This window comes from Catharus ustulatus, chromosome 33 (assembly GCF_009819885.2).
Source record: "Catharus ustulatus isolate bCatUst1 chromosome 33, bCatUst1.pri.v2, whole genome shotgun sequence".
Taxonomy (NCBI): Eukaryota; Metazoa; Chordata; class Aves; order Passeriformes; family Turdidae; genus Catharus; species Catharus ustulatus.
The window spans coordinates 1,037,140-1,142,437 of NC_046253.1; the positions used below are offsets into that span (position 1 = coordinate 1,037,140).

Here is a 105,298-nt window from a genome sequence, read left to right on the forward strand (position 1 = left end):
TGTTGCCCATCTTGCGGATTTCCGAGAGGTTGCGCAGCTGCTGCTGCACCAGGGAGGCCTCGAAGGCCACGAGCATGGAGAGGGTGAAGACGCTGTAGTACCAGAACTCATCCAGGCACCACAGGGCCACGCAGAAAACCTGGCACAAACAACAAAAAAATTTGGGAATTCTGGAAAATTCGGGAATTTGGGGATTTGGGGAAGGAATCGCGGAAAAAAAAAAAACAGAAAAGGGTGGCGGGAAAATCCTGACGGGAATGAAATGGGCTCAAAATTCCAGCTCAGGATTCCCAAAATTCCAACTCAGAATGAGCAAAATTCCAGCTCAGAATGACCAAAATTCCAGCTCTGAGTTCCCAAAATTCCAACTCAGAATTCCCAAAATTCCAATTCAGATTTCCCAAAATTCCAGCTCAGAATCCCCAAAATTCCAGCTCAGAATTCCCACAATTCCAGCTCAGGATTCCCAAAATTCCAGCTCAGAGTGACCAAAATTCCAGCTCAGAATTCCCAAAATTCCAGCTCAGAATCCCCAAAATTCCAGCTCAGAATCCCCAAAATTCCAGCTCAGAATTCCCAAAATTCCAACTCAGAATTCCCAAAATTCCAGCCCAGAATTCCTGAAATTCCAGCTCAGAGTGACCAAAATTCCAGCTCAGAATTCCTGAAATTCCAGCTCAGAATTCCCAAAATTCCAGCTCAGAATTCCCAAAATTCCAGCACAAAATTCTCAAAATTCCAGCTCAGAATTCCCAAAATCCCAGCTCAGGATTCCCAAAATTCCAGCTCAGAATTCCTGAAATTCCAGCTCAAAATTCCCAAAATTCCAGCTCAGAATGACCAAAATTTCAGCCCAGAATTCCCAAAATTCCAATTCAGATTTCCCAAAATTCCAGCTCAGAATTCCCAAAATTCCAGCTCAGAATTCCCAAAATCCCAGCTCAGAATTCCTAAAATCCCAGCCCAGAATTCCCAAAATTCCAGCCCAGAATTCCTCAAATTCCAACCCAAAATTCCCAAAATTCCAGCTCAGAATTCCCAAAATTCCAGCTCAAAATGACCAAAATTCCAGTTCAGAATTCCCAAAATTCCAGCTCAGAATTCCAAAAATTTCAGTCCAGAATTCCCAAAATTCCAGCTCAGAATTCCCAAAATTCCAGTTCAGAATTCCCAAAATTTCACCTCAATATTCCTGAAATTCCAATTAAGAATTCCCAAAAGTCAGGCTCAGAATTCCCAAAATTCCAGCTCAGAATTCCCAAAATTTCAGCCCTGAATTCCAAAAATTCCAACCCAGGATTCCCAAAATTCCAGCTCAGAATTCCCAAAATTCCAGCTCAGAATTCCCAAAATTCCAGCTCAGGATTCCCAAAATTCCAGCACAAAATTCCCAAAATTCCAGCTCAAAATTCCCAAAATTCCAGCTCAAAATGAGCAAAATTCCAGCCCAGAATTCCCAAAATTCCAGCTCAGAGTGACCAAAATTCCAGCTCAGAATTCCCAAAATTCCAGCTCAGAATGACAAAAATTTCAGCTCAGAATTCCCAAAATTCCAGCTCAGAATTCCCAAAATTTCAGCTCAGGATTCCCAAAATTCCAGCTCAGAATGAACAAAATTCCAGCCCAGAATTCCTGAAATTCCAGCTCAGAATATCAAAAATTCCAGCCCAGAATTCCCAAAATTCCAGCCCAGAATGAGAAAAATTTCAGCCCAGAATTCCCAAAATTCCAGCTCAGAATTCCCAAAATTCCAGCTCAGAATGACCAAAATTCCAGCTCAGAATGAACAAAATTCCAGCTCAGAATTCCCAAAATTCCAGCCCAGAATTCCCAAAATTCCAGCTCAGGATTCCCAGAATTCCAGCTCAGAATTCCCAAAATTCCAGCTCAGAATTCCCAAAATTCCAGCCCAGAATTCCCAAAATTCCAGCTCAGGATTCCTGAAATTCCAATTCAGAATGAACAAAATTCCAGCTCAGAATGAACAAAATTCCAACTCAGAATTCCTGAAATTCCAATTCAGAATTCCCAAAATTCCAGCCCAGAATTCCTGAAATTGCAGCTCAAAATTCCCAAAATTCCAGCTCAGAATTCCTGAAATTCCAGCTCAGAATTCCCAAAATCCCAGCTCAGAATTCCCAAAATTTCAGCTCAGAATTCCCAAAATTCCAGCTCAGAATTCCCAAAATCCCAGCCCAGAATTCCCAAAATTCCAGCTCAGAATTCCCAAAATTCCAGCCCTGAATTCCTGAAATTGCAGCTCAGAATTCCCAAAATTCCAGCCCAGAATTCCCAAAATTCCAGCCCAGAATTCCCAAAATCCCAGCTCAGAATTCCCAAAATCCCAGCTCAGAATTCCCAAAATTCCAGTTCAGAATTCCCAAAATTCCAGCTCAAAATTCCTGAAATTCCAGCTCAGAATTCCCAAAATTCCAGCTCAGAATTCCCAAAATTCCAGCTCAGAATTCCCAAAATCCCAGCTCACAATTCCCAAAATTCCAGCTCAGAATTCCCAAAATTCCAGCCCAGAATTCCCAAAATTCCAGCTCAGAATCCCCAAAATTCCAGCTCAGAATCCCCAAAATTGCAGCTCAGAATTCCCAAAATTCCAGCTCAGAATTCCCAAAATTCCAGCCCAGAATTCCCAAAATCCCAGCCCAGAATTCCCAAAATTCCAGCTCAGAATTCCCAAAATTCCAGCTCAAAATGAGCAAAATTTCAGCTCAGAATTCCCAAAATTCCAGCTCAGAATTCCCAAAATTCCAGCTCAAAATGAGCAAAATTCCAGCTCAGAATTCCTGAATATCCAATTCAGAATGCCCAAAATTCCAGCCCAGAATTCCCAAAATTCCAGCTCAGAATCTCCAAAATTCCGGTTCAGAATTCCCAGAATTCCAGAACAGAATTTCTGAAATTCAAGTTCATAACTCCTGAAATTCTGACCCAGAATTCCTGAAATTCCTGGGAAAAAGGAACCAAAATTGTCCCAATCCGGCCCAGAATTCACAAAAATTCCAGCTTAGAATTTGAAAAATTCCAGAGGAAAGGAACTGAAACTATTCCCAAAATTCCAGAGAAAAAGGGACCAGAATTCCCAAAACTTCAGCTCAAAATTCCTGAAATTCCAGCTCAGAATATCAAAAATTCCAGCCCAGAATTCCCAAAATTCCAGCTCAGAATTCCCAAAATTCCAGCTCAGAATTCCCAAAATTCCAGCTCAGGATTCCTGAAATTCCAATTCAGAATGAACAAAATTCCAGCTCAGAATGAACAAAATTCCAACTCAGAATTCCTGAAATTCCAATTCAGAATTCCCAAAATTCCAGCCCAGAATTCCTGAAATTGCAGCTCAAAATTCCCAAAATTCCAGCTCAGAATTCCTGAAATTCCAGCTCAGAATTCCCAAAATCCCAGCTCAGAATTCCCAAAATTTCAGCTCAGAATTCCCAAAATTCCAGCTCAGAATTCCCAAAATCCCAGCCCAGAATTCCCAAAATTGCAGCTCAGAATTCCCAAAATTCCAGCCCTGAATTCCTGAAATTGCAGCTCAGAATTCCCAAAATTCCAGCCCAGAATTCCCAAAATTCCAGCTCAGGATTCCCAAAATTCCAGCTCAGAATTCCCAAAATTCCAGCTCAGAATTCCCAAAATTCCTGCTCAGAATTGCCAAAATTCCAGCTCAGAATTCCTGAAATTCCAGCCCAGAATTCCCAAAATCCCAGCTCAGAATTCCCAAAATCCCAGCTCAGAATTCCCAAAATTCCAGTTCAGAATTCCCAAAATTCCAGCTCAAAATTCCTGAAATTCCAGCTCAGAATTCCCAAAATTCCAGCTCAGAATTCCCAAAATTCCAGTTCAGAATTCCCAAAATCCCAGCTCACAATTCCCAAAATTCCAGCTCAGAATCCCCAAAATTCCAGCCCAGAATTCCCAAAATTCCAGCTCAGAATCCCCAAAATTCCAGCTCAGAATCCCCAAAATTGCAGCCCAGAATTCCCAAAATTCCAGCCCAGAATTCCCAAAATCCCAGCCCAGAATTCCCAAAATTCCAGCTCAGAATTCCCAAAATTCCAGCTCAAAATGAGCAAAATTCCAGCTCAGAATTCCTGAATATCCAATTCAGAATGCCCAAAATTCCAGCCCAGAATTCCCAAAATTCCAGCTCAGAATCTCCAAAATTCCGGTTCAGAATTCCCAGAATTCCAGAACAGAATTTCTGAAATTCAAGTTCAGAATTCCTGAAATTCTGACCCAGAATTCCTGAAATTCCTGGGAAAAAGGGACCAAAATTGTCCCAATCCGGCCCAGAATTCCCAAAAATTCCAGTTTAGAATTTGAAAAATTCCAGAGGAAAAGGAACTGAAACTATTCCCAAAATTCCAGAGGAAAAGGGACCAGAATTCCCAAAACTTCAGCTCAAAATTCCTGAAATTCCAGCTCAGAATTCCCAAAATTCCAGCTCAGAATTCCCAAAATTCCAGCTCAGAATTCCTGAAATTCCAATTCAGAATTCCCAAAATTCCAGCTCAGAATTCCCAAAATTCCAGCTCAGAATTCCTGAAATTCCAATTCAGAATTCCCAAAATTCCAGCCCAGAATTCACAAAATCCCAGTCAAGAATTCCGAAAAATCCAGCTCAAAATTCCCAAAATTCCAGCTCAAAATTCCCAAAATTCCAGCTCAGAATTCCCAAAATCCCAGCCCAGAATTCCCAAAATTCCAGCACAGAATTCCTGAAAGTCCAATTCAGAATTCCCAAAATTCCAGCTCAGGATTCCCAAAATTTCAGCTCAGAATCCCCAAAATTCCAGCCCAGAATTCCCAAAATTCCAGCCCAGAATTCCCAAAATTCCAGCTCAGAATTCCCAAAATTCCAGCTCAGAATTCCCAAAATTCCAGCTCAGAATTCCCAAAATTCCAGCTCAAAATTCCTGAAATCCCAGCTCAAAATTCCCAAAATTCCAGCTCAGGATTCCCAAAATTTCAGCTCAGAATGACCAAAATTCCAGCCCAGAATTCCCAAAATTCCAGCTCAGAATGAACAAAATTCCAGCCCAGAATTCTTTGGAATTTTTTTGCTTTTATTCCCATTTTTTACCAGATTTGTGTATTTTTCCCAGATTTTTTTAAACCAAAATTTAGATTTTTTTTCCATTTCCCCCCCAATTTTGTGGATTTTTCCCAGATTTCATTCCTGATTTTTCCCAGATTTCATTCCTGATTTTTCCCAAATCTTTGGAATTTTTTCCCAGTTTTTACCTGGAACACGAAGAACGGCGCCGTGGCTCTTTCCTTGAAAAGCTCCAGGAATTCTGGCACCACCATTTCTGCCCTGCAAAGAGGAAAATCCTTGGAAAATCTGGGAAAAATCCTTGGAAAAATCCTGGAAAAATCTGGGAAAAATCCCTGGAAAATCCTGGGAAAATCCTGAGAAAATCCTGGAATAAACAACAGGAAAATCCTTGGGAAATCCTGGAAGATTCATGGAAAAATTCTTGGAAAAATCCTGGAAAATCCAAAAAAATCCTGGGAAAAACAGCAGGAAAATCCTTGGAAAATCTTGGAAAAATCCTTGAAAAAATCCTGGAAAATCCTTGGAAAAATCCTGGAAAATCCTGGAAAATCCCTGGGAAAAATTCCTTGGAAAAACCTTGGAAAATTCATGGGAAAATCCTGGAAAAATCGTGAAAAAATCCTGAGAAAATGCCTGGAAAATCCCTTGGAAAATCCATGGAAAACCCCAGGAAAAATCCCAAGAAAATCCTGGGAAAAATCCCTTGGAAAATTCATGAAAAATCCTTGGAAAATCTTGGAAAAATCCTTGAAAAAATCCTGGAAAATCCTGGGAAATCCCTTGGAAAATTCATGAAAAATCCTTGGAAAAATCTTGGAAAAATCCTTGAAAAAATCCTGGAAAACCCTGGGAAAAATTCTTGGAAAAATCATAAGAAAATCCTGGGAAAAATCCTGAAAAATCCTTGGGAAATCCTGAAAAAATCCTGGAAAAAATCCTGGGAAAAATCCTGGGAAAATCCTTGGAAAATCCTGAAAAAAATCTTGGGAAAATCCTTGGAAAATTCTGGAAAAATCCTGGGAAAAATCCTGGGAAAATCCTGAAAAAATCCTGGGAAAAATCCTGGGAAAATCCTTGGAAAATTCTGGAAAATCCTTGGAAAAATCCCTGGAAAATCCTGACAAAATCCCTTAGAAAAAATCCCAGGAAAATTCAGAAAAAATCCTGGAAAAAATCCTTGGAAAAATTCCTGGAAAATCCCTTGGAAAATCCCAAGAAAATCCCAGGAAAATCCTGGGAAAATCCCATAGAAAAATCATGGAAAATCCTGAAAAAATTCATGGAAATGCCTGGAAAAATCCCAAGAAAATCCCTGGAAAATCTTGGAAGAATCCTTGGAATAATCCTGGAAAATCCTTGGGAAAATCCCAAGAAAATCCCAGGAAAAAACCCATAAAAATCCTTGGGAAAATCCTTGGAAAATTCATGAAAAATCCTTGGAAAATCTTGGAAAAATCCTTGAAAAAATCCTGGAAAATCCTGGGAAAAATTCTCGGAAAAATCATAAGGAAATCCTGGGAAAAATCCTGAAAAATCCTTGGGAAATCCTGAAAAAATCCTGGGAAAAACCCTGGGAAAATCCTGGAAAATTCTTGGAAAAATCCCTGGAAAATCCTGACAAAATCCCTTGGAAAAAATCCCAGGAAAATTCAGAAAAAATCCTGGAAAAATCCTTGGAAAAATTCCTGGAAAATCCCTTGGAAAATCCCAAGAAAATCCCTGTAAAATCCTGGGAAAATCCCATAGAAAAATCATGGAAAATCCTGGAAAAATTCATGGAAATGCCTGGAAAAATTCCAAGAAAATCCCTGGAAAATCTTGGAAGAATCCTTGGAAAAATCCTGGAAAATCCTTGGGAAAATCCCAGGAAAACCCCAGGAAAAACCCCAGGAAAAACCTTGGAAAATTCATGGGAAAATTCTTGGAAAAATCCTGGAAAATCCTTGGAAAATTCATGAAAAATCCTTGGAAAATCTTGGAAAAATCCTTGAAAAAATCCTGGAAAATCCTGGGAAAAATCATAAGAAAATCCTGGGAAAAATCCTGAAAAATCCTTGGAAAATCCTGAAAAAATCCTGGGAAAAATCCTGGGAAAATCCTTTGAAAATCCTGGAAAAATCCTGGGAAAAATCCTTGGAAAATTCCTGGAAAAATTCTGCAAAATTCTGGGAAAAATCCCTTGGAAAAATCTTGGAAAAATCCTTGGAAAACCCTGGGAAAAATCCCTGGAAAATCCCTTGGAAAATCCTGGAGGGAAAAAATCCTTGGAAAATTCACGGAAAAATCTTGGAAAAATCCCAAGAAAATCCCTGGAAAATCCTGGGAAAAATCTCTTGGAAAATTCATGGAAAAGTCTGGAAGAATCCCAAGAAAATCCCAAGAAAATCCCTGGAAAATCCTGGGAAAACACCCAAGAAAATCCTTGGGAAATTCATGGAAAATCCTTGGAAAAATCCCAGAAAAAATCTCAGAAAAATCCTTGAAAAAGCCATGGAAAAGCCTGGAAAAATCCCAAGAAAATCCCAAGAAAATCCCAAGAAAATTCATGGAAAATTCATGGAAAATTCATGGAAAATTCATGGAAAATTCATGGAAAATTCATGGAAAATTCATGGAAAATTCATGGAAAAGTCTGGAAAAATCCCAAGAAAATCCCAGAAAAATCCCTTGAAAAATTAATGGAAAAATCCTGAGAAAATCCTTGGAAAATTCCAGGAAAAATCCCAGAAAAATCCTTGGAAAATTCATGGAAAAATTCCAGAAAAATCCCAGAAAAATCCTCAGAAAATCCCTGGAAAATCTTGGAAAATCCCTGGAAAATTCCCCAGAAGATTCTGGAATATTTTCCTAAAATATATTTAGACATTCTCAGAAATATTTTGGAATTTTTCAAAAAAAATCAGGAATATTTCTCAAAGATATTCTGGGATCCCTGGAATATTTTGGGATATTTTCCTTTTTCCCAGGATATTTTTTTACATTTCCCCAGAACATTTTGAAATATTCAAAAACATTTTGGAAATATTTTCCCAAGATATTTTGGGAAATATTTTCCTGCAATATTTAAAACATTTTGAAAATATTTTCCTGGAATATTTCACCCTCATTCCCATGATTTTCCCCCTTAAAAAAAAACAAAAAAAAATCAGAAAATCTCACTTGTTATTCCCAAATTTCCTCTCAGCTTCCCGGATTTCCTGCTCCTCCTGGAAGCCTCTGGAATTCTGATAAAATCCCAAGGGATGCTCCACAGGAAAAGCCACAGGCAGGAATTGTTTTTTTCCATGGATTTCGTAGGAATATTTGATTTTCTGGAATTCGAAGCTCAGCGCTTCCTGCCCGTCCTCACCCTGCAAAAAAAAACAAAAAAAAATTAAAAATCTCAAATTTCTCATTCCTGGAAAAAATCTCAGCCTGGATGGGGTGAAAATCCTGGAATTACAAAGTTTTCATGGAGGAAAATCCTAAAATTCCAATTTTTCTTAGAGAAAAATCCAAAATTCCAATGTTTTCATGGAGGAAAATTCTAAAATTCCAATTTTTCTTGGAGAAAAATCCAAAATTCCAATGTTTCCCTGGATGGTTTTGCCTGGAATTTCCAAATTTTTTTCCCCATTAATTGGATTTTCAGGGATGAATTTAATGTAATTTTTAGATTTTCATGGATAAATTTTATGGAATTCCCAGATTTTTCCCCACTAATTGGATTTTCAGGGATGAATTTCATGGAATTTCCAGATTTTCATGGATAAATTTCATAGAATTTCCAAATTTTTCCCCACTAATTGGATTTTTCTGGACAAATCCATGGAATTTCCAGATTTTCATTGATAATTTTCATGGAATTTCCAAATTTTTCCCCATTAATTGATTTTTTCTGGATAAATCCCATCAGATTTCCCAGATTTTTCCCCATTAATTGGATTTTTAGGGATGAATTTCATGGAATTTCCAGATTTTCATGGATAAATTTCATGGAATTCCCAGATTTTTCCCCATTAATTGGATCTTTCTGCATAAATCCAAGGAATTTCCAAATTTTCATGGATAAATTTCAAGCAATTTCCAGATTTTTCCTCATTAATTGGATTTTCAGGAATAAAACCATGGAATTTCAAAATTTTAATGGATAAATTTCATGAATTCCCAGATTTTTACTCATTAATTGATTTTTTCTGGATAAATCCCATCAGATTTTCCAGATTTTTCCCCATTAATTGGATTTTCAGGAATACATTTCATGGAATTCCCAGATTTTTCCCCATTAATTGGATTTTTAGGAATAAATTTCATGGAATTTTCAGATTTTCATGAATAAATTTCATGGAATTCCCAGATTTTTCCCCATTAATTGGATTTTCAGGGATAAATCCATGGAATTTCCAGATTTTCATGGATAAATTTCATGGAATTCCCAGATTTTTACTCACTAATTTTTTTTTTTCTGGATAAATCCCATCAGATTTCCCAGATTTTTTCCCCATTAATTGGATTTTTAGAGATGAATTCCATGGAATTTCCAAATTTTCATGGATAAATTTCATTGAATTCCCAGATTTTTCCCCATTAATTGGATTTTCAGGGATGAATTCCATGGAATTTCCAGATTTTCATGGATAAATTTCATGGAATTTCCAAATTTTTATTAATTGATTTTTTTCTGCATAAATCCCATCAGATTTCCCAGATTTTTCCCCATTAATTGGATTTTCAGGGATAAATCCAAGGAATTTCCAAATTTTCATGGATAAATTTTACGGAATTTCCACATTTTTTCCCCATTAATTGGATTTTCTGGATAAATCCAAGGAATTTCTAAATTTTCATGGATAATTTTAATGGAGTTCCCAGATTTTTCCTCATTAATTGGATTTTCAGGGATGAATTTCATGGAATTTTCAGATTTTCATGGATAATTTTCATGGAATTCCCAGATTTTTCCCCATTAATTGGATTTTTCTACAGAAATCCCATCAGATTTCCCCCATAAATTGGATTTTTAGGGATAAATCCCCTCAGAATTCCCCCATAAATTGGATTTTTAGGGATAAATCCCATCAGAATTCCCCCATAAATTGGATTTTTAGGGATAAATCCCATCAGAATTCCCAAATTTCCCTCATAAATTGGATTTTTAGGGATAAATCCCATCAGATTTCCCCCATAAATTGGATTTTTAGGGATAAATCCCATCAGATTTCCCCCATAAATTGGATTTTTAGGGATAAATCCCATCAGATTTCCCCCATAAATTGGATTTTTAGGGATAAATCCCCTCAGAATTCCCCCATAAATTGAATTTTTCTGGATAAATCCCATCAGAATTCCCCCATAAATTGGATTTTTAGGGATAAATCCCATCAGAATTCCCCCATAAATTGGATTTTTAGGGACAAATCCCATCAGAATTCCCCCATAAATTGGATTTTTAGGGATAAATCCCCTCAGAATTCCCCCATAAATTGGATTTTTAGGGATAAATCCCATCAGATTTCCCCCATAAATTGGATTTTTGGGGATAATTCCCCTCAGAACTCCCACATTTCCCTCACCTGCTCCCTGTAGATCGGCACCAGCTCCACGGAGCCGTTGTTGGGGGTTGGCACCACCTTGGCCAGGGTGGCTTTTTGGGGACAGGGTTCCTGGGGGAAAAAAAGCAGGAAAATCCCTTCAAAAATCCCATTTTTTTTATTCCTTAAAATCTCCTTTTATATCCCTCCAAAATCCCATTTGTTATTCCTTAAAATCGCCCTTTATATCCCTCGAAAATCTCATTTTTAACCCTTTTAAATCCCACTTTATATTCCTCCAAAATCTCATTTTTTATTCCTTAAAATCCTCTTTTTATCCCTCAAAAATCCCACTTTTTCCTCTTTAAAATTCTTTATTTACACCTTCACTATTCCATATTTTATCTCTCTAAAATCCCCTATTTACACCTTCAATACTCCACACTTTATCCCTTTAAAACCCCAAATTTTACACCTTTAAAATCCCAAACTTTAGACCTTGAACATCCCACATTTTTTATTTAAAACCCCATTTTTCACAGTTAACACCACAATATCTAACAAGCACAAAACATTTTAATCCCTAACATTTATTATTTTATATTTAACAGATTAACACCCCAAATCCCCCTCAGCCCCAAATCCCCTTTAAACCTCAAATTCCCCCCAAACCCAAATTCCCCCTCAGACCCCTCAGCCCCAAATCTCCCCCAAATCCCAAATCCCCTTTAAACCTCAAATCCCCCTCAGATCCCAAATCCCCTTCAGACTCCAATTCTCTCCTCAGACCCCTCAGCCTCAAATCCCCTATAAACCTCAAATTCCCCCTCAGACCCCTCAACCCCCAAATCTCCCCCAAATCCCCTTTAAACCTCAAATCCCCCTCAAATCCTAAATCCCCTTTAAACCTCAAATCCCCTCAGATCCCAAATCCCCTTTAAACCCCTAAACCGCCCCCAAATCCCAATTCTCTCCTCAGACCACTCAGACCCTAAATCCTCCCTCAGCCTCAAATCCCCCTCAGATCCCAAATCCCCTTTAAACACCCAAATTCCCCCTCAGCCCCAAATCCGCCTCAAATCCCAAATTCCCTTTAAACACCCAGATCCCCCCCAAACCCCAATTCTCTCCTCAGACCCCTCAGCCCCAAATCTCCTCCAAATCCCACTCAGATCCCAAATCCCCTTTAAACCTCAAATCCCCCCTCAGACTCCTCAGCCCCAAACCCCCCTCAGATTCCAAATCCCCTTTAAACCTCAAATCCCCCTCAGATCCCAAATCCCCTTTTCAACCCCCAATCCCCTTTTCAACCCCCAAATCCCCCTCAGATCCCAAATCCCCTCCAAACTCCAATTCTCTCCTCAGACCCCTCAGCCCCAAATCTCCTCCAAATCCCCCTCAGATCCCAAATCCCCTTGAAACCCCCAAACCCAAATTCTCTCCTCAGACCCTTCAGGCCCCAAATCGCCCCTCAGCCCCAAATCCCCCTCAGATCCCAAATTCCCTTTAAACCAAATTCTCTCCTCAGACCCCTCAGCCCTTAAATCCCCCTCAGATTCCAAATCCCCTTTAAACTTTAAATCCCCCTCAGATCCAAAATTCCCTTTAAACCCCTAAACCGCCCCCAAACCTCAATTCTCTCCTCAGACCCCTCAGCCCCCAAATCCCCTTTAAACCTCAAATCCCCCTCAGATCCCAAATCCCCTTCAGACTCCAATTCTCTCCTCAAATTCCTCAGCCCCCAAAACCCCCGTCAGCCCCAAATCTCCTCAAAACCCCTTTAAACCCCTCAGATCCCAAATCCCCTTTAAACCTCAAATCCCTCTCAGATCCCAGCTCCCCTCAGGCCTTTCCCGCGCTCACCCTGACGCAGCTGAGGGCGCACTCGGCGTGCACGGACCAGAGCCCGGCCAGCGCCGTCAGCAGCTGCAGCGCCGCGATGGCGCCGAGCGCCAACAGCGCCGCTTCGGGCGGCCCCGCCGCCTCCGCCGGCCCCCAGAGCCGCGGCCCCCACAACCACAACCAGGCCGGGTAGAGACCGGCGGCGAACGGCAGCACGGTACCGCGGAGCAACCGCGGCCGCCGCCGGTAAAGCGTCACCGACGAGACCAGCTCGTCCTCAGGGGCCGCCGCGGCCGCCGCCATCTTCCCTCCGCCCTCAGAGCGCCGCTTCCGCTTTCGCTTTGGCTTCTACGCACGCGCCGAGCCCGCGTTTCCCGCCTCAGGGCTGGAGCGTGCGCAGAGAGAAGGAGTGGCGGAAGTGAAGCGGAAGTGGAGGCGGAAGTGGAGCAGTGGTGGCGGAAGTGAGTGACTGCAGCGGAAGTGAAGAGCCGGAAGCGGAAGTGGCGCCATGTGAGTGAGGGGCGGTGGGGTCGGGCCGTGTCCCCTCGGTGTCCCTCGTGTCGCGCTGTGTCCCCTCCTGTCCCTGCCGCTCTTCAAGGCCCCGCGGTGTTCACGGCCACCGTGCCCCCTCCCGCGGTGTTGCTGGCCTCGGTTCTGACCCTCGTTGTCCCCACGATGTCCCCTCGGTGTCCCCCGTTATCCCCCCGGTGTCCCCCCGCTTCTTCCCCTCCTTGTCCCCTCATGTCCCCCCGCTTCTGCCCCCCGTTCAGTCGCGACTGTCGCGATAGTGTGGCTGTCGCTGTCGCTGTCGCAGGGAGGCGCTGGCTGTCACCGCCCAGCTCTGCGGGCCGGAGCTGGAGCGCTACGGGCGCTGCGTGGCCGCGAGTCCCGGGAGCTGGCACCGAGATTGTCACCAACTGTCCCTGAGCGTCACCGAGTGCGCCTCCAACCAGTGAGTGACCCAAACTGGGAGCACTGGGAGCACTGGGATTGTCCCTGAGTGTCACCCAGTGTCACCCAGTGCAGCTCCAACCAGTGAGTGACCCAAACTGGGAGCACTGGGATTGTCCCCGAGTGTCCCTGAGTGTCACCCAGTGCAGCTCCAACCAGTGAGTGACCCAAACTGGGAGCACTGGGACCCAAACTGGGAGCACTGGGACCCAAACTGGGAGCACTGGGTCCCAATCCCGATTTTTTCCCATTTTTTTCCAGACTTTTTTCCCAATTTTTCTCCAATTTTATCCCAATTCTCCTCCATTTTTCTCCCCATATTTCTGAATATTTTCTTAATTTATTCCCAATTTTTTCCCAATTTATTCCAAATTTTCCCCCATTTATTCTAAATTTTTTTCCCAATTTTTCCCCAATTTTCCTCCAATTTTTCCCAATTTATTCCCATTTTCCCCCAATTTATTCCCAATATTTTCCCAATTTATTCCCCTTTCTATTCCAAATTTTCCCCAATTTTTTCTCATTTTTTCCCGCATTTATTCCCAATTTATTCTCATTTTTCCCCAATTTATTCCCAATTTTCCCCCAATTTTTCCTCATTTATTCCCAATTTATTCCAAATTTTCTCCCAATATTTTCCCAATTTTTTCCCTATTTTTCACCAATTTTTTCCCAATTTATTCCAATTTATTCCAAATTTTCCCCCAATTTCCCCCCAATTTTTTCCCCAGTTTATTCCCATTTCCCCCCCATTTTTTCCCATTTTTTTTCCTATTTATTCCCATTTTTACCCAATTTTTTTCCCTTTTTTTTTCCCTAATTTTTCCCACTTTTTCTCCTACTTTCCCCCAGTTTCCCCCAATTTTTCCCCATTTTTCCCCAATTTTTTCCCAATTTTTTCCCTATTTTCCCCCAGTTTTTTCCCAACTTTTCCCCAAATTTCCCCCAATTTTTCCCAATTTATTCCCATTTTTTTCCTTGTTTTTCTCCAGTTTATTCCCAATTTCCCCCCAATTTATTCCAAATTTTTCCCCAATTTTTCCCAATTTATTCCCAATTTTTCCCAATTTTTTCCCAATATTTTCCCAATTTATTCAAAATTTTTTTCCAATTTATTCCAAATTTTTTCCCAATTTTTCCCTAACTTTTCCCCAATTTCCTCCAATTTATTCACAATTTTTTCCCAATTTATTCCAAAATTTTTCCCAATTTTCCTCCAACTTTTCCCCACTTTATTCCCAATTTATTCCCATTTTTCCTCGTTTTTTTCCCAATTTTTTCCAAATTTATTCCGAATTTCTTCCCGATTTATTTCCAATTTTTCCCCAATTTATTCCAAATTTCTTCCCGATTTATCCCGAATTTTTTACCCATTATTCCTGATTTATTCCTGATTTTTTTCCCAATTTTTCCCCCATTTCCCCTCAATTTATTCCCAATTTATTCCCAATTTATTCCCATTTTTTCCCATTTTTTTCCCTATTTCCCCCAACCTTTTCCCAATTTTTTTTCCAATTTATTCCCGATTTATCCTGAATTTTTTCCCCATTATTTCTGATTATTCCTGATTTTTTTCCCAATTTATTCCCATTTTTTCCCTGTTTTTTCCCAATTTTCCCCCAATTTATTCCCAATTTTTCCCCAATTCCCCCCCAATTTTCTCCCAGTATTTTCCCAATTTATTCCCATCATTTCCCCAATTTATTCCCAATTTATTCCCATTTTTCCCCAACTTATTCCCAATTTTTTCCCTATTTTCCCCCAATTTTTTCCCAACTTTTTCCCAATTTATCCCAAATTTTTCCCAATTTATTCCCATTTTTCTCCCTGTTTTTCTCCAGTTTATTCCCAATTTCCCCCCAATTTATTCCAAATTTTTCCCACTTTTTCCCCAATTTTTCCCAATTTATTCCCAATTTATCCCAATTTTTTTCCCAATATTTTCCCAATTTATTCACAATTTTTCCCAAATTTTCCCCCAATTTCCCCCCAATTTTTCCCCAAATACTTCCCAACTTTTTCCCAATTTTCCCCCAATTATTCCAAATTTATTGCCATTTTTTCCCAATTTATTCCCAATTTATTCCTAATTTCCTCCCAATTTATTCCAAATTTTCCCCAATTCTCCCCCAATTTTTCCCCATTTTTTCCCCAGATTATTCCAATTAATTCCCAATTTTTCCCCAATTTATTCCCAATTTTGTCCTGATTTTTTCCCAATTTATTCCCAATTTTTCCCCAATTTTTCCCCAATTTATTCCAAAATTTTCCCCAATTTTTCCCTAACTTTTCCCGAATTTATTCCCAATTTATCCCAAATTTTTCCCAATATTTTTCCAATTTATTCCCAATTTATTTGAAATTTTTCCCCAAATTTCCCCCAATTTTTCCCATTTTTTTCCCAATTTTCCTCCAACTTTTCCCTAATTTTCCCCAATTTATTCCCATTTTTTCCTCGTTTTTTTCCCAATTTTTTTCCAAATTTATTCCGAATTTCTTCCCGATTTATTTCAAATTTTTCCCCAATTTATTCCAAATTTCTTCCCGATTTATCCCGAATTTTTTCCCCATTATTCCTGATTTATTCCTGATTTTTTTCCCAATTATTGCCCAATTTATTCCCAATTTTTCCCCATTTTATTCCCATTTTTCCCTGTTTTTTTCCAGCCCCCTGGTTCGCCGGATCCGCCGCGATTGCTCCGAGCCCTTCGGGGCCTTCGAGCGCTGCCTGAGGGAGCGGCCCAGGGACACGGCCCAGTGCCAGCCCCACGTCTCCAGGTTCCTGCAGTGTGCCCAGAACGTCACCCAGCTGTCACCAAATGTCACCTCAGGTGCCACCCCCGAGGGGACCTCGCCAGGTGAGGCCTGACCCAAAATTTTGGGTTAAAAATGGAAAAAAATCCCAAATTTCTGCTCAAAATGTCACCAAATTCTGCTCAAAATGGCATCAAATTCCTCCTGTGTGCACAAAATGTCACCAAATGTCACCCAGATGTCACCTCAGGTGCCACCCCCGAGGGGACCTCGCCAGGTGAGGCCTGAGCCAAAATTTTGGGTTAAAAATGGGAAAAAAACCAAAAATTCTGCTCAAAATGGCACCAAATTCCTGCTGTGTGCTCCAAATGTCACCTAAATGTCACCCAATGTCACCCTAATGTCACCTCAGGTGCCACCCCCGAGGGGACCTCGCCAGGTGAGACCTGAGCCAAAATTTTGGGTTAAAAATGGGGAAAAAATCCCAAAATTCTGCTCAAAATGGCACCAAATTCCTGCTGTGTGCTCCAAATGTCACCTAAATGTCATTCAAATGTCACCCAGGTGTCACCAAATGTCACCCAGAATGTCACACCTGGGGACAGTCCTGGTGCCACCTCCCCAGGTGAGGCCTGACCCAAAATTTTGGGTTAAAAATGGGAAAAAATCCCAAAATTCTGCTCAAAATGGCACCAAATTCCTGCTGTGTGCTCCAAAATGTCACCTAAATGTCACCAAATATCACCCAGATGTCACCCAAATGTCACCCAAATGTCACCTCAGGTGCCACCCCCAGTGCCACCCCCGAGGGGACCTCGCCAGGTGAGGCCTGAGCCAAAATTTTGGGTTAAAAATGGAAAAAAATCCCAAAATTCTGCTCAAAATGGCACCAAATTCCTGCTGTGTGCCCAAAATGTCACCCAGGTGTCACCCAAATGTCACCCCAATGTCACCTCAGGTGCCACCCCCGAGGGGACCTCGCCAGGTGGGACCTGAGCCAAAATTTTGGGTTAAAAATGGGAAAAAAACCAAAAATTCTACTCAAAACGGCACCGAATTCCTGCTGTGAGCTCCAAAATGTCACCTAAATGTCACCCTAATGTCACCTAAATGTCATCCTTGGGGACAGTCCTGGTCCCACCCCCGAGGGGACCTCCCCAGGTGAGGCCCGAGCCAAAATTTTGGGTTAAAAATGGGAAAAAATCCCCAAATTCTGCTCAAAATGGCACCAAATGTCACCTAAATGTCACCCAAATGTCACCCAGATGTCACCTCAGGTGCCACCCTTGGGGACAGTCCCGGTGCCACCTCCACAGGTGAGGCTTGACCCAAAATTTTGGGTTAAAAATGGATAAAAACCCCAAAATTCTGCTCAAAATGGCACCAAATTCCTGCTGTGAGCTCAAAATGTCACCTAAATGTCACCCTAATGTCACCAAATGTCACCCTTGGGGACAGTCCTGGTGCCACCCCCGAGGGGACCTCGCCAGGTGAGGCCTGAGCCAAAATTTTGGGTTAAAAATGGAAAAAAATCCCAAAATTCTGCTCAAAATGGCACCAAATTCCTGCTGTGTGCTCCAAAATGTCACCTAAATGTCACCCTAATGTCACCTAAATGTCACCCAAGTGTCACCGAGGTGACACCTAAATGTCACCCAGATGTCACCTCAGGTGCCACCCCCGAGGGGACCTCGCCAGGTGAGGCCTAAGCCAAAATTTTGGGTTAAAATTTTTAAAAAATCCCAAAATTCTGCTCAAAATGGCACCAAATTCCTGCTCTGTGCCCAAATGTCACCCAAATGTCACCAGGTGTCACCTCAGGTGCCACCCTTGGGGACAGTCCCGGTGCCACCTCCCCAGGTGAGGCCTGACCCAAAATTTTGGGTTAAAAATGGGAAAAAATCCCAAAATTCTGCTCAAAATGGCACCAAATTCCTGCTCTGTGCCCTAAATGTTACTCAGAATGTCACCCAGATGTCACCAAATGTCACCTCAGGTGCCACCCCCGAGGGGACCTCACCAGGTGAGGCCTGAGCCAAAATTTTGGGTTAAAAATGGGAAAAAATCCCCAAATTCTGCTCAAAATGGCACCAAATTCCTGCTGTGTGCTCAAAATGTCACCCAGGTGTCACTCAATGTCACCCAGAATGTCACTTCAGGTGTCACCAAATGTCACCTCAGGTGCCACCCCCGAGGGGACCTCGCCAGGTGAGGCCTGAGCCAAAAATTTGGGTTAAAAATGGAAAAAAAATCCCAAAATTCTGCTCAAAATGGCACCAAATTCCTGCTGTGAGCTCAAAATGTCACCCAGTTGTCACCCAAATGTCACCTCAGGTGCCACCCTTGGGGACAGTCCTGGTGCCACCTCCCCAGGTGAGACCTGAGCCAAAATTTTGGGTTAAAAATGGGAAAAAATCCCAAAATTCTGCTCAAAACGGCACCAAATTCCTGCTGTGTGCTCCAAAATGTCCCCCAGAATGTCACCCAAATGTCACCCAGGTGTCACCAAATGTCACCCAGATGTCACCTCAGGTGCCACCCCCGAGGGGACCTCACCAGGTGAGGCCTGAGCCAAAAATTTGGGTTAAAAATGGAAAAAAATCCCCAAATTCTGCTCAAAATGGCACCAAATTTCTGCTGTGAGCTCAAAAATGTCACCTAAATGTCACCCAGGTGTCACCTCAGGTGCCACCCTTGGGGACAGTCCCGGTGCCACCTCCCCAGGTGAGACCTGAGCCAAAATTTTGGGTTAAAAATGGGAAAAAATCCCAAATTTCTGTTCAAAATGGCACCAAATTCCTGCTCTGAGCATGGAAAAAAATTAGGAAAAAAAAAGAATTTTTAGTTAAAATTTGGATCAGAATTTTCTAAATTTTTTTCCCTGGAAAAGCTGAAAAAAAAATGAATTTTGGGATCAATTTTGGAGTTTTTTGTTTCTCTGGGAAAAAGAAATTTTGAATAAAATCTGTGTAAAAAAATGGGATTTCAATTCCCTAAAATAAATCAAAGTTCAATTTTTTTCCTCTTGGAAAAGATGGAAAAAAAGGAAATTTTGGGATGGAATTTTGAGATTTTTTTTCCTGAAAAAAAAAAAATTTTAGATAAAAATGGGATTTAAATTTAGGATTTTTTTTCCTGGAAAAAAGAAATTTTGGGATTTTTTTTCTCTGAAAAAAAATAAATTTGAGATAAAAATGGGATTTAAATTTGGGATTTTCTTTTCTGGAAAAATGAAATTTTGGGATTTTTTTTTCCCTGAAAAAAAAAGAAATTTGGGATAAAAATGGGATTTAAATTTGGGATTTTTTTTCCTGGAAAAAGGAATTTTGGGATGGAAATTTTGGAATTTTTTTCCCTGGAAAAAAAAATTTGGTATAAAATTGGGATTTAAATTTAGGATTTTTCTTACCTGGAAAAAAGAAATTTGGGATTTTTTTTGCCTGGAAAAAAAATAATTTGGGATAAAAATGGGATTTAAATTTGGGATTTTTTTCCCCTGGAAAAAGGAAATTTTGGGATTTTTTTTCTCTAAAAAAAAATAAATTTGGGATAAAACTGGGATTTAATTTTGGAATTTTTTTTTCCTGGAAAAAGGAATTTTGGGATGGAAATTTTGGATTTTTTTTCTCTGGGAAAAAAAGAAATTTTAGATTAAAATGGGATTTAAATTTGGAATTTTTTTTCTCTGGAAAAAAAGAAATTTGGGATTTTTTTCCCTGGAAAAAAAAAATAATTTGGGATAAAAATGGGATTTAAATTTGGGATTTTTTTTCCCTGGAAAAAAAGAAATTTGGGATTTTTTTCTCTGAAAAAAATAAAATTGGGATAAAAATGAGATTTAAATTTGGGATTTTTTTCCCTGGAAAAAAAAAAAAAATTAGATAAAAATAAGATTTAAATTTAGGATTTTTTTTACCTGGAAAAAAAGAAATTTGGGATTTTTTTTCCCTGGAAAAAAATAAATTTGGGATAAAATTGGGATTTAAATTTGGAATTTTTTTATCCCTGGAAAAAAAGAAATTTGGGATTTTTTTGCCTGGAAAAAGAAATAATTTGGGATAAAAATGGGATTTAAATTTGGGATTTTTTTTTCCCTGGAAAAAGGAATTTTGGATAAAAATAGGATTTAAATTTGGGATTTTTTTTCCTGGAAAAAGGAATTTTGGGATGGAAATTTTGGAATTTTTTTCCCTGGGAAAAAAAGAAATTTTAGATTAAAATGGGATTTAAATTTGGAATTTTTTTCCCCTGGAAAAAGGAATTTTGGGATTTTTTCCCCCTGAAAAAAAGGAATTTTAGGCTAAAAAAATTGAATTTTTAATGATTTTTTTTTCCTTTCCTCCCCAGAGAATTCCTGGAATTAAAACCCCGGGAAAACTTCGGAACCTTCCGGAATCTTCTCCCAAATCCTCAGAATTTCCCCTCTGGAAAAGGAGAAAATTCCCAAATTTCCAGGATTTTATCCCAAAAATCAGAGCAAGAAATAAAAATTCCAGCAGGGATGGGACCCAAAATTTGGTTTTTTTCTTCTTTTCCTTCCCAAATTTTATTTAATTTAATTTTTATTTTATTTTATTTTAATTTTTATTTAATTTTTCCAAAATTTTCTTTCTTTTTATCCTCAAATTTTCCTTTTTTTTCTCCTTTTTTACTCTTCTTTTTATTCCCATTTTTTCAGTTTTTTCCCCTTTTTTCCTTATTTTTATTGTCATTTTCTTCTCTTTTTTCTTCCTTTTTTTCTCTATTTTATTCCCAAATTTTTTTTGTTTTTTCCCCAAAATTTTTCTCTTTTTAGTCCCAAATTTTCTCTCTTTTTATTCCCAACTTTTCCTTCTTTTTCTTCTTTTTTTCCCCATTTTCTTCTCTTTTTATTTCCATATCTCCCCATTTTTTTCTCTTTTTTCCCATCTTTTTATTCAAAAATTTTTCCTCTTTTTTCCCCTTTTAATTCAAAAATTTTCCCAATTTTTCCCCCTTTTAATTCCCATTTTTCCTACTTTCAATTCCCAAATTTTCCAATTTTTTCCCTCTTTTAATTCTCATTTTTTCCCTCTTTTAATTCCCAAATATTCCAATTTTTTTCTCTTTTAATTACCATTTTTTTCTCTCTTTTCACTCCCAAATTTTCCATTTTTTCTCCTTTTTTTTCCCACTTTTTCCTCGTCTCCCTCCCATTTTTTGGGGATTCTTTTTGGGATTTTTTTGGGATGGAATTTTGTGTTCCCACAGAATTTTTCCATGGGGGCAAAAACAAAAAAAATTCTGGGAATTCCAATCCCACCCCCCCTCAAAATCCCCAAATTCCCAAAATTTTTCCATTTTTATTTTTCTGGAATTTATTTCATTTAAAAAAAAAAAAATCCTTCTAAAATTCTAAAAAAAACCCCAAATTCTGTGAATTCCTGGGGGGCTGATCCCAGATTTTGGGATTTCTGGGATTGGGATTTTTGGGATTTTTAGGATTTGGATTTTTGGGATTTTGGGGATTTGGATTTTTGGGATTTCTGGGATTTGGATTTTTGGGATTTTAGGATTTCTGGGAATTTTGGGATTCCCAGGATTTGAATTTTATGGATTTTTAGGATTAGGATTTTGGGGTTTTTGGGAATCTGAGGATTGGGATTTTCAGGATTTTTGGGATTTGAATTTTTTGGATTTTAGAATTTCTGGGAATTTTGGGATTCGTGGGATTGGGATTTTTCAGGATTTTAGGATTTGGATTTTCAGGATTTTGGGGATTTGGATTTTTGGGATTTCTGGGATTGGGATTTTTTGGGATTTTAAGATTTCTGGGAATTTTGGGATTCCCAGGATTGGGATTTTCTGAATTTTTAGGATTGGGATTTTTGGGATTTCTGGGATTGGGATTTTGGGGATTTTAGAATTTCTGGGAATTTTGGAATTCCCAGGACTGGGGTTTTCTGGATTTTTGGGATTTTGGGGATTCCCAGGAAAGATTTTCAGGATTCTCAGGACTGGGTTTTTTGGGATTTAGATTTCCAGGATTCTTGGGATTTTTGGGATTTTAGGATTTCTGGGAATTTTGGGATTCCCAGGATTGGGATTTTTTTTTTATTCCCAGGATTGGAATTTTCTGGATTTTTAGGATTGGGATTTTTGGGATTCCTGGGATTGGGATTTTCAGGATTTTTGGGATTTTAGGATTTCTGGGAATTATGCGATTCCCAGGACTGGAATTTTTGGGATTCCCAGGACTGGAATTTTTGGGATTCCCAGGACTGGAATTTTGTGGATTTTGGGATTTTTGGGAATCCAAGAATTGGGATTTTCAGGATTTTTGGGGATTTGGATTTTAAGATTTCTGGGAATTTTGGGATTCCCAGGATTGGGAATTTTTTTTTATTCCCAGGATTGGAATTTTCTGGATTTTTAGGATTGGGATTTTGGGATTCCTGGGATTGGGATTTTCAGGATTTTTATGATTTTTTGAATTCCTGGGATTTTTTTAATTCCTGGGATTTTTTTGGATTGGGATTTTTTGGATTTTCAGGATTTGAGATTCCTGGGATTGGAATTTTCAGGATTCTTGGGATTTGGGGCATTTTTGGGTTTGGGATTTTTGGGATTATGGGAATTCCCAGCACATCAGGAGGTGAAATAGGAGCTGTGCATGGAGTAGAGACATTCCATGGGATTCCCAGGCTCAGGAATTTTGGGAATTTTGGGAATTCTGGGGTACAGATGCTCCAGGGGATTCCCAGGCTCAGGAATTTTGGGAATTTTGGGAATTCTGGGGTACAGATGCTCCAGGGGATTCCCAGGCTCAGGAATTTCTGGAATTTCTGGAATTTTGGGGTACAGATGCTCCAGGGGATTCCCAGGTTTGGGAATTCCAGGAAATTCCGGGATCAGATGTTGGGAATTCTCCAGAGCCTCTCCCAAGGATCCCAACCCCTGGAAAATTCCCTTGGAGTCTGGGAAAAGAGGGAAAAAAATCAGGAAAAGTTGTGGAAAAATGGGAAAAATCAGGAAAAGGGGTTGGGGAGGGGGAAAATTGGTCCATCCCAATCCCATTCCCAAATTTCCAAGTTTCCCATTCCCAATTTTTCCATTCCCAGTTCCCCATTCCCAATTTCCCAATTTCTCATTCCCAATTTTTCCAATTTCCCATTTCCCAATTTCCCATTTTCAGTTTTCCATTCCTTATTCCAAATTTTCCTCTCCCATTTTTCCCATTCCAAATTTTCCCTTTCCCCCATTCCCAATTTCCCAGTTTTCCATTCCAAATTTCCCAGTTTCCCATTCCCAGAATTCCCAAAATTCCCTGGAATTCCCCCAAGGATGGAGCTCTGAGAATTAATTCCCAAATTCCCAAAATTCCCTGGAATTCCCCCAAGGATGGAGCTCTGGGAATTAATTCCCAATTTCCCATTCCCCAAATTCCCAAAATTCTCTGGAATTCCCCCAAAGATGGAGCTCTGGGAGTTAATTCCCAATTTCCCATTCCCAAAATTCCCTGAAATCCCCCAAAGATGGAGCTCTGGGAATTAATTCCCAATTCCCAAAATTCCCTGGAATTCCCACAAGGATGGAGCTCTGGGAATTAATTCTCAATTTCCCATTCCCAAAATTCCCTGGAATTTCCCCAAGGATGGAGCTCTGGGAATTAATTCTCAATTTCCCATTCCCCAAATTCCCAAAATTCCCTGAAATTCCCCCAAGGATGGAGCTCTGAGAGTGAATTCCCAATTTCCCATTCCCAAAATTCCCTGGAATTCCCTCAAGGATGGAGCTCTGGGAATTAATTCCCAAATTCCCAAAATTCCCTGGAATTCCCACAAGCATGGAGCTCTGGGAATTAATTCCCAATTTCCCAGAATTCCCAAAATTCCCTGGAATTACCCCAGTTCTGGAGCTCTGGCAATTAATTCCCCATTTCCCATTCCCAGAATTCCCCAAATTCCCCAAATTCCCTGAAATTACCCCAGTTCTGGAGCTCTGGGAGTTAATTCCCAATTTCCCATTCCCAGAATTCCCCAAATTCCCTGGAATTACCCCAGTTCTGCAGCTCTGGGAGCTTCTGGAACATTCCAAACTCGCTCCCGGATCCGTCGGGCCCCGGTGGGATCCGGGAGAACGGGACCAGGATCTGCTCAGGGCCTGGAACATCCCAAATGTTGGGATGAGGGTTGGGAATATCGGGATTTTGGGATTGGGATCTTGGGATTTCCATCCCCATTCCCAATTTCCCATTTCCCATCCCAAATCCATTCCAATTCCCAATTCCTCATTCCCAAATCAATCCCAAATCCTTCCCAATTCCCAGTTTCCCATTTCCCATCCAAATCCCAATTCCCATTCCCAGTTTCTCATTCCCAGTTTTCCAATTCCCAGTTCCCCATTCCCAATTTCCCATCCCAAATCCACCCCAATTCCCAATTTCCCAAATCCCAATTTCCCAATTTCCCAATTCCCAATTTCCCAAATCCCAATTTCCCATTTCCCAATTCCCAAACCCCAATTTCCCAATTCCCAATTTCCCATCCCAAATCCACCCCAAATCCCAAATTCTCATTTCCCAATTTCCCATTTCCCAAATCCTTCCCAGTTCCCAGTTCCCCATTCCCAATTCCCAATTTCCCATTTCCCAATTTCCCAATTCCCAATTTCCCATTCCCAATTCCCATTCCCAAATTCCCATCCCAAATCCACCTCAAATCCCAATTTCCCATTCCCAGTATCCCAAATCCCAATTTCCCATTTCCCAACTCCCAATTTCCCAATTCCCAGTTCTCTATTCCCAATCCCAATTTCCCATCCCAAATCCACCCCAAATCCCAATTTCCCAATTCCCAATTTCCCAAATCCCAATTCCCAAATCCCAATTTCCCAATTTCCCAAATCCCAAATTCCCATCCCCATTCCCATTTTTCCCCACCCTCTTCCTCCTCCTTTCCCTCCCGGCCTCTCCCAGCCGGAATTTCTCCTCTGGAATTCCCGAGCTGCTCCTGCTGCCTCCGCGCCATTTTCTTCATCTGGGAGGGGAAAATTCCGGGAAAATCCCAAAATTCCACGTTCAGAAAACTTCCATTTGGAGGATTTTTTGGTTTTAAATCCTGGAATTTTGGGAATTTTGGGAATTTTGGGAATTTTGGGAATTCTCACCTTGGCTCGTTGGTTCTGGAACCACACCTGGACCACCCGAACCGTCAGCCCCGTCTGGGCCGCCAGCGTCTCCCGCACCTGGAAAAATCCAAATCCCTGGGAATTCCCAGAAAAAATTGGGAATGGGGAGGGAAAAATCCCTGGGAATTCCAAAAAAAAAAATCCCTGGGAATTCCAGGAAAAAAATTGGGAATGGGGAGGGAAAAATATCTGGGAATTCAGAGAAAAGAAATGAATCCCAGAACCCCATCCACGAGCCCTCGATCCCTTAATCCCAGAATCCCCAAATCCCAAAATCCTGAGAGCCCAGAATCCCCAAATCCCAAAATCCAACAATCCCAAAATCCCTTCATCCCAGGATCCCAAAATCCCAGAATCCTGAAATCCCAAATCCCCCAAATCCCAAAATCCCGATCCCAGAATCCTGAAATCCAACAATCCCAAAACCCAACAATCCCCCAATCCCAAAATCCCAATCCCAGAATCCTCCAATCCTGAAATCCAACAATCCCAAAATCCAACAATCCCAAAATCCCCCAATCCCAAAATCCCAAAATCCCAGTCCCAGAATCCTCCAATCCCCAAAACCAGCAATCCCAAAATCCAACAATCCTGAAATCCCCCAATCCTGAAATCCCAATCCCACAATCCCCCAATCCCAGAATCCCCCAATCCCACAGTTTCAAAATCCCCAAATCTCAAAACCCAACAATCCCAAAATCCAACAATCCCAAAATCCCCCAATCCTGAAGTCCCAAAATCCCAAAATCCCAATCCCAGAACCCCAAATCCCAAAAACCAGCACTCCCAAAATCCAACAATCCTGAAATCCCCCAATCCCAAAATCCCAGAATCCCCCTAATCTGAAATCCTAAAATCCTACAATCCCAAAATCCCCAAATCCCAAAATCCAACAATCCCCAAACCCCATAATCCCAGAATCCTCCAATCACGAAATCCAACAATCCTGAAATCCCCAAATCCCAAAACCCCAAAATCCCGATCCCAGGATCCCACAATCCTAAAATCCCCCAATCCCGAAATTCCAAAATCCCAATTCCAGAATCCCCCAATCCCAAAATCCCCAAATTCCAAAACCCCAAAATCCCGATCCCAGAACCTCCCAATCCCAAATCCCAATCCCAGAATCCTCAAATCCCAAAATCCAACAATCCTGAAATCCCCCAATCCCAAAACCCCAAAATCCCAAATCCCAAAACCCCAAAATCCCAATCCAAGAATCCTCCAATCCCAAAATCCAACAATCCTGAAATCCCCCAATCCCAAAACCCCAAAATCCCCAAATCCCAAAACCCCAAAATCCCAATCCAAGAATCCTCCAATCCCAAAATCCATCAATCCTGAAATCCCCCAATCCCAAAACCCCAAAATCCCCCAATCTCGAAATCCCAAAATCTCCAAATCTGAAATCCCAAAATCCCACAATCCCACAATTTCAAAATCCTCAAATCCCAAAATCCAACAATTCCAGAACCCCCAATCCCAGAATACCAAAATCCCCAAATCCCAAAATCCCAGAATCCTCCAATCACGAAATCCTGAAATCCAACAATCCCCAAATCCCAGAATGCCCCAAATCCAAAATCCCACAGTCCCACAGTTTCAAAATCCCAAAATCCAACAATCCCAGAATCCTGAAATCCAACAATCCCAAAACCCAACAATACCAAAATCCCCAAATCCCAAAACCTGAAAATCCCAATCCCAGAATACCCCAATCACCCAAATCACAAAATCCCAATCCCAGAATCCTCCAATCCCAAAATCCAACAATCCTGAAATCCCCAAATCCCAAACCCCCAAAATCCCCTAATCTCGAAATCCCAAAATCTCCAAATTTGAAATCCCAAAATCCCACAATCCCACAATTTCAAATTCCCCAAATCCCAAAATTCTGATCCCAGAACCCCCCAATCCCAAATCCCAATCCCAAATCCCAGAACCTCCAATCTCAATCCCAAATCCCAATCCCAATCCCGGCACCTTCCGGCAGGGTTTTGGGGAGAGCTCGAAGGAATCTCGGAACGTTCGGCGCTGCTGCGAGCTCAGGATGGTTCGGGGCCGCTTGGAGCGTTTGGGATCCTTCCCCAAATTCCCAGGAAAATCCATGGAAAAATTCCCAGAAAAATCCCCAGAAAAATTCCCGTTGGGATTATTCCCATCAGGAAAATCCCCGGAAAAATTCCGATCGGGATCGTTCCCGTCGGGATAAATCCTGGAAAAAATCTTATTGGGATTATTGCCAGGAAAATTCCCATTGGGATTATTCCCAGAAAAATTCCCAGAAAATTTCCCATTGGGATTATTTCCAGCAGGATAAATCCCATTGGGATCATTCCCTGGAAAATTCCTATTGGGATTTTTCCCAGGAAAATTCCCAGAAAAATTCTCATTGGGATTATTTCCATCAGGATAAATCCCATTGGGATTATTCCCAGGAAAATTCCCAGAAAAATTCCCATTGGAATTTTTTCCATTGGGATTTTTGTCATTGGGATTTTTTCCATTGGGATTTTTTCTATTGGGATTTTTCACATCAGGATTTTCCTCTTTGGGATTTTTCCCATTGGGATTTTCCTCATTGGGATTTTCCCCTTTGGAATTTTCCTCTTTGGGATTTTCCTCTTTGGGATTTTTCTCATTGGGATTTTTCTCATTGGGATTTTCCTCTTTGGGATTTTTCTCATTGGGATTTTTCTCATTGGGATTTTCCTCTTTGGGATTTTTCTCATTGGGATTTTTCCCATTGGGATTTTCCTCTTTGGGATTTTTTCCATCAGGATTTTCCTCATTGGGATTTTCCTTGTTGGGATTTTTCCCATTGGGATTTTTCCCATTGGGATTTTCCTCATTGGGATTTTCCTTGTTGGGATTTTTCCCATTGGGATTTTTCCTATTGGGATTTTCCTTGTTGGGATTTTTTCCATCGGGATTTTTTCCATCGGGTTCCTCCTCCCAGCTCCGAGCAGCTGCAGGAAAAGAAAATCGGGAATTTGGGGATTGGGAAGGGGGGAAAAAATCCCCAAAAATTTTTAAAAAATTCCTTAAAAATTCTGCAAAAATTCCCCCAAAAATTTCCTAAATATCCCAAAAAGTTCTGCATAAATGCCAATAAAAATCTCCAAAAAATTCCCAAAAATTCTCAACAAATTCCCTAAAAGTTCTGTAAAAATTAAAAAAAAAATCCTAAAAAATCCCAAAAAAATCCCCAAAAATTCCAAACAAAATCCTAAAAATCCCCCAAAAATTCTGCAAAAATCCTCAAAAATTCCCCCCAAATTCTGCTAAAATTCCCAAAAAAATCCCAATAATTCTGAAAAAATTCCCCAAAAAAATCCACGAAAATTTTTTTTAAATGCCAAAAAAATCCCCAAAAAATCCTAAAAAAATCCTTAAAATATCCAAACTAATCCCCCAAAGCCACCAAGAAATCTCAGAAAAAAATCCCTAAAAAATCCCAAAAAATCCCAAAAATTTTCCTAAAAGATCCCTAAAAAATCCTTTAAAATTCCCTAAACAAACTCTAAAAATTAAAAAAAGTTCTTTAAAAAGTCCCAAAAAATCCCCAAAAAATCCTAAAAAAATCCCCAAAAAATCCTAAAAAATCTCAAAAAAATCCCCAAAAAATCCCGAAAAAATCCCCAAAAAATCCTAAAAAAAATCCCTAAAAAATCCCAAAAAAATCCCCAAAAAAATCCCCCAAAAAATCCCAAAAAATTCCTAAAAAATTTCCAGTAATTTCCCAAATAAAATAAAATTTTGAACCTTTACCATGAGCGTGGCAGAGCAGGCGGCCGCGGCGCAGCACGAAGCGATCGCCGCGGCGCAGGCGCCGGCTGCAGCGGTTGCAGGACATGCATTGCTGGTGGAAAATTCCCTGCAGCACCACAAAAAATTCCTTCAAAAAAATCCCCAAAAATTCCAAACAAAGTCCTAAAAAATCCCCAAAAATTCTGCAAAAATACTCAAAAAATCCCCCCGAAATTCTGCTAAAATTAAAAAAAAAATCCCAATAATTCTGAAAAAATTGCCAAAAAAATCCACAAAAATCCCCCAAAAATTCCACAAAAATCCTAAAAAAATCCCCAAAAATCCCAAAAAAATCCATTAAAAATCCCAAAAAATCTCCCCAAACTGCCAAGAAATATCAGAAAAAAATCCCTAAAAATTCAAAAAAAATTCGCAAAAATCCCCAAAAAATCCTCAAAAAATCCTCAAAAAATCCTAAAAAAATCCTAAAAAAATCCAAAAAAATCCCCAAAAAATCCCAAAAAAATCCTAAAAAAAATCCTAAAAAATCCTAAAAACATCCCCAAAAAAATCCCCCAAAAATATAAAGAAACCCTAAAAAAATCCTAAAAAAACCCCAAAAAATCCCAAGGAAATCCTAAAAAATCCTTTAAAATTCCCTAAAAAATCTCTAAAATTTCAAAAAAAATTCTAAAAAAATTCTGAAAAAATTCTTTAAAACATCCCAAAAAAATCCTAAAAAAATAAAAAAAACTTGAAAAAATCCTGAAAAAATCCCAAAAAAATCCCAAAAAAATCCCCAAAAAATCCCAAAAAAATCCTAAAAAATTCCCTAAAAATCCAAAAAAAATCCCTTAAAAATAAAAAAAAATCCCCCAAAAAATCCTAAAAAAAATTCAAAAAAAATCCCAAAAAATCCTAAAAATAAATCTAAAATCTGAATATTTACCATGAGCGTGGCAGAGCAGGCGGCCGCGGCGCAGCACGAAGCGATCGCCGCGGCGCAGGCGCCGGCTGCAGCGGTTGCAGGACATGCATTGCTGGTGGAAAATCCCCTGCAGCACTCGCAGGATCGGCTCCGAGCGCCCCACGGGGACCTGGCAGCGGCTGCAGCGCTGCAGGAACAGCCTGGGGGGGAAAAAAAATGGGAAATAATGCTGGAAATAATGGGGGATTAATGGGGAAAATTCAGGTTTTAGGGGGAAATAATGGGGGATTTATGGGGGATTTATTGGGAAAATAATGGAGGAAATTCAGATTTTAGAGGGGAATAATTGGGGAAAATTCAGGATAATTGAGGGAAATAATGGGGGAAATAATGGGAGATTAATGTGGGATTAATGGGGGATTAATGGGGAAAATTCAGATTTTAGGGGGAAATAATGGGGGACAATTCAGGGTTATTGAGGGAAATAATAGGGAAAATAATGGGGGAAATTCAGGATTATTGAGGGAAATAATGGGGGAAATTTGGGGGAAATAATGGGGGAAATTCAGATTTTAGGGGGAAATAGTGGGAGATTAATGGGAGAAATAATGGGGGAAAATTCAGGATAATTTAGGGAAATAATGGCAGATTAATGGGAGAAATAATGGGGGATTAATGGGGGAAATTCAGATTTTAGGGGGAAATAATGGGGGATTAATGGGAGAAATAATGGGGGAATATTCAGGATAATTGAGAGAAATAATGGGAGATTAATGGAGAAATAAGTGGAAAAAATCAGGGTTATTGAGGGAAATAATGGGGGAAATTCAGGTTTTTAAGGGGAAAATAATGGGGGAAATTCAGGATAATTGAGGTAAATACTGGGAGAAATTTGGGGTTATTGGGGGAAAGAATGGGGGAAATAATGGGGGATTAATGGGGGATTAATGGGGGATTAATGGGGAAAATTCAGATTTTAGGGGGAAATAATGGGGGATTAATGGGAGAAATAATGGGAGAATATTTAGGATAATTGAGAGAAATAATGGGGGAAATAATGGGGGAAATTCAGGATAATTGAAGGAAATAATGGGGGATTAATGGGGGATTTATGGGGAATTTATTGGGAAAATAATGGAGGAAATTCAGATTTTAGAGGGGAATAATTGGGGAAAATTCAGGATAATTGGGGGAAATAATGGGAGATTAATGGGGGAAATAATGAGATTATTGGGGGAAATAATGGGGGATTTATGGGTGATTTATGGGGAAAATAATGGAGGAAATTCAGGTTTTATTGGGGAATAATTGGGGAAAATTCAGGATAATTGGGGGAAATAATGGGAGAATAATGGGGGAAATAATGGGGGAAAATTCAGGATGAAATTCAGGAAAAAAACCCTTGAAATTAAAAAAAAAAAAAAACAGGTAAAAAAACCCCTCAAAATTCCAGAAAAAAAACCCACAAAAAATTTATAAAAAACCCCTAAAAATGCCAGAAAAAAACCTCTAAAAATCCAGTAAAATACCCCAAGAATTCCACAAAAATAAAACCCTAAAAATCCCAGGAAAAAAACCCCAAAAATCCCGAAAAAAACCCAAAAAATTCCACAAAAATCCCTAAAAATGCCAGAAAAAAAACCCAAAAATTCCACAAAAAAACCCTAAAAATCCAGAAAAAAAAAACCAAAAAATCCACAAAAAGCCCTAAAAATCCAAAAATCCAGAAAAAACCCCCAAAAAATCCACAAAAAAACCCTAAAAATGCCACAAAGAAACCCTAAAAATTCCACAAATTAACCCTAAAAATGCCACAAAAAAACCCCTAAAAATTCCACAAAAAGCCCCCAAAAATGCCAGAAAAAACCCAAAAAAATTCCACAAAAAACCCCTAAAAATGCCAGAAAAAAACCAAAAATCCAGTAAAAAACCCCAAGAATTCCACAAAAATAAAACCCTAAAAATACCAGAAGAAAACCCCCAAAAATCCTGAAAAAAAACCAAAAAATTCCACAAAAATCCCTAAAAATGCCAGAAAAAAACCCCAAAAATTCCACAAAAAAACCCTAAAAATCCAGAAAAAAACCCCTAAAAATGCCACAAAAAAACCCTAAAAATCCCAGGAAAAATCCCCAAAAATCCAGAAAAAAAAACAAAAAAAAATCCACAAAAAACCCCTAAAAATGCCACAAGAAGCCCCCAAAAATTCCACAAATTAACCCTAAAAATGCCACCAAAAAAACCCTAAAAATTCCACAAAAAAACCCTAAAAATGCCAGAAAAAAACCAAAAATCCAGAAAAAAACCCCAAAAAAATCCACAAAAAACCCCTAAAAATGCCACAAAAAACCCCTAAAAATTCCACAAATTAACCCTAAAAATGCCAGAAAAAACCCTAAAAATTCCACAAAAAAACCCCAAAAATGCCAGAAAAACCCCAAAAAAATCCAGAATAAAAAACCCCAAATCCTAAAAAAAAACCCCAAACCAGGAAATCCATCCTGGCAGAGGAGTTGGAGTCGAGCTCATCCCAAAAATCTCCGGGGGAGGAGAAGAAAAAAAAAATAAAATAAAAATAAAAAATAAAAAATCTGGGAACGGTTCCAGGGTTTGGGATCCTCCCAAATTCCTGAAACTTCAAAGGCTTCAAAGGAATTCCGGATTTTGGGGTTTTTATGGATTTTTTTGGGTTTTTTTTCCTCCCTATTTGGGTTTTTTTTCCTCCTTTTTTGGTTTTTCTTTTTCCTCCCTTTTGGGGTTTTTTTCTGGATTTTTTGGGGGTTTTTTCCTCCTTTTTTGGGTTTTTTTTTCTGGATTTTTTGAGGAAAAATTTGGAAAAAAAATGGGAAAAAAAACTGAAAGAATGGGGGAAAATAGGGGGGAAATGGGGAAAAATGGGTAGACAAATATTTTTAAAAATCAGTAAAAAATACCAAAAAAACCGCGAAAAAAAATCTGAAAAAAAATGAAAAAAAGCAGAAAAAAATCGAAAAAAAATCAGGAAAAAATCTGAATAAAATGGGGAAAAATGAGAAGAAAAATGGGGGAGAAATCTTGGAAAAAATCAGGAAAAAAATCAGAAAAAAAATCGAAAAACATCGGAAAAAAAATCTTAAAAAATCGAAAAAAATTGAAAAAAAATCGAAAAAAAAATCGAAAAAAAAATCGAAAAAAAAATCGAAAAAAATCAGAAAAAATTCGGGAAAAAATGGGAATAAAGGGGGAAATTTAAATTTACTCACTTTTCATAGTCAGGCCTGCAGTAGAGTTTGCTGCCCCTGCAGAAGCAGCTCCCCTGCAGCAGGAAAAATGGGGAAAATCTGAAAAAATGGGGAAAAATTGGAAAAAATATCTGAAAAAAATCTGAAAAAAATCTGAAAAAAATCAGAAAAAATGGGGGAAAATGAGGGGAAAATGGGAAAATGTTCTGAAAAAAAGTCAGAATAAAATGTGGAAAAAATGTGGGAAAAATCAGAAAAAAATCAGAAAAAAAAATCAGAAAAAGATCAGAAAAAAATGGAAAAAAATGGGAAAAAATCAGAAAATATTTTAAAAATTGAGAAAAAAATAGGGGGGGAAATTTAAAAAAATATGGGGGAAATGGAGGAAAAAACCCTCCAAAAAAATCTGAAAAAGTCAGAGTAAAACGGGGAAAAAAGGGGGAAATTTAGGAAAAACCTGTAAAAAATGGGAAAAAGGTTGGAAAAAAGAGGGGAAATGGGGAAAATAAATTTTTAAAAAATCAGAAAAAAATCTTGTAAAAATCTTTTAAAAATCTTTTAAAAATCTTTTAAAAATCAGAAAAAAATCAGAAAAAATAATGAAAAAATCGCGAAAAAAATGAAAAAAATCAGAAAAAAATACAAAAAAAAACCGAAAAAAATCAGAAAAAAACGGTAAAAAAGTTGGAAAAAGGGGGGAAAATGGAGAAAATAAATTTTTTAAAAATCAGAATAAAATCTTTTAAAAATCTTCTAAAAATCAGAAAAAAATCAGAAAAAATCATGAAAAAAATCGAAAAAAAATCGAAAAAAAATCGAAAAAAATCAGAAAAAAATGGGAAAAAATCAGAAAAAAAAGGGGAAATTTAAATTTACTCACCTCTCATAGTCAGGCCTGCAGTAGATTTTGCTGCCCCTGCAGAAGCAGCTCCCCTGCAGGGCACAGCCGCAGGCGCAGCAGCGCAGGCACCGCTCGTGCCAGGAGGAGCCGTCGGCGACGCGGCAAAAAAATCGATCCTGGATCCTGGAGCCACAGCCAGAGCAGAGACTGGGAGCTGGAAAAAATGGGGAAAATATTGAGAAAGTGGGTGGAAAAATTGGGAGAAAATTAGGAAAAAAATCCGGGGTTAATAGGGGAAAAAATGGGGGAGAAATGAAAAAAAATGGGGAAGAAATTGGAGAAAATGGGGAAAAAAATGGGAAAAAATCCAGGGTGAATGGGAGAAAAAATGGGGGAAAAAATTGGAAATAATGGGGAAAAAATGGGAAAAAATTGGGGAAAAATCTGGGGTGAATGGGAGAAAAAATGGGGCGAAAAATGAGAAAAAATGGGGGGAAAATGGGGAAAAAATTGAAGAAAATAGGGGAAAAAATTGGGAAAAAATCCGGGGTGAATGGGAGAAAAAATGGGGAGGAAATGGGAAGAAATGGGGGGAAAATGGAAAATAAATTGGAGAAAATCGGGAAAAAATTGGGAGAAAATCCGGGGTTAATAGGAAAAAAAATGGGGGAGAAAAGGGGAAAAAATGGGGAAAAAATGGGAAAAAAATTGGGAGAAAATGGGAAAAAAATCCGGGGTAAATGGGAAAAAAATTGGGGAAAAAATGGGGAAAAATCCGGGGTGAATGAGAGAAAAAAATGGGGGAATAATGGGGGGAAAATAGGAAAAAATTGAAGAATATTGGGAAAAATAATTGGGAAAAACTCTGGGATAAATGGGAAAAAAATTTGGAAAAATGGGGGGAAAAGAGGAAAAAATTGGAGAAAATTGGGAAAAAAGTCGGGGGTAAGTGGGAAAAATGGGACAAAAAATGGGAAAAAAATGGTTTTAAAAAAGGAGAAAATGGGGAAAAAACTGGGAGAAAATCCGGGGTTAATAGGAAAATAATGGGGGGAAAATGGGAAAAAAAAAGGAGAAAATGGGGAAACAGTTGGGAGAAAATCCGGGGTGAATGGGAGAAAAAAATTGGGAAAAAAATGGAAACAATGGGGGAAAAAGGGAGAAAATAGGGAAAAAAATTGGGAGAAAATCCGGGGTTAATAGGAAAAATAATGGAGGGGTAAATGGGAAAAAAAAATTGGGAAAAAATTGGAGAAAATGGGGAAAAATTGGAGAAAATAGGAAAAAAAATGGGAGAAAATCTGGTGTGAATGGGAGAAAAAATGGGGGGAAAATAGGAAAAAAATTGAGAAAAAAATGGGGAAAATGGGGAAAAAAATCAGGGGTAAATGGGAGAAAATGGGGAAAAAATGGGGATAAAATTGAGAAAATGTGAAAAAAAAATGGGGAAAAATCCGAGGTAAATGGGAAAAAAATTGGGGAAAAAATGGGGAGAAAAATGGGGAAAATAATGGGTGGTAAATGAGGAAAAATGGAGGAAAAATGGAAAAAAAAAGGAGAAAATGGGGAAAGAATTGGGAAAAAATCCAGGGTGAATGGGAGAAAAAAATGGGGGAAAAAAGGGGGAAAAAAAAAGGGAGAAAATCTGGGGTGAATGGGAAAAAAAATTAGGACAAAAATCCGGGGTAAATAGGAAAAAAATGGAGGGAAAATGGGAAAAAAATGGGGAAAAATTGGGGGGAAAATGGAGAAAATGGGAAAATAAATTGGGAAAAAATCGGGGGTAAATAGGAAAAAATGGAAGAAAAAATGGGGGGGAAAAAGCAGAAAATGAGAAAAAAATGGGAAAAAAAAATCCGGGGTAAATGGAAAAAAATGGGGGGGAAATGGGGAAAAAGACGGAAAAAAAAATTGAGAAAATAGGAAAAAAAATTGGGAGAAAATCCGGGGTGAATGGGGAAAAAAATTGGGAAAAAATGGAAAAAATGGGGAAAAAATTGGAGAAAATGGAAAAAAATTGGGAGAAAATCCGGGGTAAATGGGGAAAAAAATTTGGTGAAAATGGGAAAAAATGGGGAAAAAATGGGGAGAAAATGGGGGGAAAATGGGGAAAAAAAAGGGAAAAAAATGGGAAAAAATGGGGAAAAAAAACTGGGATGAATTGGAGAAAATGAGGGGAAAATGGGAAAATTCAGGGAAAAATCCGGGGAAATTTGGGGTAAAATAAAAAAGGGGAAAATTGGAATTTTTTTTAGGATCCAGGGCCGGATTTTTGTTGGGATTTTGGGTGGAAAAAATCCAGGAAAGGCCCCGGGAGGAGGAGGAGAAGCTGCCAGAATAAATAAAAAAAAATTGGAATTTTTCCCTCCCCTCCCTTCCCTTTGAGGAGCAGCCAGAGATTAAAGTTGGGATAAAAACCAGAAAAAAAAAGAAATTCCCGAAAATCTGGAGTGAATAAAAAATCCTCAAATCCTCCAAATCCCAAAAAAAAATCCGATTTTTTTAATCCTTAATCCCAGCAATTCTGGAATTTTTTCCTGGTTATTCCCGGGATTTTTTCCTGATTTTTTTTCAAGGAAATTCCGATTTTTTTCCGGTTTTTTTTCCAGAATTCTCTGGGTTTTTCCTGGAATTTTTCCCGATATTTTTCCCAAAATTCCAGGTATTATTTCCTTTATTTTTCCTGGAATTCCCGGGTTATTCCCGATATTTTTCCCGGTATTTTTCCTTGGTATTCCCGGATTTTTTTCCCGCTGATTTTCCCAGAATTCTCGGGATTTTCCAGGAATTCTCGGTGTTATTCCCGGCATTATTCCCGATATTTTTCCTAAAATTCCAGGTGTTATTCCCGGTATTTTTCCCGGAATTTCTGACGTTATTCCCGGTGTATTTCCCAATTTTTTCCCGGTATTTTTCCCGGTATTTTTCCTGGTATTCTCGCTATTTTTCCCGGTTTTTTTTCCGGAATTCCCGGTATTATTCCCGGTATTTTCCCCGATATTTCTGGCATTATTCCCAGTATTTTTCCCGGTATTTTCCCAGTATTCCTGGCGTTATTCCCACTATTTTCCCGGTGTTTTCCCAAAATTCCAGGCGTTTTTCCCAGTATTTTCCCCGGTTTTTTTCCCCCTTTTTCCCCGGTTTTTCCCAGTATTCCCGGTATTTTCCCGGTATTTTTCCCACTATTTTTCCCACTATTTTTCCCGGTATTCCTGATGTTATTCCCGATATTTTTCCCAGGATTTTTCCCGATATTCCCGGTATTTTCCCCGGCTTTTTCCCGGTATTTTTCCCAAAATTCCAGGCGTTTTTCCCAGTATTTTCCCCGGTTTTTTTCCCCTTTTTTCCCGGGTTTTCCCAGTATTTTCCCCAGTATTCCTGGTGTTATTCCCGGTATTTTTCCCGATATTTTCCCGGTATTTTTCCCACTATTTTTCCCGGTATTCCTGGTGTTATTCCCGTTATTTTTCCCGTTTTTTTCCCGGAATTCCCGCTATTTTCCCCGGTTTTTTTCCCCGGTTTTTTTTCCCGGTTTTTCCCAGTATTTTCCCAGTATTCCTGGTGTTATTCCCGGTGTTTCCCCGGAATTCTCGGTGTTATTCCCGGTATTTTCCCCGCTATTTTTCCTGGTATTTTTCCCAGTATTTTCCCCAGTATTCCTGGTGTTATTCCCGGTATTTTCCCGATGTTTTCCCGGTGTTTTCCGGAATTCCCGGCACTCACCCAGCCGCGCTCTTTGCTCCCGGCAGGACGGAGCCGCCTCCGGCTTCATCCCCGCGGCTGCGGGGGAGAGAAAAAACGGGAAAAAACCGGGAAAAAACGGGGGAAAAAACGGGATAGGAGAGGGGGAAAACCGGGAAAAAAATCGGGGAAAAAAACGGGATGGGAGAGGGGAAAAAACCAGAAAAAAACGGGATGGGAGAGGGGGAAAAGCGGGAGAAAAAAAAAATAAAAAACGGGATGGGAGAGGGGGAGAGACCGGGAAAAGAGAGGGGAGTGACCGGGGGTAAAAAATGGGATTGGAACGGGAGAAAACCGGGAAAAACCGGGATGGGAGAGGAGGAAAATCGGGATGGGAGAGGAGGAAAAAGCGGGAAAGTCCCGAGATTGGATTGGGATGGGACCGGGATGGGAACGGGGGAGAGACCGGGAATAGAACGGGATTGGAACGGGAAAAAACCGAGAATAGACCGGGATTGGAACGGGGAGAGACGCGGGGGAGAGACCGGGATGGGAACAGGAGAAAACCGGGACTGGAACGGGATGGGAGAGGGGAAAAACCGGGAATGGAACGGGATTAGAGCGGGAAGGAACCGGGAATAGAACGGGGAGGAACCGGGAAAACGCCAGGAGAGGAAAAGAGAAAAACCGGGAGGAGACCGGGATGGGAACGGGAGAAAAACCGGGAATGGAACGGGATGGGAGAAGGGGAGAGACCGGGGTGGGAGCGGGGAAAAACCGGGAATAGACCGGGATGGGAACGGGAGAAAAACCGGGACTGGAACGGGATGGGAGAACGGGAGAGACCGGGGATAGGAACGGGGAAAAACCGGGAATAGAACGGGATGGGAACGGGAAGAAACTGGGAGCGGGGAAAAAAAACGGGAAAGTCCCGAGATTGGACCGGGAAGAGACCGGGACGGGACCGAGGGAGAAACCGGGATGGGAGCGGGGAAAAACCGGGAATGGAACGGGAAAAACCGGGACTGGAGCAGGAAAAACCGGGAATGGAGCGGGGAGGAACCGGGAAAACGCCGGGAGAGGAGCGGGGAGAGACCGGGATGGGAACGGGAGAAAAACCGGGACTGGAACGGGATGGGAGAAGGGGAGAGACCGGGATGGGAACGGGAGAAAAACCGGGACTGGAACGGGATGGGAGAGGGGAAAAACCGGGAATAGACCGGGATGGGAACGGGAGAGACACCGGGAGCGGGGAAAAAAACGGGAAAGTCCCGAGATCGGACCGGGAAAGAAACTGGGATGGGAGCGGGGGAGAAACCGGGATGGGAGCGGGGAAAAACCGGGACTGGAGCGGGAAAAACCGGGACTGGAACGGGGAGGAACCGGGAAAACGCCGGGAGAGGAGCGGGGAGAGACCGGGATGGGAACGGAGAAAAACCGGGACTGGAACAGGATGGGAACGGGAGAGACCGGGAATAGAACGGGATGGGAATGGAGTAGAGACCGGGAAGGGAACGGGAAAAAAAACGGGACTGGAACGGGATTGGAGCGGGGAGAGACCGGGACGGGACCGGGAGAAAACCGGGAATAGAACGGGATTGGAACGGGGGAAAACCGGGACTGGAACGGGATGGGAGAAGGGCAGAGACCGGGGATGGGAACGGGGAAAAACCGGGAATAGAACGGGATGGGAACGGGAGAGAGACCGGGAGCGGGGAAAAAAACGGGAAATCCCGAGATTGGACCGGGAAGAGACCGGGACGGGACCGAGGGAGAGACCGGGATGGGAGAGGGGAAAAACCGGGACTGGAGCGGGAAAAACCGGGAATGGAACGGGGAGGAACCGGGAGTGGAACGGGGAGGAACCGGGAAAAAAAACCGGGAAGGAACCGGGACTGGAACGGGAAGGAACCGGGAAAACGCCGGGAGAGAGACCGGGATGGGAACGGGAGAAAAACCGGGAATAGACAGAGAAAAAAAACGGGACAGGAACGGGAAAAAAACGGGATGGGAGCGGGAGAAAAACCGGGATGGGAGCGGGAGAAAAGCGGGGCCGCTCCTGTCACGCTCTGTCGCGACACGGCGGCCCCGAGTGGCGCTGGGAGCGCGGGGAACTCACCGGGATCGCGACGGCGACAGCGACAACGGGACGGGAATCGCGACAGCGACAGTGGGAGCAGGAGCGGGGATCGCGACAGTGACACCAGGACTGGGGATCGCGACAGTGACACCGGGACTGGGGATCGCGACAGTGACACCGGCACTGGGGATCGCGACAGTGACACCGGCACTGGGGATCGCGACAGTGACACCGGCACCGGGGATCGCGACAGAGGAGGGGAGGGGCGGAGCTGCCCCCGCGCGCTCCCGGGGGAGGGGAAGGGGCGGGGGCGCGCACGGGGCCCGGAGAGGGAAAGGGAGCGGGAATTGGCGGGAAAAAAACGGGAATAAAAACCGGGAATTGCAGCCGGAAAAATGGGAATTGGCGGGAAAAAAATCTGGGAATTACATCCTGAAAAACGGGAATTGGCGGGAAAAAAAATCTGGGAATTGCAGCCCGAAAAACGGGAATTGGCGGGAAAAAAATCTGGGAATTCCAACCCGAAAAACGGGAAATGGCGGGAAAAAAACGGGAATAAAACCCGGGAATTGCAGCCCAAAAATTGGGAATTGGCGGGAAAAAAGTGTGGGAATTCCGGACCGAAAACGGGAATTGGCGGGAAAAAAACCGGGAATAAAACTCGGAATTAGAGCCCGAAAAACGGGAATTGGCGGGAAAAAAATCTGGGAATTCCAGCCTGAAAATTGTGAATTGGCGGGAAAAAAACCCCGGGAATTGCAGCCCAAAAAACGGGAATTGGCGGGAAAAAAACGGGAATTTGGAAAAAATTGGGAAAAATTCAGGAAATTTTGGTAAAATTCAGGAAAATTTGTGGAAAATCAGAAAATTTCAGCACAAATCTGGGGGAAATTCAGATTTTAAAAAATTCAGGAAAATCTCAAATTTTGACCAAACCAGAGCTTTTATTTCCCCTTAAAATCTCTTTTTTTTCCCCTAAAATTCCCATTTTTGGTGGGAATTTGGCTCAGGAAATTCAGGAATTTGGGGATTTTGGCTGAGGAAATTCAGAATATTTTGAGATTTTGGCTCAGGAAATTCAGGATATTTGGGAATTTTTGGCTCAGGAAATTCAGGATATTTGGGGATTTTGGCTCAGGAAATTCAGGAATTTTGGGTCGAATTTCAGTGGAAATTCAGGAAATTTGGCTCAGGAAATTCAGGATATTTTGGGATTTTGGCTCAGGAAATTCAGAATATTTGGGGATTTGGGCTCAGGAAATTCAGGATATTTTGGGGATTTTGCTCAGGAAATTCAGGATATTTTGGGATTTTGCCTGAGGAAATTCAGGATATTTTGGCTCAGGAAATTCAGGATATTTTGGGATTTTCAGTCGAATTTCAGTGGGAATTTTTGGATTTTGGGTCGAGTTTCAGTGAGAATTTGGGATTTTAGCTCAGAAAATTCAGGATATTTTGGGATTTTAGCTCAGGAAATTCAGAATATTTTGGGAATTTGGCTCAGGAAATTCAGGATATTTTGGGATTTTGGGTCAAATTTCAGTGAGAATTTGGGATTTTAGCTCAGGAAATTCAGGATATTTTGGGATTTGGGGTCGAATTTCAGTGGGATTTTGGCTCAGGAAATCCAGGATATTTTGGGAATTTGGCTCAGGAAATTCAGGAATTTTGGGATTTTGGTTCAGGAAATTCAGAATATTTGGGAATTTTGCTCAGGAAATTCAGGATATTTGGGGATTTTGGGTCGAATTTCAATGGAAATTTTGGGATTTTGGCTCAGGAAATTCAGGATATTTTGCGAATTTGGCTCAGGAAATTCAGGAATTTTTGGGATTTTTGGCTCAGGAAATTCAGAATATTTGGGGATTTTGGTTCAGGAAGTTCAGGAATTTTGGGATTTGGGCTCAGGAAATTCAGGATATTTTGGGATTTTGGCTGAGGAAATTCAGAATATTTTTGGATTTTGACTCAGAAAATTCAGAATATTTGGAAATTTGGCTCAGGAAATTCAGGATATTTTGGGATTTTGGGTCGAATTTCAGTGGGAATTTGGGGAATTTGGCTCAGGAAATTCAGGATATTTTGGAATTTTGGGTTGAATTTCAGTGGGAATTTGGGGATTTTGGCTCAGGAAATTCAGGAATTTTGGGGATTTTAGCTCAGAAAATTCAGGATATTTTGGGATTTTGGCTCAGGAAATTCAGGAATTTTGGGATTTTGGCTCAGGAAATTGAGGAATTTTTCAGGAATGTGGAATCTCAGTGGGAATTTGAGGATTTTGGGCGCAGGGGGCGCTGGCAGATGAAGAAGCACTCGAAGGTGCAGTGAACGTCGTTCCACTTCCCGCCCAGCCAGAGGTGAGCGCAATCCTCGTTCCTGCCGCTGTCGTTGGGCTCCCCCTCCTTCCAAAACCTGGGAAAAAATCAAATTGGGGTTGGGAAATGAAAAAAAAAAAATTCTGATTTTTTAAGGGGGAATTTTGGTAAAAATTCTGATTTTTTAAGGGGGAATTTTGGTAAAAATTCGGATTTTTTAGGGGTTTTTGGGAGGGAATTTGGTAAAATTTCAGGATTTTGGGGAGTAAAATTCCTGGAAAAAATCCAAAATTTGGGTTGGAAAATGAAAAAAAAAATCTGATTTTTTTAAGGGGGAATTTTGGTAAAAATTCTGATTTTTTTAGGGTTTTTTGGGAGGGAATTCGGATTTTTGGGAGTAAAATTACTTGAAAAATCCCAAAATTTGGGATGGGGGGAAATGAAAAAAAATTCTGATTTTTTAAGGGGGAATTTTGGTAAAAATTCAGATTTTTTAGGGTTTTTTGGGTGGGAATTGGGTAAAATTTCAGGATTTTTGGGGGTAAAATTCCTTGAAAAATCAAAAAAAAATCTGAATTTTTTAGGGGGGATTCAGGAGAAATTTTGATTTTTTTTAAGGGGTTTTTGGGAGGGGATTTGATAAAATTTCAGGATTTTTGGGAGTAAAATTCCTGGAAAAATCCAAAATTTGGGTTGGAAAATGAAAAAAAAAAATTTCTGATTTTTTAAGGGGGAATTTTGGTAAAAATTCTGATTTTTTAGGGGTTTTTGGGTGAGAATTCAGTAAAATTTCAGGATTTTGGGGGTAAAATTCCTTGAAAAATAAAAAAAAAATCTGAATTTTTTAGGAGGGATTCAGGAGAAATTTTGATTTTTTTTCAGGGGTTTTTGGGAGGGAATCTGGTAAAATTTCAGGATTTTTGGGAGTAAAATTCCTGGAAAAAATCCAAAATTTCGGTTGGAAAATGAAAAAAAAAATCTGATTTTTTTAAGAGGGAATTTTGGTAAAAATTCTGATTTTTTTAGGGGTTTTTGGGAGGGAATTCGGATTTTTGGGAGTAAAATTACTTGGAAAATCCCAAATTAGGGATGGGGAGAAATGAAAAAAAATCTGAATTTTTTAGGGGGGATTCAGGAGAAATTTTGATTTTTTTTTAGGGTTTTTTGGGTGGGAATTGGGTAAAATTTCAGGATTTTTGGGAGTAAAATTCCCAGAAAAATCCAAATTATGAATTTTGGGGGGAATCTCAGGATTTTGGGGTGGAATTTTGGGATTTTGGGGCACAATTTCACCACTTTGGGGTGGAATCCTGGGGTTTTGGGGCAGAATTTTGGGATTTTGAGATTAAATTTTGAGATTTTGGGGTGGGATCCCAGGATTTTGGGGTGGGATTTTGGGATTTTGAGATGAAATGTTGGGATTTTGGGGTGGAATCCCAGGATTTTGGGGCAGACTGTCACCATTTTGCTCGGAAATTTTGGGGCAGAATTTTGGGATTTTGAGATGAAATGTTGGCATTTTGGGGGCTCCCAGGATTCTGGGGTGGGGTTTTGGGATTTTGAGATGAATTTTTGGGATTTTGAGGGTTCCCAGGATTTTGGGGTGGAATTTTGGGATTTTGGGGCAGAATTTTGGGATTTTGGGGTGGGATTTTGGGATTTTGGGGCAGAATTTCACCATTTTGCTCAGAAATTTTGGGATTTTGGGGTGGAATTTGGGGATTTTGGGGGCTCCCAGGATTTTGGGGTGGGATTTTGGGATTTTATTTAAAAATTTTGGGATTTTGGGATGGAATGTTGGGATTTTGGGGCAGAATTTCACCATTTTGATCAGAACTTTTGGGATTTTGGGGGCTCCCAGGATTTTGGGGAGGGATTGTGGGGCAGAATTTGGGGATTTTGAGATGAAATTTTGGGATTGTGGGGCAGAATTTCACCATTTTGCTCAGAAATGTTGGGATTTTGAGATGAAATTTTGGGATTTTGGGGTGGGATTTTAGGATTTTGAGACGAGATTTGGGGATTTTGGGGGTTCCCAGGATTTTGGGGTGGAATTTTGGGATTTTGAGGTGGAATTTCACCATTTTGCTCAGAAATGTTGGGATTTTGGGGTGGAATTTTGGGATTTTGATCAGAATTTTTGGGATTTTGATCAGAATTTTTGGGATTTTGGGGGGATTTTGGGGTCGGCCTCACGTGAAGGTCGATGCGTAGTCGCTGCCATCGATCCATTCCCAGGTGCCCTCGGAGTTCTGGTCCGTGAGGCCGATCCAGAAGCGCTCGTTGCGCGTGCGCGACATCAGGAACTGCTGCGGGGCGGGAGCGGGGCTGGGATTTGGGGTTTGGGATTGGGATTTGGGATTGGGATCATTGGGATTGTTGGGATTGTGATTTGGGATTGGGATCTGGGAGCTGGGATTTGGGATTGGGATTTGGGGTTTGGGATTGGGATTAGAGAGCTGGGGTTTGGGGTTGGGGTTGGGATTGGGGTTTGGGATTGGGATCTGGGATTGTTGGGATTGGGATTTGGGGGTTGGAATTGTTGGGATTTGGGATTGGGATTGAGATTTGGGAGCTGGGATTGTTGGGATTGGGTGCTGGGGTTTGGGATTGTTGGGATTTGGGTTTGGGATTAGGATTTGGGATTGGGAGCTGGGATTTGGGATTGGGATTTGGGATTGGGATCTGGGATTTGGGAGCTGGGGTTTGAGATTGGGTTTGGGATTGGGATCATTGGGATTGTTGGGACTGGGATTTGGGGTTGGGGTTTGGGATTGGGATTTGGGATTGGGATCTGGGATCTGGGAGCTGGGAGCTGAGGTTTGGGGTTTGGGATTGGGATTGGGGTTTGGGATCTGGGATTTGGGATCATTAGGATTTGGGATTGGGGTTTGGGATTGGGATTGTTGGGATTGGGATTGTTGGGGTTTGGGATTGGGATTTAGGAGCTGGGATTGTTGGGACTGGGATTTGGGATTTGGGATTGGGATTTGGAGCTGGGATTTGGGATTGGGATATGGGATTTGGGATTGGGATTTAGGATTAGGGTTTGGGATTGTGATCTGGGATTTGGGATCATTGGGACTTGGGATTGGGAGCTGGGATTTGGGATTGTTGGGGTTTGGGATTGGGATTTAGGATTAGGGTTTGGGATCTGGGATTTGGGAGCTGGGTTTGTTGGGATTGTGATTTGGGATCTGGGAGCTGGGATTTGGGATTGGGATTGAGATTTGGGAGCTGGGATTGTTGGGATTGGGTGCTGGGGTTTGGGATTGTTGGGATTTGGGTTTGGGATTGGGATTGGGGTTTGGGATTTGGGATCATTGGGATTGTTGGGATTGTGATTTGGGATTGGGATTTGGGTTTGGGATTGGGATTTGAGATTTGGGATTGGGATCATTGGGATCATTAGGATGGTTGGGATCACTATTGGGATCTGGGATTTGGGAGCTGAGATTGTTGGGATTGGGATTTGGGATTGGGGATTGGGATTGGGGATTGGGATCATTGGGATTGTTGGGATTGGGATTGTTTGGATTGGGATTGGGAGCTGGGATTTGGGATTTGGGATTGTTGGGATTGGAATTTGAGATTTGGGAGTTGGGGTTTGGGATCGTTGGGAATGGGATTGGGATTGGGATTTGGAATTGGGATTTGGGATTGGGATCTGGGATTTGGGAGCTTGAATTGTTGGGATTTGGGATTGGGATTTGGGACTTGGGAGCTGGAATTTGGGATCTGGGGTTTGAGATTGGGATTGGGATCATTGGGATTGTTGGGATTGGAATTTGGGATTGTTGGAATTGGGATCTGGGATTTGGGATTGGGATTTGGGAGCTGGGATTTGGGATTGGGATTTGAGTTTGGATTTGGGTTTGGGATTTAGTCTCAGGATTGGGATTTAGTCTCAGGATTGGGATTTAGTCTCAGGATTAGGATTTAGTCTCACCTGCTCAGGGAAGCTCCCCACCACGGCCAGGTGTGCTTGGGAATTCCCTTTGGGATTTGGGTTTGGATTTGGGATTTGGGCTCAGGATTTAGAGTCAGGATTTAGTCTCAGGATTAGGATTTAGTCTCAGGATTAGGATTTAGTCTCACCTGCTCAGCATAGGCCAGGTGCGCGCGGCGCTCCCGGCATTGGGAATTCCCTTCGGGATTTGGGCTCAGGATTTAGGATTTGGGATTTGTCTCAGGACTAAGATTTAGTCTCAGGATTAGTGATTTAGTCTCACCTGCTCAGCATAGCTGCCCACCACGGCCAGGTGTGTGCTTGAGAATTCCCTTTGGGATTTGGGTTTGGGTTCGGGATTTGGGCTCAGGATTTAGGATTTGGGATTTAGTCTCAGGACTAAGATTTAATCTCAGGACTAAGATTTAGTCTCAGGACTAAGATTTAGTCTCACCTGCTCAGCATAGCTGCCCACCACGGCCAGGTGGGCGCGGCGCTCCCGGCACTGCTCCCGCGCTCGCTCCCAGCTCAGCCGCGTCAGCGAGAAATAATAACAGTGCCCGGAGAAATATTGCCAGTCCGGGGAGTGCGCCCCACACGGGAACACTGCGGAGGAAATTCGGGAATTTGGGGAAATTTGGGAATTTTGGGAATTCTGGGAATTTTATCCGGGGAAAATCCGCAGAATTTTGGGGTTCTGACGCTTTTTTCCGCGAAAAAATGGCCCCAAAATTGAATTTTTTAGGGGTTTCTCTGCCCCAAAAATTGATTTTTCCGGTCCAAAAATTGATTTTTTTAAAGGGATTTTTTTTGCCCAAAGATTGATTTTTTTAAAACAGATTTTGCATCTCAAAAATTTATATTTTAGGGATTTTTCTGACTCAAAAATTAATTTTTTAGGGATTTTTCTGCTCCAAATATTGATTTTTAAAAGGATTTTTCTGCCCCAAAAATTGATTTTTTTAGGGATTTTTCCACCCCAAAATTAATTTTTTAGGGATTTTTCTGCCCAAAAATTGATTTGTTAAAGGATTTTTCTCCCCCCAAAATTTTTTTTTTAGGGATTTTTCCACCCCAAAACCTGATTTTTTAGGGATTTTTCTGCCCCAAAATTTGATTTTTTTAATATTATTTTAAACCTCAAAAATTGATTTTTTTAGGGATTTTTCCCTTCCAAAAATTGATTTTTTTAGGGATTTTTCTGCCCCCAAAATTTGATTTTTTTAGGGATTTTTCAGCCCAAAATTGATTTTTATTAAGGATTTTTCTGCCCCAAAAATTGATTTTTTTTACATAATTTTAAACCTCAAAAATTGATTTTTATTAAGGATTTTTCTGCCTGAAAAATTAATTTTTAAGGGATTTTCCTGCCCCAAAAATTGATTTTTTTTGTTGGGAATTTGGAATTTTTCTCCCAAAAAATTCTGCAAAAATTGGGAATTTTGGGTTTTTCTCCCTGAAAATTCCCTCAAATTGAATTTTTTTTGCCCCAAAAATGCCCCAGATTTTGGGATTTTGGAATTTTCTCCCCCTAAATTTTGGGATTTTTGGGAATTTTGGGAATTTTGGGACTTACAGAAGGAATCCCAGTCGGAAAAATTCCGCTCCGGGGGCTCCTGGAGGAGTTTGGAGGAAATGGAGGAAACTGGGGAGGAAAAAATGGGAAAAATTCCTGAAAATTTGGGATTTGGGGATTTTGGGAATTTTGGGAATTTGGGAATTTGGGGATTTTGGAATTTGGGGATTTGGGGAATTCAGGAATTTGGGAATTTTGGGAATTTGGGAATTTAGGGAATTTCAGAATTTGGGAATTTTGAGATTTGGGAATTTGGGAATTCAGGGATTTGGGAATTTTGGGAATTCAGGAATTTGGGAATTTGGGAATTTGAGAATTCAAGGAATTTGGGATTTGGGAATTCAGAGAATTTTGGGATTTGGAAATTTTGGGATTTTGGGAATTTTGAGATTTGGGAATTTGAGAATTCAAGGAATTTGGGATTTGGGAATTCAGGGAATTTTGGGATTTGGGAATTGGGGAATTCAGGAATTTGGGAATTTAGGAAATTTTGGAATTAGGGAATTTTGGAAATTTTGAGATTTGGGAATTTGGGATTTGGGAATTCAGGAAATTTTGGGATATGGGAATTTTGGGAATTCCAGAATTTGGGAATTTGGAAATTTTGGGATTTGGGAATTTTGGGATTGGGGAATTTTGGGATTTGGGAATTCAGGGATTTGGGAATTTAGAGAATTCAGGGATTTGGGGATTTTGGGAATTTTGGGATTTGGAAATTTTGGGATTTTGGGAATTTTGAGATTTGGAAATTCAGGGATTTGGGATTTGGGGATTTTGGGAATTTTGGGATTTGGGAATTTAGAGAATTCAGGGATTTGGGGAATTTTGGGATATGGGAATTTTGAGATTTGGGAATTTTGAGATTTGGGAATTCAGGGATTTGAAAATTTTGGGAATTCAGGAATTTGGGGATTTGGGGAATTTGGGAATTTGAGAATTCAAAGAATTTGGGATTTGGGAATTCAGGAAATTTTGGGATTTGGGAATTTAGGGAATTCAGGGATTTGGGGAGTTTTGGGATATGGGAATTTTGAGATTTGGGAATTTGGGATTTTGAAATTTTGGGAATTCAAGGAATTTGGGATTTGGGGATTTTGGGAATTTGGAATTTGGGAATTTGAGAATTCAAAGAATTTGGGATTTGGGAAATCAGGAAATTTTGGGATTTGGGAATTTAGGGAATTCAGGGATTTGGGGATTTGGGGAATTTTGGGATATGGGAATTTTGAGATTTGGGAATTTTGAGATTTGGGAATTTTGGGATATGGGAATTTGGGATTTTGAAATTTTGGGAATTCAGGGAATTTGGGATTTGGGAATTTTGGTATTAGGGAATTTTGGGAATTCAGGAATTTTGGGAATTCTGGGAAATTTGTGGGAATTTTGTGATGATTTTCTGGAAATTTTGGGGGAATTTTTGTGGGAATTTTGTGGGATTATTTGTGGGAATTTTTGTGGAAATTTGTGGAAATTTTGTGGGAATTTCAGGTAGTTTTTGGCGATATTTTAGGAACTTTTTTTGAATTTTGTGGGAATTTTTGAGGAAAGTTTGTGGGAATTTTTGTGTAATTTTTTTTTAATTTTTTGGGATTTTGTGTGAATTTTGGGGTGAATTTTGTGGTGAATTTTGGGGTGAATTTTGGGGAATTTGGGGCAGGTCCCACCTCTGGCCAGGGCCAGGGCGCTGAGGACGAGCAGCAGCAGCGAGCTCAGAGCCAGGCTCAGGTACACGGCCGGGAAGGAGCGCAGGCGGGCGGGGAGCACCGAGGGGGCTGCAAAATGGGGAGAGAAATGAGAAAAATGGGAATAAATGAGAGAAAAATGGGGAAAATTGGGAGAAAAATGGGAAAAATCGGGATAAAAATGGGAAAAATGGGGAGAAAAATGGGGAAAATGGGGATAAAAATGGGGAAAATTGAGAGAAAAATGGGGAAAATGGGGAGAAAACCAGGGAAAATTGAGAGAAAAATGGGAATAAAACAAAAAAATGGGAATAAAACCAGAAAAATGGGGAGAAAAATGGGAAAAATGGGAAAAACTGAGAGGAAAATGGGAATAAAACAAAAAAAAAATGGGGAGAAAAATGGAGAAAATGGGAAAAACTGAGAGAAAAATGGGGAAAATTGGGGAAAATGGAAAAAATGGGGATAAAAATGGGAATAAAACCAAAAAAATGGGAATAAAACCAAAAAAATGGGAATAAAACCAAAAAAATGGGAATAAAACCAGGAAAAATGGGGAGAAAAACAGGAAAATGGGAAAAACTGAGAGAAAAATGGGGAAAATTGAGAGAAAAATGGGAATAAAACCAAAAAATGGGGAGAAAAATGGGGAAAATAGGGAGAAAAATGGGGAGAAAAATGGGAAAAATGGGGAAAACTGAAAGAAAAACAGGGAAAATTGAGAGAAAAATGGGGAGAAAAAAGGGAAAATGGGAAAAACTGAGAGAAAAATGGGAATAAAACCAAAAAAAATGGGAATAAAACCAGGAAAAATGGGAATAAAACCAGGAAAAATGGGAAAAACTGAGAGAAAAACAGGAAAAATTGAGAGAGAAATAGGGGAAATGGGAAAAACTGAGAGAAAAATGGGGAAAATTGAGAGAAAAATGGGGAAAATGGGGATAAAAATGGGAATGAAACCAAAAAATGGGAATAAAACCAGGAAAAATGGGGAGAAAAACGGGGAAAATGGGAAAATTGGGATAAAAATGGGAAAATTGAGAGAAAAATGGGAATAAAACCAAAAAAATGGGAATAAAACCAAAAAAATGGGAATAAAACCAGGAAAAATGGGGATAAAGCCAGGAAAAATGGGAAAAACTGAGAGAAAAATGGGAATAAAACCAAGAAAAATGGGGAGAAAAATGGGAAAAATGGGAAAAATGGGAAAAATGGGGATAAAAATGGAAATAAAACCAAAAAAATGGGAATAAAACCAGGAAAAATGGGGAGAAAAATGGGAAAAATGGGAAAAACTGGGATAAAAATGGGAAAAATGGGGAGAAAAATGGGAATAAAACCAAAAAAATGGGAATAAAACCAGGAAAAATGGGGAGAAAAATGGGAAAAATGGGAATAAAAACAGGGAAAATTGAGAGAAAAATGGGGAGAAAAATGGGGAGAAAAATGGAAATAAAAATGGAAATCAAAATGGGAAAAATTGAGAGGAAAATGGGAATAAAACCAGGAAAAATTGGAATAAAAAGAGAAAAAAATTGTGAGAAAAATGAGAGAAATGGGAGAAATGGTGGGGGGATAAATGTGGGAGATGGAAAAAGTGGGGGAAAATGGGATAAGGCAGGATAAAAATGGGATAAAATGGGAGTAAATAGTGGAAAATGGGGATAAAATAGGGGAAAACAGGGAAAATGAGAGAAGATGGGGAAAAGTAAAGAAATAAAGGAAAAAATCAAGGAAAATTAAGGAAAAATTCAGGGAAAATCAAGGAAAAATTAAGAGAAAATCAAGGAAAAATTTGTGGAAAATCAAGGAAAAATTCAGGGAAAATCAAGGTAAAAAATCAGGGAAAATCAAAGAAATTTTCAAGGAAAAAGAAGAAAAATTTCAGGAAAATCCAAGGAAAATTTCCCCTCTTTACCCAGGATTTCCCCTCAGTTTTTCCTGCTCTGTTTATCTGGGGATTAATCAATAACCCAGTTCTGCTCCAAGAGAGGAAAAATTGGGGAAAATTCCCAGGATTTGGGATCCTTTTATTGGCAATTATTCCAGGATTCATTCCTAATTAATTCCAGAATTATTTAATTTCGATCACTTGTTCCAATCATTAATTTAGGAATGATTTTGGGAATTATTTTGGGGATTATTTAAGGAATTATTGGTGAATTAATTTTAATTATTTCTCAATTATTTCCTGATTTCTTTTAGGATTTCCAGGAATTTGAAGCTCCCAGGATGGGAATTTTTGGGATTATCCAAATTCCCTGCTCAGGGGAGGAAAAGGGAAGGAAAAAACTTTGGAAAAACCCATGGAAAAAACAGGAAAAATTCAGAATTTCCACCTGAGTATCGGCGCAGGTCGTCCTGGAGCTCCTCCTCGTCCATCCCGGGATTTTTGGGGGAATTTTTTGGGAATTTTTTTGGGATTTTTTTGGGATTTTTGGGATCAGGAGAAATCTGGGAACAATCCCAGGATTGTTCCGGTTCCTCCTCCCCCTCCACAGGGTTAAAATTTAATCCAAGGAATTTTTCAGGGATTTTAAAGCTTGGATTGGAGCCAATCCCAAAGAAATCCTGATTTTTTTTTAGCCCTTCATTTGAGGATTTTTGGGAATTTTCTGTGATTTTTTAACAATTTTATTTTTTTAGGGATTTTTAAAAAATTTTTGTGTGGTTTTCATGAATTTTTTGGTGACTGTTCATTGATTTTTAAATGCATTTTTACAAGCTTTTTTAATTTTTAGGAGAATTTTAATGGATTTTTAAAATGTTCACGAGTAATTTTTGAATTGCAGGGGTTTTTTTAATTCTGTGGCTTTTTTTTGGTAACTTTTTACGGATTTGGATGGATTTTTGTGGACTTCTAATGAATTTTTTGTGGATTTTGGGGAACTTTTAGTGGGTTTTGTAATGGATTTTTTTGTGAATTTTGGGGGAATTTTTAGTGGTTTTTAACTGATTTTTTGTGGATTTTTTGGGTAGATTTGGGGGGATTTCTGCGGATTTTTTATGGACTTTGAGGGATTTTTGTGAATTCCAGGAGATTTTTCATCTAATTTTGAGGAAATTTTTTGGAGAATTTTCAAGGATTTTCCTCCTCCCTTTGAATCAAACCCACAAAATCCCGGCGCTGTCGCCTCCAAACCCCACAAAAAAAAAAACGAATCTGAGAAACGCGAAAAATTTGGAATAATTTTCCCCCCCAAAAAAATTTGGATTTGGGAACAAATCCCAGAATTTTGAGGGCACGGAGACCTGGGAATGTCCCCGGATTTCGTCACCGGGGCCAAATTCCGGCTGAAATTTGGGCCAAAATTCCAGAGGATTTGGGGCCAAAATGGCGCCGATCCCTGAGGGGCGGGGAAAAGGGCGGGAAAAAAGGGCGGGGGGAAAAAAAGGCGGGAAAAACGCGCAGAAGGGCAGAAAAAAATGGGAAAAGGCGGGAAAATGGAGGGAAAAGGGCGGGGCTGAGGTGATTTTAGGTGTCATTTCTCCCCTCACCGCCCCCCTTGTCCCCAGTGACCCCTCAGAGCCCCTCATGGAATCTCAGAGATTCCCTCCTGGAACCCAAGGAACCCTCCCAGTAACTCCCAGTGACCCGCAATGCCCTCCCAGTAACTTCCAGTGCTCTCCCAGTAACTCCCAGTTGCTCCCAGTACCCACCCGTGGGGGGTCGCAGGCCGCTCCCGCCGCCATATTGGATGTTGCTAACAACAGACGCCGTTACCGGGCAACAGCGTTTGGTGACGTCACTTCCTTAACATCACAACGTCACTTCCGGGCCCGCCACAATGGCGACCTAGAGGTACCGGTGATGCTCTGGAGGACCGGGAGCGCCCAAGAAGTACCTGGTGGCCTCTGAGGGGTCCCAGAAAGGCTTCGGAGGTCGCGGATGAGATCCACGACGGGGATGAGCGACCAGGAGCGGCTGCCGAGTGCCCTCGGTGTCCCCCCGGTTCTCCCTGTGTCCCCCGTTCTCCTTCTCAAACCCGGTTCTCCCCCTCCAATATCCACTGTGACCAAACCGGCGCCACGTTGAGGCTTTCACCCGGCCGCGCGGGTTAAGGAGCGTTGAATTTGTTTATAATAAATCTGGTTTTGAGTCTGCGGTTGTTTCGTGGCTCTGATGGGAGCGGGGTGGCCCCGCTGCGGCTTTGCGTTCCCCTTAAGTTTGTCCGTGTGCCGCCACCGTCCCTCTTTTGCCGCGTGCTTCTCGGCTTCACCACGCACATGATTGACGGACGGCTCCGCCAATAGGATTGCGTAGACAGGGGGGCCGCGATCCAGCTGACCAATGGGAGCGCGAGAAGGGCGGGTTTGCCCCGCCTCCCGGCGCTCCGATGTGGGCGGGCCGCGCAGGGCGGGCAGAGGGAAGGGAAGATGGCGGAGGAGGAGAAGCTGCCTGCGGGGTGGGAGAAGCGCATGAGCCGCAGCTCCGGTGAGGGCCTGAGGGCGGGGGGTGCCCAGGGGAGACAGGGGGACCCGGGGGAAGGAGCGGCGGGGATGGGGGAGGTGGGAAAAGAGGGTGGGGGCGGCGGGGTTGGGTGTAGAGGGGATGAGGGGGCGTGGGGGGGGGGGGCGGTTCGTGAGGGGAATGGGGGGGGCACCGAATTGAGGGGGGGTCCTGAGGGGGTCATGACCTCAGGGAAGAGGGACCCCCACAATTAAGGGGAATTTTGGGGTGGGGGTTTCCCTCATGAGGGAAATTTTTGGGGGTCGTCCCCTCAGTGAGGGGAATTTTAAGGGGAGTCACCCCCCAGCAAGAATTGGGGAAGTTTTGGGGAGTCAGAAATTGATTTTTGGGGTTAGAAGTTGACAAAAGTTCGTTTTTGGGTTCACCAAGCTGGTTTTTAGGGTCTATAATCTGGTTTTTGGGCTCTGTAATATTCATTTTTAGCATCAATCAGTAACCAATAACTCATCAATAACCAATAATTGATCAATAACCCCCAAGGCCATGTGTACTACTTCAGCCACCTGGTGAGCACGAGTCGGTGGTGTCCATCAATGGATTTTTAGGGGAAATAAGCTGAGTTTCAGTACCAATAACCTGATTTTTCAGCATAAATCAATACCTGATCAGTGATCAATAACCAATAACCAATCAATAACTCAATAGGACGCGTATACTGCTTCAACTGCCTGGTAAATGTGAACCGTGGAGTCCATCAATGGATTTTTAGGTGAAATAAGCTGAGTTTCAGTACCAATAACCTGATTTTTCAGTATAAATCAATACCTGATCAGTGATCAATAACCAATAACTGATCAATAACTCCCCAGGACGCATGTACCGCTTCAAATCAATAACCCAAATTCAGCAGTACCAGGGTGTACTGCTTCAACCACCATATGAACACAAGTCAATGGTGTCTATCAATGGATTTTTGGGGTGGATAAAGTGGAATTTGAGGTGAATAACCTGATTTTTCAGCATAAATTGATACCCGATCAGTGATCAATAACCAATAACCCATCAATAACTCTCTAGGACGTGTATCCTACTTCAACCACATAACGAATGCCAACCAGTGATGTCACAGAATGGATTTTTGGGGCGGATAAGCTGGATTTCAATACCAATAACTTCATTTTTTAGCATAAATCGATACCCGATCACTGATCAATAACCGATAACTGATCAATACCTTTCCACACAGCATGCACTGCTTCAACCACCTTATGAACACGAGTCAGGGGGTGAATTTTAGGGTCTATGAGTGCATTTTTGGTACCAATAAAGAGGTTTTTTTGCTACCGATCGCTAATCAATAACCAATAATCGATCCCTAGGACGCGTGTACTACTTCAACCACCTGACCAACGCCAGCCAATGGGAGCGGCCGAGCGGGGCGGGGCGGGCGGAGCCGTGCCGGGTGCGCTGCTCGCACCTGCTGGTGAAGCACAGCCAATCGCGGCGCCCGTCCAGCTGGAGGCAGGAGCGCATCACCCGCTCCAAGGAGGAGGCGCTGCAGCTCATCAATGGTGAGGGGGATGCTGGGAGTTGTAGTTTTTGGGGTGTCAGCCATGTTTTGTATAGATTTGTGTTTCTATATGTGACTATGTAAATGAGATTGTCAACGGTGAGCGGGGGATTCTGGGAGTTGTAGTTTTTGGGGTGGCGGCCATGTTTTATATAGATTTGTGTTTCTATACGTGAGTATGTAAATGAGTTCTTCAATGGTGAGCAGAGGATTCTGGGATTTGTAGTTTTTGGGGTGTCGGCCATGTTTTGTATAGATTTGTGTTTCTATAAGATCGTCAATAATGAACCGGGATTTGGGGAATTCTGGGAGTTGTAGTTTTTGGGGTGTCGGCCATATTTTATATAGATTTGTGTTTCTATACATGGATATGTAAATGAGTTCTCTGCAGCTCATCAATGGTGCGTTGGGGATTCTGGGATTTGTAGTTTTTAGAGTTTCTGCCATGTTTTATATGAATTTGTGTTTCTATATGTGAGTATGTAAATGAGATCATCAATGGTGAGCAGAGGATTCTGGGATTTGTAGTTTTTGGGGTGTCGGCCATGTTTTATATAGATTTGTGTTTCTATACATGGATATGTGAATGAGTTCTCTGCAGCTCGTCAATGGTGAGGGGATTCTGGGAGTTGTAGTTTTTAGGGTGTCGGCCATGTTTTATATTGATTTCTGTTTCTATAGTGAGGATGTAAATGGTGAGCAGAGTTCTGGGGGATGCTGGGAGTTGTAGTTTTTGGAGTGTCGGCCATGTTTTATATAGATTTGTGTTTCTATACATGAGTATGTAAATGAGTTTGTCAATGGTGAGCAGAGGATTCTGGGATTTGTAGTTTTTGGGGTGTCGACCATGTTTTGTATAGATTTGTGTTTCTATAAGATCGTCAATAATGAGCCGGGATTTGGGGAATTCTGGGAGTTGTAGTTTTTGGGGTGTCAGCCATGTTTTATATGAATTTATGTTTCTATATATGGATATGTAAATGAGTTCTCTGCAACTCGTCAGTGGTGAACAGGGGATTTTGGGATTTGTAGTTTTTGGGGTGTCGGCCATGTTTTATATAGATTTGTGTTTCTATACATGGATATGTAAATGAGTTTGTCAGTGGTGAGGGGGATTCTGGGAGTTGTAGTTTTTGGGGTGTCAGCCATGTTTTATATAGATTTGTGTTTCTATATATGAGTATGTAAATGAGTTCATCAGTGGTGAGGGGGATTCTGGGATTTGTAGTTTTTGGGGTGTTGGCCATGTTTTATATAGATTTGTGTTTCTATACGTGGATATGTAAATGAGTTTGTCAGTGGTGAGGGGGATTCTGGGAGTTGTAGTTTTTGGGGTGTCGGCCATGTTTTATATGGATTTGTGTTTCTCTACATGGATATGTAAATGAGTTCTCTGCAGCGCGTCAATGATGAGGGGGATTCTGGGATTTGTAGTTTTTGGGGTTTCCGCCATTTTTTATATAGATTTGTGTTTCTATATGTGAGGTGAACGGGGGTTCTGGGGCATTCTGGGATTTGTAGTTTTTGAGGTGTCGGCCATGTTTATATGACTTTCTGTTTCTATACATGGATATGTAAATGAGTTCTCTGCAGCTCGTCAATGGTGAGGGGGATTCTGGGAGTTGTAGTTTTTGGGGTGTCGGCCATGTTTTATATAGATTTGTGTTTCTATACATGAGTAAGTGAGTTCATCAATGGTGAGCAGGGGATACTGTGATTTGTAGTTTTTGGGGTGTCAGCCATGTTTTATATAGATTTGTGTTTCTATACATGGATATGTAAATGGTGAGGGGGGTTCTAGGGGATTCTGGGATTTGTAGTTTTTGGGGTGTCAGCCATGTTTTATATAGATTTGTGTTTCTATACATGGATATGTAAATGGTGAGGGGGGTTCTAGGGGATTCTGGGATTTGTAGTTTTTGGGGTGTCAGCCATGTTTTATATAGATTTGTGTTTCTATAGTGAGGATGTAAATGGTGAGCGGGGTTCTGGGGGATTCTGGGATTTGTAGTTTTTGGAGTGTTGGCCATGTTTTATATAGATTTATGTTTCTATACATGAGTATGTAAGTGAGTTTGTCAATGGTGAGCAGGGGATTCTGGGATTTGTAGTTTTTGAGGTGTCAGCCATGTTTATATAGATTTGTGTTTCTATAGGTGAATATGTAAATGAGTTCTTTGTAGGTAGAGGATTCTGGGAATGAAAGCTGGGAATTCTGGGAGGGTTGGAGGATTCTGGGATTTGGAGTTTTTAATGTCAATATTTTTGTATCATTTCTATTTATTGGTTGATACCAGTGTGGAATAAAACCCCTGGCAATGGTGATTTTTTTTTTGAAAGAATAGTGGGAATTGAGATTTTTTGGAGGAACAAAACCTGGGAATGGCAATTTTTAAGGGAAAAACCCCAGGAATGTTGATTTTGGGTTTGTTTTGGGGTGGTTTTGGGACTGTGTCTCCTTTCCCAGGGATTTCCTGGAATGGTTTTTTCCCTAATTTGGGATTTTTCCCGGATTTTCCAGGTTACATCCAGAAGATCAAATCAGGAGAGGAGGATTTTGAATCTTTGGCTTCGCAGTTCAGCGACTGCAGCTCGGCCAAGGCCGGAGGGGACCTGGGAGCTTTTGGGAGAGGTGAGGGATTCATCCCAAAAAAAATCCTAAAAAAAACCCCAAAAACCCCAAATCCAGAGGATTTATCCCCAAAAATCCCAAATCTGAGAGATCCAGCCCAAAAAAAAATTTCATGGCATCTATGCCCTAAAAAAATCACAATTCCAGGACATTCATCCAAAAAAAAAAAAAACAAACCCCACCACAATTTTAGGGGATTCACCCCAAAAAATCCCAAATCCAGGGGATTCACCCCAAAAAATCCCAATTCCAGGGGATTCACCCCCAAAAAAAACCCCAATTCCAAATCCCTCCCTCAAATCCTTGATTTTTTTTTCTAGGAAAAGTCCCCAAAAATCCCAATTTTTTGGGGGGAATTTTGGGTCGTACTCCTTTTTTTTTCCACCCTAAATATTTTTTTTCCCCTTTACACCCCAAAATTCCAATTGGGATCAATCCACCAGCACCAATGTGGGAATTACCCCTTCCTTTTTCAAATCCCAAATTTTTTTGGGGTGGGGAAAAACCCCAAAAATCCCAAATTTCTGATTTCACTCCGCAGGGCAGATGCAGAAGGCGTTCGAGGACGCGTCGTTCGCGCTCCGGGCCGGCGAGATGAGCGGCCCCGTGTTCACGGAATCCGGGATCCACATCATCCTCCGCACGGAGTGAAGTGCCTTGGGAGGACCGGAATGCCGGGAATTCCCCGCGGGGAATCCTCGGCAACGTCCTGGAGATCCGTGGGGAGTCCGCGGGGATTGGTGGAAGTTCGCGGGAATTCGGGGGAATTTGTGGGAATCCTCAGGAATCCATGGGAATCCTCAAAAATCCATGGGAAGTTCTTGGGAATTTGTGGGAATTTATGGAAATCCATGAGAATCCATGGAAATCCTCAGGAATTCTTGGGAATCCTCAAAAATCCATGGGAAATTCTTGGGAATTTGTGGGAATTTATGGGAATCCATGGAAATCCTCAGGAATTCTTGGGAATTCTCAGGAATTCTTAGGAATTCTCAGGAATCCATGGAAATCCTCAAAAATCCATGGGAAGTTCTTGGGGATTTGTGGGAATTTATGGGAATCCATGGAAATCCTCAGGAATTCATGGGAATTCATAAGAATCCATTGAAGTCCTCAGGAATCCTTGGGAATTCATGGAAATCCTCAGGAATTCTTGGGAATGCTCAGAAATCCATGGAAATCTTAAAAAATCCATGGGAAATTCTTGGGAATTTGTGGGAATTTATGGGAATCCATGGAAATCCTCAGGAATTCATGGGAATTCTCAAGAATCCATTGAAGTTCTCAGGAATCCTTGGGAATTCATGGAAATCCTCAGGAATTCTCAGGAATCCATGGAAATCCTCAAAAATCCATGGGAAGTTCTTGGGAATTTGTGGGAAATTATGGGAATCCATGGAAATCCTCAGGAATTCTTGGGAATTTTCAAGAATCCATGGAAATCCTCAAAAATCCATGGGAAATTCGTGGGAATTTATGGAAATCTACAGGAATCTATGGAAGCCCTCAGGAATTCATGGAAATCCATGGGAATCCTTGAGAATCCTCAGAAATCCATGGAAATTTGTTGGAATTCATGAGAATTCTCAGGAATTCATGGAAATCCTTGGAAATCCATGAGAATCCATTGAAATCCTCAGGAATCCATGGAAAATTCTTGGGAATCCTCAGGAATTCCATGGAAATCCTCAGGAATTGTCAGAAATCCATGGGAATCCATGGAAATCCTCTGGAATCAACAGGAATCCAGAGAAATCCACGGGATTTCCGTGGAGATCCTCAGGAATCCACAAGAATTCATGGAAATCCTCAGGAATCCACAGAAATTCCATGGAAATCGTCTGAAATCTGTGGGAATTCCATGGAAATCCTCAGGAATCCACAGAAATTCCATGGAAATCCTCTGGAATCTGTGGGAATTCCATGGAAATCCTTTGGAATCCTCAGAAATCCACGAGATTTCCACAGAGATCCTCCAGAATCTGCAGGAATTCCATGGAAATCCTCGAGAATCCGCGGGAATTCCACGGCGTCCGCGGGAATCCCGCCCCGCGCTCCCGACGCCGTTCCCGATGCCAGAACTCCTCCGTTCTTCCGCGCGCTCCCGGTCGGCCCCGGATCGGGCAGGAACCAAAACGGGGAATTCCCGCGGGGTTTTGGGAATGTTGGGGCGGCCGGAGCCGGCTCCCGGCGGTGCCGGTGCCGGGAACGCGGCAGCCGCGGTGGTGGTGACGATGACAACGATGACGATGGCCAACGATGACAATGAGGATGATGGCCAATGATGACAATGAACAACGATGACAATGACAATGGCCAGTGACAATGACCAACAATGACAATGACCAACAGTGACAATGACAATGGCCAGTGACAATGACCAACAATGACAATGACACTGATGACGATGACAATGGCCATCAGTGATGATGGCCAATGATGGCAATGGCCAATGATGTCAAGGACAGCCATGACAACAGCAGTGGCACTGATGATGATGACAACGACACCAATGACAATGCCCAATGATGACAATGACACCAATGACACCAATGACAATGACACTGATGACAGTGACAATGCCCAATGATGATGATGCCCAACAATGTCAATGACACCAATGATGATAATTCCCAACAATGACAATGACACCGATGATGATAATTCCCAACAATGACTATGACCAACAATGACAATGACACCAGTGACAATACCCAACGACAGTGACACCGATGACAATGACAATTCCCAACAATGACGATGACACCGATGACAATGCCCAACAATGACGATGCCCAATGAAGATGATGTCAACAATGACACCGATGAGAATGACAATTCCCAACAACGATAACGACACCAATGACAATGACACCAATGACGATGACAATTCCCAACAATGATAATGACACCAATGACAATGACACCGATGACAATGACAATTCCCAACAACGATAACGACACCAATGACAATGACACCAATGACGATGACAATTCCCAACAATGATGATGACAATGACACCGATGGCAATGCCCAACAATGATGACGACCAACGATGACAATGACCAGCAATGTTAATGATGACGATGACAACAACACTGATGACAATTCCCAACAATGACGACGATGACGATGACCACAACACCAATGACAATGCCCAACAGTGACGATGACCAACGATGATGATGACAACAATAAAGATGATGCCCAATAAAGACAATGCCAACAATGACAATGACACTGATGACGATGACAATTCCCAACAATGATGATGACAATGACACGGATGACAATGCCGAACAATGATGACGACCAACGATGACAATGACCAGCAATGTCAATGATGACGATGACAACAACACCGATGACAATGCCCAACAATGACGATGCCCAATGAAGACGATGCCAACAATGACAATGACACTGATGATGATGACAATGCTCGACAATAACAATGACAATTCCCAACAATGACAATGCCCAACAATGACAATGATACCGATGACGATGACAATTCCCAACAATGACAATGACAGTACCCAATGATGATGATGATCAATGATGACAATGACCAACAATGACGATGACCAACAAAGACGATGCCAACAATGACAATGCCCAACGATGACAGCGACACCAATGACAATGACAATGCCCAATGATGACAATGCCCAACAATGACGATGACACCGATGACTATGAGAATGCCCAACAATGACAATGGACGATGACAATGCCCAACAATGACAATGACCAACAACGTCAACGATAACAATGACAACAACAGCGATGACAACACTCAACAATGACGATGACACCGACGACGATGACAATTCCCAACAATGTCAATGACCAACAATGATGATGACAATTCCCAACAATGACGATACCCAACGATGGCGATGCCCAATGAAGACGATGCCAACAACGACGATGCCCAACGATGACAATGACCAACGATGACAATGCCCAACAATGACTATGACACCGATGACGATGAGAATGCCCAACAATGACAATGACCAACAACGTCAACGATAACAATGACAACAACATCGATGACAACACTCAACAATGACGATGACACCGATGACGATGACAATTCCCAACGATGACGATGCCCAATGAAGACGATGCCAACAATGACAATGCCCAACGTGACGATGACAATTCCCAACAGTGACAATTCCCAACAATGACGATGCCCAACGAAGACGATGCCAACAACGACAACGCCCAACGATGACGATGACGCCGCCACCACCGAAGCTTCCGCGGCCCCCGGCGCCGAGCCAGGCCCCTCCCCCACCCCGTGCATGTTTATTTAACTCATTCCCGCTCTTTTCTCCCCAAAAAGTCGCCCCTGATCCGAAGGCTCCGCTTGATCCAAGCCGTTCATTAATTATCCATTAATTAATTGCAAACACACGAGGCAGCTCCCGGTGTCCGTCCGGATTCTCCCGGGAATTTCCCGGCTCCGTCGCTTGGACTTCCAAAAAAAAAAAGCACCAAACAAACCCAAACTCGTCGGAATTTTGGGGTGAATTCCCGGGAAATGGGGAAAAGAAATCGCCGGAATTTCATTTTCCTGCCGGTTTTCAGTTTGGGGTGAGAAAAGTTGGATTTGGGGTGGTTTTTTTGTCCGAGATTTTTCGGTTCTGTCGTTTCTGTGGGGAAAAAAATGGAAAAAAAAAAGTGGAAAAAAAAAAAATCCCAGCTTGGATCCGCGTGAAAATTCCCAAAAAATGCTGTAAAGCCCCAGCGCTTTTCCTGCAAAAATAAATCCCTCTCCAGTGGAATTTCTGGGAATTCTGGGTGTTTCTTTTCCTCATTTTTTTTATTTTTTGGGGGGAATAAATTGGAAAAAGGGAAAATTCTGGGGTTTTGGGGCATTGTTGGGTTTTTTTGGGTGAGATTTGGAGCTTAAAATGGAGGGAAAAAAAGCTAAAATTGGGAATTTTGAGGTTTATTTAATAGGAAAATGGGGTTTGTTGATAGGAAATAATTGGATTTATTAATAGGGGAAAATTGGCTTTGTTAGGGAATAATTAGATTTATCAATAAGGGAAAATTGAATCTGTTAACAGGAAAGAATTGGATTTATGAATAGGGAATAATTAGATTTGGTAATAGGGAATAATTAGATTTATTAATAGGGGAAAATTGGATTTGTTAGGGAATAATTAGATTTATCAATAAGGAAAAATTGGATTTGTTAACAGGAAAGAATTGGATTTATGAATAGGGAATAATTAGATTTGGTAATAGGGAATAATTAGATTTATTAATAGGGAATAATTAGATTTATTAATAGGAGAAAATTGGATTTACAGTAATTTCACCCCCTGGGCCACAGAGCACCTGATTCCTTTTGGAGGATGAATTTTTTTACTCATGGTGTAGTTCAGGTGTATTTCCAACTCTCAACTCAAAAGGATTTGAGTAACTCCTCAGAAATTTGGGGTTGTGTTGGCGTTCTTGGATTCTTTGGGGTTTATTTAACATGTCTCATTCAAGTCTAGCGGCACTCAAGACGCACAAAAATCGAGTTAATTTACGGTGCAAAGATGCCCAATAATGCACTCCGCTTCCAGGACACACTCCCAATATTCCCAATAATGCACTCCGCTTCCAGGACACGCTCCCAATATTCCCAATAATGCACTCCGCTTCCAGGACACGCTCCCAATATTCCCAATAATGCACTCCACTTCCAGGACACACTCCCAATATTCCCAATAATGCATTCCGCTTCCAGGACACACTCCCAATATTCCCAATAATGCACTCCGCTTCCAGGACACGCTCCCAATAATGCACTCCGCTTCCAGGACACACTCCCAATATTCCCAATATTGAATTCCGCTTCCAGGACACGCTCCCAATATTCCCAATAATGCACTCCGCTTCCAGGACACGCTCCCAATATTCCCAATAATGCACTCCACTTCCAGGACACGCTCCCAATATTCCCAATAATGCACTCCACTTCCAGGACACGCTCCCAATATTCCCAATATTGAATTCCGCTTCCAGGACACACTCCCAATATTCCCAATAATGCACTCCACTTCCAGGACACGCTCCCAATATTCCCAATAATGCACTCCGCTTCCAGGACACGCTCCCAATATTCCCAATAATGCACTCCACTTCCAGGACACGCTCCCAATATTCCCAATAATGCACTCCGCTTCCAGGACACACTCCCAATATTCCCAATAATGCACTCCGCTTCCAGGACACACTCCCAATAATGCACTCCACTTCCAGGACACACTCCCAATATTCCCAATAATGCACTCCACTTCCAGGACACACTCCCAATAATGCACTCCACTTCCAGGACACGCTCCCAATATTCCCAATAATGCACTCCGCTTCCAGGACACGCTCCCAATATTCCCAATAATGCACTCCACTTCCAGGACACGCTCCCAATATTCCCAATAATGCACTCCGCTTCCAGGACACACTCCCAATATTCCCAATAATGCACTCCCCTTCCAGGACACACTCCCAATATTCCCAATAATGCACTCCGCTTCCAGGACACACTCCCAATATTCTACATCACCCTGTCCTCAGCGAAAACCTCTTCAAATAAATAAATGTTCCGCTCCTCTTGTCCCAAACACCGTTTAGAAACAGCCTTTCCATTTTTAACACGCGCTCCAGAAACTTTTTCTATTTGTGTTGATTCCTCAGAGGAACAGCCCTTGGTTTCACCACCAGGAAAACTTCTTATCTCGCACACGATCGCCGCTATCAAGCTTGGAGGAGATAAGGTTCTAAGCTCTTTTCTCCACACGTTTTTTTCCACGCGTGTCTTTTCCACGCGTGTTTTTTCCACGCGAGGTTTTTCCACACAGGTTTTTTTCCACACGTTTTCTCCCACGCGAGTTATTTCAACGCCTTTTTTTTCCACGCGTGTTTCTCCACGTGTGTTTTTTCCACGCATGGTTTTTTCCACGCGTGTTTTTCCACGTGTTTTTTTTACGCATGTTTTTTCCACGTGTGTTTTTTCCACGTGAGATTTTTCCACGCGTGTTTTTTTCACACTTTTTTTCACGCGTGTTTTTCCCACGCGTGTTTTTTCCACGTCTGTTTTTTCCACGCGTGTTTTTCCACCTGAGATTTTCCACGCGTGTTTTTTCCTCATGTGTTTTTTCCACGCAAGATTTTTCCACGTGAGATTTTTCCACCCAAGATTTTTCCACGTGTGTTTTTTTCACGCGAGTTTTTTTCCACGCGTGTTTTTTCCACCTGAGATATTCCCAGTCATGTTTTTCTCTACACGTTTTTTTCCACGCGTGTTTTTCCACGTGAGTTTTTTCCATGCGTGTTTTCCCACGCGAGATTTTTCCACGCGAGATTTTTCCACGCGAGTTTTTCCACACGAGATTTTTCCACGCGTGTTTTTTTCCACGTGAGTTTTTTCCACGTGTGATTTTTTCCACTTATGTTTTTTCCACGCGTGTTTTTTATGCATGTTTTTTCCACGTGAGTTTTTTCCACGCGAGATTTTCCCACACGTTTTTTTCCACAGGTTTTTTTTCCACGCGTGTTTTTTCCACTTGTTTTTTCCACACGTGTTTTTATGTGTGTTTTTTCCACGCATGTTTTTTCCATCCGAGATTTTTCCATATGTGTGTTTTTCCATGCGTTTTTTTTCCACGCGTGTTTTTTTCCACATGAGTTTTTTCCACGTGTGTTTTTTCCACGCGTGTTTTTTATGTGTGTTTTTTTCCCACATGTTTTTTCCACACAAGATTTTTCCACACAAGTTTTCCACACGTGTTTTTTTCCACACGAGTTTTTCCCACGCATGTTTTTTTCCACGCGAGGTTTTTCCACACATGTTTTTTTCCACACGTTTTTTCCCACGCGTGTTTTTTTCCACGCGAGATTTTTCCGCGTGTGTTTTTTCCACGTGTGTTTTTTTCACACATTTTTTTCACGCAAGTTTTTTCCACACCAGATTTTTCCACGCCTTTTTTTTCACCCAAGGTTTTTTCCATGCGTGTTTTTTCCACCCGAGATTTTTCCACCCAAGATTTTCCCACGTGAGTTTTTTCCATGCATGTTTTTTCCACGCAAGATTTTTCCACGCGAGATTTCTCCACGCGAGATTTTTCCATGCTTGTTTTTTCCACGCGAGTTTTTTCCACGCGTGTTTTTTCCACACATGTATTTTTCCACACGTTTTTTTCACACGTGCTTTTTCCACACGAGATTTTTCCACGTGTGTTTTTCCCACGTGTGTTTTTTTCCACGCATGTTTTTTTCCACGCGTGTTTTTTCCACGCGAGATTTTTCCACGCGAGATTTTTCCACACGTGTTTTTCCACATGTGTTTTTCCACCTGAGATTTTTCCACACGTGTTTTTTCCACTCATGTTTTTCCACATGTGTTTTTCCACCTGAGATTTTTCCACACGTGTTTTTTCCACTCATGTTTTTCCACACGTGTTTTTTCCACGCGAGATTTTTCCACGCGTGTTTTTTCCACACATTTTTTTCACGCGTGTTTTTTCCACACCTGTTTTTTCCACGCGTGTTTTTCCACCTGAGATTTTTCCACGCGTTATTTCCACACGTGTTTTTTTCACACGTGTTTTTCCACGTGTGTTTTTTTCCACGTGTGTTTTTCCACGCGTGTTTTTTTTCCACGCGTGTTTTTTTCCACGTGAGTTTTTTCCACGCGTGTTTTTTCCACCCGAGATTTTTCCACGTGAGATTTTTCCACGAGTGATTTTTCCTATTTTTTTCCAATTAATTAAATTCTTTGAAATAATTAAAATAATAATTAATTAATTAATATTTCCCATTAATAAAAACCCATATTCCTATTAAATCATCCCCCAATTTCCCATTAAATAAATCCAATTATTCCCCATTAATAAATCCAATTATTCCCTATTAATAAATCCAGTTATTCCCTATTATTAATCCAATTCTGTCCTATTAATAAATCCCAGATTTCCAATTAATTAAATCCCAGATTAAATTAAGTAATTTCCTCCAAAATCCTTTTGATTTGGGGAATTTTGGAGGAGATTTGGGGGAAATTTTGAGGATTTGGGCGAAACCTCGAGGGGATTTTGGGGAATTTTGAATTTTTTGGGAAATTTTTGAGGGATTTGGGCTGTTTTGAGGGAATTTGGGGGGAATTTTCGAGAATTTGGGGGGATTTTTAGAGGATTTTTGGGTATTTTGGGGTAATTTCGGGGGATTTGGGGTATTTTGAGGAGATTTTGAGGGGATTTTGGGGATTTGAGGGAGATTTTGAGGGGATTTTGGGGCAATTTTGGAGAATTTTGGGGGATTTTTAGGAGATTTTGGGGAGGTTTGGGGGGATTTTGGGTATTTTTGGGTAATTTTTAGGGGATTTTGAGATATTTTGAGGGGATTTTGGGGCATTTTTGGGTAATTTTTAGGGGATTTTAGGTATTTTGGGGAGATTTTTAGGGGATTTTGGGTATTTGGGGGAGATTTTTAGGGGATTTTGGGGTAATTTTTAAGAGATTTTGGGGTATTTTTAGGGGATTTTGAGACAATTTTGGGGGGATTTGGGGTATTTTTGGGTAATTTTAGGGAATTTTGGGGCATTTTGAGGAGATTTTGGGGCAATTTTGGGGCAATTTTAGGGTATTTTTAGGGGATTTTGGGTATTTTGAGGGGATTTTGGGGGGATTTTCGGTATTTTGGGGAGATTTTTAGGGGATTTGGGGTATTTTTGGGTAATTTTGCGTAATTTTGAGGGGATTTTGGGGTATTTTGAGGGGATTTTGGGGTATTTTTGGGGTATTTTTGGGAGTTTTTGGGGGGATTTGGGGTATTTTGGGTAATTTTTACGGGATTTTGGGACAATTTTGGGGCAATTTTGGGGTATTTTTAGAGGATTTGGGTATTTTTGGGTAATTTTAGGGGATTTTGGGGAGTTTTGGGGGGATTTTGGGTATTTTGGGGAGATTTTTAGGGGATTTGGGGACATTTTGGAGGAGATTTTGAGGGGATTTTGGGGCAATTATTGGGGATTTTGGGGCAATTTTTGGGGATTTTGGGACAATTTTGGGGAATTTTGGGGTATTTTGAGGGGATTTTGGGGAGTTCTGGGCGGGTTTGGGGTATTTTGGGGTAATTTTTAGGGGATTTTGGGTATTTTGAGGAGTTTTTGAGGGGATTTTGGGGTGTTTTTAGGGGATTTTGGGTATTTTGAGGAGATTTTGGGGCAATTTTGGGGCAATTTTAGGGTATTTTTAGGGGATTTTGGGTATTTTGAGGAGATTTTTAGGGGATTTTGGGGTAATTTTTAAGAGATTTTGGGGTATTTTTAGGGGATTTTGGGGGGATTTTGGGTAATTTTGGGCAATTTTGAGGGGATTTTGGGGTATTTTGAGGGGATTTTGGGGCAATTTTGGCTGATTCGAACAGCAACAAAAAAAAGGAGGAGAGGGAAAATAAAAACGAGACCACGCCCCTCCCCCCCTAAAAAAAATCCCAAAAAAACCCCAAAACCCCCCTAAAAATCCCCAAATCCTCTCCCCTCCCCCCGAGACCCCTCCCCACATTTTTTGATGATTTTTAAATTCATTTTTTAGGTTTTTTGGGGATTTTTTTGGGGCGGCGGCTCCGCGGCTGCGGCTGCGCGGAAGCTCCGGGGTGGGGGAGGGGGGGGGGGGCTCGGGGGGGATTTTGGGGGAAATTTTGGGGATTTTAAAGAAATTTTGGGGGATTTTGGGGGGGTTCAGGATGCGCTTCCTCCTCCTCCTCCTCCTCAGCGCCCGCCAGGTAAGGGGGGGGAATTTGGGATTTTTTTGGGAATTTTTTTGGGGTTTGGGAAGGGGAGGGGGAGGCGGAAATTTGGGAATTTTTTGGGGGGGAATTTGGATTTTTTGGGGATTTTTTTGGGATTTTTTGGGGGGTTTAGAAGGGGAGGGGGAGGGGGGGATGGCGGCGGAAGTTTGGGAATTTTTTGGGAATTTTGGGAATTTCGGGGATGGCGCTGGGTGGGGCGGGGTGGGGGAGGGGAGGGGGGGCACGGGGACAGCGCGGGGGGGAGGGGACTGGGAGGTACTGGGGGATACTGGGATGTACTGGGGACACTCCCAGTTTGAACTGGGGGACACTGGGACATACTGGGGAACACCAGGGACCTTCCCAGTTTATACTGGGGGACACTGGGGACACTGGGAGATACTGGGGGACACTCCCAGTTTGAACTGGGGGATACTGGGGACACTGGAGGACAACTGGGGACACTCCCAGTTTAAACTGGGAGATACTGGGGACACTCCCAGTTTGAACTGGGGGACACTGGGACATACTGGGGAACACCGGGGACCGTCCCAGTTTATACTGGGGACACTGGGGACACTCCCAGTTTGAACTGGGGACCCTCCCAGATACTCCTGGTTTGAACTGGAAGATACTGGGGGACACTGGGGACACTCCCAGTTTGAACTGGGGGATACTGGGATATAGGGGGACAACTGGGGACACTCCCAGTTTGAACTGGGGGACATTGGGACATACTGGGGAACACCAGGGACCGTCCCAGTTTATACTGGGGACACTGAGGGACACTCCCAGTTTGAACTGGGAGATACTGGGGGGTGCTGGGACCGTCCCAGTTTGAACTGGGGGACACTGGGGGGAATTTCTGGGGGGTCCCGGGGAGATTTTGGGGGATTCCGATTCCCGAAATTTGGGGATTTTTGGAGGGTTTCCCCCTAAGCCCGGCCCTCACTAAACCCGGCCCTAAACCCGCTTCAAAACCCAGCCCTAAATCCCCCTAAACCCGCTCCAATCCCGCCCTAAACCGGCCCTAACCCGACCTTAAACCCACCCTAAATCCGCCCCGGTGCCGGTCCTACCCTAAACCCGCCTCAAAACCCAGCCCTAAATCCCCCTAAACCGGTCCTAAACCAGCCATAAACCGACCCTAACCCCACCCCGGTGCCGGTACCGATCTCACCCTAAACCCACTTCAAAACCCGGTCCTAAATCCCCCTAAACCCACCTTAAACCCGCCCTAACCCCGCCCCGGTGCCGGTGCCGGTCCCACCCTAAACCCGCCTCAAAACCCGGCCTTAAATCCCCCTAAACCCGCCCTAAACCCACCTTAAACCGGCTCCGGTACCGGACCGATCCCACCCTAAACCTGCCTCAAAACCCAACCCTAAACCCGCCTTTAACCCGCCCTAAACCCGCCCTAAATAGCCCTAAACCCGCCCTAAATCCCCCTAAACCCGCCCCGATGCCGGTACCGATCCCACCCTAAACCCGCCTCAAAACCCAGCCCTAAATCCGCCCTAAATCCCCCTAAACCCACCCTAACCCCGCCTTTAACCCGCCCTAAACCGTCCCTAAACCGACCCTAAACCCACCCTAAACCTGCCTTACCCCTCCCTAAATCCCCCTAAACCCGCCCCGGTGCCGGTACCGATCTCACCCTAAACCCGCCTCAAAACCCGGCCCTAAATTCCCCTAAACCCGCCTTTAACCCGGTCTAAATCGGCCCTAAACCCCATAAACCCGCCCTAAACCCGCTCCAATCCCTCCCTAAACCGGCCCTAAACCCACCCTAACCCCGCCACAAAACCCAGCCCTAAATCCCCCTAAACCCGCCCTAAATCCACCCTAAACCCGCCCCGGTACCGGTATCGATCCCACCTAGACCCGCCTCAAAACCCAACCCTAAACCCGCCCTAAATCCCCCTAAATCCGCCTTTAACCCTCCCTAAACCGGCCCTAAATCCTCTAAACCCGCCCTAAACCCACCCTAGACCCGCTTCAAAACCCAGCCCTAAATCTCCCTAAACCCGCCCCGGTGCCCATGCTGGTTTCACCCTAAACCCGCCCTAAATCCCCCTAAACCCGCCCTAAATCCCCCTAAACCGGTCCTAAACCCCCCCCAGTGCCGATGCCGATCCCACCCTAAACCCGCCTCAAAACCCAGCCCTAAATCTCCCTAAACCCGCCTTAAACCCGCCCTAACCCCGCCCCAGTCCCGCCCCGGTCCCGCCCCGGTGCCGGTGCCGGTCCCACCCTAAACCCGCCACAAAACCCAGCCTTAAACCCGGCCCTAAATCCCTCTAAACCCGCCCTAAATCCCCCTAAACCCGCCTTAAACCCGCCCTAACCCCGCCCCGATCCCGCCCGGTGCCGGTGCCGGTCCCGCCCCGTTTCGGGGCCGTTCGGGGCTGGCCCCGGGCCAGCGGAGCCGCGTCAGCCCCGGGCCCCGCTCACGGCGGGGGCGGCTCCGAACCGGCACCGGTACCGGGGACACCCCCGGGACTGCGGGGGGGACACCCCGGGGGGGGTTCGGTACCGATTTAAACCGGGGAGGGGGCTCCGGAACCGATTTAAACCGGGGTGGGGGCTCCGGTAAAACCGGTACCGGGTCTTGATCACATCCCCGGGGGGGTTCGGTACCGATTTAAACCGGGGTGGGGGCTCTGGTAAAACCGGTACCGGGTTTAGTGACACCCACGGGGGGGTCCCGGTACCGATTTAAAACCGGAGCCGGTTCCCGGTGCCACCTTTGGGGGGGGGGGGTGGCGGTGACATCCCCGGTTTTGGGTGACACCCCCGGTTCCCGGTACCGCGTTTTTAAGGCGGGGGGGGGGAGGTTCCGATCGAGCCGGTGCCGGTTCCCGGTTCCATCCCCGGTTCCCGGTTCCCTCCCCGGTTCCATCCCCGCATTTTTAACCCGGAGCCGGTTCCGGTGTTACCGGGAGGGGGAGATAACGGGGACACCGCCAGTTCTCGGTTCCCGGTGCCGTTCCCGGTTCCCGGTTCCGCATTTTTAAAGCGGATCCGTTCCCATCGAGCCCCCCCCCCGGTTCCCGGTGGTACCGGAGCCGATTTTTCGGTGCCACCCCCACCCCTCGTTACCGCATTTCCACCTCGGGGATCTCTCCCGGTACCACCCCCCCTCCCGGTATTACCGGAGCTTTTTTCCCGGTCCCACCCCGGTTTTTTTTTCCGGTACCGCAATCCCGGTACCACCCCCTCCCTTTTTAAAATTTTTAAATTATTTTTTTATATTTTTTCCCATTCTCGCCGGTATTACCGGAGCATTTTTCCCGGTACCACCCCCGGTTTTTTTTTCCGGTACCACCCCCACTCCCCCTGGCAATCCCGGTACCACCCCCCCCCTTTTTTTAAATTTTTTTGGGATTTTTTTGGGTTTTTTTTAATTTTTTTTCCCCTTCTCCCCGGTATTACCGGGGGGGGGTTGGGTGATGGGCTCGGGGCGCTGCCGGTGGCGCTCCCGGTGACAATGACGGTGCCGCTGCTGAAAATCGGGGCCGTGCTCAGCACCATGGCCATGGTCACCAACTGGATGTCCCAAACCCTCCCGTCCCTCGTGGGGCTCAACGGCACCGCCGTGTCCCGCGCCGGCACCTCGGAAAAAATCGTGAGTCACCCCCGGCCCCTCCGGTAACGGGAAATCCCGGGGCTGCAGGGGTTTGGGGGTTACTTTTATTTTTTTGGGGTTTTTTTGGGGGATTTTTGGGGATTTTTTGGGGGGTATTTGGAATTTTTGGGGGGATTTTTGGGGATTTTTTTGGGATTTTTTTTGCATTTTTTTGGTTTTTTTGGGGGGATTTTTTTGGGATATATATGAGATTTTTTGGGGGGTATTTGGGATTTTTGGGGGGATTTTTTTGCATTTTTTGGGTTTTTTTGGGGTTTTTTTGGGGGTTTTTTTTGGGATTTTTTGGGATATATTGGAGATTTTTTGGGGTTTTTTTGGGGGGTATTTGGAATTTTTGGGGGGATTTTTTGGGATTTTTTTTAAATTTTTTTTGCATTTTTTGGGGGTTTTTTGGGGGTTTTTTTGGGATTTTTTTGGGATATATTGGAGATTTTTTGGCGGTTTTTTGGGGGGTATTTGGGATTTTTGGGGGGATTTTTTGGGATTTTTTGGGGATTTTTTTTGCATTTTTTGGGGTTTTTTGGGGGGATTTTTTTGGGGATATATTGGAGATTTTTTGGGGTTTTTTTGGGGGGTATTTGGAAATTTTTTTTTATTTTTTTGGGGTTTTTTTTAGATTTTTAGGGGGTTTTTTGGGGGGTATTTGGGATTTTTGGGGGGATTTTTTGGGATTTTTTTGGGATTTTTTTTGCATTTTTTGGGGTTTTTTTGGGGATTTTTTTGGGATATATTGGAGATTTTTTGGGGGTTTTTTGGGGGGTATTTGGGATTTTTGGGGGGATTTTTTGGGATTTTTTTGGGATTTTTTTTGCATTTTTTGGGGTTTTTTTTGGGATTTTTTTGGGATATATTGGAGATTTTTTGGGGTTTTTTGGGGGGTATTTGGAATTTTTTTTTTATTTTTTGGGGGGTTTTTAAGATTTTTTTTGGGATTTTTTGGGGTTTTTTTGGGATTTTTGGGGGGGGGTTGGGGGTTTTTTTGGGGATTTTTTTTTGATTTTTTGGGATATTTTGGGGGGGTATTTGGAATTTTTTTGGATTTTTGGGGGATTTTTTTGGGGATTTGTTGGGGGTTTTTGGGGGGATTTTTGGGGGATTTTTTAGGGAATTTTTTGTGATTTTGGGGGGTTTTTTTGTGATTTTTGGGGATTTTTGGGGGGTTTTTTTGGGAATTTTTTTTGATTTTTTGGAGATTTTTTGGAGGTTTTTTGGGGGGTTTTGGGGGGATTTTTTTTTTTATTTTTTGCGGATTTTTTAGGGATTTTTTTGGTGATTTTTTTGGGTTTTTTTGGGATTGTTTTTTATTTTTTTGAGGTTTTTTTTTTATTTTTTTGGATTTTTTTTTGGTGTTTGAAGGTGCGGGAGATGCGGCAGAGCTGGGGGAGGGGAGGGGTGGAGAAAAAAAAAAAAGGGGGGGGGGGCTCCCCCTCCCCTCCCCCACCCCCACCCCCCTTCCGGTGAAACGGGACCCCCCCCCAAATAAAAAAACCCCAAAAAATCCAAAATCCCCCCCCTCGGATTTGGGGATTCACCCCCCAAAAAAAACCCCAAAAAATCTCGAACCCCCCACCAAGGTTTTGGGGACCCCCCCCCGAATTTTGGGGATTCCCCCCGATCCTTCCTGGTGCATCGGGACCCCCAAAATCCCCCCTGGGACCCCCCAAAAATCCCCCCTGGGACCCCCAAAAATCCCCCCTGGGACCCTCCTGGGACCCCCCAAAAATCCTCCCGGACCCCCCCCCCCAATTTTTGGGGACCCCCCGCCTTTGTCACCTTGGGACCCCCAAATTTTGGGGACCCCCCAAAATCCCTCCGGAGACCCCCCCCTGTTTTGGGGATCCCCCCCAAAATCTCTCCCCGATTTTTGGAACCCCCAAAATCTCCCCCCCCAAATTTTTGGGACCCCCTCCAAATTTTTGGGACCCCTCCCAAATTTTTAGGGCCCCCCCAAAAAATTTGGGACCCCCAAAATCTTCCCTCCAAATTTTTGGGACCCCCCAAAAATCCCCCTCCCCGAATTTTTGGGACCCCCAAAATCCCTCCCCCAAATTTTTGGGACCCCCCCCCTTCATTTTAGGGACACCCCACCCCCCCTAAAAAAATAAAAAATTTATAAAATTTATAAGAAAATAAAAAATTTGGGGACCCCCCCCCCCAAAAATCCCTCCCGAAAATCCAAAAATTTTGGGGAACCCCCCCCAAAAAAAAAATCCCGAAAATCCCCAAAAATTTGGGAATTTCCCCCCCCCAAAAAATAAAAATTTTCCATCCCGGGACCCCCCAAAATTTTGGGGATCCCAAAAATAAAAATTTTGGGACCCACTCTCAATTTTTTTGGGTTTTTCGAGGTTTTTTTTTCCCACAGGAAATTCGGAATTTTGGGAATTTTGGGGCTGCAGGAGGGGGAGAAATCCCAAAATTCTTAAATGGGAACGGCGATTTTGGGGTTAAAAATCCGGATTTTGGGGATTTTATTTATTTATTTATTCCTTGATTTGTTTAGGAGGGGAGGGCGAAAATTTGGGATTTTGGGGGGGATTTTTAGGGGATTTATTTTGGAATTTTTTGGGATTTTTTTTGGGTTTTGAGAGGATTTTTTGGGGGGATTTTGGGGATTTTTAGGGGATTTATTTTGATTTTTGGGGGGGATTTTTTTGGATATTTTTGGGATTTTTGGGGGGATTTTTTTGGGGAGGGTTGGGGAATTTTTTAGGAATTTTTTAGGAATTTTTTGGGGATTTTTTTGGGGATTTTTTGGGATTTTTTTGGGTTTTGAGGAGATTTTTTGGGGGGATTTTTGGGGGTTTTGGGGATTTTTGAAAGGAATTTTTTTGGGAATTTTTTTTATTTTTTAGGGATTTGGGGGAGGATTTTTTTAGGAATTTTGAAGGAATTTTAAAGTGATTTTAAAAAATTTTTTGGGATATTTTGGGGGATTTTTATGGAGATATTTTTAGATTTTTGGGGGATTTTTAGGGGATTTTTTGGGATTTTTTTTTTTTAATTTTTGGGGATTTTTTGGATATATTTTGGGATATTTTGGGGGATTTTTCTGGGGATATTTTTAGATTTTTTTGGGATTTTTTTTGGGATTTTTTGGGATTTTTTTGGGATATTTTTTGGGATTTTTTTGGGATCTCATTTCCCCAGCTGTCAATCAACACCGCGGGGTAATTAGCGCCGCCGGATGTTAATTAGCGCCTCATTAACCCCCCTGGTGCCTCATTAATCACCGGGAAAAAAACAAAAAAACTAAAAATAAAAAACCGGAAATGGTCGGAATTCAGCCCAAAAATCCCGGGAGGTTTTTGGGGTTTTTTGGGGAGAAAAATTTGGGATTTGGGGAGAAAAAAATTCGGGATTTTGGGAATAAAAATGAAAAAAATGGGAATAAAATGAGAGAAAAATGAGAGAAAAATGACGAAATAAATGAGTAAAAAATGAATAAAAAATAAGAAAAAATAGGGAAAAAAATGGGAAAAAAATGGAGATAAAATGAGAGAAAAAATGGGAATAAAATGAAAAAACATTGGGGAAAAAAAAGTAAAAAATGAGAAAAAAATGGGGGGAAAAGAGGAAGAAAATGGGGAGAAAATGAGAGGAAAATGGGAATAAAGTGGGGAAAAAATGAGGAAAAAAATGAGAAAAAAATGAGTAAAAAATAAGAAAAAAATGAGTAAAAAATGGGGGAAAATGGGGAGAAAATGAGAGAAAAATGAGAATAAAATAGGGATAAAATGAGGATAAAATGAGGAAAAAAATGAGTTAAAAAATGAATAAAAAATAAGAAAAAACTGTGAAAAAAAGTGAAAAAAATTGGAAAAAAATGTCAAAAAAATGGGAAAAAAATGGAATTTTGTGTGGAACTTTTTGGGATTGTGATTTTGATATTTTTTTATAATTTTTAAATTTTTTTTTAATTTTCCAGACTGTTCCAGAGCCCTGATGAGGGCTGGCAGGTTTAGAGAAACCTGGGGAAAAATGGGGAAAAAAATGGGAATAAAATGAGAGAAAAATCAGAGAAAATTGAGAAAAAATTGGAGGAAAAAAAGTAAAAAATGAGAAAAAAATGAGAGAAAAATGGGAAGAAAATGAGAGAAAAATGGGAATAAAATGGGGATAAAATGAGGAAAAAAATGAGGAAATAATAAGAAAAAAATGAGGAAAAACTGGGAAAAAATTGGGGAAAAAATTGGAAAAATTGGGATTTTTGTGTGGAACTTTTTGGGATTGTGATTTTGTTATTTTTTAAATTTTTTTGATAATTTTGGATATTTTTGGTATTTTTCAGACCCTGTTCCAGAGCCCTGATGAGGACTGGCAGGGTTAGAGAAACCTGGGGAAAATGGGGAAAAATTGGGAAAAAATGGGGGGAAAAAGTAAAAAGTGATTTAAAAATGGGGGAAACAGAGGGGGGAAATGGGAATAAATGAGAGAAAATGAGAAAAAAATGGGGAAAAAATGAGTAAAAAATGAGTAAAAAATAAGAAAAAAAGTGAGGAAAAAATGTGAAAAAAATGGGAAAAAAATGTGAAAAAAATGGGAAAAAAATAGGAAAAAAACTGAAAAAAATGGGAAAAAAATGGGGAAAAATTGGGAATTTTGTGTGGATCTTTTTGGGATTGTGATTTTGATAATTGGTGATATTTTTTAATTAATTAATGAATTAATTTTTGTATTTTTCAGACCCTGTTCCAGAGCCCTGACGAGGGCTGGCAGGTGCTGACGTCGGCGCAGGCCCCGGACGGGAAATGTTTGTGCACGGCCGTGATCCCGGTGCAGGGAAACTGTGCCAGGGATTCCCGCTCCCTGCAGCTCAGACAGCTCCTGGAAAAGGTTAATTAGTCATTAATTAGTTCGTTAATTAATTAATTGGGTCATTAATTATTTAATTAATAAGTTATTTTGTTCATTAATTAATGAGTGAGGGCTGTGCTGTGATCCCAGTGCAGGGAAACTGTGCCAGGGATTCCCGCTCCCTGCAGCTCAGACAGCTCCTGGAAAAGGTTAATTAATGGTTAATTAGTTCATTAATTAATTAATGAGTCCATTAATTTGCTAATTAGGTCATTAATTAATGAGTTATATTGTTAATTAATGAGTGAGGGCTGTGCTGTGATCCCAGTGCAGGGAAACTGTGCCAGGGATTCCTGCAGCCTGCAGCCCAGACAGCTCCTGGAAAAGGTTAATTAGTCATTAATTAGTTAATTAAATAATTAATACGGTCATTAATTTGTTAATTAGGTCATTAATTAATGAGTTATAGTGTTAATTATTGAGTGAGGAGTTCTAATTTTAACCCGAATAATTCCAATATTAACGGTACTAACAACCCTAATTAACCCAATTAATGACCCCAATTAACTCATTATTGACCCAAATTACCCAATTAATGACTCTAATTAACTCATTCATTACCCTAATTAACCCCATTAATTACCCTAATTAACCCTTTCAGGTGCAGAACATCTCCCAGTCCATGGAGCTCCTGGATCTCTGTGTCAATAATTCCCCGATTAACCCCAAAAATTCCGATTTTAACCCAAAAAATTCCAATTTTAACCCCATTAACGACCCAATTAATGACTCTAATTAACAAATAATTACCCTAATTAACTTTTCCAGGTTCAGAACATCTCCCAGTCCATGGAGCTCCAGGATCTCCAGATCCTGGGGTTGCCATCAACCCCATTAATTCTCTGATCAACCACAAAAATTCCAATTTTAACCCAAAAAAGGACCCAAATTAACTCATTAATTACTTTAATTACCCAATTAACGACCCCAATTAATTACCCTAATTAACCCTTTCAGGTGCAGAACATCTCCCAGTCCATGGAGCTCCTGGATCTCTGTGTCAATAATTCCCCGACTAACCCCAAAATTCCAATTTGAACCCCAAAAAATTCCAATATTAACGTTATAAATGACTCTAATTAACCAATTAATGACTCTAATTAACCAATTAATTACCCTAATTAACCCTTTCAGGTGCAGAACATCTCCCAGTCCATGGAGCTCCTGGATCTCCGTGTCATTAATTCCCCGATTAACCCCAAAAATTCCGATTTTAACCCAAAAATTTCCAATTTTAACCCCATTAACGACCCAATTAATGACTATAATTAATCCATTAATTACTCTAATTAACCTATCAATTACCTTAATTAACCCTTTCAGGTGCAGAACATCTCCCAGTCCATGGAGCTGCTGCATCTCCGTGTCATTACCCAAATAATTCCCCGATTAACCCCAAAAATTCCGATTTTAACCCAAAAAATTCGATTTTTATCCCCATTAACGACCCAATTAATGACTCTAATTAATCCATTAATTACTCTAATTAACCCATTAATTACCCTAATTAACCCTTTCAGGTCCAGAGCATCTCCCAGTCCATGGAGCTCCTGGATCTCTGTCATTAACCCAAATAATTCAAATTTTAATCCAAATAATTCAAATTTTAACCCAAAAAATTCCAATTTTAACCCTATTAATGACCCTAATTACCCAATTAACAACCCAATTAATTACCCTAATTAACCCTTTCAGGTGCAGAACATCTCCCAGTCCTTGGAGCTGCTGCATCTCCGTGTCAATAATTCCCCGATTAACCCCAAAAATTCCGATTTTAACCCAAAAAATTCCAATTTTAACCCCACTAACGACCCCAATTACCCAATTAACAACCCAATTAATTACCCTAATTAACCCTTTCAGGTGCAGAACATCTCCCAGTCCATGGAACTCCTGGATCTCCGCACGTTCCGGGACCTGCAGTACGTGCGGAACACGGAGTCGCTGCTCTCGGCGCTGGAGCTGCGGCTCCGCGCGGCCTCCGAGGGGCCCCGGGGGCTCAACGCCCGCAGCTTCCAGGTGCCCAAATTCGCCTTTTTAGCCCGAAAAAAATCCCTAAAAATCTCATTTTTATCCTTCCCAAATTCCCCTTTTTACTCCTAAAAAATCCCACTTTTATTCCTAAAAAATCCCCCTTTTTATTCCTAAAAAATCCCCTTTTATCCTCCCAAAATTTTCCTTTTTAGCCCTAAAAAAATCCCCCCAAATCCTCCTTTTATCCTCCCCAAAATCGCCTTTTATTCTCCACAAAAATCCTCTTTTTATTCCTAAAAAATCCCCTTTTATCCTCCCAAAAATCTCCTTTTTAGCCCCCCAAAAATCCCCAAAAATCTCCTTTTTAGCCCCAAAATCCCCTTTTTATTTCTAAAAAATCCCCTTTTTATCCCCAAAAATTCCCCCCAAAATCCCCCTTTATTCCTAAAAAATCCCCTTTTATCCTCCCAAAAATCTCCTTTTTAGCCCCAAAAAAATCCCCCAAAATCCCTCTTTTGTCCCCTCAAAACTTCCCTTTTTATCCTTCACAAAATGCCCTTTTTATTTCCCCCAAATCTCCTTTTTATTCCTAAAAAATCCCACTTTTATCCCCCCAAAAATCTCCTTTTATTCCCCCAAAAATTGTCCTTTTTATCCCCTCAAAAATCCCCCTTTTATTCCTAAAAAATCCCCTTTTTAACCCCTCAAAATTCCACTTTAATCCCAAAAAATCCCCTTTATATCCCAAAAAAATTCCTCCTAAAAATCCTCCTTTTTATCCCCCAAATCCCCCCATCATTCCCAATATTTTCCCAATTTTCCCCCAATTTCTTCCCCAATAATCCAAATTTTTTTCCCCAATTTTCCCCCATTTTTTCCCCCAATTTCCCCCCCAATTTTTCCCCAAAAATCCAAAATTTTTCCCAATTTTTTTCCAATTTCCTCCCCCATTTTTCCCCCGATTTTCCCCAATTTTCCCCCCTCCATTCCCATTTTTTCCCCATTTTTTCCCCATTTTATTCCCAATTTTTTTCCAATAATCCATTTTTCCCCATTTTTTTACTCCAACAATCCAAATTTTCCCCAATCTTCCCCCCCACATTTCTTCAATTTTCCCCCAATTTCCCCCCAATTTTTTCTCCAATAAACCAAATTTTTCCCCATTTTTTCCCCCAATTTTTTTCCCACCATTCCCAACTTCCCCCTTAATTTCCCCCCATTTTATTCCCAATTTTTTTCCCAATAATCCAATTTTTTTCCCAATTTCCCCCCCATCATTCCCATTCTTTCCCCCAATTTCCCCCCCACTTTTTTCCCAATATCCCTCCAATTTTCCCCCAATTCCCCCAATTTTTTCCCAATAATCCAATTTTTTCCCCCATCTTTTCCTCCAATAACCCAAATATTTTCCCATTTTTTCCCAGTTTTCCCCCAATTTTTTCCCAATTTCCTCCCATTTTATTCCCCAATTTTTTACTTATTTCACCCAATAACTCCCCATTTTTTTCTCAATTTCCCCCCAATTTTTCTACTAATTTCCCCCCAATTTTCCCTCCATCATTCCCATTTTTCTCCCCACTTTCCCATCATTTTTCCCCACATTTCCCTGACTCCCCCCATCATTCCCAATTTTCCCCCAATTTCTCCCCAATAATCAAATTATTTTCCCCATTTTTTCCCATTTTTCCCCCACATTTTTCCCCAAAAATCCAATTTTTTTCCCAATTTTTCCCCCCCATATTTTCCCCATTTTATTCCAAATTTTTTCCCCAATTTCTCTCCAATAATTCCCAATTTTTTCCCCAATTTCCCCCCCAATTTCCCATTTTTCCCCCATTTTTCCCCATTTTTTCCCCATTGTTTTCCCCATTTTTTTCCCAATTTTTCCCCATTTTTTCCCATTTTTTTCCTCCAATAACCCAAATTTTTCCCCATTTTTTCCCCATTTTTTCCCCATTTTTTTCCCATTTTTTCCCAATTTTTTCCCCACTTTATTCCCAATTTTTCCCCCAATTTTCCCCTAATTTTCCCCATTTTATTCCCAATTTTTTCCTCCAATAACCCAAATTTTTCCCCATTATTTCCCATTTTTTTCCCATTTTTTTCCCGATTTTCCCCCAATATCCCCCCATTTTATTCCCAATTTTTTCCTCCAATAACCCAAAATTTTTCCCATTTTTTTTCTCCAATAACCCAAATTTTTTCCCATTTTTTTCCTCCAATAACGCAAATTTTTCCCCCATTTTTCCCCCATTTTCCCCCATTTTCCCCCCATTTTTTCCCCGTTTTTCCCCAATTTTCCCCCAACATTTCCCCATTTTTCCCCATTTTTCCCCATTTTTTCCCCATTTTTTCCCCATTTTTTCCCAATTTTTTCCCATTTCTTTCCCATTTTTCCCCATTTTTTCCTCCAATAACCCAAAATTTCCCCCATTTTTCCCCATTGTTTTCCCCATTTTTTTCCCAATTTTTCCCCATTTTTCCCCCACTTTTTTCCCAATTTTTTCCCAATATCCCCCCAATTTCCCCCCATTTTATTCCCAATTTTTTCCTCCAATAACCCAAATTTTTTTTTGATTTTTCCCCATTATTTCCCATGTTTTTCCCCAGGACCTGCAGGAGCGGATGCGCGCGCTGCGGCCGCTGCCGCCGGTGCTGGAGCAGTACCGCTCCGACTCGCGCCTCATCGAGCACCTCCGCGCCGAGGTCGGGAACCTCTCGGGGCTGCTGCACAGAATCCAGGAGGAGCTCGGAGCCTTCGACTACGAGGAGCTGCAGCAGCGAGTGCGGCTGCTGGAGGAGCGGCTGCACGCCTGCCTGCAGAAACTGGGTGAGGAAATTCAAAAATCACAGGGAAAACAAAAAATCCGCGGTGAAAAAGTCAAAATTTGGGGTGAAAACAAAAAAATTTGGGGTGAAAAAGTCAAAATCTGGGGTGAAAAAGTCAAAATTTGGGGTGAAAACAAAAAAAATCTGGGGTGAAAACAAAAAAATTCGGGATGAAAACAAAAAAATCCAGGGCGAAAAAGTCAAAATTTGGGGTGAGAACAAAAAAATCTGGGGTGAAAACAGAAAAAATCTGGGGTGAAAATCACAGGGAAAGCAAAAAAATCCAGGGTGAAAATCACAGGGAAAACAAAAAATCCGCGGTGAAAAAGTCAAAATTTGGGGTGAAAAAGTCAAAATTTGGGGTGAAAGCAAAAAAATCTGGGGTGAAAACAAAAAAATTCGGGATGAAAACAAAAAAATCCAGGGCGAAAAAGTCAAAATTTGGGGTGAGAACAAAAAAAAATCCAGGGTGAAAATCACAGGGAAAACAAAAAATCACAGGGAAAACAAAAATATTTGGGGTGAAAAGTCAAAATTTGGGGTAAAAGGTAAAAAAATCCTGGTTGGAATTGGTCAAAAAATCATGGAAAAAAATCTCCAAAATTCCCCCAAAATTCATCTCAAAATGTCTCAAAAATCCCTCTCAAAACCTGTGAAAAATCCCCCCAAATCTTCTTAAAATGTCTTGAAAATCCCTCTCAAAATTCCCCTCAAAAATCTTCCTCAAAACCTGCCTGCAGAAACTGGGTGAGGAAATTAAAAAATCACAGGGAAAATGAAAAAATCCGGGGTGAAAAAGTCAAAATTTGGGGTGAAAAAGTCAAAATTTGGGGTGAAAACAAAAAAATTTGGGGTGAAAAAGTCAAAATCTGGGGTGAAAAAGTCAAAATTTGGGGTGAAAACAAAAAAAATCTGGGGTGAAAACAAAAAAATTCGGGATGAAAACAAAAAAATCCAGGGTGAAAAAGTCAAAATTTGGGGTGAGAACAAAAAAATCCAGGGTGAAAATCACAGGGAAAACAAAAAATCCGCGGTGAAAAAGTCAAAATTTGGGGTGAAAAAGTCAAAATTTGGGGTGAAAACAAAAAAAAATCCGGGGTGAAAACAAAAAAATCCAGGGTGAAAAAGTCAAAATTTGGGGTGAAAAAGTCAAAATTTGGGGTAAAAGGTAAAAAAAACCCCAAAATCCTCCTCAAATCCCCTGCAAATGGCTCAAAACCTGCCTGCAGAAACTGGGTGAGGAAATTCAAAAATCACAGGGAAAATGGAAAAATCCGCGGTGAAAAAGTCAAAATTTGGGGTGAAAAAGTCAAAATTTGGGGTGAAAACAAAAAAATCTGGGGTGAAAACAAAAAAATGACAGGGAAAACAAATAAAATCACAGTGAAAACAAAAAAATCGTTGGGAAAAGAAAAAATCTGGGGTGAAAACAAAAAAACCACAGGGAAAGCAAAAAAATCCAGGGTGAAAAAGTCAAAATTTGGGGTGAAAACAGAAAAATCCGGGGTGAAAATCACAGGGAAAGCAAAAAATCACAGGGAAAACGAAAAAATCTGGGGTGAAAAGTCAAAATTTGGGGTAAAAGGTAAAAAAAAACCTGGTTGGAATTGGTCAAAAAATCATGGAAAAAAATGTCAAAAATTCCCCCAAAATTATTCTCAAAATGTCTCAAAAATCACTCCCAAAATTTGTGAAAAATCCCCCAAAATCTTCTTAAAATATCTTGAAAATCCCTCTCAAAATTCCCCTCAAAATCTTCCCCAAAACCTGCCTGCAGAAACTGGGTGAGGAAAGAAAAAAATCACAGGGAAAATGAAAAAATCCGGGGTGAAAAAGTCAAAATTTGGGGTGAAAAAGTCAAAATTTGGGGTGAAAACAAAAATATTTGGGGTGAAAAAGTCAAAATTTGGGGTAAAAGGTAAAAAAAAACCTGGTTGGAATCAGCAAAAAAATCACGGAATAATTCCCCAAAAATCTTCCTAAAATATCTTGAAAATCCCTCTCAAAATCCCTAAAAATTTTTTCCCACCAAAATTCCCAATTTTTCCCCCAAAATTCCCAGTATTCCCCCAAAATTCCCATTTTTTCCCACCAAAATTCTGTGTTTTCCCCCAAAATTCCCATTTCTTCCCCCAAAATTCCCTTTTCTTCCCTCCAAAATTCCACATTTTTTACCCTCAAAATTCTGCATTTTTTAACCTCAAGATTCCCATTTTTTTCTCTGCAAAATTCTATTTTTTCCCCAAAAAAATTTCATTTTTTACCCCAAAATTCCCATTTTTCCCCCAAATCTCCCAGGTTTTTTCCCCTAAAATTTCCAATTTCCCCCCAAAATTCCCATTTTTTCCCAAAATTCCCGTTTTTTGCCCCATTTTTTGCAGGCTGTGGGAAGCTGACGGGGGTGTCCAACCCAATCACCATCCTCACCTCCAGATCCCTGATTTCCCCCAAAATTCCAATTTTTTCACCCAAAATTCCCATTTTTTCTCCCAAAATTCCCGTTTTTTCCCTCCAAAATTTTGCATTTTTTACCCCCAAAATTCTGCATTTTTTACCTCAAAATTCCCATTATTTTCTCCGTAAAATTCCATTTTTTTCCCCAAAAAATTTTCATTTTTTACCCCAAAATTCCTGGGTTTTTCCCCCCAAAATTTTCATTTTTTACCCCAATTTTTCTGTTTTTTCCCCTAAAATTCCCAATTTCCCCCCAAAATTCCCATTTTTTCCCAAAATTCCCGTTTTTTGCCCCATTTTTTGCAGGCTGTGGGAAGCTGACGGGGATGTCCAACCCCATCACCATCCGCGCCTCCAGATCCCTGATTTCCCCCAAAATTCCAATTTTTTCACCCAAAATTCCCATTTTTTTCTCCCAAAATTCCCATTTTTTCCCTCCAAAATTTTGCATTTTTTACCCCCAAAATTCTGCATTTTTTACCTCAAGATTCCCATTTTTTTCTCTGCAAAATTCCGCTTTTTCTCCCAAAAATCTTCATTTTTTATCCCAAAATTCCCATTTTTCCCCCCAAAATTTTCATTTTTTTACCCCAATTTTTCTGTTTTTTCCCCTAAAATTCCCATTTTTTCCCAAATTCCCATTTTTCCCAAAATTCCCGTTTTTTTGCCCCGTTTTTTGCAGGCTGTGGGAAGCTGACGGGGGTGTCCAACCCAATCACCATCCGCGCCTCGGGATCGCGCTTCGGCTCCTGGATGAGCGACACGATGACGCCGAGCGCCGACAACCGGGTGAGCAATTCGGGATTCTCCCAAAAATTTGGGATTTCCCAAAAAATTTGGGATTTTACCCCAAAAATTTGGGATTTTACCCCAAAAAATTCAGGATTTTACCCCCAAAATTCATGATTTTCACGTAAAAATTTGGGATTTTACCCCCCAAAAAATCAGGATTTCGCCCCAGAAAATCGAGATTTTGCCCCAAAAATTTGGGACTTCCCCAAAACATTTGGGATTTTAAAAAAAATTGGGATTTCTCCCCCAAAAATTGGGATTTCCACCCAAAAAATTCGGATTTTCCCAAAAAAATTGGGATTTTTGCCCTAAAAATTCGGGATTTTACCCCAAAAAATCAGGATTTCCCTCCAAAAAATTGGGATTTTCCAAAAAAAATTCCAAATTTAACTTCATTTTAACCCATTTTAACCAATTTTCAATTAATTTTAACCCATTTAAACCAATTTTTACTTTATTTTAACTTCATTTTAACCCATTTTAACCAATTTTTACTTCATTTTAACCCCATTTTAACAAATTTTAAATTGATTTTAACCCCATTTTAACCCATTTAAACCAATTTTCACTTAATTTTAACTCATTTAAACCCATTTTCACTCAATTTTAATCAATTTTCAATTCATTTTAACCCATTTCAACCCCATTTTAACCAATTATTGCTTTATTTTAACTCAATTTTGTTCCATTTAAACCCAATTTTAACCCATTTTAACCCCATTTTAACCCCATTTTAACCAATTTTAAATCCATTTTAACCCCATTTTAACCAATTTTTACTTCATTTGAACCCCATTTTAACCAATTTTAAATCGATTTTAACCCCATTTTAACCAATTTTTACTTCATTTTAACCCCATTTTAATCCATTTTAACCCATTTTCACTCCATTTTAACCCCATTTTGACCCCTTTTGACCCCACTTTGTTCCATTTTAACCCAATTTTAACCCATTTTAACCATTTTTTTACTATAACTCCATTTTAATCCATTTTTACTTTATTTTAACCCCATTTTAACCCATTTTAAACCAATTTAAAATCGATTTTAATCCCATTTTAACTTCATTTTAATCCCATTTTAACCCATTTTAACCAATTTTAAATCGATCTTAACCCATTTTAACCAATTATTACTTTATTTTAACTCCATTTAAACCCATTTTCCCTCCATTTTAACCCCATTTTAACCAATTTTTGCTTTATTTTTAACCCCATTTAAACCCATTTTGACCCCATTTCGTTCCATTTTAACTCCATTTTGACCCCATTTTGTTCCATTTTAACTCATTTTAACCCATTTTGACCCCATTTAGTTCCATTTTAACTCATTTTAACCAATTTGCACTTCATTTTAACCCCATTTTAACCAATTTAAAATCGATTTTAACCTCATTTAAACCTATTTTTCCTTCATTTTACCCCATTTTAACCCATTTTAACCAATTTTAATCGATTTTAACCCCATATAACCCATTTTAACTTCATTTTAACCAATTATTGCTTTATTTTAACTCAATTTTGTTCCATTTTAACCCATTATTAACCCATTTCAACCCATTTCAACTCCATTTTAACCCCATTTTGACCCCTTTTGACCCCACTTTGTCCCATTTTAACCCAATTTTAACCCATTTTAACCATTTATTACCTTAACTCCATTTTAACCCATTTTTACTTTATTTTAACCCCATTTTAACCAATTTTAAATCGATTTTAACCCCATTCTCCCCCATTTTAACCAATTTTAAATCGATTTTAACCCCATTCTCCCCCATTTTAACCAATTTTAAATCGATTTTAACCCCATTCTCCCCCATTTTAACCAATTTTAAATCGATTTTAACCCCATTTTAACCCATTTTATTCAATTTTAAATTGATTTTAACCCCATTTTAACCCATTTTTACTTCATTTTAACCCCATTTTAAACCAATTCAAAATCGATTTTAACCCCATTTAACCCATTTTAACTTCATTTTAACCCCATTTTAACCCATTTTAACCAATTTTAAATCGATTTTAACCCATTTTAACCAATTCTTACTTTATTTTAACTCCATTTTAACCCATTTTCCCTCCATTTTAACCTCATTTTAACAAATTTTTACTTCATTTTAACCCCATTTTAACCAATTTTTGCTTTATTTTTAACCCCATTTAAACCCATTTTGACCCCATTTCGTTCCATTTTAACTCATTTTAACCAATTTTCACTTCATTTTAACGCCATTTTAACCAATTTTAAATCGATTTTAACCCCATTTTAACCAATTTTTACTTCATTTTAACCCCATTTTAACCGATTATTGCTTTATTTTAACTCAATTTTGTTCCATTTTAACCCAATTTTAACCCATTTTGACCCCTTTTGACCCCACTTTGTTCCATTTTAACCCCATTTTAACCCATTTTAACAATTTATTACCTTAACTCCATTTTAACCCATTTTTACTTTATTTTAACCCCATTTTAACCCATTTTAAATCGATTTTAACCCCATTTTAACCCATTTTAAACCAATTTAAAATCGATTTTAATCCCATTTTAACTTCATTTTAACCCCATTTTAACCCATTTTAACCAATTTTAAATTGATTTTAACCCATTTTAACCAATTCTTACTTTATTTTAACTCCATTTAACCCATTTTCCCTCCATTTTAACCCCGTTTTAACCAATTCTTACTTCATTTTAACCCCATTTTAACCAATTTTAAATCGATTTTAACCCCATTTTAACCAATTTTAACCAATTATTGCTTTATTTTAACTCAATTTTGTTCCATTTTAACCCCATTTAACCCATTGTAACCAATTTTAAATCGATTTTAACCCATTTTAACCAATTCTTACTTTAACTCCATTTTAACCCATTTTCCCTCCATTTTAACCCCATTTTAACCAATTTTTGCTTTATTTTTAACCCCATTTAAACCCATTTTGACCCCATTTCGTTCCATTTTAACTCATTTTAACCAATTTTCACTTCATTTTAACCCCATTTTAACCAATTTTAAATCGATTTTAACCCCATTTTAACCCATTTTTCCTTCAATTTACCCCATTTTAACCCATTTTAACCAATTTTAATTGATTTTAACCCCATTTTACCCCATTCTCCCCCCTTTTAACCCTTTCCCCCCCTCCCCAGGTGTGGTACATGGACGGTTACTACAAAGGCCGCCGCGTGCTGGAGTTCCGCAGCCTCACCGACTTCATCAGCGGCCAAAACTTCGTCCAGCACCTCCTGCCCCACCCCTGGGCCGGCACCGGCCACGTCGTCTTCAACGGCTCCTTGTACTACAACAAATTCCAGAGCAACGTGGCGGTGCGTTATCACTTCCGATCGCGCAGCGTCCTGGTGCAGCGCAGCCTCGCCGGCGCCGGCTACAACAACACCTTCCCCTACTCCTGGGGCGGCTTCTCCGACATCGACTTCATGGTGGACGAGAACGGCCTTTGGGTGGTCTACACCACCAACCAGAACGCCGGCAACATCGTGGTGAGCCGCGTGGATCCGCAGACCTTGGAGGTGTTGAGGAGTTGGGATACGGGCTACCCCAAGCGCAGCGCCGGCGAGTCCTTCATGATCTGCGGCGTGCTCTACGTCACCAACTCGCACCTGGCCGGCGCCAAGATTTATTTCGCGTATCACACCAACACCTCCAGCTACGAGTACACCGACATCCCCTTCCACAATCAATATTCGCACATCTCCATGCTGGACTACAACCCCCGCGAGAGGGTTCTCTACACCTGGAACAACGGCCACCAGGTCATCTACAACGTCACGCTCTTCCACGTCATCAACACGGCCGGGGAGCTCTGATGGACGTTCCCAAAGAGGGCACCACTCACAATTCCTGGCAGTTTTTTTGGGATTTTGTTTGGGTTTTTGTTTTGTTCTGACGCTTCCGCGCTTCTCCTCTCCCAGATGGAAATTCCCAAGGTGGAAATTCCCGTTTCTTGGCGCGTGCCGAGCTCGAATTCGGTTTTTTTGGTCGTTATTTCGCTCCTGGGTTGGGTTTTTCCAAGTTTTTTCCTTCCCTCTTTTCATCCTTTTTTCTGTTTTTCCCTTTTTTCCCCCCATTTTTCCTCCTTTCCTCCATTTTTTCTTTCCCTTCTTTAGTCCCTTTTCCCCATTTTTTCTTTCATCCCTTTTCCCTTTTCCTCCATTTTTTCTTTCCCTTCTTTAGGCCCTTTTCTCCCATTTTTTCTTCCATCCTTTTTCCCTTTTTCTCCATTTTTACCTTCTATTTTCCTTCTTTTTCCCCCTTTTTTGCTCTTTTCCTCCATTTTTTCTTCCCCTTTAACTCCTCCATTTTCCCTCTTTCTTCCATCTTTTTTCCCTGTTTTTTTCCCCCTTTTCCTACCCCTTTTTTTCCCTCTTTTTTCCTTTTCTTTCCCCATTTTTCTCAATTTTTATTTCCCCACTTTTTTCCTTTATTCTCCATTTTTTCTGCCCCCCTTTCTCCACTTTTTCTCATTTTTATTCCCCTTATTTTCCCTTCATTCCCCCCCTTCTTCCCCTCAATTTTTCCCCTTCTTTCCCCTTTTTCCCCCCATTTTTTCTCCAGCTCATTGGATTTTCTTTTTTCCCACATTTTTCTCCTAATTCCACTTTTTTTTCCCTTCCTCTTCCCCTTGATTCTCCTGGAATTCCATCGGATTCATGGCGCATGGAGCTGCTCTGCCTTGGGGTTTTTCCGTAATTTTTTTTTTGGGGGGAATTTCGGGGCCAAATTCCATCTTTATTTCGACAGCAAATAAAAAATAAAAATTCTCTCCAGCCTTTGGTGGGATTTGATGATGTTTTATTACCCTGCTTTTTTTTTTTTTTTTTTTTCTCAGTTTCTAATTAATTTTTTAAATTCTGATTTTAATTTCTTGCTCCTCAGGGTTTTTCCTGATAAATTTTCCACCTGTTTTTCCAAGAGGAAGAGGCGGAAAGGTAGGAAAAAAAGATGGAAAAGGGTGAAAAAAGGGTGGAAAGGAGGGAAAAAGGATGGAAAAGGGGGAAAAAGGGTGGAAAAGGGGGAAAAAGATGATGGAAAAGGGGAAAAGAGGGAAGAGATGGAGAAGTTGGGATGATGCAGAGGGGAAGGAGGATTGGGGATAATCCTGAAGGTTTGGGATAATCCCAGGAATGGTCACAAATCCAATGAATGGGCACAGATCCCGTTGGAGATTGGGAATGGGCACAAATCCCAGGAATGGGCACAGATCCCAGGAATGGGCACAAATCCCATTGGAAATTGGGAACGGGCAAAAATCCCAGAAATTGGCACAGATCCCATTGGAGATTGGGAATGGGCACAGATCCCAGGAATGGGCACAGATCCCAGGAATGGGCAAAAATCCCAGGCATGGGCACAGATCCCATTGGAGATTGGGAATGGGCACAGATCCCAGGAATGGGCACAGATCCCATTGGAAATTGGGAATGGGCAAAAATCCCAGGAATGGGCACAGATCCCAGGAATGGGCACAGATCCCATGGAGATTGGGAATGGGCAAAAATCTCAGGAATGGGCAAAAATCCCAGGAATGGGCACAGATCCCATTGGAGATTGGGAATGGGCACAGATCCCAGGAATGGGCACAGATCCCAGGAATGGGCACAGATCCCGTTGGAGATTGGGAATGGGCAAAAATCCCAGAAATTGGCACAGATCCCATTGGAGATTGGGAATGGGCAAAAATCCCAGGAATGGGCACAGATCCCATTGGAGATTGGGAATGGGCACAGATCCCAGGAATGGGCACAGAACCCAGGAATGGGCACAGATCCCATTGGAGATTGGGAATGGGCACAGATCCCAGGAATGGGCACAGATCCCACTGGATAATGGAAATGGGCACAGATCCCAGGAATGGGCACAGATCCCACTGGATAATGGAAATGGGCACAGATCTTGGTCCTGGCACCAGAAGAGACATTTCAGGAATTGCAGCCGAACTCCCATCGAGCAGCAGGAAAAGGCTCTGCAGGCATTAATTAGGAATTTAATTGGGAATGTAATAAGGGAATTGTGGCCAGCACAGCGGGGTGGGATGGAAGGGACCAGAGGGAGGGGACAGGGACAGGGAATGGGGACAGAAAATGAGATGGGAATGGGATCTGGATTGGGATGGGAGCAGAGTGACAGGAGTGGGGTGAGATGGGAATGGGCTGGGGAAAAGGGAGTGACAGCGGGGAGAGGGGGATCCTGGACAGGGGAAAACGAGGACTGGGATGGGGGGACATGGGGACAGTGTCAGGACAGGGGGTCCTTGATCAGCTGCCCCAGAAGCTCCCCCAGGGTCTCCCAGTGCAGCCTGCGGTGCCCAAATCCTTGAATAACCCCCAAATCTCTCCCAGGAACCCTCAAATCCCTGGAACCCAGCATGCCCCACAACCCCTGGAATATCCCCCAAATCCCCAACGTTGTATTTGTTCAACATATTTATTTTTACCTGAGTGTGGGGCTATAGAAAGGACAGAGAGAAATGCAAAGAAAATCCAGGTCACACGTAGCCAGGAGGACGTGGAGCCCCCAGCCAGGTGTGTTCCCAACACGGATCAGCGGCACCAGGGCTCAGCGGGGCTCTGCCCACCGGGGCTCACTGGGGATCATCCAGCGCGGATCCTGCCATGGGGGATGGAGCTGGAGCAGCGCACGAAGCTCTTCCCGCACTCGGGGCACTCGCAGGGCTTCCCTCAGTGCAGACTCCGTTGGTGTCTGGTGAAATTAGAGCTCTGTGAGAAGCTCTGCCCACACTCGGGACACTCGTAGGGCCTCTCCCCGGTGTGACTGCGATAGTGGACGAGGAGATAAGAGCTGCTCTGAAACCTCTTCCTGCATTTATCACACTCGTAGAGCCTCTCCCCGGTGTGGATTCTCTGGTGTTCGATGAGGCTGGAGTTTCGCTTGAAGCCCTTCCCACAGTCATGGCACTCATAAGGCCTCTCATCCAGGTGAGAGCGATAGTGACGGAGGAGATGGGAGCTGCTCCGAAACCTCTTCCTGCATTTATCACACTCGTAGGGCCTCTCCCCGGTGTGGGTGCGCTGGTGTTTGATGAGGCTGGAGTTTAGCTTGAATCTCTTCCCGCAGTCGGGGCACTCATAAGGCCTCTCATCCAGGTGAGTGCGATAGTGCTCGACAAGTTCGGAGCTGGTCTGAAACCTCTTCCTGCATTTATCACACTCATAGGGCCTCTCCCCGGTGTGGCTCATCTGGTGTCTGTTCAGGCCTGAGCTCATCGTGAATCTCTTCCCACACTCCCCACACTCGTAGGGCCTCTCCCCGGTGTGGATTCTCTGGTGTGTGTTCAGGTTTGAAATCTGGTTGAATCTCTTCCCACACTCCCCACACGCATAGGGCTTCTCCCCGGTGTGGATTCTCTGGTGATTTTTCAGGCTTGAGCTCACTCTGAATCTCTTCCCACACTCCTCACACTCGTAGGGCCGTTCCCCCGTGTGGATTCTCTGGTGATTGATCAGCTCCCATCTCCTCCTGAACCCCTTCCCACATTCCGAGCACTTGTGGGGCTTCTCCCCATCGTGAAGCTGCTCCTGGAGCCCCAGCTCCGAGCTGCGGCCGCCTCCCCGGCCCGGGCTGGCTCTTTCCTGCGGCTCCAGGGCCATCCTCCTCCTCTTCCTCACGGCCTCCTCCTCCTCCTCCTCGGTGCCGGGGTTTGGGAAATGCTGCTGTGGGGAGGAAAACAAGGGCTGAGCGCGTTGGGTTCGCTGGTGCCGCTGGCCAAGGGCAGCTGGAGAAGTCAGCGCCCCTTTCAGCCTCGGGGGGCCCGGAGCCCGCTCATCACCGAGCTCCCGCAGCCCTCCAGGCTGCCGGGGGTGCCCCGGCTCCGGGATCGGCCCTGGGCGCTCTCCCCGCTCCGGGGCTCCCGCCTTCCACCTCGGCTCTGCCGCCGATGCCCAGAGCCGAGATCGCCCCCTCCCCGCCGCTCCCGGGCCATCGCCACCTGGGACCCGCCAAGATCCCTCCAGGGCCATTTCGGGCTCGCCTTTGGGCTCCTGCCACATCCAAACATCCCCTGCCCCGCAATAAAAACCCTCCCGGAGCCGCCCGGGATGGATTTGGGGCGAGCTCCCCCTCCCCGCTCACCTGCGGCTTCTCGGGGGCGCCGCTGGTGCCGGAGCCTGTTCCTGTTCCTGTTCCTGCTGCTGCTCCTCCTCCCGTGTCCCTCCTCTTCCTCCTCGTTCCGCTGCTCCTCTTCCTCCCGCTCCTCCTCCGCTCCCAGCCCGGCCCGGCCCGGTGCCGACACCCAAAAGCAGCCGCGCTCTGGGAATGGGGACCGGGAATGGGGACAGGGACCGGGAATGGGGACTGGGAACGCGAATACCGGAGAGGGAGGGGGAAAGGGACTGGAAGTGGGATTAGGAAAGGACCCACGGACAGGGAATGGGGACAGGGAATGGCAATGGGAATAATGGAATGGGTCTGGGAATGGGACCGGGAAGGAGCACAGGGACCGGGAATTTGGCACCGAGAATGGGACCGGGAACTGCACTACAAGAGTGAGAGCGTGAAGGGATCTGGGACTGGGACTGGAGCATCCACAGCAAGAGTGAGAATGGGACCGGGAATGGGGACAGGGAGCGGGAATGGGGCTGGGAATACGGGAACAGGACGGGGAATGTGGGAGCAGCAAGCGCAGAGAGAATCTGGGCTGGGGATCAGTGCTGAGCAGAGCTGCAGTGAAAGGCAGCGGGGCTGGGAGCTCTGCAGCTGGGCCTGCCCTGGGCTGCTGCGGCCCAGGGCCCAAAGGCTGGAGCTGCAGCCTTGCTCCTGTGGCAAGAGCAGGAGCCTGGTGCAGGCCCATGGCCCCTGCACGGCCCCAGCAGGAGGGAGGGCTCTGAGGCCCAGCGCTGCTGGCAGCATGGGCTGCTGTGGCCAGCTGGGGGCCTCTGAGCAATGGCCAAAGCCTTGTGCTCTCTGCAGCTGGCCAAGGGCAGCAGCAGGGCTCAAGGCTTCGTGTGGCACAGGCAGCCCCAGCTGGGGAGCCCTCAGGCCCCCGTGGCACAGGCGGCCTCAGCAGCGGCACCGGCAATGGCAGCGCCTGTGGGGATTGGGGATGGCTTTACAGCTTCAGAGAGCACAGCAGCTGCTGCTGCTGCCAAGGTGTTCAGTGCAAAGGCACGGCAGGCTCCAAAGGCAAAGAGTGCCAGGCTCTCAAGTCCCTGTGCAATCTCTGTGGCCTAAAGTGCCCATGGAAGCAGCAGCAGCTCTCTGCTGCCAGAGGGGGAAGCTGCGGCCTGGGACAGAGGCTCGAGAGGCAGATGCTCCCTGGCCTTTCTTCTTCTCTTCTTTTCTTCTTCTTCTTCCTCTGCTTCTTCTCTGCCGTGCTGGCAGTGGTGATGATGATGGTGGTGGAGGAAGAGAGACCGACGAGAGAGGAGCGAGAGAGAGCTCTGGCTCCAAGACAGGGATTTTTATTGACAAATTAGCCAAAGAAACAAAACCACCAGCCTGAAGCATTTCTCCTAAACCTCTTAGAATTCTGGTTTTGTAATACAAAAGTCTATTTGTCTAACTTGTGCACATGGCCTGTCTGTTATATCTGAAGAATATAAAAATATTTTTACTATATTTTATTCTGTCTTGAGCTGTGGTTTTGAGGTCTCACTGCATATTCTTTTCCACACCAGATTGTAAGGGTTTTACATTTCAAGGCACTTAAAAATATATTTCTACTAACTTAAAACTAAGGCTTACATTTCTACTTCATATCTATGCAACTTAATATTTCTACTTCCTTAATCTAAACCTTAGACCTCTATTCCATGTGTGTTTGTGCTTAATATACTTGAATTTCTACAAAAGGGTTTTAATTCTAATTGAATTTCAATTTTAATCCTTGCATTCTGTTCTCTGTTGGAGGGACTCAGAGAGAATCTGTTACAGTGCAAAAACTGGGAATGGGGACAGAGACTGGGAATGGGGACAGAGACTGGGAATTGGGGACAGAGACTGGGAATTGGGGACAGAGACTGGGAATGGGGACAGGAATGAAAAGAGGAACCGGGAATGAGAATATGGGAACGGGACAAGGAATATGGAAATGGGAATTGGAGAGAGAACATGGGATAGGGATTAAGATGATGGGAATCGAATGGGAAAGGGGAATATGGGAAGAGAATTGGGAATGGAAATATGGGAACAGGACTGGAAATACAGAAATTCAAACATGGGAATGGGAGAGGGAGGAAGAGCACAAGAAATGGAACAGGACAGGGAATATGGGACTGGGAATGGGATGTGGGCTGGGATGGGAGCAGGAGGACGTGGAGCCCCCAGCCAGGTGTGTTCCCAACACGGATCAGCGGCACCAGGGCTCAGCGGGGCTCTGCCCACCGGGGCTCACTGGGGATCATCCAGCGCGGATCCTGCCATGGGGGATGGAGCTGGAGCAGCGCACGAAGCTCTTCCCGCACTCGGGGCACTCGCAGGGCTTCCCTCAGTGGAGACTCCGTTTGTGTCGGATCAAGTTAGAGCTAAAGGAGAAGCTCTGCCCACACTCGGGACACTCGTAGGGCCTCTCCCCAGTGTGGGTGCGCCGATGCCTGATGAGGTGTGAGTTTTGCTTGAAGCCCTTCCCGCAGTCGGAGCACTCATAAGGCTTCTCATCCAGGTGACTGCGATAGTGCAGGTGGAGACTGGAGCTGGTGTGAAACCTCTTCTTGCATTTATCACACTCATACGGCCTCTCCCCGGTGTGGATGCGCCGGTGGATCATGAGGGCGGAGTTGACCTTGAAGCTTTTCCCACAGTCGGGGCACTCATAAGGCCTCTCATCCAGATGACTGCGATAGTGCAGGAGGAGACTGGAGCCGGTCTGAAACCTCTTCTTGCATTTATCACACTCGTAGGGCCTCTCCCCAGTGTGGATGCGCCGGTGGATCATGAGGGTGCAGTTGTGCTTGAAGGCCTTCCCACAGTCGGGGCACTCATAAGGCCTCTCATCCAGGTGAGTGCGATAGTGCAGGAAGAGACCGGACCTTCTGTGAAACCTCTTCCTGCATTTATCACACTCGTAGGGCCTCTCCCCGGTGTGGGTGCGCCGGTGGAGGACGAGGGCATAGTTGTGCTTGAATCCCTTCCCACACTCAGAGCACTCATAAGGCCTCTCATCTATGTGAATGCGATAGTGCTCGTGGAGACAGGATCTGCTCCGAAACCTCTTCCTGCATTTATCACATTCGTAGGGCCTCTCCCCAGTGTGGATCCTCAGGTGTGTTTTCAGGTTTGAGCTCACTGTGAATGTCTTCCCACACTCTCCACACTCGTAGGGCCGTTCCCCAGTGTGGGTCCTCTGGTGTTGTTTCAGGTTTGAGCTCTGGTTGAATCTCTTCCCACACTCCCCACACTTGTAGGGCCATTCACCCATGTGGATTCTCTCGTGTTGTTTCAGGAGTGATCTCATTGTGAATCTCTGCCCACACTCCCCACACTCGTAGGGTCTCTCCCCTGTGTGGATTCTCTGGTGTGTGTTCAGGTTTGAAATCTGGTTGAATCTCTTCCCACACTCCTCACACTCATAGGGCTTCTCCCCGGTGTGGATTCTCTGGTGTGTGTTCAGATTTGAGCTCTGGTTGAATCTCTTCCCACACTCCCCACACTCATAGGGCTTCTCCCCCGTGTGGATTCTCTGGTGATTGATCAGATCCGATCTCTTCCTGAATCCCTTCCCACATTCCGAGCACTTGTGGGGCTTCTCCCCATCGTGACGCTGCTCCTGGAGCCCCAGCTCCGAGCTGCGGCCGCCTCCCCAGCCCGGGCTGGCTCTTTCCTGCGCCTCCAGGGCCATCCTCCTCCTCTTCCACGCGGCCTCCTCCTCCTCCTCCTCGGTGCCGGGGTTTGGGAAATGCTGCTGTGGGGAGGAAAACAAGGGCTGAGCGCGTTGGGTTCGCTGGTGCCGCTGGCCAAGGGCAGCTGGAGAAGTCAGCGCCCCTTTCAGCCTCGGGGGGCCCGGAGCCCGCTCATCACCGAGCTCCCGCAGCCCTCCAGGCTGCCGGGGGTGCCCCGGCTCCGGGATCGGCCCTGGGCGCTCTCCCCGCTCCGGGGCTCCCGCCTTCCCCCCCGGCTCTGCCGGCGATGCCCAGAGCCGAGATCGCCCCCTCCCCGCCGCTCCCGGGCCATCGCCACCTGGGACCCGCCAAGATCCCTCCAGGGCCTTTTCGGGCTCGACTTTGGGCTCCTGCCACATCCAAACATCCCCTGCCCCGCAAAAAAACCCTCCCGGAGCCCCCCGGGATGGATTTGGGGCGAGTTCCCCCTCCCCGCTCACCTGCGGCTTCTCGGGGGCGCCGCTGGTGCCGGAGCCGGGGCAGCTGCGGCTGAGCGGGCGGGCGGGGGAAGCGCGTGGTGCCAAAAACGCTGCTCCTGTTCCTGCCGCTGCTCCTCCTCCCGTGTCCCTCCTCTTCCTCCTCGTGCCGCTGCTCCTCTTCCTCCCGCTCCTCCTCCGCTCCCAGCCCGGTCCGGCCCGGTGCCGACACCCAAAAGCAGCCGCGCTCTGGGAATGGGGACCGGGAATGGGGACAGGGACCGGGAATGGGGACAGGGAACGGGAATACCGGAGAGGGAGAGGGAAAGGAACTGGAAGGGGGATTAGGAAAGGACCCACGGACAGGGAATGGGGACAGGGAATGGCAATGGGAATAATGGAATAGGTCTGAGAATGGGACCGGGTCTGGGAATGGGACCGGGAATTTGGGTCCGAGAATGGGACCGGGAACTGGACTACAAGGCTGAGAGCGTGAAGGGATCTGGGACTGGGACTAGAGCATCCACAGCAAGAGTGAGAATGGGATGGGGAATGGGAACAGGCAGATGCTCCCTGGCCTTTCTTCTTCTCTTCTTTTCTTCTTCTTCTTCCTCTGCTTCTTCTCTCCCGTGCTGGCAGTGGTGATGATGATGGTGGTGGAGGAAGAGAGAGCGATGAGAGAGGAGGAACGAGAGAGCTCTGGTTCCAAGACAGGGATTTTTATTGACAAATTACCCAAAGAAACAAAACCACCAACCTGAAGGATTTCTCCTAAACCTCTTAGAATTCTGGTTCTCTAATACAAAACTCTACTAGTCAAACCAGTGCACATGGCCTGTCTGTTCTATCTGAAGAATATAAAAAATATTTTTACTATATTTTATTCTGTCTTGACCTGTGTTTTTGAGGTCTCACTGCATATTCTTTTCCACATCAGTTTTTAGGGGTTTTACATTTCAAGGCACTTAAAAATATATTTCTACTAACTTCAATCTATGGTTTACATTTCTACCTCATATCTATGCAACTTAATATTTCTACTTCCTTAATCTAAACCTTAGACCTCTATTCCATTTGTGTTTGTGCTTAATATACTTGAATTTCTACAAAAGGGTTTTAATTCTAATTGAATTTCAATTTTAATCCTTGCATTCTGTTCTCTGTTGGAGGGACTCAGAGAGAATCTGTTACACTGCAACAACTGGGAATGGGGACAGAGACTGGGAATGGGGACAGAGACTGGGAATGGGGACAGGAATGAAAAGAGGAAGCGGGAATGAGAATATGGGAACAGGACATGTTATATGGAAATAGCAATTGGAGAGAGAACATGGGATAGGGATTAAGATGATGGGAATGGAATGGGAAAGGGGACTATGAGAACAGAATTGGGAATGGGAATATGGGAACGGGACTGGAAATAAAGAAATTCAAACATGGGAATGGGAGAAGGACCAAGAGTAAAAGAAATGGAACAGGACAGGGAATATGGGACTGGGAATGGGATGTGGGCTGGGATGGGAGCAGGAGGACGTGGAGCCCCCAGCCAGGTGTGTTCCCAACACGGATCAGCGGCACCAGGGCTCAGCGGGGCTCTGCCCACCGGGGCTCACTGGGGATCATCCAGCGCGGATCCTGCCATGGGGGATGGAGCTGGAGCAGCGCACGAAGCTCTTCCCGCACTTGGGGCACTCGCAGGGCTTCCGTCAATGGTGCCTCTGTTTGTGTTGGGTCACTTGAGAGCTCTGTGAGAAGCTCTTCCCACACTCGGGACACTCGTAGGGCCTCTCCCCGGTGTGGATTCTGTGGTGTTGGATGAGGTGTGAGTTTCGCTTGAATCCCTTCCCGCAGTCGTGGCACTCATAAGGCCTCTCATCCCTGTGAATGCGACAGTGCCTGACGAGATCCGATCTCCTGAGAAACCTCTTCCTGCATTTATCACACTCGTAGGGCCTCTCCCCGGTGTGGATTCTCTGATGGACAATCAGGCTTGCGCCATCTGTGAAGCTCTTTCCACATTCCCCACACTCGTAGGGCCTCTCCCCAGTGTGGCTCATCTGGTGTTTTTTAAGGTTTGAGCTCGCTGTGAATCTCATCCCACACTCCTCACACTCGTAGGGTCTCTCCCCAGTGTGCATTCTCTGGTGTTTTTTAAGGTTTGAGCTCTGGCTGAATCTTTTTCCACACTCCCCACACTTGTAGGGCTGTTGCCCTGTGTGGATTCTCTGGTGTTTGTTCAGGCTGGAGACCAATGTGAATCCCATCCCACACTCTTCACACTCATAGGGTCTCTCCGCGGTGTGGATTCTCTGGTGTGTGTTCAGGTGTGAGCTCTGGCTGAATCTCTTCCCACACTCCTCACACTCGTAGGGCCGTTCACCTGTGTGCATTCTCCGGTGTTGGATCAGCTGCGATCTCCACCTGAATCCCTTCCCACATTCCGAGCACTTGTGGGGCTTCTCCCCATCGTGAAGCTGCTCCTGGAGCCCCAGCTCCGAGCTGCGGCCGCCTCCCCGGCCCGGGCTGGCTCTTTCCTGCGCGTCCAGCGCCATCCTCCTCCTCTTCCTCACGGCCTCCTCCTCCTCCTCCTCGGTGCCGGGGTTTGGGAAATGCTGCTGTGGGGAGGAAAACAAGGGCTGAGCGCGTTGGGTTCGCTGGTGCCGCTGGCCAAGGGCAGCTGGAGAAGTCAGCGCCCCTTTCAGCCTCGGGGGGCCCGGAGCCCGCTCATCACCGAGCTCCCGCAGCCCTCCAGGCTGCCGGGGGTGCCCCGGCTCCGGGATCGGCCCTGGGCGCTCTCCCCGCTCCGGGGCTCCCGCCTTCCCCCCCGGCTCTGCCGCCGATGCCCAGAGCCGAGATCGCCCCCTCCCCGCCGCTCCCGGGCCATCGCCACCTGGGACCCGCCAAGATCCCTCCAGGGCCATTTCGGGCTCGCCTTTGGGCTCCTGCCACATCCAAACATCCCCTGCCCCGCAAAAAAAACCCTCCCGGAGCATCCCCGGGATGGATTTGGGGGGAGCTCCCCCTCCCCGCTCACCTGCGGCTTCTCGGGGGCGCCGCTGGTGCCGGAGCCGGGGGAGCTGCGGCTGAGCGGGCGGGCGGGGGAAGCGCGTGGTGCCAAAAACGCTGCTCCTGTTCCAGCCGCTCCTCCTGTTCCGGTGGGTGCTCCTCCTCCCGTGTCCCTCCTCTTCCTCCTCCCGTGTCCCTCCTCTTCCTCCTCGTTCCGCTGCTCCTCTTCCTCCCGCTCCTCCTCCGCTCCCAGCCCGGCCCGGCCCGGTGCCGACACCCAAAAGGAGCCGCGCTCTGGGAATGGGGACCGGGAAAGGGGAAAGGGACCGGGAATGGGGACAGGGACCGGGAATGGGGACTGGGAACGCGAATACCGGAGAGGGAAAGGGACTGAAAGTGGGATTAGGAAAGGACCCACGGACAGGGAATGGGGACAGGGAATGGCGATGGGAATAACGGAATGGCTCTGAGAATGGGACCGGGTCTGGGAATGGGACCGGGAAGGAGCAAAGGGACCGGGAATTTGGCACCGAGAATGGGACCGGGAACTGGACTACAAGAGTGAGAGCGTGAAGGGATCTGGGACTGGGACTAGAGCATGCACAGCAAGAGTGAGAATGGGATGGGGAATGGGGACAGGGAGCGGGAATGGGGCTGGGAATACGGGAACAGGACGGGGAATGTGGGAGCAGCAAGCGCAGAGAGAATCTGGGCTGGGGATCAGTGCTGAGCAGAGCTGCAGTGAAAGGCAGCGGGGCTGGGAGCTCTGCAGCTGGGCCTGCCCTGGGCTGCTGCGGCCCAGGGCCCAAAGGCTGGAGCTGCAGCCTTGCTCCTGTGGCAAGAGCAGGAGCCTGGTGCAGGCCCATGGCCCCTGCACGGCCCCAGCAGGAGGGAGGGCTCTGAGGCCCAGGGCTGCTGGCAGCATGGGCTGCTGTGGCCAGCTGGGGGCCTCTGAGCAATGGCCAAAGCCTTGTGCTCTCTGCAGCTGGCCAAGGGCAGCAGCAGGGCTCAAGGCTTCGTGTGGCACAGGCAGCCCCAGCTGGGGAGCCCTCAGGCCCCCGTGGCACAGGCGGCCTCAGCAGCGGCACCGGCAATGGCAGCGCCTGTGGGGATTGGGGATGGCTTTACAGCTTCAGAGAGCACAGCAGCTGCTGCTGCTGCCAAGGTGTTCAGTGCAAAGGCACGGCAGGCTCCAAAGGCAAAGAGTGCCAGGCTCTCAAGTCCCTGTGCAATCTGTGTGGCCTAAAGTGCCCATGGAAGCAGCAGCAGCTCTCTGCTGCCAGAGGGGGAAGCTGCGGCCTGGGACAGAGGCTCGAGAGGCAGATGCTCCCTGGCCTTTCTTCTTCTCTTCTTTTCTTCTTCTTCTTCCTCTGCTTCTTCTCTGCCGTGCTGGCAGTGGTGATGATGATGGTGGTGGAGGAAGAGAGAGCGACGAGAGAGGAGCGAGAGAGAGCTCTGGTTCCAAGACAGGGATTTTTATTGACAAATTAGCCAAAGAAACAAAACCACCAAGATGAAGCATTTCTCCTTAACCTCTTAGAATTCTGGTTTTGTAATAAAAAAGTCTACTTGTCTAACTTGTGCACACGGCCTGTCTGTTATATCTGAAGAATATAAAAAATATTTTTACTATATTGTAGTCTGTCTTGAGCTGTGTTTTTGAGGTCTCACTGCATATCCTTTTCCACACCAGATTGTAAGGGTTTTACATTTCAAGGCACTTAAAAATATATTTCTACTAACTTCAAACTAAGGCTTACATTTCTACTTCATATCTATGCAACTTAATATTTCTACTTCCTTAATCTAAAACTTAGACCTCTATTCCATGTCTGTGTGTCTTAATACACTTGAATTTCTACAAAAGGGTTTTAATTCTAATTTAATTTTAATCCTTGCATTCTGTTCTCTGTTGGAGGGACTCAGAGAGAATCTGTTACAGTGCAACAACTGGGAATGGGGACAGAGACTGGGAATGGGGACAGAGACTGGGAATTGGGGACAGAGACTGGGAATTGGGGACAGAGACTGGGAATGGGGACAGGAATGAAAAGAGGAACCGGGAATGAGAATATGGGAACGGGACAAGGAATATGGAAATGGGAATTGGAGAGAGAACATGGGATAGGGATTAAGATGATGGGAATCGAATGGGAAAGGGGAATATGGGAAGAGAATTGGGAATGGAAATATGGGAACAGGACTGGAAATAAAGAAATTCAAACATGGGAATGGGAGAGGGAGGAAGAGCACAAGAAATGGAACAGGACAGGGAATATGGGACTGGGAATGGGATGTGGGCTGGGATGGGAGCAGGAGGACGTGGAGCCACCAGCCAGGTGTGTTCCCAACACGGATCAGCGGCACCAGGGCTCAGCGGGGCTCTGCCCACCGGGGCTCACTGGGGATCATCCAGCGCAGATCCTGCCATGGGGGATGGAGCTGGAGCAGCGCACGAAGCTCTTCCCGCACTCGGGGCACTCGCAGGGCTCCCCTCAGTGGAGAGTCCGTTTGTGTCGGATCAAGTTAGAGCTCTGTGAGAAGCTCTGCCCACACTCGGGACACTGATAGGGCCTCTCCCCGGTGTGACTGCGATAGTGCACGAGGAGATAAGAGCTGCTCTGAAACCTCTTCCTGCATTTATCACACTCGTAGGGCCTCTCCCCGGTGTGGATTCTCTGGTGTTTGATGAGGTTGTAGTGTTGCTTGAAGCTCTTCCCACAGTCTTGACACTCATAAGGCCTCTCGTCCAGGTGAGTGCGATAGTGACGGAGGAGATGGGAGCTGCTCCGAAACCTCTTCCTGCATTTATCACACTCATACGGCCTCTCCCCGGTGTGGATGCGCCGGTGGATCATGAGGGCGGAGTTGACCTTGAAGCTTTTCCCACAGTCGGGGCACACATAAGGCCTCTCATCCAGATGACTGCGATAGTGCAGGAGGAGACTGGAGCCGGTCTGAAACCTCTTCTTGCATTTATCACACTCGTAGGGCCTCTCCCCAGTGTGGATGCGCCGGTGCATCATGAGGGTGCGGTTGTCCTTGAAGGCCTTCCCACAGTCGGGGCACTCATAAGGCCTCTCATCCAGGTGAGTGCGATAGTGCAGGAAGAGACCGGACCTTCTGTGAAACCTCTTCCTGCATTTATCACACTCGTAGGGCCTCTCCCCAGTGTGGGTGCGCCGGTGGAGGACGAGGTCATAGTTGTGCTTGAATCCCTTCCCACACTCAGAGCACTCATAAGGCCTCTCATCTACGTGAATGCGATAGTGCTCGAGGAGACAGGATCTGCTCCGAAACCTCTTCCTGCATTTATCACATTCGTAGGGCCTCTCCCCAGTGTGGATCCTCAGGTGTTTTTTCAGGTTTGAGCTCACTGTGAATGTCTTCCCACACTCTCCACACTCGTAGGGCCGTTCCCCAGTGTGGGTTCTCTGGTGTTGTTTCAGGTTTGAGCTCTCTCTGAATCTCTTCCCACACTCCCCACACTCATAGGGCCGTTCCCCCGTGTGGATTCTCTGGTGTCTGTCCAGCCTTGAGCTCACTTTGAATCTCTTCCCACACTCCTCACATTCGTACGGACGCTCCTCCGTGTGGACTGTGTGGTGTTTGATCAGGTCCGATCTCCTCCTGAATCCCTTCCCACATTCCGAGCACTTGTGGGGCTTCTCCCCATCGTGAAGCTGCTCCTGGAGCCCCAGCTCCGAGCTGCGGCCGCCTCCCCGGCCCGGGCTGGCTCTTTCCTGCTGGGATCCCCGGGCTGGGCGTTTGCAGCCCCTCCTGGTGCGGGATCTGCGGGGCTTTTCCTCCCCGTTGCGTTCCTGCGCCGTGGAGCCGCTGCCAACGGCCTCTTGCACGAGGTTCTGCCGCGGGGATTTGTCCTCGCTGCTCTCCGTGCTCAGCTCCTGCTCTGGGGCACGAAGGACAAGCACAGGATGGGATTTGCCTCCGGGCCAGAGCCAAGGGCAAGGACATGGAGCAGGACACAGGGGGAAAGGGGCACTGACTTCCTCCTCACCTGCCTGAGCCTCCAGGGCCATCCTCCTCCTCTTCCTCACGGCCTCCTCCTCCTCCTCACTGCCGGGGTTTGGGAAATGCTGCTGTGGGGAGGAAAACAAGGGCTGAGCGCGTTGGGTTCGCTGGTGCCGCTGGCCAAGGGCAGCTGGAGAAGTCAGCGCCCCTTTCAGCCTCGGGGGGCCCGGAGCCCGCTCATCACCGAGCTCCCGCAGCCCTCCAGGCTGCCGGGGGTGCCCCGGCTCCGGGATCGGCCCTGGGCGCTCTCCCCGCTCCGGGGCTCCCGCCTTCCCCCCCGGCTCTGCCGGCGATGCCCAGAGCCGAGATCGCCCCCTCCCCGCCGCTCCCGGGCCATCGCCACCTGGGACCCGCCAAGATCCCTCCAGGGCCATTTCGGGCTCGCCTTTGGGCTCCTGCCACATCCAAACATCCCCTGCCCGCAATAAAAACCCTCCCGGAGCCCCCCGGGATGGATTTGGGGCGAGCTCCCCCTCCCCGCTCACCTGCGGCCCGGTGCCGACACCCAAAAGCAGCCGCGCTCTGGCCCCAGGGGTTGAGGAGCATCTGCCCCCCGCGCGGCGCTGGGAGCGATACTGGGAGCACTGGGAATGTCAGGGAGAGCAGCGGCAGCGATGCTGAGAGCCCCGGGCAGGAACTGGGAGCGCTTTCCCTGCCAGTGCCGCTCTTACTGGGAGCACTGGTGGCGAACTGGGAGCACAGAGCGCCCGTGGACGGCT

General features: G+C 43.5%; 9 protein-coding genes, 1 long non-coding RNA gene and 1 pseudogene across 22 annotated transcripts in view; 4 read left to right on the plus strand and 7 right to left on the minus strand.

The window, feature by feature from the left end:
* The window catches only part of LOC117009458 (endoplasmic reticulum transmembrane helix translocase-like), a 13,504-nt gene extending 745 nt beyond the window's left edge, over positions 1–12,759 (minus strand). Inside the window, exons 1-5 of the mRNA XM_033083690.1 lie at positions 12,448–12,759; positions 10,627–10,716; positions 8,234–8,424; positions 5,260–5,332; positions 7–139 (exon numbers count right to left, since the gene is read on the minus strand). Of these exons, the coding sequence (XP_032939581.1) occupies positions 7–139; positions 5,260–5,332; positions 8,234–8,424; positions 10,627–10,716; positions 12,448–12,729 (769 nt within the window). The 5' untranslated portion in view covers positions 12,730–12,759. The remainder of the gene's footprint in view (positions 1–6; positions 140–5,259; positions 5,333–8,233; positions 8,425–10,626; positions 10,717–12,447) is intronic.
* A 140-nt stretch (positions 12,760–12,899) lies between these two features.
* LOC117009502 (coiled-coil-helix-coiled-coil-helix domain-containing protein 5-like) lies at positions 12,900–20,629 on the plus strand. Of its 3 annotated transcripts, XM_033083747.1 has the most exons (6): positions 12,900–12,936; positions 13,241–13,378; positions 16,045–16,208; positions 16,915–16,926; positions 18,313–18,339; positions 20,479–20,629. In XM_033083747.1, coding segments are annotated over exons 1-6 (360 nt in total). In that variant the 5' UTR covers positions 12,900–12,934; the 3' UTR covers positions 20,496–20,629. The 3 variants fall into 3 exon arrangements, with proteins under 3 accessions (XP_032939638.1, XP_032939637.1, XP_032939639.1); XM_033083746.1 differs by lacking the exon at positions 18,313–18,339 and having other exon boundaries at positions 16,915–16,953; XM_033083748.1 differs by lacking the exons at positions 16,915–16,926; positions 18,313–18,339 and having other exon boundaries at positions 16,045–16,235.
* Positions 20,630–22,660: 2,031 nt separating this feature from the next.
* LOC117009496 (LIM homeobox transcription factor 1-alpha-like) lies at positions 22,661–27,719 on the minus strand. The gene is made up of 5 exons (XM_033083738.2): positions 27,262–27,719; positions 25,258–25,335; positions 25,031–25,127; positions 24,148–24,252; positions 22,661–23,066 (listed from the first exon to the last, which is right to left on the minus strand). Exons 1-5 carry the CDS (start codon positions 27,385–27,387, stop codon positions 22,738–22,740), a joined length of 735 nt encoding a protein of 244 aa, XP_032939629.1. The 5' UTR covers positions 27,388–27,719; the 3' UTR covers positions 22,661–22,737.
* Positions 27,720–28,202: 483 nt separating this feature from the next.
* LOC122149471 lies at positions 28,203–29,180 on the minus strand. The gene is made up of 2 exons (XR_006163136.1): positions 29,050–29,180; positions 28,203–28,247 (listed from the first exon to the last, which is right to left on the minus strand). It is a non-coding gene; the product is annotated as an uncharacterized LOC122149471 (long non-coding RNA).
* Positions 29,181–29,954: 774 nt separating this feature from the next.
* LOC117009459 (LIM homeobox transcription factor 1-beta-like) lies at positions 29,955–37,865 on the minus strand (the record flags this gene model as incomplete). Its single annotated transcript, XM_033083691.1, has 3 exons — positions 37,742–37,865; positions 34,058–34,232; positions 29,955–30,156 (listed from the first exon to the last, which is right to left on the minus strand). Coding segments are annotated over exons 1-3 (426 nt in total), but the record flags the coding sequence as incomplete, so codon positions are not given.
* A 4,121-nt stretch (positions 37,866–41,986) lies between these two features.
* Positions 41,987–51,700, minus strand: LOC117009499 (hepatic lectin-like). Of its 2 annotated transcripts, none has more exons than XM_033083742.1 (6): positions 51,641–51,700; positions 49,284–49,391; positions 47,620–47,688; positions 46,498–46,649; positions 44,291–44,400; positions 41,987–42,191 (listed from the first exon to the last, which is right to left on the minus strand). In XM_033083742.1, exons 1-6 carry the CDS (start codon positions 51,681–51,683, stop codon positions 42,038–42,040), a joined length of 636 nt encoding a protein of 211 aa, XP_032939633.1. In that variant the 5' UTR covers positions 51,684–51,700; the 3' UTR covers positions 41,987–42,037. The 2 variants fall into 2 exon arrangements, with proteins under 2 accessions (XP_032939633.1, XP_032939632.1); XM_033083741.1 differs by having other exon boundaries at positions 44,291–44,403.
* A 1,950-nt stretch (positions 51,701–53,650) lies between these two features.
* Positions 53,651–62,631, plus strand: PIN1 (peptidylprolyl cis/trans isomerase, NIMA-interacting 1). Its single transcript, XM_033083743.2, has 4 exons — positions 53,651–53,736; positions 55,092–55,283; positions 57,804–57,914; positions 58,456–62,631. The coding sequence occupies exons 1-4, from the start codon at positions 53,679–53,681 to the stop codon at positions 58,563–58,565; spliced, it is 471 nt and encodes a 156-aa protein (XP_032939634.1). The 5' UTR covers positions 53,651–53,678; the 3' UTR covers positions 58,566–62,631.
* On the minus strand, positions 59,724–62,233 carry LOC117009484. Its single transcript, XM_033083715.2, has 2 exons — positions 61,996–62,233; positions 59,724–60,736 (listed from the first exon to the last, which is right to left on the minus strand). The coding sequence occupies exons 1-2, from the start codon at positions 62,231–62,233 to the stop codon at positions 59,724–59,726; spliced, it is 1,251 nt and encodes a 416-aa protein (XP_032939606.1).
* A 6,041-nt stretch (positions 62,632–68,672) lies between the features above and the next one.
* OLFM2 (olfactomedin 2) lies at positions 68,673–89,374 on the plus strand. Of its 6 annotated transcripts, none has more exons than XM_033083721.2 (6): positions 68,673–68,709; positions 77,051–77,200; positions 79,085–79,240; positions 81,806–82,025; positions 85,161–85,267; positions 88,423–89,374. In XM_033083721.2, exons 3-6 carry the CDS (start codon positions 79,106–79,108, stop codon positions 89,098–89,100), a joined length of 1,140 nt encoding a protein of 379 aa, XP_032939612.1. In that variant the 5' UTR covers positions 68,673–68,709; positions 77,051–77,200; positions 79,085–79,105; the 3' UTR covers positions 89,101–89,374. The 6 variants fall into 6 exon arrangements, with proteins under 6 accessions (XP_032939612.1, XP_032939607.1, XP_032939610.1 ...); XM_033083716.2 differs by lacking the exon at positions 68,673–68,709 and adding an exon at positions 71,149–72,343; XM_033083719.2 differs by lacking the exon at positions 68,673–68,709 and adding an exon at positions 72,184–72,366.
* A 928-nt stretch (positions 89,375–90,302) lies between these two features.
* On the plus strand, positions 90,303–91,610 carry LOC117009489 (serine/threonine-protein phosphatase 1 regulatory subunit 10-like). 5 transcript variants are annotated; one of them, XM_033083729.2, is made up of 3 exons: positions 90,303–90,530; positions 90,617–90,676; positions 90,829–91,610. In XM_033083729.2, exons 1-3 carry the CDS (start codon positions 90,437–90,439, stop codon positions 91,608–91,610), a joined length of 936 nt encoding a protein of 311 aa, XP_032939620.1. In that variant the 5' UTR covers positions 90,303–90,436. The 5 variants fall into 5 exon arrangements, with proteins under 5 accessions (XP_032939620.1, XP_032939619.1, XP_032939616.1 ...); XM_033083728.2 differs by having other exon boundaries at positions 90,303–90,676; XM_033083725.2 differs by having other exon boundaries at positions 90,303–90,609; positions 90,648–91,610.
* On the minus strand, positions 90,769–105,053 carry LOC117009460 (annotated as a pseudogene).
* Positions 105,054–105,298: the final 245 nt, after the last annotated feature.

Bases quoted from the DNA above. Each gene is read 5' to 3' on its own strand.
- LOC117009502 (XM_033083746.1), top strand. The intron at 13,379-16,044 runs GTGAGTGACCCA...GTTTTTTTCCAG, and splicing joins ACCGAGTGCGCCTCCAACCA to CCCCCTGGTTCGCCGGATCC. The intron at 16,209-16,914 runs GTGCCACCCCCG...ATGTCACCTCAG, and splicing joins GTCACCAAATGTCACCTCAG to GTGCCACCCCCAGTGCCACC.
- LOC117009496 (XM_033083738.2), bottom strand. From the start codon at position 27,387: ATGGATTTTCCTGGGAATTTGGGGAAGGATCCCAAACGCTCCAAGCGG. The intron at 24,253-25,030 runs GTGGGGAAAAAT...GGGATGTTCCAG, and splicing joins GGGAAAGGAGGAGGAAGAGG to GCCCTGAGCAGATCCTGGTC. The intron at 23,067-24,147 runs GTAATTCCAGGG...CTCTTTTCCCAG, and splicing joins CCCAGAGCTGCAGAACTGGG to ACTCCAAGGGAATTTTCCAG.
- LOC117009499 (XM_033083741.1), bottom strand. From the start codon at position 51,683: ATGGACGAGGAGGAGCTCCAGGACGACCTGCGCCGATACTCAG. The intron at 46,650-47,619 runs GTAAGTCCCAAA...TTTCCTCCGCAG, and splicing joins TTCCGACTGGGATTCCTTCT to TGTTCCCGTGTGGGGCGCAC. The intron at 44,404-46,497 runs GTGAGACTAAAT...CCCGCCCCGCAG, and splicing joins TGGGCAGCTATGCTGAGCAG to CAGTTCCTGATGTCGCGCAC.
- PIN1 (XM_033083743.2), top strand. From the start codon at position 53,679: ATGGCGGAGGAGGAGAAGCTGCCTGCGGGGTGGGAGAAGCGCATGAGC. The intron at 53,737-55,091 runs GTGAGGGCCTGA...ATCGATCCCTAG, and splicing joins GCGCATGAGCCGCAGCTCCG to GACGCGTGTACTACTTCAAC. The intron at 55,284-57,803 runs GTGAGGGGGATG...CGGATTTTCCAG, and splicing joins GGCGCTGCAGCTCATCAATG to GTTACATCCAGAAGATCAAA.
- LOC117009484 (XM_033083715.2), bottom strand. From the start codon at position 62,233: ATGCACGGGGTGGGGGAGGGGCCTGGCTCGGCGCCGGGGGCCGCGGAA. The intron at 60,737-61,995 runs CGTCATTGTTGA...CATTCTCATCGG, and splicing joins GTCATCGTCATCGGTGTCAT to TGTCATTGTTGACATCATCT.
- OLFM2 (XM_033083716.2), top strand. From the start codon at position 72,206: ATGACGGTGCCGCTGCTGAAAATCGGGGCCGTGCTCAGCACCATGGCC. The intron at 79,241-81,805 runs GTGCCCAAATTC...GTTTTTCCCCAG, and splicing joins TCAACGCCCGCAGCTTCCAG to GACCTGCAGGAGCGGATGCG. The intron at 82,026-85,160 runs GTGAGGAAATTC...CGTTTTTTGCAG, and splicing joins CGCCTGCCTGCAGAAACTGG to GCTGTGGGAAGCTGACGGGG.
- LOC117009489 (XM_033083725.2), top strand. From the start codon at position 90,418: ATGGTCACAAATCCAATGAATGGGCACAGATCCCGTTGGAGATTGGGA. The intron at 90,610-90,647 runs ATCCCAGGAATG...GCATGGGCACAG, and splicing joins GATCCCAGGAATGGGCACAG to ATCCCATTGGAGATTGGGAA.